General features: G+C 38.4%; 3 protein-coding genes and 1 non-coding gene across 19 annotated transcripts; 3 read left to right on the forward strand and 1 right to left on the reverse strand.

The window, feature by feature from the left end:
* Positions 1-28,990: 28,990 nt before the first annotated feature.
* Positions 28,991-29,117, reverse strand: LOC146322521 (U4atac minor spliceosomal RNA). Its single transcript, XR_014771342.1, has one exon. It is a non-coding gene; the product is annotated as a U4atac minor spliceosomal RNA (small nuclear RNA).
* Positions 29,118-29,515: 398 nt separating this feature from the next.
* Positions 29,516-101,910, forward strand: clasp1a (cytoplasmic linker associated protein 1a). Of its 16 annotated transcripts, none has more exons than XM_084724501.1 (42): positions 29,516-29,590; positions 30,339-30,442; positions 31,395-31,486; positions 31,895-31,970; positions 32,663-32,760; positions 36,187-36,257; positions 57,146-57,286; positions 57,898-57,971; positions 59,249-59,341; positions 59,449-59,594; positions 61,180-61,315; positions 61,536-61,606; positions 61,986-62,045; positions 62,757-62,834; positions 63,342-63,509; positions 64,234-64,280; positions 64,766-64,936; positions 65,773-65,796; positions 69,172-69,279; positions 71,021-71,047; positions 71,777-71,941; positions 74,511-74,669; positions 76,985-77,047; positions 77,851-77,954; positions 79,231-79,254; positions 79,969-80,213; positions 81,197-81,260; positions 81,560-81,723; positions 82,198-82,276; positions 82,378-82,521; positions 84,457-84,552; positions 87,342-87,491; positions 87,735-87,841; positions 88,739-88,867; positions 89,263-89,410; positions 89,653-89,899; positions 91,658-91,714; positions 93,514-93,704; positions 93,926-94,054; positions 95,651-95,857; positions 96,723-96,839; positions 99,135-101,910. In XM_084724501.1, exons 2-42 carry the CDS (start codon positions 30,419-30,421, stop codon positions 99,219-99,221), a joined length of 4,581 nt encoding a protein of 1,526 aa, XP_084580627.1. In that variant the 5' UTR covers positions 29,516-29,590; positions 30,339-30,418; the 3' UTR covers positions 99,222-101,910. The 16 variants fall into 16 exon arrangements, with proteins under 16 accessions (XP_084580627.1, XP_084580633.1, XP_084580634.1 ...); XM_084724507.1 differs by having other exon boundaries at positions 74,565-74,669; XM_084724508.1 differs by lacking the exon at positions 91,658-91,714.
* A 1,973-nt stretch (positions 101,911-103,883) lies between these two features.
* Positions 103,884-120,472, forward strand: tfcp2l1 (transcription factor CP2-like 1). Its single transcript, XM_084724525.1, has 15 exons — positions 103,884-104,095; positions 104,581-104,729; positions 107,413-107,486; positions 110,082-110,187; positions 111,711-111,817; positions 111,912-112,064; positions 112,917-113,027; positions 115,050-115,156; positions 115,565-115,616; positions 115,750-115,843; positions 116,008-116,098; positions 117,456-117,538; positions 117,927-118,069; positions 120,028-120,079; positions 120,195-120,472. The coding sequence occupies exons 1-15, from the start codon at positions 104,037-104,039 to the stop codon at positions 120,230-120,232; spliced, it is 1,419 nt and encodes a 472-aa protein (XP_084580651.1). The 5' UTR covers positions 103,884-104,036; the 3' UTR covers positions 120,233-120,472.
* A 6,813-nt stretch (positions 120,473-127,285) lies between these two features.
* Positions 127,286-133,397, forward strand: LOC146322524 (sterile alpha motif domain-containing protein 9-like). The gene is made up of 3 exons (XM_084724526.1): positions 127,286-127,342; positions 127,454-127,520; positions 128,348-133,397. The coding sequence occupies exons 2-3, from the start codon at positions 127,497-127,499 to the stop codon at positions 132,860-132,862; spliced, it is 4,539 nt and encodes a 1,512-aa protein (XP_084580652.1). The 5' UTR covers positions 127,286-127,342; positions 127,454-127,496; the 3' UTR covers positions 132,863-133,397.
* The last annotated feature ends 8,752 nt before the right edge of the window (positions 133,398-142,149 follow it).

The following is a 142,149-nucleotide window of genomic DNA, read 5'->3' on the forward strand; positions in this document are numbered from 1 at the left end:
ACAAACCAAAACAAAAGTTGTCTGTATATTGTTTAAATGTTTAGCTTAGTTTAACACACATCTTAAATTTTTTCACATTCTTGTAAACTTATTGCTGGCTGAGACAAAGAGCCCCTTCTCTCTACCAGGCGGAGACGTGCAGGCAGTGAATCACATCGGCAGCAGAGGACAGTTACAGGAGGAGGACAGACATACTGACTGATGTCTGTGTTCTTCATTCTTTCTAAACTTCCCTCAGTGTTTTGATATCAGAAATATATGATTTTTTTCTGTGAATAGAGAAACGAGTCATCACCTTTTCTTAATATAATTTGTTTTGTTGACATTTTAGATTTGTTGACTTTGCTGTTGTAAACATTGTTGCTGCTTTAGAAACAACATTTCTAACAGTTCTAAAAATATTTAATTCTAATTCTGTTCTGAAATTATTAAAAATAAAATATTTTTTAAAAAGTAATCATTTAGTAATGAAAAACAACTATTAAGAGTACCATTCAATCACCAGATCGATAAGTGGTATTTGTAATAGTATCAGTAAATTTTTAACAATGCCCATCTCTACTTGTGGGACAGTGGCTCTTTAACTTTATTTAAGTAACGTGTCCCCTTTGGAAAAAATGTGAGGAGTACAATAAAAACGCCTATATGAAAAGGTACAATACAATGCTGCACTATCAGTGTCCTTCTGATTTAATAAATGGCTTATTAAGCAGCTGTGTTTTCACTTTCTTTCTCATTTTTTTCTGTGTTTTTTAGTCTGTTTTTTTTTAATATTTGTTGCAGCTTTCTTCTCTGAGGTTTTATGGCAGTTTACAGTTTATTAGCAATTAATGATTTCAGTGAAAACAGAAATATTAAATATAAAATGTGATTTTCAGTATCACTATTTTAGGTATTATGCATGACTGTTATACTTAAAAAAGAAAATCTCACATACTAGGGTTGGGTGATTCATGAGTAGTATATTCTGTTTCTTCCATATTCTGCCAATAATAAATCTTTGTAAATCTCACAGTCTGGACCTTTAGAGCTTCCTCATACTTTCCCTCTAGTTCATTCTTTCATTCCTTAAACGAAACATGATTTGGGAGTCTAGAGACTTTCAATTAGACAAGGCTCACAGCAAGAAAAGAAAAACAAATCTTTGAAATTTGGTGGGCACTTGTACTCAAAGCACCCTCCTGTGCACCAGCTGAATTGCTTGTTTTGTGTTTTTGGATAGATTTAGTTCCACTTGCAACTCACGATGCTGCAAGACCATGAAACTGCAGTAAACAAACGATAAACAAGGACGTGATTGGTACGTCACTCGCCTTCTCGTCCCTTTTTTTTGTCACACCTTTATTGCCTCCAGGAGACCAGTTAGGCTGTGTTGTCAGCAGCCATCCATCATGTCACCTCTCCCTTCCATCATTTTTCATTTTTCCCTGTGAAGATCTGAGCCCGGGAGCTGAGCTGGTTTACTGACTAAATCAATGAAGGCTGGCAGGACTGGCTTCCGGGTTGACAGGCCTTGAAGTGATCGCTCAGACAATCTGGTGCCACCTGTAATGTTGTTGCCAGCCATGTCTTGGCCGTGTGGCTTGAGCAGACCACAGGCAAGGCATTTACAGAATCTTTCCCGAAGATATTTAGGAGACAGCATTTTAACTGTTATCTTACCTTTAGCTACAGGTACAGTTTAACAGCTAGTAGTGTTTATTATGTGGTGTATTTTAAGTTAGATTAAGCACTCAAAACAAGCTGAAAATTTGACTCTGCTCTTGTAATCTTACCTCTGGTCCTGACCACCAGGTAGTCATTATATTCAGAGTGCTTGATAACTCAAAGCACTAGGCCTGTGTTTAGCTTCTCTCTTAATTTCAGATCCAAAGATGCCTTAGGGACCTAGCATGACCACCCCTACCTCTTCAGCACTGTGCTGGGCTTCTCCTGGGGGTTCAGTCAGCTCAGCTATAAGTGTTTGTGAAATGTGTCCAAGCTCATTTTTCTCAGGTTTGGTTGAGAGGACTGGTGCTGTCTCCGGGGAGCCATTGAGTCATTTTTTAAATGTTTCTCCACTGCTCGTTACAGTTTACTGTTTGGTTTTATATAGGATGATAATGCCGCTTCTTCTCACTTACTTCAACAGAAATAGCTGTTTTCTGGTGTCTGAGACCAAATTGTATTTGAGAAACACAGTGTTTGCCAAGTGTTTGGCAATGATGTGGCACACTGTGTATTATATAAGAAGCATGGTACTAACTTAGTGGACCAAACACAGCACCAAAGCAGGGCTGGGCAGTATGGCTTATAAATACTACCTCAGTATTTTTAGGTTATTCTGCGATATAGAATATATATCTCAAGATTCACATTTTCTCTAAAATAACATGCCTTAAATTCTCAAATAGTGGAAACATAGGATGATCTTATAGAATATGATGGATTGCTGATTGCAACAGAAAGACTTGGGCAAAAAATCAAACATCACAATATTTTTGACCAAATACATTATATCAATATTGCGACAGTATTGTAGGGAGGCTTGTTGGTGCTTTCACAAAATTCACAAAAAGTGAGATTTTTGATAATTAATCATCAGTAATGTTGATATAATTAAGTGGGTAAAGGCAAATAAACTATATGAGTCTACTATAATGCAGCTTTTAAAACCAGGAAAAGATTTAAACCATATCAGGATATAACAACCAAAATGCTCAAAATCTCAGTTATCAAATTGTGGGGATGAGTTTCATCTGATGTATTTACTTAAGGCTACAGAGTGCCAAGTTGCTTTCGGGGAAAACAGCAGCATAAAAATGAGAACGGACAGGATGGTCATAACCTTTTGTTTGTGTCAGTCTGGAGTCTGTGGCTGTAGGGAGGACTGACCAGCTGACATCATCACAGACTGGAGGGATGATTAGTTGTATGGAGCTCAAACACTCAGGCAGCTAAATGCTCCAGGGTGCAGCTGAATGACATCACTTTGAAGCTGTACTCATAAAAACCTGCTTCTGTCGCCCTACAGGGAAAGATGATGTCTCAGCAGGATATTGTACAGCAAATAATGTGGACTATTAAGGCAACAGACCCGTTTCCCTCTGGCGACAATTTAAGTACTTACTTTGGTAGGCGTCTGTCTCAGAACTGCTAGACACGAATTGAATACCTGAAACAGGAAGAAGCCATCTCACTCTTTCTCTTGTCTCCTATGTTGTCTTTCATTTTCAATAAATGTAAGCGTAAATGTCGGGATCAAATTGTATTGCCCCTGATCTGGATGCGAGTCCTTTAATATTGGGCAGCGGCCGATACCAAGTTCAGCCAAACATCTGTGTGGTCTTATTAATCTGACACACCTGTGGAAAGCTGTGGGCTGACTAGTAGAAATTTAGTTTCCCTTGACATTTTCATATGTCGAACTGTTAATTTAGGTCATCCACAAAACAATTTTGACATGTTAGAACATATATATTTTCACTTGTAGAAATTACATTTTGACTAGTCAGACCTGATTTACAGCTATCTTAGATTTAATTATAGATAGCAGTATTTCCTTTTTGCTAGTAAGAATAATGATTACAGATACTGTATCTACAACCGAATGTCCAGATGCAAAGGATTGTTATTATCAACAACTGCATTTATTTTAATTTATATTTTGATATCTAAAATTTAATTCTGACTAGTTATAAATGGAATTTTGGATATCTCAAATATAATTGTTACTAGCTCTAATATAATTTTGGCTAATTACAGCTGCAATTCTAGATATGTGAAAATACATTCTTATTAGTTACAAGTCCAAGCTGACATATTAATAATCTGATTTAGAATTTTAGATATCTATAATTCCATTTATGATATCTGAAGTGTGAACAATTGTAGAGGTTGAGAATTGAGTTGCAGATATCATCAGCCCTCCAGCCAGCTAGACGATAATCAACTCATGTCTGTACAAGAGACCAGAGATTTAAAAGTCTCAGAGATCAGCTCTCAGTACTTTTGTGGTTTCTTACGGAATCTATTTGGTTTGAAATTAATTTTCTCTCTTGCATCTCTCTTTGCTCTTTCAGCTACCTGCTTTATTTTGCTGTGTCATGTTTGCATTCAGCTGTATAATATACAGTTTAGTGCCAGCCCAATATTTCCTAATTTTGCTGCTTTATATCAAAAGCTTTTAAGTAAAAAATACTGGGAGACTTTCATTGTGAAAAATTCGTAGGAAATGAAATTTGCTGCTGCTCGACTGAAGAAAAGCACGCCAGTTAGAAACACACTTGATACACAGTAATGGAGATGCAAATCCCTGCTGTGCTGGGCTGATGCATGGAGTTTAACCGAGTTTAACCCAGTTGAACCAAGGCTGCATGTGTATGGAGAGGGGCAAAAGAGTCATGGAAGTTACCAATGGAAGCCTTCACTGCCTAGCCTGCGAAAATTAGTGTGTCCACCCAAATGCCATATTTCCATCTCTGCCAGCCTTTCCCACTGAAGACAAAAGCGAGATGCTAGTGGGTGTTAGTGTTTTTTTGTCCAGTGTAAAAGGGGCTTAATTTTCACTTTCATATGCAGTGAAATGCAGATCTGTAGATGCTGGCTGTCACAGAGCAGAATGGAGTTGCTACACCAGCCTGCTTAGTTATGTTCATGTTAGTGTTCTTCAAATGGAAACAGACCTGTGGAAAACCTACACATGACATGAAAAAGAAGTAACTAAGTAAATAAGAGACCTGAACTAAAAAGGAGACCTGAAGACAGTCAAAAACAGTCCAAATGAACCCAATAGCTAATATTTAGACTAATCGAAACAGACAAACAAACAAACTTGCTGCTACATGATGCACTGCCGTTTACTGAGCAGCCACGTAAAAAAAAGAGCAACACGTCATTTTTCACACTTCACACTCGCCACCTCACAGTTCACTCTCTGCCATATTTGAGAGGGCCCTCAATTTTACTGATCCAAATAATTCAGTGAATCTGCGGAGACACTGTAGTTTGTTTCTTCAAGGGGCTCACAACTAGGGCTGAATGATTTTGAAAACATATTTAATTGGGATTATTTTGACTGACATTGCAATTGCCGTTTGATTTCTGATATTGATATTGTAATGATCATTTTTACATAATTTTTCTTGTTTTGATTGACAAACGCGCTAAAATAACTATGGTGTGATCTGTTTTTTTTGTTGTTTTTTTTTCTGAAATCTTTACCAAATGCAGATTTTTTTAAGTCCGTAGAATCTGATTTGTAGGATAGGACATTTCTGCCTCACCACATGCATTAATTTAAATGCTTTTTGACACACCTATAACAAATATTGCACCTCCTGCAATGTGAAAATTGCAAAGAATCTATTATGATTTCACTAAAATTTCGATTAATTGTGCAGCCCTACTGATGGTCCCATTTTGTCTGTGTGCTTGTCTGTCCTTACTTCATGGCCTTACTTGATCAATAACATTACTCTTTTATTTACTGCGTCAGCATATTGTGGAGTAGCGTTGGGTGGTATGTCGAAATTTTCCAATCGAGTATTGTCAACTGCCGATGGATAGGCTGACGATAATCGACTGGAAAATTTCAACATATTTCATCTTCATCTTGGACAGCCGAATGTATGTACACATGCTCAAACACACACACACACTAATACATACAAAAATACAACTATCCTGTAGTGTAGTTGATTCTCTCTACTCTTTGGAAGTGTCATATTTCACACATTATCTGTGTGTTTGCAGTGTGAGCTCATGTGCTGTATGCTTCTACTGTACACCAGGAAAACCTCAAGGTCCGTTCTCCGAGAGAACCGGTCTTTGCAGCTCGAAGGGGGACTTTGGAGCCTTGGCGTGGCCCCACGTTAAATGTTAATCCTAAACCATGTTAACTTTGTGAACCCTGGGACCGCAGAGATTTATGCAGAGCTCAGGGGAAAAGCTGCGACACACAGTGCTCTGCTGTACTGATGAAGGGAAGCCTTCAGGATGATACAGAACGTGTGTGTTCTGCTATGACATTTGGCTGATTTACACAACACAAAAGACTTACGTGTGTGTGAGATGGGGTGGTGGAGTTTGTGTGAGAATTTATGGTTAAAGTCTAAAGGAGGTTTCTTTGAGTGTATGCAGTGTGTTATGAATGAAGCAGCCACAGCCACATGTTTTGTGTGTCATAATGGATTTGCTGTGTGATATATAATATTGATGTTTGAAAGATGAAACTAGGTTGTCTGTGATATTTAATGTTAGGGTTGGGTTCAGATGACTGGTTTCATTTTTGCTCTGGTTGTAAAGATTCAAAATATTCATTGTTAAACTTGTTGTTTAACTGATCTGCTATCAAATCAAAAGGCAATGTAGTAAACATTGTCATTTATTTATTTTTGGATTATTTGATAGGGTCAGACAAATCTGCATATCACAAATGCAGTATACATTTAGATAGTGTTTCCTCCTTTTATCTGAAAAGTTTGATGGTTCCATTTGCATATTGGTTTTTGCCAGTTTATGATTAATCCCTGATGTGTACTTCCAATTCATGCACGACTCTTTCTGTTTGAGGCAGAGCTGTCGCTGCAGCTGCACATGTTGCCATCTTCAACGCCTTGTTGTTTTTCTTCCTTTGGCATTCAACAACAGACCACTTGTAGGTGTACATGCATCAGGTCTGGAAGAACTGCATCCCGGTTACCTACATTACTGCAGGAAAATGAGTACTGTCACATTTTCATAAATTCAGCATTGACTTGGGACCAAAGTAATGGTTCTTGTGACATCCATAGTTACTGAATACACGTGTCAAACACATTATATCAGTTGTAAACTTAACAAATAAAAAATACAGCAGACTTATGTCGATTGTATATAGAGACAAAAACACAGACAATTCAGAATTAACAGTTGACCTAACATGCATGTATCTGCACTGTGGGAGGAAACAGGAGCATCAGAGAGAATCTATGCAGAATTGAGGATAACAAGTTAAGGGAAAATCTGACATCGTCTAATCTTGTATTGCGAAATTAGAACTAATTCTTTTTATGGGGTGATAGCTAGTTAGCTGCGGTGTATGTGTGCGTGGTGTGCAAAGTATAGCTGCACATGTTTATGTGTGTATGTCTAACAACAGTGGAGCAGGGCTGCGCCATGATGTAAATGACGCAGCAGTGGATAGAGAGGGAGGAGCAGAGAGGAGGAGGAGTGCAGACAGTGTAGTGATGGACTTCCTGCTGATGCTTGGAGAGCCGGTGTTAAAGCACCCAGTACCCAGATCCATACCAACTGTCCCCTTTTTCTCTTCTGCATCCTTCTCCTTCTTCCTCTTTTTTCTTTTTATTTGATATTATCTGCCTTGGTTGTTTTCTCTACTCATGCATTCTTTCCCACATGCATGCATTTCTCTGCTTTCCCTTTTTGTAACATCCTGCCCTATTTTTAACCCCTGTCAAACCTCCCAGGTCCTTTGTTATCTCTGTCATAGAATACAATCGCTGCTTTTCCGGCCTATTTAGAGATTTCACTGTGTAAAAGATGATCCCTTTGTATGTCACCACCACTGCCACCATCATTGTCACCAGCAGCAGCGGTAACCCCCCCCACACCCCACCCCCATCACTGCCAGTAAAAATCTGTCGAATGGTGAGACCCTTTGCGGCGCCAACCTCAGTCATAATCTGCTCTCTTATTTAATCTGCTCAACTCAAGGATTTTTTTCCTTTTTTCTGAGTTAAGCTTGCAGTTCCATGTGTGTTGCAATCCCCCATTTCGTCAGGTCCCTGCATGCCATTTGATGCATGTGAGATGATGTAGTCTGATTTCCTTTTCCAGCAATTCTTTTAAACAGTCATGCATTTTTAAAAATTTGTTATATAGATTTTTGTTAAAGTGGGACATGTTTACCCTGTTGGTCTCCCTAAACACTGTGACTGTAAATTGAATCTGAAATTCCACTCAGCTACTGTACAGTCGGTTGGCAATTAATGAGCACAACTGTCTGGCAGATGGAGAGAGCAGATAGACCACAGAGTCTGTTTAGGCTGGGTTTGTCTGCCTCTGCCAGGGGACATTCTCATTACAGCACACTGAGAGATGAATGAGGGGCCAATAAGCCTTATCAGTGCTACAGGGGGGCCACAGCAGGCAACACGGTACTATATCCTGAGGTGACTGATGAATCTGTTTGTTGAGAGATGGGTGCCTAAACTGATGCAGCGGTTACAGTGAATGTATGAAAAGACATGCATGTAAAGATATATGTTCTTGCTATAGCCCTGGATAAGTTGTGAACAAACACTGAAGGTGGACATGACATATTGAGGATGATACATCATTGTTGTGACCAAAAGGAGAAATGCCCACTGTCTTACACTAGATACTTAATATTAGAAGAGTAAATTAGACATCTGAATTATGTATATTAATGAGTGACTGGAAATGAGGGTGATACAGCAGGATGAGGAAGGTTTTGCTTTGTCATTAGTGTTCTGTAGGTTGATCTCATGCAGGTCAAAGTGATACCAAGCCAGGGTGACTAAATTAAACTCGCCTCAGCTGTGTTGTTACATCTATGGGAGTAAAAGCAATAAAATCTCCATGAAGGGAAGGGGGACAGAGAATGAAATTAATAAACAAAAAGGGGACAGAGGTTTGTTTGTTTGTGCAGGCTTGTCCAAGTCAAAAAAAGCAAGGCATTGTAGGTAAGGATGGATGTGGACATCTGATAACCGGGAGTTACTATGTTTTCCATCCTAGCGAAATATAATGAACTGAGGGAAAACTGTGGTCTAGACTGATGCTCATATTCATGTGTAATGGTACTTATTGGCAAAGATGGTCGAGTCTTTCTCTCCAGCTAATGAAATTTCTAATATGATACTCCACTACAACTGTCAGTCCAGGAGCCAGTTGTGTGTGAATGACATGTTTAGATGCCCAGGTTTGCTATTTCCTCATGCCACCCACTTGCCAGGAGGAAACCGAGTGCACAAGAACAAGGATGAAATGCAGAAATGAAACAACCTCACCTTTCTCACTGTGGCCTATACTGAAAAATATTAGGTGAGGTTACAGCGAGGGCGTGATCACACCTGAAGCCATGCATACTGATGTAATTGACTCACTTAGACTTATTATCCAACTTGTTCTGCCTTGGTTGGACCAACTCCAGTCCCTTCGGGGGGAAGTCGCAGCACGTTACATCTGTGAGAACAGAGGCCTTTTTACACTTGTCACAGCTGTTTCTTTTGTGTGTTTGTGTGTGCGAGCTTGAAAAAATAATCTGCAAGCATTGATCAGCTGAGCATCTGTGTTCTCGTTGTGTGTGTTTGTCTCAGCTGAACGCCATATCCCGATCATCAAAGCGTTGAATGTACAGCTTTCTCTGTGACGGCATTGTTCAAACACTTCTGTATGTTCTCCCATGATCAATGTACATATCCAGGCAGACCCAGAGGGAAACCCTGCTTCTCTGAACAACAAAAACACACATGCTTACTCTCTCCATTTCTTGTTTTCTGTCTGTCTTGGTGTTGAACTTTCTTACCCCTCAGCTCTTTTACTGTCTGAGCAGTGCTGCGTCATTCTGTCTACATTGTAAATGCCTCTCCTGTGTGATTGTGAGTTATTCAACCACAGTTAGATAACACACAGGTCACATATTAGCCAGTCAGTCTTTGATTATCTACACAGTAGTGCTTTAACAGTGCTTTTCGTGGTATACAACATGCACTAAATTAAAATCTAATGCTAATCTGTGGTTTAACATGGATTCAAATTGGATTAAAAATCAAATCAAGTTTTGCTGATACAAATCAAATCATACACAGTACAACATATAGTGAAATTCTTAGGTGCCTAGCTTCAGAAGAGTCTGACAAATAGATAAGTGACATAAAGGTAAATCTAGCAAAAAAATGAAATAGAAATATATAAATTAGAGTAAAAATGAACAACGGAACAATGAGTAATATGGTCAGTGTTATTAAATAATGCAGCCTCCTTTCTTCTGGTGTTATGCAGTGTAAAATCTCCTTGTGTTGCAACAAGGCACGTGGCATTGTGTTTTATGGCCACTAACATTGCAGCCTCTCCTTAAGCAACTGAATTACATCATGAGTAGCGCTTTGAGTGACGCTGGCTTGTCCCCTCCCTGAGCAGTGAAATATAACTACACTTAACACAACAATGACTGTTAACATGCACGCTAATTTTCAACTATTATTCAGAATATGATAATATTCTGAATTTGATAAGGCTCATATTGTGTTTGGTATTCTGAATTACTCCTTATTCTGTATATAGCATTTTCTGATAAGGACGTGGGATATGCTGATATTATTCCGATTTTAGGAGCATTCTTTGTTTACAGTGCATTTGGAATACGAGTTTCAATTGGGGTTGTTTACTCCATTTGTGACACATGGCCTCTTAACTTAATGCTCAGCTCTGTGCATTGTAAACAAACCAACTAGCCTACAGTTTTCAAAACTAGGCCAGAGATGCATGCACAAAAGAAATATCTGGCTGGAAGGACAAACGCAAACATTATGAAAGACTTACATGTCAACATGTTTTAGTTATGCATAAATATCGCAATGTCAAGCTTTTCAAGAAGATGGTTAAAAAAATGAAAGAGATAGCCTGATAGATCTGTTTGGACACAAGGAATCAAAATGGCTGAAGGGGCTCCAGCTGATCTACTTTTGCATAATCAGAGTATGAACGGGTGCGTGTGAACGGAAATAATACTGCAATATTCATTTTCCTTAGTCATGTAAACAGCCTGGTGGAAATATTGTCTTTCTTGAGCCCCGTAGACGTAGTCAGTGACCAGTCCATATCCATGATCTGCTTTTTACCTGATACACTGAACTGAAACACTTGATTGTGGGCCAGCAAAAGCTTACCTTCTTATAGGGACTGAAACTTGTACCATGATTTGTTGGTGAACCAAAAGTATTAGTATGTCAATTGTATACCAGTAATAAACAGATATTGACACGTTTTGTTTAACCTAAACACTCCTAGTAAACTCCTAATGACTGCTAATGGATGTTTTAGTAAAGCCAAAAACTGTTCAAGTCTTTCTCAACGAGGACAGTTCATACTATCAACTGGTCCTGAGTAAATAATGGCAGTACAGTATCTGTTTACCTTAATATACCCACAATACCTTAATGTAGGCAAGTTTAAACTGAAACAAAGCCCTGTATTTGTTGCCATCTGGTGTTAGCAAATCTTCTACTGCTTTATGTTACACACTTCTAACCACATGGAATCAACATCTGATTTGAGAAATCTAATAGGAAGAACCGTGTTGCACCGTGGAGCAATTAAAGGAACAAAGTGTCCTGGCTCACTTAGTTTTAGGGGATAAGCTGACTTAAATTGATGCATGTTTTGGGTGTTGGTGAGGGCTTGTTGCTTCAGGTAGCAGTGAAACAATAGGACAGAAACGAAACTGAGTTTAAATCCCTGACAGAATTTCACAGCGGCACTTATTTTATGTTCTGTTTTGACGATCACAAGATAAACAGTAAAATGACACTTGAAGTTACAATGTAATCTTCCAGAAGTGTATGCTTGCATATATTTGATTGACCAAGTAGTGTTTTGCTGGATAATGCTTTGCATTGTAGTGAAAATTTAGCCAGGTGGAACTGTATTTTGGGATGTTGAATCTGCCATTTAATGACATTTAAATAAGACAATTCAGTATCAGTGATATCACATGGTTGTACAGAGAGGAGGAGAAACAGTACGTTGGATTTTGCATGTTTATGTGGTATGTATCGGTGTAATATGATACATAATTGTTTGTGTATGTGGTAGTTATAAAGATGTGGTTGTGTATTACAGTAGTTTATCTAAAACGAGGATTGTGATGTGGGAAAGGGTGGTTGTACTCTTGATAAATTTGGATAATAGAATAAAAGAAATTTAATTAAACAAAAATAAAAAGCAGTAGACAGTGGGCACATTGAAATCAATTGCGGTGCATTTTTAATGCAGTACGATTGACGATCTGAACATAGCATGTTGCCACTCCCCTGGCTCCTGAGTGACTCACGCCCTTGGGACAATCCAGTTGTGTACAGAATTTATATTAAGATCGTCTTTTGTCCTAGGGAAAGTTGCGCGTTTGTGCATCAGCCAGTTAAGTTTTCTTCTTCACCCTCAGAGGAATGTGTGATGAGACAATAACTCTGTAACACTTTGTATAATCCTGGGATTATACTCTTGAAGTATTTTCCTCCAGTTCAGTTTTCCTTTGATCTGCTCGTGTCCATGTCATTCTCCGTGTCAGCCCACTGGAGCTCTAACACCCATATCATGTTATCAGTTTGGCCATTTGTTCTGCTAAGTCAGCAGAGCCCAGGAAGGAAGCCACTGAGTGCATTGTACAGCTAATGTGCTCTGTCATGGTCTAAAGTGAGCATTGTGGAGAGCGTCATGTTATGGACAAAAGAGTGTGTTGTACAATACAGAAACGTCCTGGTTGCCTTCATGTTATAGGAAACTGTGCTGTGAGGCAGATGAAACCTTTTTTATACTGAGGACCGTGTCAAGGAGGCCACTGAGAGCGATATAGCATAGAAATGCTGTGTCTCTCACACACACACAAACAAGCAACAGTTAGCTGGCAAGGCAGGTAGTATTCCAAAGAGATTGCTTTAGTAAAAATTGTAGTGTTGTCTGTATTGTAATCATGAGTTTAAAAAAAAACAAAAGGCCATACATGGGGAAATTGGCATTAAAGAGGTGGTTTGGATTTTTCTGAAGCAGGATTGCATGAGGTACTTTTTAATTTACTTTATTACTGAATTTTATTTACATTTTTATTATTTATATATTGACTGATACTGATTTGCAATATTAGAGGTAATGCTATTTTTTTTACACCATTATTCATATTTTGGTTGAGAAACATGTTAAAATGACTGTGGTGTGTATTTATTTATTTATTTATTTATTTATTTTTATTTTGCAGGAATCTGTACCAAATGAAAATGTTTTGTTAAGTCTGTAGAATCTTGGAGACAACATCTCAACCTCACGACATTCATTAATATAAAAGTTTTTGACACACATTTTGCCTTAAATAAATATTGCACCTGCAATATAAAGATTGCAGAAAGCCACATTGCAGTTTCGATAAAATGTGGATTAACTATGCAGCCTTAGTACTCATCCACAGCCAGTGTGTTACCTGCAGTAGATTTCAGTCCGCCCCCAGTTTGGAGAAGCAGCAGGAGAAGCAGTGTTGGAAGCTAAGGAATATACTGCTGTGGACAGGGTCAGCAGCAAAACATATTTTAGCCAACTAAAAAAAATCAATATCCATTTAAGTGTAACCTATATTAAGAATATTTTATTTCCTATTTGAGGAGATGAAGAGACAGTTGTGGCCTCCTCCTGTTTGACAAGCTCATGTTCAAAACCTCTAGTGTGATGATGGAGTTAGAAACACAGCAGGAGTGTAATAACACCAGAGGAGCTTAATCCTGCTGAAGTCTTTATTCTGTAGCTTTTGCTGACTAACTGCTGATGTTATAAGTACTTTGTCTGAAAACTTGAATCGTAGTGACCTATTGGGTGTCAGTCATACTGTAGTGCAGCACAAATAGTTTGTCATTCACTTTCTTAACCCTTATTGTGCCTGAAGCCAGTAAACATCTCATCACACGCACTATTCTGAAACATCTGTGCATATCAAAAATTAAACAGAATTAAAATACAGAATTAAAGCAGCCTTGTGAACAGTGAATTGGTTCATCTAATGTGATATGACCTCTCAACTCATTTTCAGTACAATACAGTGGTTGCTATGATTTCTGAAATGCGAGCAGTCAACACAGAATGTCCTTTTTATAGGTGCTAGTGTTTCCTTCCAGCACTGCATGTGGTTTCCCCATGGAAACCGTCCACATGACTCCCTGCAAGCTGCCACACTTTTGTCAAAACACGTCCTCACAATAAGGACTGTCTTTGTTCATGATTAGTTTGGATTTGTTTCTTAAACTTAAGACAGTCACTAGTTCCCTGTGAGCTCTGCAATGCAGGGTTACCCACATATAGAGATGAACTGAAGAGGAGAAGCGTTAGCAGAAAAGATCATCATGTGATGCTCCGTAAGGAGAGCTGGATTTTAGGCAGCTGGTGGAGAAATGCAGAGCTCTGAAGTAATGCTTAGCTGGATTAAAGTATTCAGTATTTTGGGCTTGGAGATAATGTTAATTGTTTATTACCACAATAATCATATGGATATTTTCCCGTATCTTCATGTAACACAAAATGGTAGAGCTTTAAAATAACACATAAAATAATAAAAGTGATGCTCTAGGGAGTAAAGAAAATTCCAATATCAATATTTTGGCTGATATTGCAGTAATCTTTCAAATATGTTTAACACTTTTTACATAGATATTTAAGGGAGGCAGGATATTTTACAGTTTAACAATAAACTTTATTGTCTGAGCTAACATCAGGTCACTGAGACACTAAACTTTCACTGGTATTTTTAATAATTCTGAATGGCTATTGAACAAAACGTACAAATAGAGAAAATATAATAAAAATATATGTAGACATATATACATATTAAAATTGGAAAATTATGTAATATGCATAAAATAAACATTTTTCCTATGGGCACTGTTCATGAGGTGGGGTATATTCATTTTTTGCTTTCATGGTGGTTTGCATTCAATGCGTTTAAGTGAAACTGTTGAATCGATCAAATCTATTTGTAGATGTTTTGGGGTATTCTGACGGGAATACTGGAGTGTTTTTATGATTTGAAACTGTTGATGACTCATGCTTGAACATTTAAGGCCCATAGTATCCTGATGTATTGGCAGACAAATTTGAGAACAGGCTAATAATACACTGTATGTGTCCACATTGACATAAGTGTTGATGTGATTAGTCAGACACCACTGAACAATCACATTAATGTGATGTGTTTGCAGATGCTGGTTGCCACCATCCTCTCTTTGTCCCAGTAAATATCTCTCCTATATGTAAGTGTCTTCAGTCTGTGACCCTGTCAGTCCAGAATAAACTACCGGCCTCCATTTCTCGGTGTGTCGTGCGTGAGCCACGACATCCTGAGTCAGCTGTCTCTCTGCCTCCATGTCCAGTTGTTTTTGGTTGCCACGTTCGTTTGCTGCCACTTTCATTAAAACTGTTGTCTGCTTACAGAGTGATGTCCTCCTGTATCCTGTCTGGCAGGTGTCATGACAGCGTATGCATGGCACCCTCAGACACTAACTTTGTGTTAGAAGCTTTAATATTGCAATTCAGTTGAAAAACGCTACAAACAGCAGCCAGGAATTCAGTTCACTTCAGTTCAGGCAGCTGAAACCTGCTGCAGTGTTTATTTTAGTACGCTTGAATAGTGAATGTCGTTTTAGTGCTGCGGTTATATTTGAATATTATGTAAATATGAAGTAAGTGGATTCAGATAAAGCTTTTAGTGTGTGTGTGTGTGTGTGTGTGTGTGTGTGTGTGTGTGTGTGTGTGTGTGTGTGTGTGTGTGTGTGTGTGTGTGTGTGTTGGAGAAAGTGCATGTGGTGCACAGCGGACACAGTGTCCTCATGGCCCAGGCTCTCTGTGTGTGTGCTCTTTTAAACACATGAGAGGTTATAGCAGCATGATCAAAACATCTTCATAAACGCACTTATAAGTGCTGACTTTTCAAATTGGGATGGAATGTGGTTGTTCCACCTATAATAGCTGATACAGTGTCTCGTCTTTGTCAGTGTGTTCTGGCCAGTCGCTGCCTGATTTGCTGCTACTGTTTTTAGTCATCTACTCAAGGCAAATGGGACCCATGAGCACCTCAGCTCACGTCACTGCCCGTCCCGTGGTTGCCGTCTGACAGGCCACAACTCTACCTCTAGGACACAGTTGGAGTGCGCTGCACTGAGACTGTTTAAAAACAAACGTAGCCCCTTAAATCAGACTTGCTAGTTGCATCAGGGTTAGAGCAGGAAAACTGTTTTTGGTTAGTCAAAAGTGGCTGTTCGTCTAAGTTCTGCTTTCTTGTGTACATATTTTCAACCAGTTTTGCATTTCTGAAAGCCTGAAAAAAAGCAATAGAACCACTCAGTATTTGGTAGGTTAAAGGGACAGTTCAACCACACAGCTGCTCTCTCTGTTTTTTTCATTAGCGGGATGTTCTATAAAGTCTCACAAAAAACACAACTCAATTTTTCCCCTGTGATTCTGTTTTCACAGCAGCAGGAAAGTTGCTTGTTGTTAATGATGGCACCTATTAATCAAAATTAATCAAAATCCACATGGTACCAAATGGTATTGACACCAATCAGGTGCACTTTTTTTTTTTACAGAACAGCTGCTTAAGTAGATATATATACATTAAACAGGGCAATCTGTGTTAGTAATCATTAGACTCTTCTCACACAGCAGAGTGAACTAGTGCAGGAGGTTGTTCACTAATCAATTGCAGATGCTGTCATCCTCTCAGATGGATAAAAAAAAATTAAAATGCCAAAATTTGTCACAAATTATTCTTGGATGTCCGCCCAAATAAACTCTGTGCGGGAAACACTGCAGAGTGTAACATCATGCTGTTCACAGACAGGTCGGCTGTCATATGTCTGTGAGACAGAGACAGAGAGAGACAGAGACTGTTGTGTCTAGAAGAGAACCCTGGACCTGCAAAAGATTGCTGGAGTGATCATTGTAACAAGAACAACTCTTGCCAGAGTTTTGCGAGTCAGGGGTTCCCTTCTGCAGCTTGTGGTGCTCAAAGCTCCAAAATACATTTGAAAACGTCAGCAGCAATACCACTTTCCACAAATCATGGCTCAAAATAATCCACAGACCTTGTTGTTAGCAGTTTTATGTAGGACCTACTTTCTTTCATCACTGTGACATCACTGCACAGCATCTACTCATGGTTGAGAGGCTCCTGGTCATGACAGTGCAGGATGTAAACATCAATAGCCTCCTCCTCAGCTGTGTGGTAGCCTCTCGCCCATAAGTAGATGCATGCTTCAGTATGTACAGTGATTTGATATGGTTGGTGGGTGTAGTTTGGTAGAATGGAAGTAGATTCCACGTGAAACTGCTCACAACATCTTGAGTAACCAGGTTATAATTTCTGGCAAGACACATTGCTGCTGAGTTTTTCAGATGTATTTTTTGGCACTTTGAGCACCTCAAGCCCAGTGCCATCTTGGAGAGAAAGCAGATGTCTCTACTGCTGGTATCACCAAAACTCTGCAACCCACACCAGAACTATCATAGCGGATAAATAGCACTACAGGTAAGAGGAAAAATATGCATTTTTTCTTTTGGGGTGAACTGTTCCTGTACGTGTCTCACAGGCTAAATATACTGTCTGGGCAGAGTCTGATGCAATTTGTGCAAGTTATTACTGTAACTAGAGGATGTCTCCAGAGATTTATGGTAATGATTGGATTCTGTCATGTTTACAGTCACACAAGCTCTGAAGCATTCTAGATGTTGTTGATGAAATTTCACCATACAAATAGATGAGGATGGGTACTGGGAAGTTTTCAGGGTTATTAGGTGGCCGTTCAGCTGTCATCATTAAGGCCTGCACCTAGTCAGAGAAAATGCAGTCACAGTCTATTAACAATCTAAAAATGAATAAACATGACAAATTTGGATGTGTGCACATTGTTGGAAGTTTAGGAGCATTTATGACAAGATCTAATTGACCGACAGTTTTAAGAAAATCAGCAATTGACTGATACTGAATACTGCTCATGTATATTTAGCTATTTATTTTATTTTTATTTATTTATTATTTTCTCAGTATTCATTTCTACAATTGGTTGACCATATGTTAAATTATTTTATCATGTTAAATTCTTAGTACCATATCAGTACACAGTCCACATAAAAAAAGATCTGTTCCATTCCAACTCAAAAATTCACTATTTTGACCACCTGGTTTAGCAGGAAAAGTGTTACCACACAAAGGTTGTCAGTATAACACTAACGTCAGCCAAATGTCAAACATTTTTGGCAGTTCCAAGAAGTCTGTCTTGTTGTCTTGTCACCCCTTTGGGATAAAACTGAGTTTTTCAAGGAGCAATGTGGAATTTATTGTTATTCTTTCCATATACAATACGCAGTGTACAGAACATATGTGCACATACACACACACACAAATATTATTTCAAAATCTTGCTGGCTTGTAGTTGTGGTCAGTCAAACTGCAGTAAGAATCATTGTTCCAGTGTGAGTTGAAACGATCGCTCTGAATTAGCTTGAAGAGCTTTACGCTGATGGTATGCTAGCTCACTCGCCACTTGCCTTTTTCCTGCCATCATCTAAGATTACTGTAGTTCCTCTAGTCTAAACTGCTTCCCTCATGTACGCTCTGCTCCTGCTTTTTAAGTCACCTAGCTTCTCTTTGGTATTCTCACCTCCTCCCCTCGTCTTTTCTGTGAGTCTCGTGCTTTAGCTGACACATTTGTTTACAACTGTTATCAGATAGAGGTAATGATAGGGCTGTGATTGTGCTCTGATTGTCAAATGCACGTGTGTATGTGTTCCTCTCTTCAAACCATTATGCAGTCTGAGTGACATTCACCACAGCTGTGTTGTGTTCAGGCATTAGGGGAGACTGTATTTGGTCTGTAGTTGTGTAAAAAGTGAATTTACCAAATAAGTACAAGTGATTGTCCTCACCCCATTGGCAGATGCTATGCTACTGCATACAACAAGTAATGTTTTTATGGTTGATATTTTTGCATGACAAATTAAAGGAGTAACCTAAGTACATGGATGCAAATAAATGTGTGGGATGGGAGGGATCACTGGATGCTTGATGAACTCAAAGATGATGAGAATCATATTGTACCCACTTAGGTTGCTGTTATCACACATTTTGAGCTTACTGGCTTAACACTGCATGTACGTATTCAACATGTGAATCGTGGCAGATTTACCACTCCAAGTGTGTCGTTATATCTTGAAACCCTAGATCCTTTACTTCAGACATAAAGAGATAAAAGCAGCTTGCAGCTGCAGTTGGTTAGTTGATTGACTTGAACTCTGGGAGCCCTGATGGCATAGAGGTGCTGACCATGAAATGCAACTTCCCAGTTTTGTGTGAGTTGCATGTCATTTCCATCTCTCTCTCTCTTCCCTGATTTCTAGTCATTTCTCTACTGTCTGCTCCCCAAAATTAAAGAAATACAAACAACATTGTGAATTATTTAAAAACTGTGGTGGATCATCATCACCTAATGACCTAAAGCCTGAATATTCATGTGATTGCTACATACGTGACACTTTTCGCCGCTGAAGACAAAAGCCAGGTGTTAATGGGTGTTGGTTGTTTTTTTTTCTAGTGTTTAGGGGCTTAAAGAGGTTTTTATTGGCTTTAATTTTTTTGCCACATTCAGGCTAAGAAAACCTAAAAAACTATGAATAAAATATATCTGGACTTTAACGAGAGAGGGGAGGCAGGCAGATGTATTAGTATCAGTAGCAGTGTGTCTGGAGGAAGATGCTCTCGTTTCAATGTTTTCACTGCGGCAAGTCGAGCATGAAGTGTCGTCTCTGGAGGAAGTGAACTGGAAAGGACTGATGTGTTTGTGTGCCTATTTGTGTGCGTTGTGTTCATTTCTGTGTATCTGTCTGTGTCTTTGTGTGCTTTGTGTGGTCTGTGCTGTTGGCTTTTTCCATAACAACTGTTTACTGTACATTCCATTGTCTAGTTGCCACCATCCTGCCTGAGGTTCTGAGTTCTCCTGAGCGGCGCTGAGTCACTGTGTGGTCACTGCTGGCTAATCACACCTCAGGAATATGAGAACACCATTGCTGCTGTCTCCAACTGCTGGCGTTGACATCAGAAATACCCTGCACAGTTCCATAGGAAATGATTAAGTCACCAGACATCTACAGTATGTTGGCTTGTGTTGAAGGATGCCAAGACTCTTCCCTCCTGCCAACAATTTGTATATTTTCAGGCGATGCTTGAGCAAAGTATCAACTCCAAATAATCATGCAGCTGCTCAATGACCAACTGCAGTTAACTGACACAGCATCAAAAAGTGCTCATGATAACTTTTTATACCCTCAAATATTATATACATAACAATGGATATCCTTTAGGTTGTCAGTTACGATTCAGAAGGCTCAATGCATCTTGATGAATCAAAATCTTAAACTTTTAAGCGAGGGGGTGCTGCTTGGATTGTATTTATCTGCAGCTGCTCATGCTCAGCCTGTCCTCACCAAAACTCAAGAAGAAGACAATTTTCAGGCTCCTGCTCCAGTTTCCCTGAAATAAAATATGAAATATAACTGGCAATTAAATGGTCTGCAGCCTTTTTATTAAAAAAAAAAATTAACTGCATTAATTTATGAATTAATCAGTTTGAAAGAATCCTACAGTCCCCTGCCTGTGTGACAATAAAAAAATGAGGGGGAGGCAGAGTGTTTCGCTGTGTGCTGTGTTAATCACATTATATGTACAGCAGTGGAGAGCAGCCTCTCTGCTGTGCTGTGAGTTTTGAGGAAGGACCTTGTTGTCCAACATGCAGAGCGGGTAAAGAGTTTTTGTGGTTAAACAGACTGAGCAAAGAGTTATGTTCTTCATCACAGAGTTGGGCGAAGTTGTTAAATGTGTGTGTTATTTAGCCGCTCTCATTTGTTACAGCTGATTGTTGCTCTGCTCCGTGAACTACTTAATTTCTCTGGGTGATCATAAAAAGTTTTTTGAAAATTTCACATTGCGATTATTGTGACCAAATTTATAATTGTTATTAATGTTATCATGGTTTTGTTAAAATGTGCTGAAATGTTAAACAAAAAAGTACTAACGTACTAATATACACACTGGAATCACTTGCCCAATTTTATATTGAAAATCTCCTGGATTTGAAATGGAAACATGCCCTTTGTGATGTCAGTGTTTTCACTAACACAAAACAAAGCCACTTAGCTGCTACGCCTGGAGACTGTCCATTAGTTTGGTTGATGCTGGGTGGTATTGGACATTAGTATGAAGCCTTGTATTAATGTCAGGCATTCATCAAATATTGCACCCAAAAGTTACATGTCATATCTATGTTTTCTATTTGTAAATACAAGCCTAAGCAATCCTAATTGATAGCTGGATAGCATTTGTGACCTCCATGGTGCTTCTACAGTTGAATTAAAGTAGGTATAGACTACCACTATGTTATGATACAGCTGGAGTGATGAAATGTACACGTCACCTCACTCATGATGTAACAATATAACAGCACGAAAATGACAATGACCAACATAAGAAACCATAATCCACCATGTTATGAAAAAAAATTACAACAAAATTGCAAACTCTTTGCAAACACCAAGAGTAACAATTGCATTATGGAACAGAAAATAGCAAATTGAAGCTCTCAGCAATGTGATATGGGAGATTGAGGGCCATCTCTCAGCCTATCAGCTGTAAAAGTGAGTGTCACAAGCCAGAATCATACAGTGCTTAACAATGATTGAAGGGTACCATTATGCAATTTGTATTGCATAAACTACACAAAGTTTCTAGGCTGAAGTACAATTTCAGCCTCATGTAATCTTGAAACATCAAGAAAAAAGAGCACTGGTATCTGTATAGTAGCTATAGGCAGATATTCAAATTCAGATATTGGAACCAGATCCGAAAAGTGTATCAATACATCTCGAATTCTTATATGAACAAAAACGCTTGTGAACATAACAAGAAACATTGTACGATATATGGACATGACCTTGATCATTTTTGTTAACTTTATAATGTACAATTGTAACAGGCCTAAATAGACAGAGAAACTATTTGAATACAGGCAATCAAAACATATAATTTTGTATTTGCATAAAGCCACAATGGTCACTTTCCTGCCATTGACACTGACAGTAACAAGGTCTGACAGCAGCCTGTGATACAAACACAAAAGAGACTGTGTGATCTGCAGCACATATTAACTTTCCTGTTCATTTCTCTTCATCTACAAACGTAGGCACATGTGTCGTCTTGTGTGGTGGTTTAGTGAACAAGCTCCCAACAAATCAGGAAAAGCTGCATGTCTTTCATTAGTTTGCAGGTTGGATAGCTGGTGACTAACAGAAGCACTTTAAACAGTGTCAAAACAGATGCTGAAGGATTTAGTCCTATTTCTGCAATACTACTGCATACGGACAGCAGCGTTATGAGTTATAGTTAAAGCTACAGTGTAATTTCAGTTGGATTTTAAACTAGACCTGGTCCAGACGAAGCCCTGGCTTTATGGAAACGCCCAAGACATCAGAATCTAGTTAGTATTATGTAGCAGAGGCAGGCTGGGAGGAAGGCCCAGGTACGCTGCATAATCATAAAGCACTCTGCAATAAACTGCAGCCTTTTGTGTTTGTGTGTCATGAAATAATTTTGGAAGACCTGGATTTGTCTTACACCAATTGAATTGTTCTGTGTGCTGTTAGATTTTCTTCTTTTATATATCTGAAGACTTTTGGTTGTCTTTTTGCAAGCTTAATTTGCCAGTCTTGAGGCTTCTGTACCTCAGATTGAAACTGTGTGTTTGTATAGATCAACTACCTGTGGAAATGCTGTTAGCTTGATTTAGAGGAAATCACTGCAAAGATGGCAACATGTTTCTGTTCTGTATGTGTCTGCACTTGTGTCTGCCTTTGCTTTTGTACGTCTTTGTGTGTGTGTGTGTGTGTGTGTGTGTGTGTGTGTGTGTGTGTGTGTGTGTGTGTGTGTGTGTGTGTGTGTGTGTGTGTGTGTCTGTGGCGTTTCCACTGGAAATGAGATGACAGGCTTGGTAGTGAGGGTAGAGACGAGAGAGAAATCCTTGATTTAATTTAAAGGCTCCTCCACATCAGAGACAGATGGAGGAACAGGCCGTGGTCTGCTGGTTTTTCCAGCAGTTTTCAGGATGAACAGGCACATGTGTTTTAGTGGACTGGGATTTATGTCAGTGGGTTAGTTTGATCAGAGGTTGGTCCCTCAGATCCAACAGTCTCTCTGCAACTTTCTTAAATCTTACATCTGGTCATATTTGTTCATCAAAAAATGGGTTGCTTTTGTCTACCATGTGATTTCTGTAGTTGTTTTCAATGTTGGAAATTGGGCTCATTTTGTTCCTGGACATTGTTACAAAATTATTGCTGAAAATCGCCTGCAGATCTTGGTGCCAAAACATAAAATGAACCTCCACCTGTAGTAGAACTGACTTTATACTGTATAATGACTGGTTGACAACCACATTAGTCTTACTTACTTTCCAGGGCTCAACAATTAAGATTAAGTAAGTAAAATTTCATGTCAGGCAATTAAATTTGGCAGCTCAATTGCCTGATAGGGCAAGAGATTTAAAAAGAATAAAAATAATTAATCGGTTAAACTTTTATGTTACGAATTAATTGTCAAAGTAATTTCTCATGCAAAATATGGAGATTTCCTTATATTAAACTGGATATCTTTAGGTCTGAGACTAACAAAAAAAAACATTTAAAGACATCACCATGGATTTTTGAAAAACTAGGATGGACATTTGTTGCTATTTTCTGACATTTTATAGGCTTTGCATCCCTACATTAAACATGACTATTAATTTTAGTCTTTCTTGTTATTGAAAGCTGAGGTAGGCAACAATTTATTTGGCGTCCTTGAGCAATAAACCCGTAATAGGCTTTCAGAATATTGTAAATCAAGTGGTCTAAGAGAAAACTAGATTTCTGCACCTCCCCTTGCCTCTGCTTTCAGGTTTTAGGAAATCTGGCCTGTGATGGGAAACTTTGACCAAACAGAGGTTATCTCAGAGACCACAAGTTCCTATTGGTTGTTCTAATAGTGCTGCTGCATGTATGTGTTCCTTCAGTAAAAAGCTTGAATCAGTTAAGGAAACTCCTGCAGGAAAATTCACTATAAAATAGAATTATCAAAAAGACAGCAGCGTGATTGAAACCTAACTCATGTCCTGGAAATGAGACTCAAGAATCAAATGCTTTCTAGGCTTTTTACCTACTGCAGCTTTAATAACAGCTAATAAAATTATTTGTATGGGGGCAAGCAAAAATTGACTTCAGGAAAGTAGATTTCTGAACCAACTGCCCAGCCCAAGCCAAAGTTGGAAAAAAAACAATGTTTTCACCTTCTTATTTTTATGGTTGACAGTGTTTTCAGACATGCAGCTACAAATACGCAAGCAGCAGCAGGATCACAGTCATTTTCTTTTTTCCTTTTATTGTTTTTTTGGGGCAGACAGTAAATGGGAAGACAGAGTGGTATGACATGCAAAGAAGGTCGGCAGCTGGAATCGAACTGGTGATAGTTGAGACCACTCAGCCACCATGGTGCTCCGTCAGTCATTTTCAATACCTGCTGGCATAGTCAGAGGTGTAACAATATGGCAACGGGCAACACGTTGTTCTATATCCAACTAAGACGAAACAAAACTACTTGTGCTGATTCTTACACACCTATGATACAGAAAAAACTGCCCGATTGTCCAGTCAGAGCTGAATATGTAAATGAAATGCTCAGCCTGTGTATACATACCCACCAGCTACAGATTGAGTCAAAGGCAAGAGACAGCCTGCCTCATTGTATGAATTTGTCTGGACACATGATGATGTTTCAGGACTGAATCATTTGTGTTTTTTGTGTGGTTAGTCTGTGATTGGATAAGTCTCTGGGATGTGGTTGTTTTGTGCCTGGCAAAGACCTTTACTTAGTGGTTGACCAGTATGCATTTTCATTGACCAATACCGATATTTAGATAGCAAAGTTATCAATGGCCAATATATAGTACTGACATTGCAATCACATGTTATCTCAGTCAGTAATGTGTTATTTTAGATGGAACATCGTTCCACAGCTGCCATACTGTCCAAGCTGTCTGCAGATGTGTCTGCACACTATTTTGTTAATCTGTCTCGTGAGCACAGGTCAATTGTCAATTATCTCAAAATGCCAGATTCATCTGTTTATTGCACCTTGTCACTTAAACAAGGTTATACCTCATGAAGTTAACTTTGGCAAGCCAGATAAATGTGTAAAAAATAACTTGCATATAAGTAAGTTTGATAATTACAGACTTAAACTAGTGCTCTACAAAGCAAAGAGCACCTCCGAACCTGGTTTAGAATAGATTTTAGATTTTATTGATAATTTTTGATCGTCAGAGTCTGGATGCTACACAAATATATGCATTTTAAACAACTTGTAATAAGCCAGTATGCTACCTGAGATCCTGAGTTTAAAGTGATAGTTCATCCAAAAATGAAAATTCACTTAATATCTCCTCACCCCTGTGCTGATGTGAGGATGGATGAAGATCTCCAGTTTACAAAACAATCCCGGAGTTTCAGCAGAAAACGCATTGCAGCCAAATCCAGTACAGTTGAAGTAAATGGTGACCAGTTTTAAAATGTATGGTGCGACATGAGATATACGAGATCTCGCGATACCTTCACACCTGAGTTTACGTGCTACCTGGAAACGACTCGCACAACAGAGAGATCTGTTCAGAATTAGTGACTGGTTATGCGTACAGCTGACTTGGCAATCTTTCAGCAAAGAGGAAAATGTTAGAGAACTTCGACATAGAAGGGGAACATCATTTCTTTGCTCAGCCATGTTTGTTTGAGCCGGAATATAGTGGCAGACAGATGGACAGCTGCAGCTCAAACAGACCCACATGCAGCCGTGGACTACAGAGCGAGAGCAACAGAAACCTGTTGGTGTAGTGTACAAGATCCTTTCCAGATTGAGAAAGGCCCAATTTGTGTACCCGCTGCAGGTGTGTGCATGCGGTTCTGGTCTGAGAGGCTACAGTTGACATTTAGGCTAAAAACATGGCGTAAATGGTATCTTTTGGGGGCAAATTTTAATGTTGCAACTTATGGACACATGGATTACACCACACGAGCAATATGGAGAGATTTTTGGGGTTTTTTGGTGTTCTTTTAAAACTGGTCACCATTCACTTCAATTGTACTGGATTTGGCTGCAATGCTGTTTTCCGCTGACGCTCTGGGAGTGTTTTGTAAACTGGAGATCTTCATCCATCCTCACATCAGCACAGGGGTGAGTAGATATTAAGTGAATTTTCATTTTTGGGTGAACTATCACTTTAAGCGTTTTTAGTTGTTCTGAAAGGCCACACTGGACAGTGTGGTGAAAATCTGGCTGTTATAGAGAGGAGGGAGACATGATAATCATTGTTGTTTGTACTCATGAAAAGTGAGAAGTAGTTGTGTGAAGAGTGGGGAAAAAAGGAGAGGTTCAAACTGCTTTCTCACCTCCACACAATGGAGTGTGAATGTTATTTTGTAGGTTTATGGAAAGTTACAGAATTCTGGCGACCAGCTTTAAGGTGATGTTCCCTTTACCTGCCATCAGGACCTTGAAGACAGTTTACCACACAGAGCTATTCACAAACTGTAATGTTGCCTTCATAGCCTTAGATTACCACTAATTATGAAATAAATGGTGACTGTAACACAGTAATATCACAGTCAGTGTTCAGAGTGTGCTGAACTAAATTCCTTTAATGGACAAAGTTTGCATCATTATGTACCATTTATTGAAGGTATTGGAAATTCAAGTTTTTCCATCTTCTGTCCTCGCTCTGGCAGCATGTAAACTAGGATCACATTTTCAGCTAAACATGAAAGATGGTCAGTCTCATTGTCAGCGCCAGTTTTTCCACATTTTGTCTTCTTACAGCTTATCGAACTTGGATACTGAACAACACATAAAAATGATGATGTTTGTCCTGCTGTTGCCTTTTTAATCATGTTTTTCCAAAATATCCTGGTTAGTAGAAAATACTGATGAACCAGTGCCAAAGTCTCAAGTGTTTTTGAAAGATCAGGTTATGGAAAGCCTTAGGCTGTGTATTTATAGGTTTCTTTATTAAACAAAAGAAGCATTTGAGACATTGCTCGCGGTGAAAGAACCTGGATAATCCCAAAAAAAGACGCATTTATCTTCAGCCACACATTCTTGTGTTTATTGTCTGATATTTTTAATTTACCATGTGTTGATGGCAAGATCTTCTACAAACTAGGCCACAGATGTTGGATGATGGTCATTTGATGTGATTGTTTATTCGAAAGGTTAAAGGTAAAAGTGGGGATATCCAGGTCAGGATTGTGGTTATTTTCTAGGATGTCTGCTGCAGTGAACAAAAACACTGTAGATAAGAGAAGCTGTAGAAATGAGAACATAGCATGTCGGGTTAGGGGGATTTGGGAAGGGATGATGTCTGTGAGATTTGGGTCTAGAGCCTTGAGGGGGAGGGTCATGTGAGTGTATTTGTATTTTGGGGGATCCGGATGTGGATGACGGCAAAGAGGAGTTAGCCATCTGTCTGCAAAGAGGAGGAGGAGCCTGTCTGTTCTCATCTGCTCTGGACTGGAGCGTGCTGTTACTCTGTGTTTCTCTTCTGATGAACTTGCACTAAAACACATTATGCAGTTGTTGCTTTGGGCCCTTTGTGACTCAGCTTTACTGAGCGCAGAAACAGAACAAGGAAAATAGAGTGGGTTCTCCCAGTTGTCACACTAAGAAAGGTAGAAAGACCTCCTGCATTGACCCTGAAACTAGATTTGAGATGACCTTTTCAAAACAGAGTTTCTGTGGAGGTTTATACCATTGTTAAAGTCTGCTGATCCCTCTCAGAGCTCTCATTGAGTCTTTGTGTGGGCCCTGTCATCAGTCTAATTACTGTAATTCCCTCCAGTTGGAGAACAAAGGAATGTGATCTGAGGATTAGGCCTGTAGACACCAGGCCTTCTGCCTGTTTGGATGCTCACTACCCGTTTCTCCAGTTAGAGAAAGAGATCTGGAAAAGCAAGAAAATACAGTATGTGATTACATAAAATGAGTAGATAAGGGTAGACTCGAGAGCAGAAATGTCTAGTACAGAGTAGAATATAATTGCATGAAAGCGAAGGAAAAGAATGATACCTGACAGGCTAGAAATGTACATTCTGTTTCACATGAGGTAGAAAATTAAAGGGATTCTTGGAATTATTTAATGTGGTGTTGTATGAGGTACTTACTGATTTTAAGTGTATTACAAACAGTAGATGGTGGTTGGCATGTCCCCACTTTGAAGAGGCAGTGAGAGGAGTACCAGCATGGGAAGTAAGCAATGTACTGCTGTGGACAGGATCAGCATCAAAACATATTTTATCCACCTAAAAAAAATCAGCCATGTGTATACTATATTTAGATTTTTTTTTTTCAGTGCTTTACCTTGCCATCAGACAGCCTTTTCTGGTTCCCACTTCTGTTACAAGCCAATATTGCTTTCACCAAAGCAACCAAACTCTATGGTTGAAATCAGTTATTTTATTTTGCATAACATGGGAGTTGCTGGAATGTTGCTTCCTCCATGGGTTAGTATATTTGTGTTGTTGTTTGACTTTGCTGTTTTAAAGGATAGTTCAGATTCACCAAAGTTCCATAATAACACAAACAAATTAACAGATCAAGGCAATGGTAGGCCAGAAACTTCCAGCTTCTGCAAAGTATAATTACTGACTTATCCCATGGAGTTTGGTTGGTTTGAAGAGAGTGATATTTGGCTCATATAACAACAGCTTCACATCAGAAAAGGCTGTCTGACAGCAAGGAAGAGCGGTGAAAGTATTATAAATATATGGTACACTTAAGCTGATATTGATTTATTTTTTAGGTGGCTATAATACCTTTTGCTGCTGCATCTGTCCACAGCAGTATATTGCTCAGATTTGGTTCTGCTCATTTGTCTTTCTCCAACCTACTATCTACTGTGGGACTCTTGATAAGCACCTCACACAACCCACTTCCAGTTATCTGAATCAGCCTCTTAATTTACCAAATAACATAAAAGTGCTCAAGTTCATGCATGCAAGTATTGTATCCTTCCTCTGCTGTTCTGCAACTATACCACCAGATGGCAGCAAACTTATACATACTGGTAATTTGGGAGTGTATTTCAGTTATATTTGTTGTAACATGTTTAGAGTTTCCAAAAATTGCACCATACACTAGACAGGTGTCCAGGTGATGCGTGAGTGTTGTTATGGTGTCAGCAGGGCTGCTCTCACTATGCGTTCATTGAGCAGCTCTTTCACCCCATGACAAGGAAAGGTGCAGTGGGTGGGGCCTGTGCATTTATATCAATGCTTGGCCACAGAGGCTTCTGTCGTGGTGCAGGAGTGAAAATGCTTTTATGTCTTACTTGAGTCCCAGATGTGTTATAATTTGTTTTTGTGAAGGTTATAGGAGGTCAGTGTCATTCATAAGCACAGCAGAAACTTACAAACATGAAAATAATCTGTCTACCCATAATGCTTTGCAACAGACCATTTTGAATACAAGCTCCAACTTGAGCTTACCAGGGTCGTGGCAATGATTATTTCATTCATGGGTGATAAAAGTCATATCAATGAAATGAGAGAATATTTATATGATTTATTTTTTATGAAATATTATTTACAAATTGTATTTAGATTAATTTCTATGTTTTATTTTGTCTCCACCAGGTGGCTCTGCTGGGCTTGGACCTCCTATCTGCTGTAGTGACAAGGTTACAGGAGAGATTTAGGGCCCATGTAGGAACAGGTAAGATACAGATTTTTATTTATTTTTTTCTCACTTTTTTGTCAAGTGCCTATATTATGATGGTTTAAATCTTTGTACCTTGTCATCATTTTCTTAATGTAGCTAAAACAACTTGCTTTAGATTTCTGTAGTGGGACTTACAGAGCTGTTCACCCCTAATTACCAGTTTCTCTTGAGCTATTTGTCTTTTATAGCCTCTTTTATTTTTTTATTCAGCAATTGAAACAAAGAAATAGAAATATGTTTTGATTTGACTACTTTTTGTCTAGTTAAATTTTACAGCATTAGTCACACCACTTCTTGTTAGGTTAGATACAAGATTATCATTCAGTCCAACACCCAACACCTGGCCTCGTTCTTCTTATGAATACGAATAGCTGAACAATGAGATTCTCTTGTCCTGGCTTTGTTTCTTGCCCTTCTCACTTTAATCTCGATTGCCCTCCACGCCCTGTTCTGCCACCTTTCTGCACTCAAGTTAAATAAGAATCAAGTCATTTACAATTCAGATTCTTCCTCCCATTCCAAGTTTGGCCAAATCCTGAAACAGATCCTTCAATTTTAAGTTTGAATGTCGGATGTTTGTTTTTGTAACATATTAAAGAAATGGAAGTAAAGTAATTTGTTTGCAAGAAACATGTTGAGACAGTCTTAATCACATCTTCATTAATTCAATCAGTTCTGTTCTGTTTTGTTTGATTTTTGTCTTCTTCAGTTCAAGTGTGTCCCTCTGTTCTCTTTCCCTCAGTTCTTCCCAGCCTTATTGATCGATTAGGAGACGCAAAAGACCAAGTGCGAGAACAAGACCAAACACTGCTGCTAAAGATCATGGAGCAAGCTGCCAGCCCACAGGTACCAACACATACATACATACACACACACATACACATACACATACACATACACATACACATACACATACATACATACATACACATACACATACACATACACATACACATACACACATACACACACACACACACACACACACACACACACACACACACACACACACACACACAGTTCTCATTCATCATGGTGCATCAGTGTGAACTGAATTTTTGAGTTCCCTTTTAGAGTCTGCTGTCTGCTATAGTCTAAAACTATAATAACTATAAATCTAAGTAACCCTGGCTATTCAGATTAATACACAAACATGAATATAATTGACATCATTCTATAGGCTCCAGCATCCCTTGTTAGAAGTGTCATTTCAAAGAAATGAGTGTGAACTTGTACACTAACATGTTTTTCTAATAGAGATCATTTTTCACTGAGTTTAGGATTTCAGCACACAGCCTGAACTAATTCTAATGAGTGTGAATGTCAATTTGCTGCCGATATTCTTTTCCTTTTTGTGTTGCTGTTCCCCTGAATAACAGTGCCTTATTTAGATAATTAATTATTTAGGTAATAAAAATTGCCTTAGTTAGATTGTAGCTTGTTCAATATGATGAAACTCGGTGCTGAGCTGTTGGAAGTTTATCTGATTCTCAAACCTGTGATGTTGATCCAACACAGCCCACTTCTGTTAGCTGATACCCCACTTAAAATTTGTATGTGGGATCAAAACAATTGAGTTTAACTATAGTTATAGACCTAGAATCAATAATATCAGCAAATGCATTGATTTACTCATTGGTATTTAAACATTTGAATAACCAGTTCTTTTTTACTTTAGGCAGTATAATATAGTTAGTGGTGGGCTGTGTCAACAAACTATTGTCCATTTCCTGTCCTGTAGTGTATGTTATTGCACTAATCCATATCATGCACACTATTTTGCTGTGTGTTGTTGTAGTATGTGTGGGACAGAATGCTGGGAGGCTTCAAACACAAGAACAACAGGACCAGAGAAGGAGTGTGCCTTTGTCTCATCGCCACACTGAACACGTGAGTCAAATGCCTCCCGTCCATTTTGCTTTTAGAGTGCGTCATTTGCGAACTCCTTCCGTAGTATTTTTCTCCACAATTTTCCCTGTCAATTCATGTATAATTTAATGGATCCATTCTGTATATGAGTCACAATTTCATTAGTTAAACACGTAGTTACCTACTCTACCTGCTGTGAAGTTACAAAAAATGGTGTTTTATTTTTGTTAGCAGTCGTTTGATAAGCTTCTGTTTTCAAAAGGCAAACATGTCTCTTACAGCAGTTTTCTTGGTGTTGTTACTATGCTTTGCAGCTTGACTGTATTTAACTTCCCTGTCCACACAGGAGGTGTGTCTGCTCTTGTCTCCTTGTATCTCCTCCAGCAGATCTGCTCTCTGGACTGATTTACTTCAATTCTTTTCTTCCAGATACGGAGCTCAAGGCCTGACCCTCAGTAAAATTGTTCCTCACATATGTAACCTGTTGGGGGACCCCACAAGTCAGGTATGCCCAGTCATGCTTCGTCACCACTGTTGTTAAATATATTTCTTTCTGCGATTTACCTCAAAGAAGTTTGTGGAACTCTGTCAGAATTATAATATATGTGGGAAATAATATTACACAAACTGATGACAGATTACACAGACTTCTTATACTTCATACTGTGAACTTTTGCACAATCCCTGGACAATATTTTGAACATTCAGTACAGCTCCTTCATACAAATAATGTTTATGCTGGACATATTGTTTTATAATATATGTTCATGCCTTATTGTCCGTTTCCTGCTTTTGCTTCTTTATTTGCATTACTGGCTTTAAAAATGTTAATTGTTATGCACCAGTAAACTGCTGCAAATCCCTTGTGTATGAAAACTTACTTGACAATAAACCTGAAGCTGATACTGGAAAGTAAGAAGAATTTTGAAATGAAGAGCTCTTAGATATTCTCATTGTTATTTGTCACAAGGAATTTTGTTTAAAAGAAGGAACATGCTGCATCACTCCATACACTGTCCTTCCCCTGGTGGCAGCATTAAGTAGTGCATTAAAACCTGCCATGGTAGATTGATGCATCAGAACAAGGCCAGACCCACTGAATGAAGTGCACATGAAAAAAGTCCCTAAATGGTCGGAGTAAAGATTTCAGCGTTTATTGAAGTTGTTGATAAATTCTTCTGGTGTTGTGCTCATCAGGTACGTGACGGAGCTATGAGCAGCTTGGTGGAGATCTACAGACATGTGGGTGAGAGGGTTAGGATGGACCTCAGCAAAAAAGGCCTTCCACAGTCACGGTAAGCCAACAGGACGCTCTCAGCCTGTCGCTTTCTGTCTTCATATTTGTGCCCCCTTCCATCCTCTTCATTTATTTGCTCTTTTCTGTTTTTGTATCATTTGTCAATCTCATACACTTATTCTCTCTCTCTCTCTGTCTCTCTCTTGCACGCACACACACACATACACACACACACACACAACACACACACACACACACACACACACACACACACACACACACACACACACACACACACACACACACACACACACACACACTTACAGTGAGCATAGGTCAGATGCTGTTATAATGGTGAGAGGAAGATTTTCTCCAGTGCCCAGACACAAAGAGGAAGCAGGCTACAACACTATGGTTCTTCTCCCCCTGGTGGCAGAATTAACACACTGCATCTTTAGGATCCTAATTGACCAGAAGATGATTTACACTCAGTTGCCAGTTTATTAGGTACACATATCATAAACTAATACAGTCTAATACAACGGTCTTGCAATGCCTCATCCCTTCATCAAGGTTAAAATGTTCTTTTTTGTTTGGACCTGTTTTTGAAGGGTGTTGAATCACCTGTATTATCATTTTGGAGGATTTAGTTTGTGGTGCTCTTAAACTGTTGCATCATAAGAGGAGGTGTTTCTAATATTATGTACAGTCCAACCAATTTCTACCAGTGAGGATAGAGTTAATAATAGAAACACCTTTGAGTATAAAGCAATTAATAATGCAATTCAGCAGCACCACAAACTGTATCCTCCAGAATGATCACACACTTGAATCAATACCTCTCACATCATAACCTTTGTGAAGGAGAATTTATTGCAGGACTCTGGTTTTAGACCAACTAATTTTAGCTAGGTGTACCAAATAAACTGACAAATGAGCATATGTTTATACTGTTCAAGTTGAGAGTTGTTTGTGAGTGAAAATGCCACAATAATGATGTTATATACACACACACACACACACACACACACACACACACACACACACACACACACACACACGTGCACAGTTCCTCATGTAGGATTGCTGGTCTTGCCAAAGCCCCAGCTATGTTGTACTATGTACTATGAAAACCTTCTGTACCTCTTCATCTTCATACTTAACTTGTAGCTCCACAACCCAAAATTAAAGTGCTTAATTATAAAGGTTGTGTAGTTATTAAAACTGTACACTCTAGTTGTGAAAAAGGTTCATTGGGCCGCATGTGTGAATAGTTCGTATATAGATTTGATCTCAAATTGTGTGTGTGAACAGTTTAATTAATAATTTCATTTACAGACACTCATCAATACTTGTGTACGTCTTTTTGTTCTCAGATAAGATCAAATTAACACTCACAAACTCAAGTTTTGTGCTAGAAAATATTAATCATCATGAAGAAAAAGCTATTTACTTTATGAAAACACAATAAAAAAATGTTATACAAATTTTATTCATTTAGTTTTAAATGTTTACACTTGAAGATGATTAGGTCACAGAGAAAGATTCTTCAAATGCTGTGTGCCGCTCCGCAACCTCAATTTAGATTACAGACAAAACTATCTAATCCACCTCATCTGCAAGTACTTAACCACTATCGGTTTCATGGCTGCTGTGACCTTCCCGTCCAAATGTCCAAATTATATGTGATGGACAGAATGGCATCATGAAATTGGTGAGAAAGTTGCATGACCTGTCTCTACCTGCTGCACCCTGACAGAGAAACCTCTCCATCTCATGTCTGTTAAAAAGTTGTTGTTTTTTTCTTTTTCTTGCCTTTAAATGGCATTTCCTTTACTTTTTCTTTTCTTCTTCTTCTTTTTTAAGTTCAACAGTACCTGTCAAATGTCAGTGGTACAACTGCACAATTAATCAAAAGGCATTAAAGCACTGTGGTGCCCTGGCCTAAAAATCATGTTTTCCAGATGTATGAAACCTGTTTTTTGTGGTACAGACCCCAACAAATGTCACAACATCATGAATTTAATATTTTTTTTAGTGAAAATGAAAGTTGTGATCCAAAAATGACGATTTCCACTAATCATGAATCGTATCATTATTTCTCTTGTTTTTACCATATCATGCAGCCCTAGTCAGTGGCTTAGATTTAGATTTGTTTTATTTTTTAAAAATGGGACATACATATTAATGAACATTTCCATGTAAATATGTTTGAGATTGAAGCCAAGGCTAATTTCCATCTCTAGTCCCATTGGCAGGTTGGTGTTCACAGAAAAAAGGTAACAATAAGAGAAATATTAATATAGAAGGAGAAAATAAAAGGAATAAAAATCTCTTCAATTGTGTTTTTGTTGCAAACATTTTTTCGCAGTGTTTCTTAAATATGTTTCAAGTCAGCTTTACTTGTAACTTTAGCTAAACTAAAAGGCATTGTCAGCATCTCCCGGGGTAATTTAACAAAACCACACAGCAGTAAACTGTAACACTGCAAAGTTCTCAGTAGAGGTTGAGCTTTTTCAAAAGTTTGTTAATTATAGAGGGCTGCATTTAGTGTTGCATAACTGTTCTTTCTCAGCCATATAGAAAAGGGACATTATCCTATCATTTTTTTGCCCACATATAAACACATCCATTGGTAATGTCAACAAGATTGCTTACATGTTTTTAGGAAACAAAAACTGGTCAATGGACAATCACCACCACTTCTGAGCAGCTCCACATTCAGGGGTTTAATGCTTTGCTCAAGAGAAGATCAGATGTTGAAGGTGCTTTAAAAATGAATGACGCACTGCTAATAACTGTAGAGTGACATTTTTTCCCTTGTCACCTGATTTTTGTCCACATGGAAAACATCTTGATGATCTGTTATGTGTCATCACGTTTTTATCATTCATCAAGCAGAATTGAGCTGAACTGAATTACACTAGATGAAGTTAGTGTGTAATGGTTTCTATGAGTGTAGATTGCATAAGTTACTGAATTCATTGCATGTGACATAATTTGATATAAAGTGTTGACAGAACACTGCAGATGATTTTTCCAGCCACTAAATCCCCTCAAACAGGGAGCCAGAATGTAATAGCTCAGGTTTGGATTACCTCTATTTCTTTTTTTTTTTTTTTTTTAATATCATGTTCTGTTCATTTTATGTCCTCTTTGACCTTTTTCACACTGGACCTTATGTTTCCCCCCTCTCTCTCTCTGGCCCTAATGCCAGTTTGTCATCTGTGTGGCAGTTTTGGACCCTGCTGTCTATTTTGGTCTTGGCCGTCTCTGCTGCACAGACCAGAGGGGAGAGCTTCTCACCTCAGAAGTGATGGACGGTGCTGTTGGCAGCTTCAGGGTCCTTTTTACTGTCCGTTGTCATTCTTTCTGCTTCTGTTTCCCGACACTTTTTTTCACTCCCCTGTCCCTTTTTTTCTTTTTATCATCACTCGTGTGCAGATTTTTAATTTTTTCTTTCTCTTGCTTTGGTTGCTTACAGGTTGAATGTAATCTTCAGCAAATTTGATGAAGTCCAAAGATCCGGGAACATGATCTCATCCTCTGGCTCAGGTGAGTTCTCTTCCTGCGTGTTGTTGTTTCATCTTGCTGTTCTAGCTTCTGTTTTTCTATCAACTGTTGCTTTTGTTTGCCATGTTTTATTCAGACGGCTCTTTGACTATTTGATATGTATCCATCAACAAAATATACCAAGCATTGCTGTTGATCTCAAGTCTTTCAGAAATAGTTTGTAGGTTCCCACTGTGTGGAATGTTTTTTTTTAAATTCCTCTCATCGTTGCTTTTGTTGTTTTCCTTCACTACATCCAGCACAGTCGGGAATGAGGATGGGCAGATGCACTGTGAATAACAGGGCTGTTGTCTAAGTATAACATGGTATGAACAGAGGAGAGTTTGTGTGTCTGGAGCAGCTCGGTGGTTGTTTGTTATGTTGTGCGGGGAGAAATGTACAAAAATATCTTCATTCAGGCTTTCATATTCATCACCTTGTCAATATCTTTTAGTCGGCTGTTTCTTTCCTGTATCACTGCTCGTCTTTCTCTCACGCTGCATCCGGGTGTGTCAACGTCCTTAAGACTGTATTTTCCATGTCGTGTGTGTGTGTGTGTGTGTGTATTGCTATGTGTGTGGAGGAAGGAGGGGGGTTGCAGGCCAGACGGCCAGCCTGGGGCTAGAGGGGATGAGGTTTCTCCACAGGAGTCAGGCATCCACTGAAGCTTTCAGATGTCCTTCTGTGGAGCCAAAGACCAAAACAGACTTCCTGAGGCGTCCCTCTTAACTGTATGACTATATCAGAACAGACAGGAATATTTAGAAAAAAGATACAATTACAATAAAAAGATAGATCCATGTTCCTGTATTCGTCTACTTATGAGTGTTTGGTGTGTTAAAAGAGTTGTGCTCTCGGAACTCATTTACTATTATCTGACAATCATTCAGCATCTAGAGGCAAAGGCCAGTTTTCTGGGGCTTCTAGTGTAGCCAGCGGATATCTGGATAACAGATAACCAGGCCAAGACTTCATCTTCTGTGTGCCAGTCACTGTTTACCATCTGATTAGAGACACAAGACAGCTTTGCAGGCTAATCTCTATAAACAGATATGCATATTAATTAGGTCTGTACAAATAATGAAAATATTATCAGAATCACAATATGGCCAAGTGCGATATCCACATCGTAGAAAGCTGCATTTTTTTGGCAAAGGAAAAATGTGTGACAAAACAGCATTATAATGAAGTACTGTAGTGCTGCAGAGATACCCTGGCCTGCAAATCTTGTTCTCTATATGGAAGGAAACATGTTTGTTTGGAAATTATAGTAGAAAAATGACCATTCCCTCTAATAGTGAACTATGTAGCATTTGCAATATCTGTTAAAATAATGGCAATATGATTTCTTGTTATATTGTGCAGCTATAATATGAATGCAGATAAGTTTTAAAAAGCTAATAAACATCTAAATTGTTGCCAGACAATAGCCGATGTTTTCTGAGGGGAAGCCCACTCAGATGTGACTGATCAATACTATTCAGACCATAGGTTACATTAGACATAATAAAGGTTCTGTCAAAATCTTTTTAATTTAATTTATTTCATTCCTTTATTTATTTAATTTTAATTTATTTTAATTTCAGTTTTTAATGATAATTAGACAGAGGCCCATTTAATAGCATTTAATTTCCAAAAACAACCCAATCAAAATAACATTTAATATAGAGAACTTACAGATGATGCATTTGTTAGAGCATGGAGGGAAAGAATGATAACAGACAATGACTGTGTGTTACTTTTCATGTTGACAGTGGAGGTTTGCTGACAACAGAAAGCATTGCAGCTGGGTGATAACCACAGTTTTAGCCACTTGTTTGTCTTTCATCATCCATTGTATCAATCCCACTTGTTTTTCCCCTCGTTTATCGCCCACATCATTATTATTGGGCTCAGTGATGACAACATGGTGATTTTCTTGCTAGATTTAGTGACTTTTCAGACCCTCTTAGTGACTTTATTTCTAAAATTGAGTAGCAACAAATTTAGCAATTTTTTCAGGCCATCAAGGAAAAAGCAAGAAATATATTCAAATATGTGATATTGTAATTCATTCCATGCATGCTCCTCAGAATAATGCAGTCCATGGTTCTTCTGCCAGCAGCGCTGGGGTCTCTTCCTCTCCTGTTGTGTCATGTGCTGGCAGTCAGGTGTGATGTGTGAGGTAGACAGGTTTGAGCTTCGCTCTCACTCATTCCCTCAGGGTCTCTGCATTCGGATGTTCCATTTGCTTGTATATATGTAAATAGCGTGTTTCATCCTCTCCCTCCCTTCATGGATTCTTTAAAAACTCTCAAAGCATAGTTTGGCTAAAAGATTCTTCTATCCATTTTACATTCATATGCAGATATTTGTCAGTAGAAATGAGAACAGTTGTGACCTCTGTACAGGTGGAATCACTCTGACACCCTCACTGCTGACTCTGTCCCATTCCAGCTGACTACATCCATAGTGCATTTACAGGGACAACAGCTGAGCCAAGGAGAATACAGTCAGACAGGGCTCAGCATTTCAGCAGCAGTCTGCAACATCTCTGCCGCTACCACTCACCAACATTTCACATGTGGATTCCAGCTGCCACAACAGCTTAATTAATTATGCCAGTCAGGAGCACTTGCTGATCCTCTGGTGTAAGATGATAGCCTTTAAATGAACACCATAGTTTTCTGTTCGTCACCACTGCAGATTTTTTTAGCTGAACTAAACAAACTTAAACTGATGTTAGTTTTAGGTCTATTATTAGACTCTTTTTTTAATCTGTGGCTTATTTTAGCAACATGTTTTGATCTGACAATAAAGTGTACAACACTCTGTTTCTATTCATATCAGCTTTCAAAGGTCACTCCACACGAAGATCACTTTACTTGGCATGAAAAACACGACTCAGTCAGTGAGAACAGTCGTGTAATGTCCTCTGCGGCTGTGTTCGAGCTTTCTTAAAAGAAGGAAACAGCCCTTGGATTAGATTCTTCTTCTTTTCATTTTAACAGTGAAAATGACAGCGAGTAGTACTTAAGACACTTAAAAAGAAGGAGGAGATTTCTTTATATATAATTTTATTTTTGATGTTTTGATGTTCAATTTTTCTCATAATGTTATTTTCTAATTTTAATCCCTCCTGCACGCCGATACTAATCCCAGGTTTGTGTGAAGTAATAATGTTATTTAAACTGTTATTACTATGCAGTACACATCAATACCATAGCTTGCGCCTGTTCCAAAATACAAGAGAGAGTTGCTGAACATGTGGAAAGTTTGGAGGAATATGCAAACATGAGTCATTTTAGCAGTTATTAGATAGTCAGGCATCATATTCATCATGATCAGCTGCTTGGTTCCTCACAGGCTTGACTTCGCGCTTTCACAGCTGCACTGAAATTGACTTTGCAACTGTAGACAATGATTCATTTAAATTTGAATCAATTTGCCTCAGAGCTGAGAAGAATGTCTGGTGTTTATATGGACGGAGGATAATCGGTGCTGTTAAACAAGCCTGCAGTTTAGTTTGACAGTTGTGACAACAGCTCCAAAATAAACTTGGTGTACAGAAGTACAGGAGTGCTCACCAAGAAGGCTGAAAGGTAACTTTATGACTAAATGTATGTGGACAGAGGCGAGCAAGTAGAGCATTTGCCCCTCCACTATTAGACCTGGGGGAGCAAATGTGTGCCTTTGCTTTCCTACTTTTTGATCATACAACTTTACAATTTTACAGTTTAGATTAATAATATTTCATCCACTAAAATAGTGCAGGTAAACAAGTTACTGGTAGTGAGTTGAGGTGGCAAAAACCAAAATAAAAAGTTTGCACGGGAACATACTTTATTTTTTTATGGATTATATTGATGCGAAATTGGCAAGAAGATGATCAACATATGACACCCATCATCTTGTGTTTCTAGAGTTGTGTAGGGAGCATTAATTTAATTCAAACCACTAATATTTATATTTTTTTAAATTTTGGTCACCACTACAGGAAAAAATCGTGCCATATCTTTCCTTGCCTGTCATTAATCTTGCAACTAACTATGACCAGGCATGGACATCTACTGTAGTACTTACATAATATCAGAAAAAAAGAGCATTTAACTTTGTATTTTGCAAGGGACTTTAATCAAGTACGAACTGACGCCAGGCAAGTAGAGTTCTGACCCATGAAAACATTTACGTTGAACCCGATTGTGATGTGTGAGACAGATGGAGGCAGAGGGGGTGGCTTTGCTGTGGTGCTGCTGCCACAGTGGGAGGGAGAGAAGGGGAAGGGAGGGGGAGGAGAGGGAGAGAGCAGAGAGATTGTAGAGGGATAGATAGAAGAGAGGGAGGAAGGGATAGAGCAAAACAAAGCAGCCATTTCTGTAGCACCACTGAGAGGTAAACAGTGGGTGAGACATATAGGGTGAAGCCTATAGAGAGACAGAGTTGAGCTATCAGCTGTGTAGCAGCATTCCTCTCTGGCATCAGTGCTGAGGGCGTCTTTGCACCATGACAGCTGGAGAAGGTAAGACTGAAAATAGAATGGGTTTTCTCTTTGCTGAGGTCACATCTCACACATGTGTAACACAGATTTGATTATCCATCTCTCTAGAGGCTGTGTGTGTGTTTGTGCATGTGGAGGTGAAAGAGGATAGAGGAAAAAATAACTGTTTGAACTTGCTTATGTAATCTTGGTTTCTTTTTTGCTGCTGCAAACCGTACTCTCATTGATATCTCCAGTCAGTCTTTCTCCCGCAAGTGAATTCTGTCATCATGGTGTTTTTTTTTTGTTTTTTTTTCTGTATTGCAGCAGCAGTCTTTTCCAGCACAGAGCTGTAATGTTAGATTTCATGCCTCTTGTTTATCTGTACTGTGGAAACAGTCTCGCCTCCAGTGTCCTCTCAGCGCATTGAGCGACAGCTTGCTTAAAGCATCCCAACACTTAGTTAATCTTGCTTCTGCACTGGCCAAGATGATGAGAGCTCAGAGAGTTACTGTCAGTATGTAAACTGTCACAAATGACTGTCTGTAACTTGCACCATTTGTTATGCAATCCATTCAGCCGCCCTTCATTCATGTAATCTGGTAAATGTTGGATTACTTGTAGTTCGGTTACGTTGGGATAATTCTGCTGTCTCCAAAACTGCAGTCGAAAGTGTAAAAAAGTATTATACACTAACTGAAATATTATCACAGTGTGGTCAATAGCAATATCTAAATCACAGAAGCTGCATTTTTTTGAAGGAAAAATGTAACAAAACAGCGTTACAGTGAAGTTCTGCAGAGATACCCCTGATTAATCAGTCAGGCGTAGATGTTTGGTTCATAAAATGTCAGAAAATTGTGAAAAAATGTTGATCATTGTTTCCCAAAGCACAAGATGACAACCTCAAATGTCTTGTTTTGTCCACAACCCAAAAACATTCAGTTTAAAGGACTAAAGAAAACAAAAAAAAAAAAAAATCAATTTCAAAAGCTCAAATGAAAGAATTTACCCATTTTTTCTTCAAAAAAATCTCAAAATGATTAATCATTCATCAGAATATTTGGTTATAACTAATTGATTAATCGAGTAATTGTTGCACCTCTCCTGCCAAGCACACACTTCTTTTCCTCAAAGAGCTTATGGGTAAGTCAAAAAGCTCTTCTGTCCTCTCTGGACTAATTTAAACTGAACATCATGAACACTTTATGAGATATCTCTGTGTTATTGGGAATCTGTGAGACTGGACTTTGCAGACTTTATGCTGAATTCGTTGCAATCAGCAGCACTTTAAGATTATTCTTGCAATGAATTACTGTCATTATAAGCCTCTTGTGGAATAATGCAGTACAGCTAAAACCCCTACATTAATAGTGCACAGATCTCAATCTCTAGATCTCGATCACAAGCACATCATCAGATTGATTGGCTGACTGGATCATTTGTTAGATTACTTATTCATGTTTGTGTAGAGGGGGATTAAATTCTTAATGTATGAATGTGAATTTGAGAGAACATGAATACTGCGGTGTTATAATTTCAATCAACTGTAAAGAACTGACCACCACACATATTTTTTGCACAATCTGAAATAGACAAATTAACATCTGAGTATAAGCTGTAGCAGGGCTTTAGGGCTTCAACTAATGAGAATTTTTATTATCACAAAGTCATGGTGATGTTTTCAAGTATCTCGTTTTATCTGACCAACACTCCAAAACCTGAAGATATCCATTTCACTGAATGTGATTTCACACATGGAAGAGAAAATACATGAAACAAGAAAACATTCACATTTTGCAAGCTTAGAAGAAAAAATCCCTCATAATCATCATCCACAGAGACCTCACCCTCGGTCCAGATCTTCTTATTTTCTCATTATTTCGCTGTGCTCAGGATGGTTTACCAACCCAGAACATCATTATTTCACACCCTGAGAATGAGACTCAACAATCAGCAACCTTTCTGCTGGTATACAAACAAGAACTGTCAAACCCTACTTATTCTACCTTAAATCAGTAACCAAAATTGCTGCCATTTGTTAATTCATTGACTTTTTGTTGCAGCTGTAGGATCTGATTGTGATACTCTAATGTATTTTAGATTTAAATCATAGTTCTGTATAAATTTCTTGTGTCGAGCAAGGACAAACGAACTCATCTCTATCATTGAATTTTGTTCATTAAATCACATTCCTGAGGTCTCACTTTGCATCTGTAGCTACTTACAGCTTGACCACCAACAGCAGAGAGATTCCACTCTGAAACATTTAGCTGTTTTTCTTAAATACCAGACATCTCATGACTGAAATTGACTTCTTCTTTAAGTGAGACTGTTAGTGTTGTCAGGTTTTCTGTGGGTTTGTCTGGTTCTGTATGGGACCATTTATAGCAGATCAATGCATAATGCAAAATGAAGCTTCAAATAGAGGAAGTATTTATAACCACAGAGAAGACAGCCGACCAGCAGGCCCGTCTTGAAACAGGGAACACTGTGAATATGGCTGGACTATTGTAGCTACGGTGCATCAGCCAATGGGTTCTCAGTTTCTTTAACACAATCACATAACGCCTTTGTAGTTGGCTTAATCCCTGAGGCATTTGTGTATGTTTATGTGAGTGCATGAGCTGCCTTCAGCATCTTCAATTCTATTCTTTACTGTAACACTGCGGACGCTGCAAGCCTGTCTTTTCCCCAGAGCTCTGCTGGGATGAGCAGCAAATGAAGAGCAGAGCACATCTGTACTGGTCACCTCCAGTCCCATCATGTCATTGCTTAAGTTATAGCAGACAAACTGTACTGAATTGACTGAACTGTAATTTGGATTTTAAACTGGACTCTCCCATATTGGGATCTTGAGCTCTTCAGACACCATTTTTTCCCCCGATACTGACTCTGATACCTGAACTTTTCATGTATCGTGACGGTCCACTGGCAAGTGCTGACGTAAAATATGACACTCTGTGAACTGCACACATTCACTTGGTAAAATAAGACAACTACTGGGTCAAATTAAATTCATAATAGGGATGCGCCATAGATTTCATGTTTCTCATGGCCAATATCAATAAAATAATTGATACTTTCACATTTTTGTATTTTTAAAAAGATCATATAACTTGTAGTTTATGCACACCTCAGGGTAAGAAAGGCTCAGATGTAGTGAGCAATGATGGATGATTTAATATTCCATAACTGAGTTGAACTAAATCAAACTGACATCACAGTGACAACACAAACACAGAACAGTTCTAACTCTTCAGATGTTCATTTAGGTTTTTAAGTGAAGTTCATCAAAAAACTTCACAAATATACTTTGGCTTTTAGGGCATTTTGCTCAAGAATTCATATTAAATGTGTCAACACTGTCAAGTCATTTTCAAATATAACTGATATTTATCTTTAAATATATGCCAATGCTGATGTAGACCAGTATAGCTGGATAGGCTATATCAGCCCTGATATTTAGGTTAAAGGAATGTGATTTGGCTTCTCCTCCTCCTCTGACAGATGCTGAGCAACCATTGCAAACAGCAACTTTGCTATCAGTTTCAGACACTTCAAAATAACCTCCACACTGCAAAGATACTTGTATCGTGCACATATAAGCATCATCATATTGGCAGAAATATCTGCATTTTGAGAAGATACTGACATTTCATTTTAAAGCCTTTATCTGCTGGTGCTGATAATATTGTGTGTTGTGTAGATAATCCAGCATCTCTTGAACACACACTGTGCTCTTAATCATTTATGTTTCTTCACATTCTCACTTTGTCTGCTTCAAGGAAACTAATAAAGAAGTAAATGACAGTACATCACTGCTCTTTCTATTGAAGCTTAGGGGAGATGCAGTGTCAGTAATTCTATATGGAGACCAAAAGCACATAAACAAATGAGCACATTTGGGAAAATCAGTCAGTATGTTATTCTTTGAGTTGTGCTCTTTAATTTATTTAATGTTTTAGAGGTATCTCTTTATTATCTTTATAGTGTAAATTGGTTGGGTTTTAGTGTGTTTCTCCCAGAGACTTCAATAGAACTGGCAGAACCCACAAAAAACAAAACAAAAACATAACATTCAAAATTTCTACAGAAATTTTTATCATGAATTATTTCCACCACGATAGTGACTACTTTTAGACATTATTGGAGTATTTTTTCAGTTGTATCAAAACAATCTTATGGGTCAATGTATGAAATAAGGAATAACATGATTCTTAGAGGTGTGAAGGTATAAATGAGTTCCCAGGATTATCATACTTTCAAAACCCAACTTATGTGTCATCTAGACCTGCTAGACTCATGGATTTGGAATGACACAGTGCTACTGTGTTTGCAGGCATGTGTGTGCACTATGTGTGCATGCACATGTGTGTTTGTGTAGCATCATGTAGGAAGAAGTTAATGCCAGTGGGTGAGCAGGAGAAAGGAGGGCTGAATGCTTATTCTAATGAAGCCCTTTGATCATCACACACACACACACACACACACACACACACACACACATACATACACATAAAGAGTGAATGCACCACTTTGCAAAGAGATTAACATGTTTTCTTATGTGTGTGTGGGTGTGTGCGTGCCTGTGTTTGAGCCTGTGTATCTGAAGCTATTGGCTGCTGTGCAGTGTGGAGGAGGCTCCTGCTTTAAAGCACTGAAGAAAGACCTTTTCTGTATGTGGTCTATTTTAAGCATGTGTTTTGTTTGTGATGCATTCAGATTTTATTTTCAAGAGTGAACATTCAGGAAATACAAGGTTCAAATAGTTATTTTTCACAGTTTCCTTACTATTTCTCATCAATATATGCACAAATATTACAGAGCATTATTTAGTGGTGAGGTTTTTATAGACAGGAACTTCAACCAATGTCAACTTTTGACCTTTAAACACAGGTTAGTCAGTAGTGTTTGTTCGTGTCATAGTTTGAATATGTTTGAAATTGCAACTACATAGACAAGCACAGGTTCTCATTTAATCTGATTAAATTTTATGGAGAGAGGTACTGCTCAAAGTTGCATAGTAATGATGAAAAGGCTATTTCAATTTTAGCACATGGTTGACACGGAGGAAGAACATATATCAGGCTTTGGATACATAGAATACAACAATACTTATTAGTCAACACTCAGTGTTGTTTTTGGAATTTTCATGGCTTTTGGTGATGACGATAACTTGTTTAAAGTATCACTGAAACTCTGTTGGAACGTATCTCTTGCTATGATTTTAATAGTTGATAAACAGCTGAGAGAGAGAGGGTAAAAATGAGAGTGAGAGAGACTGTGTGAGGTGGGGGCACTAACATACTACAGAGAGAGAGAGAGAGATGGAGAGAGAGACAAGTATAAACTGTGGCCAGCCTACTGAATGATGTGATTGTCCTCCTTATGATCTCTGCCAAGTGAATCTGAGGATTGAAGGGAGTCTTTGAGGGGCACAATAGAGAGCGCTGTAGCAGTGACCCCCTCTGCCAGGATGCAGACTATCACCATCTATACCAACTGCACAGAACAAAACATCCTCCGTATCTGAGAGTTGGTTTCAGCTCACTTAAAAATGTACACAAACTCTGTTTTTCTTTACTCTGTTTCTTTACCATGTGTTTAATTTGAGCTCTCAAGTAGCAAGTTGGAGCCAAAGACAGTGTATAAAATAGGTTGAAATCCTATTTAATATACTGTCTATGGTTCAAAGTGTCAGAGAAGCAGGTATTTCAATTTAACATGTTTCCTTAATCTCAGATGACACATGTTAAATACTTTAGAAATGAGATTTAAATGCATTTGGTCTGAAATAACAGGCAATCTGTTTTTATTTGTTCTCATTCTCAGTGACACAAAATTAGTGGCAGAATTTACACGCTCTCATTTTCTCCTTTCATCAGTAAAACAATATACACATTTTAGTTCTTTATAAAATGTGTACTACAGATATAAATCCTAATTTCGCAGAGTTTCTTCCATCGTCTTTATTTGGTGACCCAAATAAAATTCCCTGTGACCCACCTGTGGGTCACGACTCGGTCTCTGGGAATTACTGATTTATGGGATGTTGGCATTGAGGGATATTTTTAAGATGTGGAACAATGAGATGAAAGCGTTGTATATCAGCTAATCTGGGTTGGAACTCCAGCTCCTGTCTCTCTGCCAGTTGTTAGTTCTGTTTTCAAGTGTTTCTACTTTTTTTCATGTCTTCTGACTCTACATTTGAGTGTTTCTCCTCTTTTTTATTGAAGAGGTCAAAACTCAATACTTGCAGGATGAAGAACTGCTTTATTGTAAAATTGATGCATTTTCAGGTAATCATAAAATGCATTACAAAGAATATTTAAATAGAGCAGGTATGAAGCAGAAAAATTGTTTAAAAAAAACCCAACCAATCATATGGCTACATCCTGGAAACATTCTTACCCTCTGCTCTTTTTCCTTCTCTTTTTCGAGCTTGTTGACACTGAAGTGCAAATACAGTACAGCCTGGTGATGATGCATAAAGATGCACTGAGATACGAGTGCAGCTGACTGGAATGTTTAGTACAAATACAGCCTTCTTAGTTAAATCAGAACATCCTGTAACACCTTCAGGCCATCTTGCTTGTCAGCAGGTATTTGTAATAAAATGAAATAAAAAACATTTTTATCAGATAGCACTCACATGCTAATCATCCCCATTTGTGATAATACAGTGGAAAATAAACATCCAGGGCTCGAAATTCACTTTTTTCTTCAGTGTCCTGCAGCTGTCCAAAATTCCACTCTCAACTGCCCAGGACTGGATATCGTTTGAAAAATTATAGTACCAGTACCAATACCAGTATCCTTAAAGTGATACCTATACTAGTATAGTACTTTATTTGATACCTCATTTGATACCCATCATGTGAATGGAAGCTTTCCTGAAATAACACTTCCACATTTTATGCATTTATATACTGGTGTGTAGTATAGCCGTCCTTTCGAACATTTTGGTGGAATCTTCACACTCTGAACTGCCAACACCGTCAAATACACCACGCTCAACTGTACCACTCCACAGACTGTACGGGTTGTAGCTGCTGTGGTGTCGGGCTAGTCACACACTACATCAGATCGAAGATTGCTTGAAGTGATTGGCTGCCAGCAAACCCATACAAATGGTAATAGTAAAAACTGTACTGGAGAAGTTTCAATGCTAGTTACACAGCCCTACAACTGTCCCAGACTTAACAACTGTTGTCTGAAAATGAAGCTCTTTTTCCTTTCTACATAACAATTACAGTTTAATAACTTTGTTTCAGTAAGTGACATCACTTCACTGACTCACTCTGGTCTTCCTTGGAAGTTCTGCTCGTTGTTTCCTGCACTCACATATGAATAAAGATCTGAAACCAACATACATGTAGGAGTTTGGCCACAATCAGTTTTCATCAATCTTTTCGGCATTGCTTGAGTCACTGTTTCTTCTTTTCATCTCTAAAGTATTTCATCAATAAATTGCAGCGCTAATGCAAACCTGTTTCTGATTGGTATACAGCGAGAGAAGGTTACATACACACATATTGAACCTATCTCATAGTAAAAACTTCATTGTGCAGAACTTGATGGCATCTAGCAGTGGTCTTGCCTCACCCTCCCCTTCCAAACGTAGAGAATCCAAGGTGGTCCGTATCATTAAACATAATAATTTTACTTGTAATGGTAGGTTTCTCTATTGTCCCAGAATTGTCCTGGACCATATCTTTTGGTTACCAGGTGCTATTTTTATTATACCTGGGACAACTTGACATCCTTAATTTCAGGTGCTGTAAACACCATGAGAAGTGTTTCACTAGAACATATTAGTGAGGCAGATAAAACTGTGTTCCCTCGGCGATTTTTCTCATTTATGAAAAAACACTCAAAATAAAGAACACAGTAATATTTAAGCATTTAAGACAAGCTGAGAAGAAAATCCTGAATGTTGGCAGTGACAGCAGATGCTCTAAGCTGGTTCAAGGCTGACTGCATCCAGGTTTTAGACTGAGGAATCATTTGCTATAAAATCAGTCTGTAATCACTAAAAAGCAGCAGTCCAAATCCAACCTGGTTTCATTTATGTTAATTCACATGCAGTGTAGGAAACTTAGTCGGCTGGCAGTCTGAATAAGCCTGATGGTCTTACATGGACACTGAGAAATCAACAAGTCACTTCTCTGTTTCACTTCTTCAGTTGATTATAAAGTGTGAGTAGCACAGCCACCTCATTGTCCTCCCAACAACCAGGCTACAATAATGTGTTTCTGTTGTGTCTGTGTGTTGCGAAAACATCACTCTCACTCTGAATAGCCCCTTTTCCCACTTGTATATCTGAAATATTGCATTCTGGAGATCATTCTTCCATTTTTCATATGCTGGCTGACATTGCATGATAAGAGCGTGGGAAGCTGATGTAGGTATTTTCACACTGTTGTCTGCTGCCGAAAACAATGGAATAGAGTTTTTTTTTATTTGTGCCAAAACGATCTGTTGATTAACATAATTCTAAAGACTGATTGATAGTTAAAGTCATTCCTGCATGCCAGATACCATCAGACACCTTCAGAGGTCTTCTGGTGTCCAGGCCTTGACAGGTCAGAGGCATTTTGTCAGCAAGAGGGGAACCTTCAAAATAGTGACGATGGTTGATTAATTTGCCGTTAAGAATTTGATCAATAAAGTAAAATTTGATTCATCTAGTATCAAATAAAGATCTGAAATCTAAAAGATTTTTCATGAAGGCACTCATTCAAGTTTGTGTTTTAAAATATGGCCTTTATGTCTTTCTGTGTTTCATAGGCTATGTAAGAAGTAGTTGCAGTTTTTTAATAACAATTAATCAATTGATTGATTGTTAATGTTACCATTGGTTGATGAAGAAACATTAGGAATATTCAGATATTAGTCAGGTGGCATCAATGTTGTGATTGATCAATGGATATCATCATATCGCATAGCCTGAAACAAAGGTGCTGAAAATGACCCATCTCAGTCGTAGAGCTACTCTGCTGAGACATTTAGCACTTCCTTGTAATATTAGCTCTTGCTTGTCTCTTTTTTTGGGTAGAGCAGGTAGTTGTAATGATTGGGGCTTTTGAGATGATGCTTGTCAGAACAGGTCGAACCTGGGGATCAGTTGGCATTTTGCTGACATAGACGAACAAATCAAAGGCTACCTTCTGATACCTTTCCTTTTTTGGGAGTTTCTGGGCGTTCGGGATTGTAAATTAAAGAGGAACATTTAAGGGGTTTTCAAGGCAGTTAAAATTCCCCCTGTTGCTCTTACTCTCATGTGGAGTGAGGGCAATCAAAAGATTTTTTTCTCCTGCCAGAGATCTGAGAAGTGTCACATTACAGCATTATTACCTCTCTCATAAAGCCAAAGACCAGAGAGTAAAGGTTGTATCAGTCAATCTGTCGTCAGCTGAGTCATGCAAGCAAAATGTTCTCTACTGTGTCTAGGTGAGGAATAAATAACATACTGACAATACAAAACCCTCATCAGCAGCCACAGTATACAGTCACAGCTCGTTTTGGCAATAGGGCAAGCTCCTCCCCCGCCTGGTTGTCAAGGTGATGTTCCAAGAGAGCAAGAGCTCGGTAGATATCTGACAGACTTAAATCCCGCCTGGATTAAACAGGTAGAGGCAAGATTTCTGATGGAACAGAACTCATGTGGTTTAGTTTTTGTGGGAGAAAATAAAATGAGAGACAGCATGAGGCAAAGTACTCAGAGGCTGGTGAATACTTGATTTTATAAAACCAGAGCTTGTAGCTTGAAGGTTAATTTTCTGCCCGACCAGCAGCCTCACTGGTGTGTCAGCAAAACAAGACATCTTTGTTATGATATAACACCGATCACCAGTCATCTGTCTCTTATGTAACCCCACAGGCTGCGGGCTAAACCACGGCCTGTGTGAGGGACAAGGCCGTGGAGAACCAGGAGGGGGACAGAGGGATAGTGACTGAGATGGAGCAGAAGACAAGTAAATAAGACAGTAAATATTGAGACGTAGGATCAGAAAGATCGAGGGATAAGGATTAGAAAGCTTCAGGGATAGAAGAGAGATACCACCTTCCTCTGTGTCACCCTCCCTATCAGGCAGTAGAGAACATCATTAAGCATCTGCCCCATTTTAAGAACTTAACTTTCCAGAACTTTCTCTCAATCCCTTGTGCCTTTGGGCCTTTATTCTTTTTCTAAAGAGTACAGTGAGGGGAGAGAAAATCCTCCCTATTATATAAATCTGTGGTTTAGAGACAGATTACTGGTGACTCTGCTGATGCCAGTGCAGCTTCAGCAACTTTGAGTACTTCAATGTGTGTTGTGGTGCATTATAGTTCACAGTGTATCCTGACACCTAGTGAGCATAGGAGGTAGTGCATCCTTAATCCATGAAACAGACCAGACCATATAATGGTGTGTGTGTGTGTGTGTGTGTGTGTGTGTGTGTGTTTTTTAATGGTCAAATAGCAATGATTTACCCCTAGCTGCCCCATCCCCTGTTTAGGATCTTTTTCCAAAATAATGAATTGTTATTTGAGATTATATTTAATTTAAAATGATTATTATTAAAATTATGTATATTTAAGTATCTACATGTCATCATATTATATAATTGCCTCTGCATTGAATTGTCATTGCTTTTAATAATAATTTAAAAAGAATGGTAAGCAGACATTCAAGTGTACAACTATTATAGCTAACAATTTATAAAGAAAAATATTGCAAAGTAGTAAGTAGTAGTAAAGACCATTTACAATAATATTACAATAATTCAGTAATGACACTTTGAGGTCAAACAAAAAAAAAAATCATACAAATTTTGTAAATTAGATATTTCTGGGAATAAGTCTCTCTTGTTTATGGATACATTCATTTAGGATAACTCACCAGATGGTCAGAGCACAGTGGTAACCCTACTAATGGGAGTGACGGAGGATTATCCATAGTGTCTGCTCTTACTTCTTCTGGAGTGAGAAAAATAATCATCAAATGACAATATAGGCCAAGAAAAGCGAGATAGATCTAGAAAGGCAGTTGTTCAGTGATGAGGTGATTTGTGTTTAATTTGTCCTTTCATATTGTGGCCAGATCTCTCTTGTAAAAGAGTTTATGTATCTCAAGAGACCTCCTTTTTAAATAAAGGTTGAATACACAGGCTTAATAAAATATTTGCAGCTGCCCAAAGGCCAACAGTTTATTTGTTCCTACTGTGCCTCTCACAAGCGTGTGACTGTATGTGAAATGTTTGCTAAAAAAGAACTTTGTAAACTTTCACTGACAAATTTCAGACTGTAAATTATTGTTACAGTATCATAAAATATTGATGCTGTTCATGGGATCTTTTCCCCCTGAGAGGATGTTGGCAACTGTAATATCTTCTGTCCTTTCTCTGTTCCTGCTTCATCTGTTGTCAGAGTAGGAGTCTGACTATTTCAAGTCATGGCCTCAATACTCCTTATATTTTCATGAAGAACTTGCCAAGCAACAGTCTTGTATGAGTGAACTGACTCAAGGCAACATTAAGCTGAATGCACACAAGCCTTCTATGTTAGCAGTTATCAGCGATCAGACCTTTTCAGGAAGGCAGTGGTGATGTCAGGAGGGCTCTGGGATCACTGCTACTGTCACTTTCACACAACTCTAATGACCTGCTTCACACTGCAGCACCCAATCCTCTGTGTGTATGCGCGTGCCTGCTCGTCTGTGTACTGTTTCCTGTGTGTCTGTATGTGTACATCTGCGTTTGAATAGCTGGTTGCATGTTGCATGCAGCTCTAATTGCTCCCCTGACACACAGATAAATCACCTTGACACTTGTGTCAGCAGCAGTGAGAACATCTCCTCTGGTAGCTCTAATCAATAGTGTGGCAGGGCGCTGTGTCTTCTGTTGCAGGTGCCCAAGCTATTAGCCCTTATGTAGTAGTGGGGATTTGGCAGTGTGAGCTCATATATTGTTTTTAAGGGATTCACAATTGTGAAATTCTGGTCAAATATGATGTTTACAATTACAATTTTGTCAATGGCCTACGCCAATACGATTGTTTTTTTGTGGTTGTTTATTTGGTTTTTGTTCATCCCTTTTTGCCAGGGAAACAATGACTACTTCTCTAGAAAAAACATGGCACCCATTGCCCTCAAACGTCTCAAGCAGCTACGTATACTAGCTACTATTGTCCCAGTCAAACCACAAGTAACCAACACAACATTTAGTGAGCTAAACTGATGCACCACAACAGACAAACATCGGCCACTGCCATGAGTAAATGTCATCTTTTTAGTGATAACAGTCAACAAGGTAAATATCAGCAGATAAGTCAGTGCATCCCTAATCTTTTTGTGGTATTTAAGTCTGGATCATTTTAATATCTTCTATAAATATCAATTTTCCACTCAGGTTCAGTGTATACCAAAATGTTTAATTTCAGGGGTGGGCGATATGACCAAAGTCTTCTATCACAGTATGTGTCATTTTATAGCATGGTGACAACAATGTAATAATTGTTCTGCAAATTGAATTATGATTATGATTTTAACTCACCATACAATACTCCATTGCATTTAATTATTTTCTTTCATTTGGAACTTCCATATGAGCAAAATCAACTACCTCACAACACTTGAGTTAAAAACAAAACACTCAAAACACTTAAACTAACATTCTTTCAAAATGAAATTGTCAAGGTTCCAAATGAGAACAATCATTTCAAGTGTTAACAAGTCTTAAGGTTACCTGGTCCAAATAAATACAGGCCTAATTGGAATGTCTCCTGTGGTGTATTTATAATTTCACTCTCCTCTTCTATGTTTTCTTGTCACTTTCTTCTTCTGAGACAGCTGGTAAACCAACCTAGACATGCATTACCACCACCAACTGCCATTCTCGCGTCATGTGTGAGTGTGGTAAGCAGACCTGCTGCCCAAATCACATAGCCTTATAAGGGAGCTAGATTTTGGAGATCGCATGATAATTGAACAAGATCTTGTCAGAGTAGCTCCTGCTTTCAAAAAGGCATCTCTACTGGTAGACACATTTATACCTTTGTATGGTATACGTCATATCACCTAATTCAAATGATATACTTCCTTCCTTTCTTGTTGGCAAAACCTGCAATTGTGTCTGGTATGGTCTGCTAAAAGAGGCAGCACCAGCTTCTTGTGTTTTTTTTTTTATATATAAATATAACTGGTAACTGGAGGCCAGCTGGATTTTGCATTGACTTGTGTGCTGCACAGAACCACTGGGACCAGTTAAGCAGTTTGAGGTACAATGGATTGCCCCAGCCAGGCGGTCTCATTGGTTGAAACTGTGTGGCAAGCTCTGCTTTGCTGTGCCAACATTTTGGGTACGCAGCTAGTTTACATTCTTTGCTATAATCATAGCATTCTTGTTTTTATGATGTTCTGTTTACTTTCTAGCAAGAGCTTTCTCACCAAGATTGCACCAACAGACTGCATCAGCACTGTAGCCATAATCAAAGTTAATAGTTTTAATAACTGTTTGGAGTTTTTCAAGGAACACATTTTAAACTGTAGCCTGAAGGATGCAAGAATTTCTGCCCAGCAAGTATGTAGATTTTGCAGATCTACAAATGTTTTTGATATGAATCCACCAAGCTTGTTTGAAGAATATGTCTTTTAATGGTCAAAGTAGAAATAGGTGACGGCTAAATATTAAAATGAATAATGGCTGTATTCCATGTAGCTGCTTTTGTTTCAAGGTCCCTGTATTGTGGTATTGAGGTGGCAGGTATGACAGTCAGTCTCTGTCAGCTGCAGATCGTGGGGGTGACTGCATTTCAAACTAACTGATTTGTTGTTTGGTCTATAAAATGTCACAAAATTATGAAAAATTCCCTTCAGTGTTTTCCAAAGCCCAGGATCGTGTCCTTAAATGTCTTAATTTGTCCACGGCTCAATTCAGTTTACAGTCATAAATGAGTAAACAAACCAAAAAATATTCACATTTAAGAAACTGAAGTCAGAGAATTTGAGACCAAAGACCTTTTTTTCTCAAAAAATGCTCATACTGATTAATCAATTATCAAAATACGTGGCAATTAGTTTGATAGTGGCAACTAATCAATGAATCAATTAATCATTGCAGCTTCATGAGTCATTTTTTGTGCTGAATTGAATTGGAGCAAAAAAACCACACCCACCCATCACTGTGTCTGCTGGGTTTTGGAAAGCACACCGCATTATTAGTGCATAGAGTTTGGTGACATCATTTTATTGCCAGCATAGCTCCCCTTAACACCAACCTGACTCGAGGTTTAATCACCCTGAGGAACTGAAAACACCTGTGCAGGTGTTACGTTTTTTTTATGAGCTGTAGTTCTTAACTATTTTCTTCTTTCTGCCCTGCTAGCACAGGTGCAGAGCTGTAAAAACGGAAGTGTCACTCATTTGGTCATTGTTCAGTCATTCAAGCACTTGTCCTGTTGAACGTAAAGAGCATTCCTCTAGGGCAGAGGTTCTCAATTTATTCGCAATGGAGGACCCCTTCTAAGATAGAAATATACCAGGGGTCCCCAGTATATTGTGTGTAGTGTATGTCCTTTGGAATATTTTGACGTGCCCTCTTTTTTATGCTTTTATATTCTTAGTTATATGAAAAATCAACACAGGAGAAATGTATTAGAATGTTATTAGCCATGTATCAAAAATATTTGAACCATAAGATATAACAGTTAGCCTCCTATCCATTTTAGTGAAGTCATATTGGAGATACTCTTCGTTATATTCCCTTTTTTATTTGTTTTTTTTTTTTCTCTTATCAGCTCCATTTGTTGCCATAGCAGCCAGACCTCTGGCAGAGTGCCACAGATCCCCAGAGGTCCGTGGACCTGTATCTGAGAACCAGTGCTCTAGGGGCTGTTTACAGGCATTAAGAAAAGACATAATATTCAAGAAATATAGATGTAATTGTACACCTTTGTATGGAAAACTTTAACAGAATCTGGGACACGCATATAACACTGGCTGGATATTGAACAATGAGATTAATTGATTGTACCAGCTTGATATGGTATATCCTTAAAGCCCGTGGTTCATGCTGTGTTGCTTTTTACCTTGTCATGTCTGCAGTGATGACCTCATTCTGAGATAGACTATTAATATGTTTTTAAAACACAGTAATTATCTGTTCTGATACTGGTGGTGGTGTAAAAAAAAAAAAGGTGATCTCACAACAATAGACCCCTCCCTCTTTTCACCATGAGAGTCTGTAAGCATCATCAGTGATGGCAGTGTGACACACACAAACACACTCGTACATCAACACACACACACCACTGAACTCAGAGAGGAAGGCTTAAGGGGTGGTTAGTCTGGCACTTTGTCAGATCCCAGCGTGCAACAGAGGCACATGCAGAGCACACACACATACACACACCCCGTGGACAGAGATGCCTGATGAAAAAGAGCGAGCGTGTTAGAGGGTGCAGCAGAGACATGCTGAGGAAGCTGGTGTGCAAGAAAATCTGCGCTCGTAAGAACGATGCCTTTTATCTCTCCTTTTCTCTGCTCTCTTGCCGCTTGGCTTTACTCTCACGTTATTTAATGTCAGTTCTCATCTTTCTGTCGTCGCTCTGCTTTCCCTGGCTGTTCGTCTCTTTCTGCCGTCAACCTGTTGCCTTTTGTCTTCCACTTTGTTTTTGTGTGTTTTGTCTGTCTGTCTGTGATAGACGCCGTGTCATGGTTATGATACTCCTCACTGTACAGACATTTAGGGAGCTGGTCTTTGTGTATGAGCCTCATCTGTGATTTTCCCCCACATTATCAATTGTGACTCCACCAATGAAAGCAGTGTTTATGTGCAGCTAAAGGGATGGGCTTCATTCCTAAACAGCTTATTTTAAGCTCATCTACAGAAACACATTTTTTTCTGATAAACAGATTGAGAAATTGTTTGAAATCAGTTCCATTTCACTATGTGTGCTCACAGATAGACCTAAACATTCCCGTTGCTGCTGTGCCTCAGCTGACAGCACCCACCCAGCACCGTCATATCTGCCCCGGGCTAATCCCTCGTGTGAATGGTCACGTTGGGCAGGTGACAGGGGGCCATGTATCCATGCACGGCTGCCAAACCAGATTAAAGTCAGATGGATGGATAGATAAAGGTTGAATGGATACATACACACGACCTGACAGATTGACTGCGTTGCACTCTGCATTGATGCAGGCAGAGGTCATACAATGCAGAGATGACTCAGGGCCTACTGTAGGCACATTGATGAGAAGAGAATGATGATGCATTTCACCAAGAAATCTGTAAAAACACTGACTGATTGATGAGCCCATAATCATTTATTGATCCTTATGGAAAAAATCTCACAGTCATAGAGCCTTCAAGTGAACGTGTTATTTTTGATGCTTTAAATCAACTAATACTTGATGTATTTTCCTTTTGTCTTATCTCTGTTGTTGTAGATAAGAACTTTGAGGATGAAGACTCTGTGGATGGAGGCCGGTCCTCCTCCTCTTCTTCATCCAAAGCTCCCCCCAGTGGCAGGAGGACTGTAGTGAGCTCTGTCAGAAGACCCAGCTCAGCCACCACAGCTAAGGCCACAGGTAAGGGAGGGGTCAGGCCACACAAATGCAAACCTCTGTAACATATATATATATACTGTACTGTACTTTAATATTAGTAATAGTAAATACTGCAACACTACAACTGTGACTTTCACTACACAAACTAATATGTCTTCATATATCTCAAAATGCTTTGACACTGCAGGTATAGAACTATGCCTTTGCTAGGGCTGCTTCTCATGGCAGATACCAACAAGATCATTTCTGTATTTAAGAAGTAGTTCATATAACCTGTGGTCAATGCACAGCTGAGGTTAAGAATGTTAAAGATTTAATGAACAAAGATCGACGATTCAGTATTCACAGCACTGACTGAATCGACTTGAACTGACATCACAATTATAAGAAAAACAAATAACAGTTCTAACTCTTTAAATGTTCATTTGTTTTTCTTGTAAAATTGATTAAAAAAACTTGACAAATAGTCTTTTTATAGAGCATTTTGTCATCTACAAATCAAATTAAATGCTCTGATGTAATCTGTCAAATCAGATATTATTTCCTGCCTTTCCTGCCGCTTAGATCATTCTTTAGAAATGCTGGCATGTTGTTGAATCTCAGTTAATACCTTATACATTTGTTTTTTAAAGGTAAAGAAGCAGGTGCCGGTGCTGTTGATGAAGAGGACTTCATCAAAGCATTTGAAGACGTGCCCACAGTCCAGGTAAGCTGAGCTAAGATTCCTTTGGGTTTATTAGACAGTGCAAAATGCAGCACAAGTGGGAACATGACAGCGAGACAGAGGAAGGTATTCAGCAAAGGTCAGAATTAGGCATGAAAAAATAGTTTCATGATTACAGTTAAATTCCTGACGATTAGTGTTGATTTGTAATTATTAAAAGCGTGCTTGATTACTGTGCATTGAAAAAGTCGCAGTAAACATTGAACAGCATCAATCAAAACTGACAACAGTCTCCCAGGGGAAGCAGCAATGTGAGTCTGTTTTGTGTCACAGCTATTCTGTTTATTGACATAGTTCATTAACAACATAAAAACCACATAGAAAATCCATGCCCAAAACCCAACTTAAAGAAATGGGCACACGTGCGGAGGGAGGGATCCCAGCTGTTAAGTTAATCATATTCACAATCACAGAACTGATGTCTTCCAGTCTTTGAGAATATGTTTTTTGGCTAGTATCATACCCATTAATAAAGCTGAATGAATGTGTGATGGAACAGTTAAAGAGTCCTCTGAACATCTAAACAGAGCCAAGTCCCCCAAGTTGGGAGAGAGTCCAGAAGAAAAAAAGAACAGCTCCAAAATAAATACAACAGTGTACCATCATTTGACTTAAATTTGTCAACAGTGAATCCCTTTAAACTGAATTCACATGTCTGCTGTTAATTGAACACCAGTGAAAAGTGCAGTCTTCCATATTTTATCTGGCAACACGTCATTAATTTCCCTTTCTCAGGCCTTTTCAATACAGTTGATAGGATCATTCTCCTTAAAGAAATTAACAAATTTGGGAGGCTTACGGCCATATTACCCTGAGCACGCCTGATCCTGTCCAATCTCATAATGCCATTTTAAGAAAAAAAAAATACTGATTATAGTGATAATTTTGGTCACTGTAATCATGATATGAAAGTTTCACACCATTTAATCTCTAGTCATTATATGACTCTATCTCCTAGTGTTGTTTCATTTACTGATTTCCAACAATTCCCTCAATGTGACAGCTAGACATTTTAGCATCAGTTTGTGCTACTTATTGAATTTTACAAATGTGAACTTGCTCACAAACAAGTGGCATATATCAAGTTAATGTGAGCAACTGATGCCAAATTTGTGCAGTTAGGAGACTGTGTGGACTTGAAACACACTTGCATGGTGTGGCCTACTGCCAGCCGGTCAAATCTCCCTTTACAGCATGTGCAATATTACGAAATACGTGTAAAATAATGATCCTGATAACATAATTTCCTCTCTGTCCAGATCTACTCTAACAGAGAGTTGGAGGACCAGCTGACCAAGATCAGAGAAGTGCTGTCTGATGACAAACATGACTGGGAGCATCGAGTGGTGGCGGTAAGACTCTCTCACGCACACACATACACACAGGATATAAGTGCATAAATCCAAGGATGAAATACTCATTTACGTCACCGTCTTTTGTCTTTCTTGTTCCTCTGCAGTTGAAGAAGGTCCGTTCTCTCATGCTGGCCGGGGCAGCTGAGTACGAGGGTTTCTCTCAGCAGTTGCGTCTCCTGGAGGCCCCCTTCAAACTGTCGGCTAAAGACCTGCGCTCACAGGTGGTCCGTGAGGCCTGCATCACACTGGGGTAAGATCCTGTATTGAGGAGGATAGACTGTCCCCAAAAACAGATTTCTGGATTTTTTTGGGACACAGCCAAAGTTGCTCTATTGAAGGTGAGGGAGTCCATACCACAACTATAAAACTACAGTCTACGATCCACTAGAGATTGTTTGTAGTTACTGTTAGACTTATTTTTCTTGGTATGGACGGCCCTTAACAGCGCAATCATACCATTGTGTAATTTTACCTCATGCACACTGTTTCAGACACCAGCTTTAATCACAACTTTTGTGATTCGTACTCACCTTGTTCCAAAATTGCATTCTGGGTATGATAAATTATCAAATCTCAAATGGTTAAAAATGGTTAAATTGTGCACCAAATCTGTCATAAATATTATTAACCCAAAAACTGCTCTTATATATGTCACAGTAAAAAATACCTTTACCCTTTAGCCTGACAATGGCAATCATATACTTCATGTTCTAGGCCCTCTAGAGACACACTATATATATATACTCTTTCAAAATGTGAACAGACACATATAGAAAAGGCAATGTTTAGTACAGATTTCTGACAAAAAACAGAAACACATGGTGCTTAGCTGCATCTCAAATTAATCAAATGAATGTCAAAATTAATGATGTACCTAGAGGCATAGCCATTAGTTATTTTCACTTCCAAGTGAGTTCATAGAGCAAAAAGAAGGCACAACCATAATACACAGGTTAATACAGTGAAAAAAACGAAAGCCTGATAAAATGGCTGTCATTTGTGTTTTAATTGAAAAGTCATTCAGTTTTCATTAATGGGTGGTGACATTAATTCAAATCTCTGACTGATTAGGTTATGTCAGAAAAAGAGGCAGCCGAAATATTTTCTTTCCACATACTTAAGCTAATGAACATGAGCCCTTCTCGGGTATGAAACATGCAGTGTGCTCTTCATCCAAAAACATCCGTCACCCAAACTTTAATACAACCCTGATGAGGTGGAACAGAGCAGAGAGGCACTGAAAGAGCAGAATGTTGATGAATAAATGGGAGCTGCGTAGCTCCTGTCATACCTATATATATATATATATATATATATATATATATATATATATATATATATATATATATATATATATATATATATATATACATATAGATAGATAGATAGATAGATAGATAGATAGATAGATAGATAGATAGATAGATAGATAGAGCTTAATATTTGGAAGTTTTATATTATTTAGTTTTTTCTCTGTAGTGGAAGACTCTCACCAAAGAGAACCTCTGACAATGGAGAAGGAAGTGCGTTTGTATTGCCAAGTGCTTGTCACTGAGCTTATATGTGGTGAGGATCAGTTTTTCTTTCCTGTCTCTGACAGAGTGGAAATATTCAGCTCTGTTTAGGGTTTAGAAGTATTCCTCTTTGTGTCTAACTCTTTAATTAAAATGTGAATTAAACTTCATACATTACAGGATAATGGCAGAGCTGTGCTTTGTAGACACGTGCCACAGTTCTCTTTGTATTGTCAGAAAAAGCAGTAACACGTCACCATGAATGGATCGTCTGATGCGATTTACACTTGTTCTTTAATACCGTGTTCTTCTGTCTGTCAGACATTTGTCATCAATCCTGGGTAACAAGTTTGACCATGGAGCGGAGAGCGTCATGCCCACGCTGCTGAACCTTGTGCCCAACAGTGCCAAAGTCATGGCCACGTCTGGAATGGCCGCCATCCGCCTCATCCTCAGGGTAAGACTTCTAGAAGGAGGAGTTTGAACCTGTGGTTTCACAGGCCATCTGTAAATATTTTAATTCATCAGTAATAGCCTAAGTCCTCTTGGAGACGTGCTGTCACATACCACTCGACCACAAAGGCGTCATCATGTGAGAAGGAAAAAATAACTGTAAGAAGACATAACGAAAACTTACTTTTGGACTTAGGCTTGTTGTTTTTGTCTTTCTCCTCCAGCACACACACTACCCACGTCTCATCCCCATCATCACCAGTAACTGCACCTCTAAATCAGTGGCAGTCAGACGGTAAGATGACCTTAATACTGCTATCAGATGTTCACATAGTTAATGCAGGTTTATTTATTTAATTTTTGTTTTTCCTGCACGATTTTTAAGAATGAGTAGATTCATTATATCAAGCACTGCGTTATTTTCTAATAAACCGTTTCTATAGTTAAGTTTTTAAGTTTTCTTTTAAATTCTCTCCCTCAAATCACAGGCAGGTTTTGGTTTTCTTTTATATTGTCTGTGTCGCATTGGCTTTAATTGACATCATGTTCGCACACACATTTTTATAGTGGCAGTTTATAGAGCTCTTTGTAAATCCCTCCAGGTAAAATTTTGTTTTTATGTTAAGTATTGTGTCATAGTACTTGACAAGTATTTATCTGTGTCTCCTTCCCAGACGCTGTTATGAGTTCCTGGACCTCATGTTACAGGAGTGGCACACTAATACACTGGAAAGGTAAGCTGAATCTCCTCAGTAGAAAAATATCTGTGGTTTCCTCCAAAACCACCAAAGCACTTGGAAAAGTGTGCAAGTAGTGTGTGTCAAATAGATAAATGCTATAATGTGTGTGAGTGTCTGGGCAGAACAAAGTTAGAGTGAGTGCAGTGCAGTTCTACCTACTTATTCTTTTTCATAGTTTTTATTTCTTTTACTTTTTCTTCTTCTTTTTCTTACTTTTTATTTCTTCTTCGTCCTCTTCTACTTGTTGTTCTTCCTCCTCCTCCTCCTCCTCCTCCTCCTCCTCTTACATGATGGCATTTGAGTTGGCTAACATTTGAGTTAGCTAAGTGTTGGCTGGATGCACCACTGATGAGGCCCATTAAATTGATGAGTCCTGAGAGAGCCGTCATCACCAAGACCCCAAGCGATAAGGCGACTTTCCCTCTCTGTATCCATGACAACCACAGCATAGACTTTAAAAAGCGTGTGGAAAACCTTGTGGGTGGCCACATTCCCAGTGGACCACCAGAGGAATAAAACTGGAGGAGACAGAAGAAGAGAACGCAAAGATAAACTGAAGGAGTTTTTTTTTTTTTAGTTTAACATTTGAGGTTTAAGTTCACAGGAGTCGTCCTCTTAGACTTCCTCGTTTTACTAGAGAGACTTGATCCTGGGTCGTGGGTTAACTGCCTGTGTGCGCCTCACCATGTTCCCTTACTATCCCAGACACGTGGCTGTTCTGACAGAGACCATCAAGAAAGGCATACATGATGCTGACTCTGAGGCCAGATCCATTGCTAGAAAGTAAGTGAGATTTGCAGCCCAACAGACTTGTTTTTATTGATATGATGAGCTTAATTTTGTCTTTGTTTCATGAGAAAAACAAGTGTTTGCCATTTTTTATCACATGGTTAAGTAAATAAATATTTTGATTTGATTTTATGAAAGCACTGCTGCTGTCTGCTACATTTTTGTTGATTTGTTATCTTTCATACATTATTCAAACATTCATTGTGAAAGAAAATTCATGCCAGTTTTTTGCACATGCTTAGGTCATGGCTGGCTATTTTTATTTTATTGAAGATGGAAAGCAGAAGCACTTTAAGTCGAAAGTAAAAAAATATTTTATATGTACAAAAACTTCTGTACACATTAGATTTATTATAGTAAAGGATTTTTTTTTTCAATTTTCTTATTTTTCTTAATTTTTTAATGTTTTGAAATTTCACGGTCTGGTTGGCCTATTGTTACATCCCTAGTTTAAAATCCGTCTTCATCTCATGTTCTGCTTTCCCTCATTCTCACCTATAGGTGCTACTGGGGTTTCCATGGTCACTACAGCCGGGAGGCAGAACATCTGTTCCAGGCACTGGAATCCACCTATCAGAAGGCCCTCCAATCTCACCTTAAGAGCTCTGACAGCATCGTGTCTCTACCCCAGTCTGACCGTTCCTCGTCGTCTTCCCAGGAGAGTCTGAAGTAAGAACCACAAGGCAGTTCTCTCTTCCTGTTCTTACCCATTTTCCTTTGTTCTGTCTTTACGCACCGCTCTCTTTCCTCCACCTTTTTCCGTAGTCTTTTCACATCTATTTGCTGTAATTGATTGGAGGAAACCACTAATGCATCTGTCTTGTTGAATATGATTGTACACTAAAAACACTGGTAATTATTATCAGATGGGCAGCAGACGGTGGAGCACTCGCGCGCACACACACACACTCTTGGATGGATTGCCATCATTTAGCCAGTTTATAGATTCCCTATGGAGTGTGCTGGCTAATGACCTCATACTCAATCCATCAGGACTGCAGCTGTTGTGGTCATCATTGTGTGTGTGTGTGTGTGTGTCTGTGTGTGTCTGTCTGTATATGTCTGTGTGTGTCTGTGTTTGAGGGGGGTGAGCTCATTTTTCTTTTAAGATTTTCTTTCTGTCTCACAGGATGTGATCTGATGTTAATAATTTCCTAACCAGCTCCTAAATGAACATAACTCTGGGGAACATACTGTACATTATTCTTTTTTTTCTAATGTTTATTATGATGATTTTTTATAATGATCAGTCCATATATACATTTCACATATATTATATCATATAAATTGTTCTAATTCTTAGATACAATAGCTGTCAGATATTTCAGATGCTCATTTTGGTTAGAATGTGATGTGCATAAAGTCTAAAAAGTTTCTTGCTCTTTTGTTTCAGCCGACCATTGTCTGTGAAAAGTGTCATTGGAGGGAGCATAACAAGGAGTAAGTTACTTCCTAATTCACTTTCTATCCGTGTGTGGTGTTTTTATATATAAAGATAGACAGTAATGTCAGTAGAAAGCAGTTAAGAGTAACCAGACTGAAGTTCCCTTTTCAGTCACCCTGCTAATGCTCTCTTGATCAAGACTTATTATCCATACCAGAAGTGTGGACCTGAGTCACATAACTTGGACTGAGCCTTTTGACTTGAACATGCTTTAAAAGATTAAAAAGTCTGTTATTTAAAAAATGTGAATCCACAAATTCATTTTTTCCCCTTCTATTCCTGAAAACATTAATGCTGTTCCCCCCCTGCAAATCAACACTGAATTCCCCACAACCACATTGTTTGAAACAGTGCATCCAATCAAATTGCAGGATAGTACTTTAGTACATATGAAAAGTAAAAAGTTAAGAAGTAGATGTCAGTAATCTAATTTCAAATAAACTGCCTCAAGTGACTCTTTCTTATTTCTGTGCTGTTGAAGGTAAACTTGTGAGCACCAGGGTGCACACCACACCGGGCTCTCTGCAGCGCTCCCGTAGTGACATCGATGTAAACGCTGCCTCCAACGCCAAGTCACGTCTGTCCACCGTTCCTGCCTCCTCACCATTCAGCTCTGCGGCTGCTCTTCCCCCCGGGTCCTATGCTTCATTAGGTAATCCATCAGTCGTCTCCCTCGAACCTCCTAAAATCAGAAAAACAAACCTCTGTCTGACACTTTCACTCTATTGTGAAAAAAGAACTCTCTCTGTCATTCAGCAATAAGGACACATGCTGACTTGTAAATATAAACAAATCTACACAGTGTTCAGAGAATCAACACAAGATGAAAGGCTAGGCTAAAAACAATGTGAATTAATTTATCAGACTAACCTTGACTTGGTTAATGAAAGACAGAAACTTCAGAATAAATACTGCAACTTTGCATCTGAAGAGATTTGAGTCACTGTTGACAGTATTTGAGCAAAGCGTAGTTAACAAAGCTCCTTTTTCAGAGGATCAGTCAAGCAGCTCATCATGAAGTATTAAACATTTTCTCCTGTAGTCACTGGCTTTCATGGGCCTGACTGGGCTAATTAATGGTAGCTGAGGTTGTCATTAGACTGTTCTGCCAGCAGGAACTGTTTAAACCCTGTGTTGACACTTTTGACAAATGGATGTGATGAAGCTGAGTGCCCCCCTAGTGTGATAAAAGCCCCTGACACTTTTTAAGGATGTTTTCACTAACATCTTAAGCTAATGGGGAATGTTTAAGCCATGCCCACCAATAGATCTGAAATTTACTGTAATCTTTTTGCCATGCAGAGACTTTTTTCCCCTCCCCTGTTCTTCTCCAGTGAGTCGCCCTAGCTCGATAATGGCCGTTACTAATGATGATGAGGCCCCTTGCATATCCACTCACTCCTGTTCCTGCTTCAATTGCTACTAATGTCTTCCTCTATACCTCTCCTCCCACTCGCTGCTGCACCGCCTTTCTTAAATGCCCAAAAGATGGCACTCCTGGTAAAAGCGATGGTAAGAATTGTGTCAGTATGCCTGTGTGTGCGTGTGTATTTGTGCAAATTGCACAGAACGCGAGAAAGTGAAGATGTATGAGTGAGTCTTTTTGTCAGCTGTCACGGGCTAAACGTTCACATCCTTTCTCTTTTCATCTGTGCCCTCTTTTCCTCTCTTTATTCCCCCCAAGTGGTCGTCACTTATGTGGAACTCTGCATGGACTGTCTGCATGGATTTCCTCCTCTGACTGTAACCCTAACAACCGTATCCATCAACTCTGTTAACTACACAGCAATTAAGTCTGACATTACTCTTTCATACTGTAGGGTTGTGTTTAAGTTGATAGACAAGGTTGTTTTCTTCTGTCTTTCTTGCTTCACAGAACTTAATCACTCTGCAGTGCACCGCTCAAACAGTCGGTTCACTGCAACATCTGCAACCTCAAAGTCTTGGACTGCTCTGTCACGTATATAATGTAGCATGAACTTGAATGAAAATCATACTGTTCATCTGTTTTGTATGGAGGCCCCATTACACCAGTTTGATGGGAAAAAAAAGTGACCCTGTGAGTCGTCATAAAGAGGAACTTTCATGAAATGAGTTAGTATCTCAAAATAATGAAAAACGGCAAAATAATGACTTAGTATCTCAAACAAAAGACTTACCTTAACTCAAAATAATGAGAAACTATCAAAATAATGGCTTAATATGTCAACTAAATGACTTTGTATTTCAAAATAATGAGAAACTTCCTCAAAACATTTTTGCATTAAAGGAACAATATGTAGCATTTTCACATCCAAAAATTAGTACTGCTGTTGAAATAGCTGGTTTATATACTATTCATGGTTGAAGTGAGTTGTTTTTCTCCCACCCCCTCCTCTCCAGACTCAGGCAGGCTGAAGGAACGCAGCAGGAGTTCAAAATGAGCTCAGCAATGTAATTTGACAAGTAATGATGAGTGCTACGCTGTAAGTTGATCAGCTTTTGTAAAACTCAGTCATTTGTCTGTCAGCGTAAATCTAAGCCTGTTATCCTGAAAACAAAAATCCACTGTTGTGAAAATACACACTGGAGTCCGAGGTTAGCGAACGCCTGCCTTATTGCCCGCCAGATTCCATTAAGATATCGCTCAATTTAACCATTATAAACATCTACTCCTTCTAAAAGATTATTAATAATTCGGCACAACTCAGAAAAGACTAAAACAGTTATTTCAGCCAGGAATAGAAATTTCAAAGGAGGAGACTTAAGCTGTAGTGTTGTTGTCAGAGAAGTGAGTATTTCAATTATTTTTATTATTATTTTGAGGTATTCAGTCATTATTTCAAGAAGGTGCCTCATTATGATGTTTTACAGAATTTTCATTTTCATCAAATTGGTCAAAATGAGCTTCCATAGGTTCCATAGGTTTTGTGATATCATATTTTGTACTACAGACCCTTTTTTTCCTTGTCAGTCACACACAAGTTAAATCAGATAGTTTTCAATTTCTCTGATTCCACCAAAAGAAGCTTGTCAACTACTTCAGTAGCTGTGGACTCAATTCAGATCAGGTGTTCTTTGTACAGTATGGTAAATCCTGATAAACTGGAGGACATTATTATTGCTCATAGTTTAATCCCAGAGCCTCTACTTCAACCAGACTTTTATTTTTAGTTAGCAGTGTAATTCTTGTCATTGAACTGACCATTTTCCAGACACTGTTTAAGATAGTAGATATTCTCGGTGAGATGGCTTTTCCCTAGACTGATCATAAAATGCTTCAAAAGACTTGCAAACTCGCCAGTCACAGTGGGACTCGTTTTTATCACACCTCACATTTTGTAATGAAGCAAAAGTAAGAAAGAAAGTTGAAAGAAAGTTTTTTCATTTGCCAGCCTGTGTATGAACCATGTTAAATCAAAATTAAATGTTTTTATTTATGTGAAAAGAGCAGTTTCTTCAGAAGACAAATACTAGAATTCAGTTATATTTTAGTTTTTCTTACACAAGTGTTGTTTGGATTCTATTATCACATGTATTTCAGGTGACGTTATGTTGGGTAACAATGCTGAAGTTGCCAGTTAAGTGTGACCAACAGCTTCAGATCCACTGCATCATCCTTAAAGGGACAGTTTACCCCCAAATAAAAAAAAAAAACATACATATTTTCCTCTTACCTGTAGCTCTGTTTATCCATCTAGATAGTTTTGGTGTGATTTGCAGAGTTTTGGAGATATCGGCCGTAGGGATGTCTGCCTTCTCTTCACTTTGATGGAACTAGATGGCACTCAGCTTGTGGTGCTCAAAGCACCAAAAATATATTTGAAAAACTTACCAGCAATGTCTCTGTCCATAAATCATGACCCAGTGAGTCAAGATAATCCACAGACCTTGTTGTGAGCAGCTTCATGGAAGAACTATTTTCTTTCAACAAAGCAACGCCTGCCAACTATACCACTGTGCATCTACTCATGGATGAGAGGCTCAAGCTCATAACTGCATGTGATGTGATTCATTAATGGTGAAGGCAGACATCTTCATGGCCAATATTATCAAAACTTGGCAACTCGCAACAAAACTATCTAGATATATGAATGGCACTATAGGCCAGAAGATTTTTTTGTCTTTTTTAAATTTTGGGATGAACTGTCCCTTTAATGTAGCAGTACCTTGACATGTAAATATTATGCACTTATACCTGAAAGAAGTCTCTCACTTTGGGGTGGGAAGGTTTCTGTCAATTTATTGTTGCTACTTTAAAAATAACTAGTTAGCATTTCACACTTAAGCCTTAAAACCTGTTACCTTGCAGCTAACATTACCCATTGGTTTAAATAAGGAAAGCTAATGAAGTTGACTCATTTTATTAGTAGATAAACTTCCAAATCAGAATGTTTTTGTACTCATTGTAAGAAGTGATAAAAATGTCAGAGTGTTCCTCATGTTTGCAGGTTCTTTTTCAAATATAGCATGTAGGCATCTGCGAAGGATATTCAGTGTTTGTCTGACTTTCTCCAGACCTGGGTCAAACAGTTTGCCAATATTTCTTGGTTTGTTCTAGCACATTAAGGCACACAAGAACTTAAAAGTCACCTAACTCGTGCTTTTCTGTGGTTCATGTCTTAGCCAGCGCTATTTCAACTGTATTTCCAGGGAAAAAACCCAGAACAAACATTGAGAATTATTTGCAAATGCTAGTGGACCCAGCTGCGTCTCTTTCCCCCCTGTGTGTTTTCAGGGGGTCTCTATCCCCTCATCCAGGTCCTCATTCTGTCTCCCTAGACTTTTTCTTCTCCAGCATCTCTGTCCAGGGTTTGGGTGAACACATATTAAGTAATTCATTTGGATTAAACTTCCTCTGCCTTTCTCCCCTCCCCCCTTCCTCCCGATCCTTCCCTCATCATCTAGGTCGTGTCCGTACCAGGAGACAAAGCTCGGGCAGCGTGGGTGGGGCCAGTACCTCAATGGTGGACAGTAGGGGGCGCAGTCGAGCCAAAGTTGTCTCCCAGTCACAGCGTATGTATACACACCCCACACGTGAAGTTGAAATCAGAGTTAGAATCTTTTCAGTCACATCCTACACATTGGGCATTACACAGCTCTGAGTGTGCATACTGCCTACCAATCTGTCCCTCTCATGTGTCAGTATGATCTTTGTCTGCACTGGCTTCAAGATCATACTTGATATTTTGCTGTTTCTTGTATGTGTGTGTGATGTTTCTCATGCGCTACAGCACCCTAAAAAAAAAAACAAGCTCCAGTCTCTCACAAATCTTGTGTATTCGTGCAAGTGTGCCTTCATGCATGCATAGTGTGTGCTTGTGCTTTAAAGGGATAGTTCAGATTATCTGAAGTGGGGTTGTATGGGGTACACATCGATAATTTACCTACAGTAGATTGTGGTTGACATGCCCCCAGTTATTAGACTCAGAGGATAACACTTCGTAATTGCAGGCATTAATAAATGGTAAATTGATTTGAGTTAATTCAATTTTTGTTAATAGTTATTTTACTGTTAACAAACATTCATGTAATGGTTGTATATGCTTTATAAACCATTTATTAAGCAATTGTAATGTTTTATTAACATCAATTGTAACTTTATAATGGTCAGCCAGATAGTATTTATAGATACATTGCACAGTATTTGTTAACTATTCACAAAGAATGATGAACATCCGCTGCAACTTTACAATAACCATCCAGATAATGTGTATGGACAACATGGTGTCATGTTTTTCCCCACACAGGTCAGCTAAACAAGAAAAATATCTGGGTAGGCTTAGGCAACAAAAACTACTTCAAAGGTTTAGGAATAGACCGTGTGAGATTACATACATAATGTAAGGTAACATACAAGTACATATGGTGTATAAAATGTTATTATCATTAGTTGCAGCTTGATTAAAGCTATCCAAATGATGTTTAAAGAGATAAGGGTTACAATCTAATTATTAAACATTAGCAAAATGTTACAGATATCTGGGCTATCTCTGGGCTACGTAATGATATCTTAAAGGGTTACAAATCATTTGGTGATCATGAACAAGTTCTTAATATAGTATATAAAGTGTTATAATTTGTGAAATAATAAACTGTTAGTTTACTAATAAATCAGAATGTAATTGTAATTAATCATCTCTTAGCAGCTGTGATAAAGTATGAATTGTATAAATTAATAATTTTATATTACACCAACTAATGATAAATGAACATAAATTGTAGCATTGCTAATAATTAGTAATTAATTATCATTTCATTGTTTAACAGTGAAATAACTCCAAAGCAACCAGACCCCTTTAAAACACTGAAGTCGCACAATAAGAAACAAAATAACCAATCAAGGAAGTGAAAGGGAGAGAGCGATATTTTGCTTTAGATGTCTAAAATATGTTTTACTGCTGACTCTGTCCAGTACATTCCTTAGCTTCCTACTCTGGTACTCCTGCTGCTTCTCCAAATCATAGGGCGTGCCGACTGCCATCTACTGTAGGTAATACACTGACTATGGATAGTCAGTACCTCATAAAACCCCACTTCAAATAGTCCGAACTATCCTTTTAAGTATACAAGTGTGTGTGTTGGTATATATATATATATATATTTTCTTGAGATCTGTCAGTGATCAGTACACAGCTAACATGTTCACAGCCATCCAGAGTGCATGCTGGGTAAGATCAATAAACATAACCCCTTCTGTCTCATTTTGACCGTTCTCGATCTCCACCCTGTCCTGCCTATTGCTTCCATCACCCAGGATCCAGATCAGCTAATCCCATCAGTGGTAAGGCCTCAGCCTCATCCAATCACAAGCCGGACATCTCATCCCAAAGCCCCGTCCCCCTAGCTCACAGCTTTGCATGCTGGTCTTTTAGCCTTTTATGTTTGTTTCTTCACGTACAGTAGCAGCATGCTCCACTCATCACATTCATATTTGATTATATCCTTTCTCCCACAGTTTGAGAAGCTGCTTGGAGTTGATAATGTTGCTGTCAACCATTTTGTTGTCTTTGTTTTCACTGTTGAAGAGTTGTGTGTTCCCATCGGTGATTGGTGCCACAGTAAATGTCTCCCCCTGTACAGTTAGTTAGAATGTGGATTCAAGTTTTTCACCCTGTGTGTATCTCGGTTGTAACATTTGTATTTGTTCATTCACTCTTAATTTAATTTGAAGTTTGCCTCCATCTTCTGTTTTATTCACTGAAATACTATTCATTCACCTCCACATATAACTAAATCCATGAAGTACACCACATAGGTTTATCCTCCACACTGAGGTTAATAAAATTAAAAGAGGACATTGTAAAATGTTTTGTTACCTTTTTTGTTGCTGCTCTGTCCCCACAGCATTGGGTCTATTAACACAGGGCTTGTGTTTTGTGATTTGACTCAGTCCAAGCATGTTATGAAAGGTCGTACCATTCCCTTCTCCCAACCAATGTCTCAGCCACTTAGAGTATTGTCTAACCATCATATGTGTTTTTGTCTCTGTCTGTCTTCTCTCTCTCTACAGCTGGCAGTCGCTCCAGCTCCCCAGGCAAGCTGCTCGGCCACAGCAGCTACGGCCGCATCCCTCGAGCCACAGCGTCGGCCTCCACCACGCCAGCGGACAAGCGCAGCAGGATCCCTCGCAGCCAGGGCTGCAGCCGTGAGACCAGCCCCAGCCGAATGGGCCTCGGTAAGGCCGGGGCTCCGGTACACACTGCTAACACAAGACAATCGCTTTCTTTAGTAACAAGCTACTCTAGTTGAGTGAAATACTGTGACTCTCTTTTGTAAGCTACTCCTTCGTTACTCCACTCCTTCTTAAACAAACTTAAGTTTTAAATTATTTGGTGCCACGAATGAAGAATGCTAATTGTCTAAGCAATGCATTGTTCTTTTAATAAGTTGGTTCCACTGGCTACCTGAGCATGAGCTTGTCTGCAAGTGTGTGGTGAAGGAGAAACAAGGAACTGAGATGCATCATCTCACAGTGTTCTTTTACTTCACCTGTTTCTTGTCAAATCCACGTCATTAAGATGTGAGGCATTGTGACAAGGGTCAGTCAAACAATGATCAGTCACATGCTCCACATCACATCACACAGGCATACTGTATATGTACAGCACATGAACATATGCACTAGGTGCCAGAGGTTGATGCAGACTTGTGTCAGAAATAAGAGAAACTGGAATTTTCTATCTGAGTTCCCTGATAAAGAGATAACCTTTGAAACACTGCAGACAGGACAGATGACAAAGACAGCAATGTTTGTGTTTGTGATGGGGCTGGCCCAGTGGAAGGGTTCTTCAAGGAACTAATACTGTAGACATCAAACTAATACTGTAGATTTATTAAACCAATTGTTGTCTATGTTTCCACTGAAATCTACAGACACAGGAAGATCAGGCAAATTAGTCTGCTGACATATGAAAACGTGATGACTGATTTTACATGCAGATATATGACAATGATGCCAGTGATGGACCTGGACTTCATCATCGGTCCATCTGTTATATACTCACTTCTGTAACTCCATGTCAGTGTGTTGAAGCACAGTGAACAATAACCAAACTGGTTTGTGGCTGCAGATTTTTTAAAAATGGCTGACATGAAATGCTGCGAGCACTCTGCAGCTTTTGATCATTAATGTGACACTACTCTATAGAGTGCATAGGCTACAAAATATTATATAATTGAGTATTTTCACTGGATAGTTTAGAAAATTTTATAGATCCAAGACAAAACTGACAGAAAGTTGAGATAGAGGAAAAAAAAGTTATTATTAACTTAGCAATTATTAATCCCTCTAATCGCTTCTGACTGTCACTTCTGGCAGTTCTAATTATGATGTAACTGCACACACTTGTTTTCAGATAAACATTTGTCTTTTCTGTGGATATTGTAGGGGTTAGTATGAAAACATCCCTAAAAATATTTTTTCTTACTTGAAAGTGAGCTTGAAGCTACATTGCAGTGTTTCCTTTTGGTAGCCATCACAGTTGGGGTTAAACAACATCGCTGGCTAACATTGGACCCAGAAACCCAGTACCATATGATTATCTTAAGATCCTGGCACTTACTGTAAATCCAGGCAGAGCCCTACTTCACTTGAAAACCTGATTCAACATCTCCTTATTTGTCAGTATTGGATTGATGGTTTGGGCTCCTTTTTGTGTCTTTTTATATGTCACTGAATACTTTCAGTAAGAGGAAATGTTGAATGTTTCTGATTAATTAGATTCTTCATTTTTGTTCAGTTTACAGGTTTGCTTTTTTAAATGGAGGATACAATTCATGTTACCCTGTTAACTGTTTTTAACACAGTTTGATGTGTTACTTTCTTAACATCAGAATTATGGACCCTATGATCCTTTTCTTATTGTTGTCACACATTAACAGAGGCTTGAGTTTCTCTTTTGAATGTCCAGACTATCTAACCTGTACTAGCAGAATGATGTTTGATCAACTCACTCACCCAGCATTCTGCCAATGCTTCTTTCACTGTGTTACTGTGAAACTCTTTCCGTTTTTCTTCTTCTCTTCACTTTCATTTCTTCTTTAGCTTCTTTCTCTCTCTCCAGTCCATCTTTATCTACCTTTATATTTTGGCCCCAGTAGTGGCAGGGCTCCTAGATGATGATGACAGTCGATTGTTTGTACATCCCGTCACATTTTTGTCCAGGCTAAGATCTCAACAATTACAGACAGGGTTGTTGGGAAATTTGGCGTAGTAACCACAGAATTTCTGTCTAGCATCCTCTCAGGACACAATGTGTAATTGTTTACAAAAATTATCAAAATGTAATAGTCAATAATTCACTGAGCACATTCTTGTTCTGCAAAGAATGAAACCTTCCATGATCTTGCCTGTTTAGTCCTTCCTCAAAATGTCAAACTGATACATACAATGTGGCATCACTGATTGAACAAACTATCATTAACAAGTTTGATGAGCACTTTAATGTGTTGAAGGCAGTAAAACTTTTGATTTACATACCTAATACTGTAAGTGTTTCCTCTAAATGCCAACCTCATTTTAGAACCATGATAAGCAAGGCTCTAAAGTCGCCAGTTTGTCTGTTTTACCCAAAACTTTGTTGAGTGAAATACATATTGCGTCCTCAGTGACAGCAGTCTGCAGGGCTTTTCTACTTTCAGTCTTTTTCTCTCCTAACCTCTGCCCCTCAACGTTTCCTCATTTCTGACCCTCATGCCCCCATGAATGCACACTGACATTCCCACCTAACTTGTTGTCCTGACAGCCAGCCTGTGTGGTAAAGCTCTTCTTCCTGCTGCTCTTCCCTACCGCACGCTAGCCCGGAGCCGCATTCCCCGCCCCAGCATGAGTCAGGGCTGTAGTCGCGACACCAGTCGCGAGAGCAGCCGCGACACCAGCCCCGCTCGGGGCTTTGCTCCTCTGGGTGAGTACCGCTGAGCTAACCACCGTCCCGACGACCTCTCCCAGTGAGTGTCCTAACCGGGCAGTCTTTACCAGATGCTTACACGAGCCTTCCTCCTGTTGTTGATGTTGTTTGTAGTGTCTTACGGCCATGCTGCCTCTGCCTGTCTTTCTCTATGCATGCACTGACTTAGGGTTCAGGAAAAAAACAGTTTTACAACTTTTTCTTTTTCTTTTCTGGCTCTTTCTTCTGTTTGTTTTTTTCTTTTTTTAAGATGGTATAAATGACAACGTACCACCTTCAAATTTAGCGTATTTATTTTGCACCGTTTTAAGTGGAATTCATGTGTTTGAATTTTGTTCTGAATGAATCTGTGTACAAACCTTTAATTTGAAGTGTAAGCGTCTCAATTAAAGATTGGGGAAGACATAGAGGAAGAAGTACCAGCAACAGAAACAGCATGCAGTCACTGCAGTCAGCGTTCATAGCTGACGGTGCCCCTGCATCCAGTGCTCAGTACAGTCGTTGCTGCTTTAATTCTTGTGCTGTGACATCCTGGCAAGTGATGTCATAACTCTGCAGCCATTGCTTTGTCATCAAGGAACCTATAAAGAAGGAGTGGAGAAGTACAACACTGCATTAGGGCCTACCTGTCAGTGTTGTTAGCATAGCATAGGCTAACCTTTTCTTGTTGTAGTTGTTTTTGTTGTTTCTATCTACCAATCTAAGAGATTTGAATTGCTGAACACAGACAAGAACGAGGGTGGGCGCTGGCAGGGAATTCAGCACTGAGGTGGTCAGTTAGCAGCTAGCAGTCTGTCCATCATTCAACTCTATAATCGCCTTGGTACATTTAATGATGTTAATGATAATAACATTAATTGAGGTAAATTAAAGATTGGAATTATTCATGACTCTGTTATAAAATCATCTCACAGAGTAATAAATCTTGATCACATATTTATAACAAATTTAAAATTACACACACAATTACAATTGTCTTATGACAGCTAATGTTAAAACCAAACATATGACAGCAGAATGTAATGTTAGAACATAAAGTCAAACAGTTTCTTTAAGTTTGATCAGTAGCACTGTTTTTATGATAGGTTATGTTGTCTTCATAAATGTCAGGTTGTCAGAAGGAGTCATCTCAAACTGTGTCAACTTTACATTATAAATGATATAACTGATAAAATGACACTGAGTCACAACAGTCACAAGGATTCATAGATTCCTTCGTGTTTGTGATAGGCGTCATGTCATGGTTATGATGGTGTCATATCTTATGCACAACCCCTCTAATAAAGTGTAATACTCATTGTTGACTTGCACATTTTTCGGCATTGCTTTGGACTGTCCTTATTTGTCATGAGGGACAAAGTGGTGGAGTTTTGTTTTAGGTCATGAATAATGGATCACTACCTACTTCAGTGTACTGTTCTCTGTGTATCCAAATGTAAATCATCTATACGTGACCCTTTTCACACTGAAGAGCCAGCTATCATCTGCCAGCTAGCGATTATGAAATGAACAGTTTATCATTAATCTCCTTTCAATGTGGTATTTTTAAACCTGGGCTCTACTTATACATATTTTGCAGTCTAAATGAGTAATGGGTACAAAATTTTTGTAATTGGCCCAGTAGAATGTCTCAGCCAGCAGCCATGACACGGACTACAATGATTGCAATGTGATCCCTGAGTGCATATGCACTCATTTAAGTGCTAAAACTGCTTGTTTTTATCACTGACTGGCTCATATTGTTATTCTAAGAGACTGACAATGTTGTCAAAAGGAGCCTACAGAAATAGACCTTTTCAGACAGCCCTTGCAAACAGGGAAATGAAGCCCTAATTCAATCCTGTCAAAGCCACTAGACTCCTTTAACAAAACAATAATTTACCTTGCAGAACACGGGAGATGCCAGTCTACCGCTGCCTCAATTGGTTAATTTGTTTGTGTTATTATGTATCAGGGTGGTTACAGGTCCTTAAAATGTCTTAAATCAAAATTTACTAGTAAAAGGCCTTAAAAAGTATAAAAGAGTCAGAAATTCTTTTTGTTAAGGTCTTAAATGAAGAAAATAAGTGACCCCAAAGTATGTGAAGAGCCAGGTTTAAAAATACAGGAATTAAATTTTGCAAGTAAAGAGTTTATATAAATGTCAAGCCCATTTATTAATATATTTTTAAAACAAAAAGATTACAAAATGAGGCAGGTGTAATCAGTGTGAAAATGGCTCCTTAGTCGTACGTTGAGGTTGGTGTTAAACCTGTAGTGTCTGTCACTAACCCCCTGGTCCGGATGTTGCCCACCTCTACTGTCCCCCGCAGCCTCCCGACGTCACTCCCGTTCAACCAGCGCTCTCTCCACAGCTGACCCCCACAGCCAGTCAGGTGACCTGCATGCCCAGACCTCCCAGTCCCTCTTGGTTCATCACTCTCGAATTCCTTCTCGTAGAGGCAGTTGTGCCTACTTAGCCAGCATGTGTCCGTGGTTGTGTTAAGTGATTTGACTGCAGGCAGCATCCGTCCATCCCATTACTTTATGTTCCCGCCAGAGCATTTTTGGGCATTTTATTCAGTATTTTAGCAAACAGAAGAGGTAAGAACAGACAGGTTGTATCTGTTTAGCATGTAAAATGAAATTTCACGTCATCTGCTTGTCACCACTTTGCCTTTTCAGAGCCTTGTACTTTTTTCATTTGAGCTGTGATTTTTGTGGAATTGTGATCTACAACCATAATATGCTGACTCGCCCAGTTTTAGTTGTTATTTTCCACTTGTCATCCTTCAGATTTTGTGGATTTTGCCTTTTTTGTTGTTATTGTTTTTTTAATATGTAAGCTCATATATAAGCTTCATATCTTTTTCTCTGTGGTGCATTGTTGATACTTCATATTCGTCTTCTCACAAGGAAACAGCAGAGCTGTACCAAATGCCTGTGCTTGGTGTTCCTCTATTTGGATGTTTCTTTTGTAACGTATCTTTTCATTTTGCTTTTGGTGGTTGGAGACCTAAGAATTATACAGTATAGTAATTTGTTTTCAAATATTTGTATGTTCTAACAAAAGTTAAAAAAAAAAAGAAGCAGAATTTGCTTTTGCCCATTCAGGTAAGTTATAGTGGCCACGTTTACTTGATCACAAAGCTTCATCACCGTCTTCCTTTACCTTTTTCTTTTCCCACTACCTGTCCAGACCGATATGGTTTGATCCACCAAGCGAGAATCTCTGCATCAGTCAACGCCATGAGGGTCCTAAACACTGGCACAGAGGTGGAGGCAGCAGTTGCTGATGCTCTGGTAAGTTTCTGTGTAATTTATGCCTTCGGGACAAAATATGTTAATGAGTTTATCATTATTGAAAGGGGATTGTTGTTATAACAACCACTAGGCAGAAAGGTTTCTCTTAGTCTGAGATGGGGGATCTGTTAGGGCTGTATTGAATAGTTCTAAGCTTCCTTCATAACATTTAGGTTAAAAACAACATTCAAAGGATGCAAAGCTTTTTTGTTTGTTTGTTTTTTTAATTTTTGTAAATTGTAAATAAAGATTAGACTTCAGTAAGATTATTAGTATTATATTACATATTACATATATATTATATTACATATTACACCTGTAACTAAAAGTAAGATTGCTTTGATAGTGAACTGAGCTGCAAGAGGCTGTTCAATCCTTTTTGTAGACTTTCATCAAGCACTGTCAGGCCTAAGGACCGTAACTACTATCATCTGCTTTAGCATTATTATAATGTTAATTTAATTGATTAATCCATTCATCCCTTTTCTACCAATTCTCTGGGTAAAGGTGTGACTTTAATTGAACAGACACAATTTATTACTATTAATTATTGTCATATATGGCAGGAAGTACCAACAAAAGTACCAACAAAATTTAAATATATGTATATATATATACATATATACATATATATATGACTTCTCTCTTGAATTTAATGGGACTTAATGGCACTCGGCTTGTGGTTTTAAAGTGCCAAAAAGTACATTTGACTCAACAACAATGTCTGTTTCCAGGAATCATGACCCAGTTACTCAAGATAATCCACAGACCTTGTTGTGAGCAGTTTAATGTAGGAACTACTTTATTTCTGCAGTAGATTCTACTGCAGCTGCCTTCTTTTCTCCAGAAAGAAAGTGAACAGTATACTGTACTTATACTTAGGGGTAGCTTGGATTATTTGATGCGGGGCTGTATGAGGTACTTGTACGCCATATTTAGAATATTTTCACCACTTTCCCTTGCCATTAGACAACTTTTTCTGACAGGAATCTTCCGTGTTGAAAGCCAAATATCACTCTCCAAAGCCACCATTATCTTGCTGCTGCCTTGATTTGTTAATTTTCTTGTGTTGCGTTATTGTATGACTTTGTTGTACCTGGACTGTCCGTAATACTAACGGATCAAGATTCAGTATCTGAAAGATTCACATACATCCGTTCAAATGTGAAATGTTTAGTTCTGTACTCTTTTGCAGAACGACTGGTCTTGTTCTTTGTTCCCCTCTTTAAACCTTCCCTCTCTCCTTTTCCCTCTTGGTTGTTTGTTACCATTTCAGCTATTAGGAGACTCCAGGAATAAGGTAGTTGGTCATTTTACATACTGTTCATGTATCCACGCCATCATGCACTAATCAAGTTCAGAAAACAGTATTGCAGCTTGCCTCATTATATTGGCTCATAACAACCTTCCACCCCAAACCCCTTGTATTTTATTTCTTTATGTTTTTTTATTTAATCTTTCCATGAATGTTTATTTCCATTGCATTCCAGTTTTATGCATCTACTGTATGGTACCCCAGCAAAGTTTTTTTGTTTACATTGTGATATTAATGTGTTGAACCTCATTGTTTTGATACATTATGTACATGCGTTTATTTTTTTCAAAAGTCCATGAGATTAAACTTGCCCTGCTGTTTGAAGTGTCCCCCACTGCATTGCATTTGTAGTCAAGACATTTGCTTACTTGTGGCACTACTGGACTGGCTTTTGACATTTATTTAAACCAAAAAAGTATTTGTTTATTTTGTAACTGAGGAATTGCATATCCAGCTGTGTACATATGTATGTCTGAAATATCCTTGAACTTCAAAGTAACATCCACAGACCAAAACATGAACACACAACAGTACAGAAATCTGCATGGCTACCTGATGCAACCGCCAACCTTGTGTCACAGATTCTTACCTCATGGCTGAGTTTATTTGCTGAAGCCCTTTCCCCTGCAGAGCTTGGTTAACACTGAGGTCTCACACTGTGTGTTTTACATTTCCTTCACGTTCCTCTGTCTCCCACAGAGGAAGCCGCTGAGGCGGAGGTATGAATCGCCGGGGATGTACTCTGATGACGACGCCAACAGTGATGCGTCCAGTGCCTGCTCAGAGCGCTCCTACGGCTCAAGAAACGGAGGCATCCCCCATTACCTGCGGCAGACGGAGGATGTGGCGGAGATCCTGAATCACTGTGCCAGCTCCAACTGGTCAGAGAGGAAGGAGGGCCTGCTGGGTCTGCAGAATCTCCTCAAGAGCCAAAGAATTCTGAGGTGGGATTGGGTTCATGTGTCAAACTGTGCAGAGTGGAAATGTGCGCGTTGGTACCCTATGTCCACATTGCTCAAGTGTGACCAAAGGCTATGTGTCATCTGCTTAACAGTAAAAGATGTTGTGTAATAGCTCTGAACGGTAGGACATGAGAAAGCAAAAACACACATGCAGGGTTCAAAAGTAACACCTGCCACATGCTAAATGCAGGTGAATTTTGTGTTTGGCAGAAAAATTGCAATTGTGATAAACATCCGTGTTACATGTTATTAGAAAAGTCACAAGGCCATTGCATTTGCAATAGGTGGTGTCTGAACAATGTAGAAGCCCCAAGATTCTGGCAAAAACACGAAGCTCCAAACCACAGTCTGCACTGCGGTGGTGGCTGCCAACCCACAAGAGACAAATAAAGAAACAAGTCTGTTTTCTCACTCAAATAATACGTGATGGAGTTTTATGGCCAGTGAAAAAAAATTCTTGGATGGTAAATTTTCTTGCTTCACCTGCAGATAAGACAAAAAGTTAATAGATATTTGGATTTTTTTCAGTGTGGCTAAAATGTAAAGTTAGTAGCAACAGAAAAGACTCTTGCAAGCTGCAACCAAGGGAGTGTTTAGCATGATGTCCTTCCATCCCACATGACATTAGTATGACATGAAAACACTGTGCACTGGAACAACTGTGAGATATACTTACCTCTGAATACCCGAATAATAATATAAAAAAATAAAAGCAAAGTGACTGAATCTTATTAATTAATTAATTTTATTACTTTAGTAAATGGCTGAGGGAGGGAACTGTAGCACTGTGTAGCACCTCTCTATGACACATGAAATGATGTAAATATCAATTTCTGCTGTGGAACTCTTAGATTTCAGCAAAATGACGTCTGTGTTTTTAACCTTTTAACATAAAAAGTAATGAAGTATTGTGGCAGACCCTGCTGTGCCTTACTTAGTTCCTGTGTGTCTCTCCTTCACTGCAGCCGGGTTGAGCTGAAGAGACTTTGTGAGATCTTTACGAGGATGTTTGCAGATCCACATAGCAAGGTAAAGAGGATGACCCGTACTTACTGAAGCACTGCAACTAATGATGACTTTAGTGTAAAGGCATGATATCCAAAACACTGCAATAAATGACTGAGCTGTGACTTACTTGAAACTAATGGAGTGTCTTTTGTTGCATGGTCTGCCTTGCTGTGGATTTAACCACAGAGAGTAAGTGTGTTTTTATCCATGTTACTAAAAGCATAAACCTAAATCTGACTGAATGTGAGCAATTTAATTTCATTCAAGTCATATGAAGCAGTGTTGTGTAATAAACATTTGCACTGTTCACATGCTCTCAGGTGTTCAGCATGTTCCTGGAGACTCTGGTGGACTTCATCACAGTACACAGGGAAGACCTGCAGGACTGGCTTTTTGTCCTGCTCACTCAGCTGCTGAAGAAGATGGGGGCAGATCTGCTGGGCTCTGTCCAGGCCAAAGTTCAGAAGGCCCTGGATATCACAAGGTCGGCATGGCCGTGCAAGTCACAGGGAGTGGATAGCAAAGATTAGTGTTTGTTCCAGTGGTTAAGGGGATATTTCACACTATTGGAAATAAATCTTTCATTTACCTGTTTAGTTGGTATAGAATTTAAAGTCCTTAGTAACTTCTTGTGCTTCTCTGTCATCCGGTTTGTGATAAACTATGAAATTTACTAATCAGTAGCAACACTTCACAATCCTTAAGCAATTATTTCTATACAAATTAAAACTACAGCTCATGATTAGCAGAAACCTTGACTGAGATCTGTTTGAAAGACACATTACTTCCTAAGACTTTCGATTAGTGGTCAACTTTATCACTGTATGGCAAGTCCTCTTAACATTTAATCAGTAGAGCTGACTGGCAGTGATATAGTTTTCACCAGAGGAATGGACATTTTTTTAACATGTAAAAATTGTCATCTTAAATTTACTTCTCATGTCTTTATGTTCATCAGGGAGTCGTTCCCGTTTGACCAACAGTTCAACATTCTGATGAGGTTTATTGTCGATCAGACTCAGACGCCTAATCTTAAGGTAAAGTTAAAATAACGGACTGATTTAAATGATTTTGATTGGTTAGTGTGATTGATACATCTTATGTAAGATATGTGATTGAATGTTTGTAATCTCTGTAGGTTAAGGTGGCCATTTTGAAGTACATCGAGTCTCTGGCTCGGCAAATGGACCCGGCGGACTTTGTAAACTCCAGCGAGACACGGCTGGCAGTTTCTCGCATCATCACCTGGACCACTGAACCCAAAAGTTCTGACGTCAGGAAGGTAGGTACCGACTGGTTCTGGTTTGTCCTGTTATTCAGTACTGGCAATGGAAGTCTCTTTTTTCTGCTCAGACAAAACCATAAATGGGAACTTTCTCCAGGCTAATGTTTGTTTCTTTCCACAATCCCTATTTTTGAATTCATATTTGTATTTATTTTAAGTAGGATTTATACATTTAGTACATGTTTTAATCTTTGCTGTTTTAATCTTCATTATTGGAGAGGCTAGAGAATACGGTGTCGTTTTACTTTTAGATCAAACAAGGTGTGATACCGGACTTAATGGTTTCTTTAAAGAGATTATTGGGTTACTGGGAGATTGGGTTATTTGAAGTGAGGTTGTAAGATGTACTTATCCATAGATAGTGTATTATTAACAGTAGATGGTGGTCTGTAAACCCTCAGGTGTAGGAAGTTAAGCAGTGTACTGCTGTGAACTTGGTCACCAACAAAATGTATTGCAGCCACCTAAAAAATCTATATCAGTTTAAGCGAACACTATATTTAAAACATTTTCAATCCTTTACCTTGCTGTCAGCCTTTTCTGACTGAAAACCACTGTTTTATATACCAAATATCACTCCCTCCAAATCAACCAAACTAGCTGTCTTTAAATAGCTTAAAGAAAAACAGTAGTTTTACCTCACAGAACACAGGAGTTGCTTGTCTACAGCTGCCTCGATCGGTTAGTTTGTTTGTGTTGTTGTGTGGCTCTGGTGTTTTAAAATATTATTTCAGATGCACCAAAGTCGCACATAACAGACAAACAATCTGATCAAGGCAGCGGTAGACCAGCAACTCTGTTTTCTGTGAGGTTGCTTTGGAGAGAGCCTGATATTGGGCCTATATAACAGGGGCTTCCTCTCAGAAAAGTCTGCCTCACAGCAAGGTACAGTGCTGAAAATATTCTAAATATAGCATACGCTTAGACTGATATTGATTTTTTTCAGGTGACTAAAATATGGTTTGCTGCTGACCCTGTCCACAGCAATACACTGCTTAGCCTCTGAGCTGTTACTCCTCCCTACTTCTCCAAATTAGGGATGTGCTGACCTCCATCTACTCAGTAACTATTAATAAGTACCTCGTACAACCCCACATCTAATAATCCAAATTGTCCTCTTAATCCCCATGTTGCGATGTCACAGTCACACAGCTCACGACTGAATTCTGAAGCTTCCAGCTTAATGAAGCTGACACATTAGATCTCGCATTAACACCATTTTTATGATTTTTTTACTTTGGACATATAATCTACATACAAGTTATACCATACTAAACAATTATTTTAATGTAACAAGTGGGTGAGCAAGCTTATTGCAAAGCTAACTGCTTAGAGACTTGTTGAGTATGATGTTACATAAAGTGGTGTGAAAGGAGATATAAATTGTTTATTGATTTTTAAATATTTATTTGGAGAAAACATCCATCACCCCTAAAAGATAAGGTTTTTTTGGACAGTTAATCAGAGGACACACCATATACCACATACCAGTGGTATTTTGAATAACTTGGATACCTCCACACTTTTTTCTTTTTTGTTTGAATTCCACCTATAGTGTTTGTTTGGCAGCTGTTGTAAACTTTGATAATAGGCACTCTCCATGTGGATGGCCTTGGGTCAATGGCCCATTATCTTCATTCGTCTGATTCACGTCATATGTTCTCCCTCTGTGTCCCCTTCTGTTTGTTTTTCCATTGCTGTTCCTCAGAATGAAATCCTCACGTAGTTTCAAATGAGGGCCTGTGCTCCAGGCAAGCTGATCATAAACCTAAGAGGATAGAATATTTGTGTCACTGTAGTTTGTTTCCATTATCTGTGGAGATGGATGGTGCCAGGTTATTATGAAGTACTGGTTTAGTATTGCATCCATATGTGATGTGGAGGACCTGTGTCATGATGTAATGCCCACTCTGCCTTGCCACTGTGCCCCAGACCCTTCATAACTGGGTGAGCGAGGAGCTAGCTGGCAGGTCCAGCACTGCAGCCTTACTGTCCGCTGAGGGCAACCAGGAAGAAAGGTGTAAGCAGGTAGAGCCCACTCCAACAGCCAATCACAACACGACACGATAAGCACGCAATGCCCCGCCTGCCCGGTGCCTAACCAACACCTTCAAGACAGTGAAAACTCGAGTGTGGCATCTCTCACATCATTTATGCTTTAGCTGTTTTGCTTTAACAACCTAAAAATTAGTATGTGCCTTGCAAATTGATCACTCACCAGATAGATTAAAGCTTGTTGTGCAATCAGAAAAGACTTCGGTTTAACTTTGGTATTTTTTCCAGACTACAGGAATTGCTTGTTGCTTTGTATGAATGGACTTTTATTGCTCAACATTGATAGGAATGCTGGTTTGTTACTACTGTGTGCCTAACACATTTTGTTTGTCTGACTCACCTTAACAACTTCTCATCCACCTGCATACCTGCATGCTGTTAACATTTTATTATTGTACAAGAAGAGAAATTCACAAGACTTCCAAAATATATATTAAAACAGTTTGGCTCAGGGATATAATGACAATGTTATATCTGTATGTATAGTGCCAAGTAACAGTATTCAGAAGTTACAGATATTTAGAGTACTTTGTAACACTTTACTTGCGCTTGTCCAAAGCAAAATACGATAATTAGTATATTCATACTTCACATGAACAAGAGCTAGATGTAATGAAAACTTAGAGGTGCACCTAATTGTACTGAAAGATCTTCTGTGCTGCAGCCGGGTTAAAGTTGTGTTTAAAGCATCTGTCTTTTACAGTTTATGGCTTCTTTGCAGCAACATCCATATTTGAAGCATTGTAGTCTTCAAGTGATTGTTGCACTGTGTAACAAAGCTCTCTATCAGTCCTCTGTACTCCTCTGTACAAATAGTCTCAAAGTGAAGACAGCATGTTTCTCACTGTTGAATATTCACTGGAATGATACATGTTGATAGAGTGATAACTTTCCACTTTTCAAAAAATACCTTCCGTAAATTCCCTCCAAGGTTTAAGTACATATACAAGTATGAGTCTGGACAGACATGGATGTAAAATGCAACTTGACAGTTTGGCGGAGGTATACAACTGCTATAATTTTAGTTTTGACAATGTCAAACAATCCCATGTGACTTTGATGGCTAATAGCTATATAAAATTCTCAAAACAATCAGATTGTTAGTCATTCGGTCTTTTAACTTATCATTTTCTGAGTGACAGCCATCATATGCTGCTGGAATCAGCTAATTCCAGTGGTATTAGTATCACTGGTATCACTGTAATGTCTATTAAGGTGACAGTTCACCCCCAAATCAAAAATATATATTTTTACTTCCCTCTAGTGCTATTTATCCAGCTAGTGAGTTGCAGAGTTTTGGAGATATCGAGCATAGAGATGTCTGCCTTCTTTCCAGTATAATGGATCTAGATGACACTCAGTTTGTGGTGCTTATAGCACCAAAGATATGTTTGAAAATGTCAACAGCAATGTCTCTTTCTAGAAATCATGAGCCATTTACTCATCCTAATTCCCAGACTTTGTTGTGAACAGGTTCATGTAGGAACTGTTTTCTTACTTCCGAACAAAACACATGAACGGTATCACTGCGCAAAAGAAGACCATGTGAATTCACTCAAGGACAAGAGGCTCATGCTCCTGGAAGCACTGGATGTAAAGATTAATGGCATCTTCCTTGCCTGAGCTGTAGCCTCTTGTCCATGAGTAAATGCACACTTCCCTCTTTATGGTGATGTGGTTGGTGGGTGTAGTTTGGTCTGTCAAACTGTCTGTGGATTATCTTGAATTACTGGGCCATGATTTCTGAAAAGAAATTTATTCTTTGGTGTTTTGAACACCACAAGCTGAATAACATCTTGTTTCATTATATTAGAGAGAAGGTAGACAACTCTACAGCCAGTATCTCCAACAACTCAGACCAAAACTAACTATAGATGGATAAATAGCACTACGGGTAAGAGGAAAAATGTGTATTTTTAATTTTGGGGTGAACTGTCCCTTAAAGAATAAACATCTATAAATCCAATTAGAAAATCACTTCAATCATTGTACTTAATACTTACATTTACATCACATGACACAACCCTGTTCATGGCAACCCTGCTGGCAACAAGTAAAAAGAAGATAACATGAATGACAACCCCCACTTTTGTGCTGTGTAGTGACAATGCAATCAGCCAGTAAAAAAGATTTAAAAAAGCAGGTAACAGCTAAGGGTTAGCAAGTTACTGGATCTTATATCACAAAAATGTGAGTGTTGGATGTTGTCTCAAATTTATCCTAAACATTTTAGATTAGTTTTGGTATTTTCTGCCCCCATCAAGTTTGATCTGTACTCACTTGCATGTTGCAGCACTGATTTAGCAACAATGTCCTTCAATAGTTGTGTACTTCATTATTTTTTCCACTGAATGCAGCTTTGAACACTCACCTTTTAACAGTTTCTTTCTACAGGCTTGAAGCGTACGTTATTCTACCAACAAGTGCACCGTGGAGCTGAAAAGATGGTTTCCATGGTTTCAGAATTGCTTTGACCTGTATTAATATTAGCCTTGAACCAGCTTGGTCTTCTGTGGTTTTACAGATGATGACCATGAGGAAAATTGTCAAATATTACAGCAGTTCATAATCAGTCACAACCTGTGCTATCTGTGCTTTTTTATACTTTAAAAACGTCAGTACAGCTCCTCTGACTTACTGTGGCGAAAAAGCTGTGAGAAACACATGGTTAAGGTACTTCTGGAACCAGGGAAGCCGTCTTCTCTTTCTAAGCTGATTTGTCCTCCATCCTTAACCTGCAACTTGTACTACATTGCCTCCAGGCAGCCCAGGTGGTGCTGATTGCTTTGTTCGAGCTCAACACCCCGGAGTTCACCATGCTGCTGGGGGCTCTGCCCAAAACCTTCCAGGATGGAGCCACCAAACTGCTGCACAACCACCTGAAGAACTCCAGCAACACCAGCAGCAGTGTGGTAAGTCCAGAGATGCTCACAAAGTCCAAGTCAAGTCTCAAGTCTTTGAGCAAGAGTCGAAGTCAAGTGTCAAGTCTCTTATGGTTGTAATGACCAAGCCACAACCTCAAGTCTCCATCTCTGGGTAAGGTCAGACCTGGGTAAGCAACCTGTGTGCCATGCTAGGTGTCTGTAGATCAGTAGAACCATCAGAGAGCAGGGTTGCTACCATTTGGATTTCATCCTTGTGCTCATGCCTTCCAGGGGTCTCCAAGCAACACAATTGGTCGGAATCCACAACGCCACACCCCCAGCAGAACAAGCCCCCTCACCTCTCCAACAAACTGCTCCCACGGAGGACTGTCTCCAAGGTAGCTAATCACCAGTCTGTTATCTACAACACATTTCCTGTCCAAATGCATGGCTGTGATTTAACCATGTGGGTCTGCTGCTGTTATGATTGGTCATTTATAGTCCAACTAACGACAGACTAACAGGTTGGTTGACTGTAGCATGACACTGAATGACTTGCCCAGAGCAGTTAGAACACATTTGTTGAAAAAACTAAGCCAAACTTTGTTTTCCCAAGATCAAATACAACTTCCTATACCTCTTATACACGCGAATGATAAAACATTTACTGTCTCAGATAAAAGTGGTGCAGTAAAACACTGATAACCAGGATCTTTGATGTTACCATATTAGGCTATTTCCATAAAAATAAAAAACGGGAGGAACCTTACACTTCCTGCCTTTTTTCATGCTTCTGTGTCAGTGTGATGATAAAAATGACTGATAATTGCAGTTCCCTAAGATACAGTTAAACTCTGAGCAGCTCATTCACCTGAGGCACTGTACAGTCCTTTTCTCTGCAAGCAGAAACCCATAAACACAGATAATGGAGCTATCGTATTTTCTGGTTATAATGACCGTAGTTCTAGTTCATTCTGGCTTAAACGTGGAAAATGCTCCCTCACTCACAATGTGGAGAATTTTTATTTCACATAAAGCTAACTTTATGGGATTCTGCTACTCTCCAATGTTCTTCTCTTAATTAACACTTTATTTTAACCTTAAAGCTCAGACTGGTTTCTTTTTGTCTTTTTCTCTTTCTGCACACTGGTTGTTTTTCTCTTCTTCCTCCCTTCTCTTCTCTTGTCTTGTCTTGTCTTGTCTCGTCTCCACCTGTTGTTAATTTCCATCCTCCTCGCCCCACTCTCTCACTCTTGTCTGTGCATCCTTCCCTCCCGGCTGCGCTGTGCCAACAGTCGGTTATGGGGTTGGGGTGTCGACGGACTGTCAAAGCACCCCCCTGCCCCTCCTCCTCCTCCTCCTCAGCCCCACTCCACCCCTGCTGCCCCCTCCTTAAGGGTCCTGCGCAGAGCATATTCACCCAGGTAATGAGGCGGGTTGAGATACAAAGGAGATTATTCCCTCAAAGACGCCAGACCCTGATCCTTTTCCTTATCCACATTTCTGTTTTCAAAACCCAGCTGAGCGAACCTTTCACTTTTCTTGTATGTCAGTTTCTCACTGAATGCACATCATCCCTAATCAAATGAAGAAATCATTTTACATTTCTTCAAACTTGGTCTGATCTGTCTCCCATTCAAAATCGCTAAAATTAACACTTACTTACACCTGACCTTTCCCTTTCTAAAAACTAACCTGTCTGTATGTGAAAAGCAATTTTTAAAAACTTGCCAAAACAAATTTATTTTTGTGTCTTCTTCAAAAAGACATTTCATATAAATCTAGTTTGTATCTCTTTCTGCGTTTGTGTATCTGGTAGCATGATGGAGTATGACACAGAGAACATGAACTCAGAAGAGATCTACAGCTCGCTGCGTGGCGTCACTGAGGCCATCCAGAGCTTTAGCTACCGGAGCCAAGAGGACCTGAATGAGCCAATCAGACAGGAGGGCAAGAGGGATGATGCAGTAAGTCAGAACATTTTCATCTAGCAGCATTTTCCTGAACATAACTCTTATCCAAGGTAGAGTGAACGCTGAACTGAGTTTACATATGAACGTTTTTTTTTCAAATTTTCAGAAGTATTAAATGCAGTAGGAGAGAATAGTCATATGTTGCACTCATACTTTTACAGTCACCTACACTTTGAGTAGAACCATAATGACGTTAACCCTGTCTTATCTTCTCCCACCTCCCTTCTGTCTCACAGGCAGGAAGAGAAGGTGTAGCGTCCTCTCCCGGCTCTGACGCCCGCCTGGGCTTAGACATGGTGGAAGGGGGTCGCACAGCCTTAGACAACAAGACCTCACTACTCAACACGCCATCGCCTCGCTCGTTCTCTGGGCCACGGAGCCGTGAGTTTGCGCCTTATGGCTACGGAGAAACCATCTGCACGTATGACAAGAGTGCCCTGAAGGAGGCCGTCTTTGATGATGATGTGGAGCAGTTCCGTGACTGTGAGTCCATGTGACAAAATTGAGTGTTGACAGGTGGCGGTGGTTGTTGTAACACTGGGGGATGTACTTATTGTAGTAGACAGAACTCATAAAACGTTAATGTATACAAATGTTATATAATGCACATACATTTTGTGTTTCAGAAGCTTTCTTGTTCTGGAACAGTCTTCATCTACTGCTTGTTGTCTTTCGCACACTATAGGACATGCAATATGAGATATAGAGGTTTACACAGGTCCACCCTACGTAAAGCCATAGGACCCAAGACCTCATGGAGAATCTATACAGGCTTAGATCCACCTGCACACAGTCAGTTTATACTGTCAGTTGGGTCCAGAGTCTGTTTAATAATATGTCTAATAGCTGAGTGGATCGGTGAAGACCCAGCTGTGACCAGGCAGCACAGATCGTGATGGAAATGTTCTGTGTGTGTTGCAAAGTGCATCTGTGGCCACAGGGTGGTACCAAAAAACCAGAACAAGTGCCTCTGCTCAGGAGATGTGGGGTCAGAGAGCAGACATCAGACTCGTCTCAGAGATGATGAGAAATTAGCAGTGCTAATGTTAGCAACCGTCACAACAAAGGAGTGATCGTAAGATTCGTTCAAAAGGGCAAACAGTTGAAGTTGTATTTATTAAGCTCAATGCAACAAAACTATAAAGCTGATTCAGTATTCTTCTTCTAGTTACATTTGTCGTCCGTCATCATGACTTTAAAGCTGAAATAAAATGTGATTTTTCAGCAGGAGAACTCAGCTTTGTTAGTCAGTATAGCATACACTGAGGATTTTATTGCTTCTATTGATTACATTTACCATTAACACTCACTGGACAGCCAGATGAAAAGTGCCAAATTTCCCCTTTAAATGTAAGGATTTGCTGCTTGTCTTACTCTTTGGAATTTGGACCACTACATTTAGGGATCTTCTTTGGCTGGGGCACAAATTTTTTAACTTGTGAAGACCTCTGATGAGATTTAGCATAATAAAAGATTGAGCATAATTAAAGTATTATTCTCAGCTGTAATGTACACTATTTCTCCTATACAATGTTGAAGCAGCAGTGTTATTATTATACATTCTCTATCGAAAAGATGTACCACTGAGGTGCTTAGATATAGACAACTACATTTTTTTTTTCTCATTAACATTCATTTATTCAACGTTTTACAATGTATGCTTACTTCTAAGAGTCACAGTGTTTCATACTTTTGGGGTTTTAGAGGAATTAAGTAAAGAAAACATGATCATTTTTGTAATTTTGATGAAATTGTCATTCTTAGTTATTGTTTGATACAAGAAATAGGAGGAGTTATATTCATTAGGTGCGTTGTTGAAAAAGAATAACAAGGGAACAAGGCAGCAGTCTTGACTTTTCCGTTATTATTCTGCCAACCTACATGTCGTCCACCATTCCCCCACTGTGTAATGTGACACAAGAAACAAGAAATGAATCTCAAATGTGGTAATAATTATTTGTAGTTGGCTTTGACTTTTCACTTGTTTAGTTGGGTAAACATTGTGTTGATGTAAGCTGACACGTTTACACTCAATATTGAACAAAAAGGTAGAATTTCATCTGCAGTATGTTTACCACAAACATGCTGTGTGAGACTCTGCAGCTCTTTTGTTGCAGGATACAGTCAGTGCGTCAGTTGTTGTTGTCATCACATCCTTTTGCTCTGCACCCTCCCATCTCCCCTCTGTCCCTCACTGCCCCACCTCCACCTCCATCCCTCCTTAACCTCCCTCCTCTCTAGGCCGACGGCAGGAAAGTGGTGAAAACAAGATGACGCTCCCCAAGGTCTTTGCTCCTGGTAAAGATGCCTCCCCTGCCTGACTGTCTGAGAAACTGACTGACTTGATGACTGAACGACTGTTTGACTGATTTACTGACTGCACCTTCTCTCCACTCACCCTTTGTGTGTGTTTGCATTACTCACTCAGCTCTCTCAATTCCCATTACCATTGCCCATGGTCTTCTAACTTCTTTAAACTCCACCTAATACCTGTGTGTTCACTAACTGTAGCCTATCCTGCTTTTAGTGCAGAACTAGCTGGTGGTGATGCTTACACTAATGCTTATGGCATTCCCTGTAATGAACCAAATGTTTTGGTGGTTGGGTTAGTATGTCTAATTCATCTTTCAAGATTTATTTGAACTTATGACATAATTAAAAACATATGCTCAACAATTTAATATCTGTCACATGCTGCTTCAGAACACAATACATAATATTAGTCTAATCACACTAACACCTCTGGAAGAGCAATAAAGGTCACATTTTGTACATTTAAAATGCCATTAAAACAAGTAACATCACATATTAGAATTATGTTGCGCACCTAATTTTTTTATTTTCAGATTCTTTGCCTCTTATTGTCAAAATGTTTTTGAAATGATCCACTATTTGGCTGAAATTCATTTCTGAAGTTTAATATTAAATGGGTAACTGCATTTTTCAACCTGGACCCTAATTTCAATTTTTGTATCTAACTGACTAATGTGGACAGCAAACTGATCCAGTTTCAAGAGGGATCATTGTAGCCATCAGCCAGGAAACAGGCTGCAATCTAAATCCTTATGGGCAATGGTGAACTATCAAAGTACGTGCACTAAAAGTGCTTGTTTTTGCCACTGACTGGCTCAGATTGTTATTGAATTTGACAGCATTATGGAAAGAAGAGGGTGATGGAGGTCTACAGAGATGGACCTTTTTGTTAAAGAATCCTAAGATCCTAAGATAAGATCATTTATTTAACTGGAAACAGCCAATTTATTGCTCTGTTCAAAGTGATAAGACTTCATTTACAGAAACGGTAGGAAACAAAATAAAACTCCTCAAAATCGTCTTGGTTCATCTCCGACAATCACCAACTCTGGTTTGATTCAAATAAACCCTTAAGTCACAGAGCTATATATGTGAAAATATTCTGGCCATTTCTTCCTGTTGCTTCTCAGATGATAATCTGAGCCTGTCAGTGGCAAAATAAGCAACTTCAGTGGAAGTACTTCAACATTGTGCAGTTGCCCATAAAGATTACTTTTCAGACCATTTCACAGCTGATGGCTGCAGTGCTCTCCCACAATACTCGACCAACTTCAAAACTTGTTGTCCCGATAGTCACTTAGAAACAAAAGCACAGGAAAATAGCGTCCAGTTTGAAATATACCTAAGTTACCCTTTAAGTCCTGTAGTGCCATGACTTAAGGCTTTTATTACATACCTAGTTGTTAACTTTGCCATGCATTCAGAGACTACAGTGTCCATCTTGCTGCATCATGTCACTTTATATTCTGTCTTAAAAGCACAGTTTTCTCTAAACAAGTGAGAATTTTTCAACTGAAATTTAAAATCACTTTTGACATGACAGACTTAATATTGATGATTATTTTACTGATAAACATAATAATTTGCTCTGGAAAGAGGGAAAATTTTCCTGCAGCCTTTGTGGAGATTTTTTTCCTACTACTGTTGACTAATGCCAAATAAAATGACTGATGGATGGCACTAAGTTTGGATTGTTTCTGGGCCATAACAAGATGTCAGTAGCAGTATTTTTTATATGTAATTTGATCTGTAACTTTTACCTCTCATCCTTTCTTGGCAAACAGTCGGTCAGGACCACTCAGACCTGGTAGCAGACCTGCTTAAGGAACTGTCCAATCACAACGAGCGTTCTGAGGAGCGTAAGGGCGCCCTAGTAGAGCTGCTGAAGATCACACGAGAAGATAGCATGGCTGTGTGGGATGAACACTTTAAAACTATCCTCCTCCTCCTGCTGGAAACACTGGGTGATAAAGATGTACGTTATCTGACAGCTCTGCATGTGACTCTGTGTGTGTATGTGCCTCCATGGAAGTTTGCTAGTTATCATTCAGTAAAAGTATGTGAATGTGTGTGAGTAGAGGATATTGATTCCCTCTGAGCGTAACATGCATCAGTGGGAATCACACTCTTGATCATCTTAAGAAATTGAAAGTTCAAATTTGTTTAACTGATGGCCCATGCCACTGTTTCCCCCAGCACACCATTCGAGCCTTGGCCCTGCGTGTGCTGAAAGAAATTCTGAGGAACCAGCCGGCCCGCTTCAAAAACTATGCTGAGTTAACCATCATGAAGACCCTGGAGGCTCACAAAGACTCTCACAAGGAGGTACACAGCTCCCATGTAACAGGGCGGCTGCAGGTCCTTAAAAAGTCTTACAGTGTGTTAAACTCTCATTTACTACTAAAAGGCTTTTAAAAGTATTAAAAGTAAGCTGTAAAAAGTGGATCAATATCAATCCAACCTACAGGAAGAAGTCAGTAGTCTACGTGACTGGATGGCATTTATTTAAAATCTATGAATAAACTATAAATCTGTGAATGACAATAACAATACAGACTCCTCATTTTAGACTCTGGCTGTAAGATTATGTAGTGATTAATATCAGGAGTTCAAATGTTCTTTAACTCAGCCAGTCATCATTTTGCGTTTCTTATAGTTTTATTTTCTCAAAAGAGTATGTCTGTATTTTCACATTTGATGTTTAGTTTTATTGCAAAATTGACCTTAAATTTAATTGAACAGAGGCATTACAAAATCTTACATTTAACTTGCTGATATGTGTGTTCACCCTCTATAAAGTGGAAATTATATTCTATTTAGTTATTTTAAAGCTGCATTTATTATGGATATTATCACAACTGCAGATATGGAGCAGCATTAGCATTGATTGATTCATGTTTGTGTTCATCTGATCTCTGTGGGTTCATGACTACAAGTGACCCCTTTCACATTACATTTGAGTCATTGTTAATTGAAAAAAGATTTATGTAACTTAAGGGGAAGGGATCACGGACTCCCCTTATTGGGAAAAAAATTTAATAATAAAGTGTATTACATACATTCTTACATAAAAACTTGAAATGACATTTTCCTCTGCTGATTCATGTTTTCAAGACAAAGGTTGGGCAGACTTTAAAATTGTGTGTCAAACCTTTTATTTTAATTTGTAATTGTTAAAATTGAAAATGTGTAGCACCACAATATATATATAGTAAATAATATGTGTCATGCCTAAGATATATAAAACAGCCTAGAGTTGGCTCCATCGTACCCTCATCATTAAAACAATTTTGTTATCAATATGAGAACAATAATAACACCTGAACACAATAACTCCTACCTTTGACCCTTTAACTCAGGAACACAGGGGTTACTATGAGAGAAATCCCTCTACTGTACCATGACGGTCAGGTGTGCAGTGGGTACACAGAGTGGGTAAACAATCATCCAGTGTTGATAACAAATTTGATGGGACAAACAATCAGTGTTCAAGGTCAAACCACAAATTGAACTAATCCATCAGAAATACAACATCCAGAATACAAAGTAGTTATTCAGAGGGTTTTCAGTTGATGAACTTGACTAAAAAAACAACCCTGTGAATGTTCTGCAGGTGTGCTGAACCAAAATAGACCTTTCAGCTCTTCAACTTACCCAAATAAGGACCTTTGATCTAAAAAGTGATTTCTTTGCACAAAATATTACATATTCAGAATCAGAATCAGAATTGCTTTATTCACCAAATGTACAAAGTACACTTGTACACTTATTTTTCTGCAGAAAATTGCTTTAGATATTAAAGTCCAGAACGAGCTTTGTACAAGGCAACATCTGTGGTCAAAAAATTACACAAATACAAAATTTCCAAGTTTATTTTTTCCACATAAAGTTATTGATCTTAATGTGTTCATGTGCTTTCAGGTGGTGCGTGCAGCTGAGGAGGCGGCATCCACCCTGGCAGGCTCCATCCATCCCGAGCAGTGCATCAAGGTGTTGTGCCCTATTGTGCAGACAGCTGACTACCCCATCAACCTGGCCGCCATCAAGATGCAAACCAAAGTCATTGAACGCATCGCAAAGGACTCCTTACTGCAGCTGCTGCCCGACATCATCCCTGGACTCCTGCAGGTCTGTGTCTGATGCTAAAACGTTACAAGCTGTTATTTCAGGCACTGCAAGAGTTTTCAAAAAACTTTATACTTGGATTGTGAGATTTCCACATTTTAAACAGGGTACCCACCAAGTCTTAAGTACTGAATTTAAAAATCGAAATTAAGGTCCTAACAGTATTGAATTTTGTATACAAAATCTTGAATTTTAACAAAGGTCTTAATTTTTTCTTATCATTTCGTAGGATTATATGAATACCATAACATCATAAATATCTATAAAATGCATGTTTTTAAGGCAAACTTTTTACATGTTGCAGCCTCACCCCTGCTTTGCATCAAGTCAGCTCCTCCACACACACACAGAATGAAGGTGGCATTAAATTTCACTCTAAGTGGTATCAAAAAGGTCTTAAAATTAAAATAATTTGGAGGTACCCTGTTTAAAGGATTAGATTATAGTGAGTCTGGTCCTGTTAGTTACTCAAAAAAACCCTTTCTTTAGTTCTGATTGGACATTAAAAGCCCCAGAATTTGATAAAACTTGAAAGAATGATAAAAAGAAAACACACTTAGACACGCTTAGAGATTTGATTGCTATGCAACAGTTTTAAATGCTGGTCCTAAGTCACATGGATTAAATAGCGCCAGAGCAGGCAGACAGACAGAACAGAAACATCCCTGTCTGCTCCAGCAAGGCATATTTGGACAATGTTCATATTTGGACAGTGGGAAATTATTTGCCTTATTTGTCCCTGGAAATGTTTGCGTGTACTCTGCACTCTCTGCGACTCCTCCCACGTTCCTGCTGACCCCTCATTTGTGTGTATGTGTGTGCATGTTTGTGTGCGTGCGGTGCCTGATGCTGCCTTGTCTCTCCGCAGGGCTATGACAACACAGAGAGCAGCGTTCGCAAGGCCAGCGTGTTCTGTCTGGTGGCTATCTACTCTGTGATTGGCGAGGATCTCAAACCCCACCTGGCACAGCTCACGGGCAGCAAGGTACTGACTGCTGCGCCAAGTCTTTGCATTCACCCCCCCCGCATACACACACACACACACACACACACACACACACACACACACACACACACACACACACACACACATTCTTCTTCAACAGACGCAGAACCTTATCATGTTCCCATGTTGTTATTTCTGAGCTGGTTTCAACCGGTTGTTAAATTATAAAGCACAGGGTCATAGTTGCCCTACTTCCAATACATGTGTCCTTGGGTTATGTAAGGGTTGGGGTCTGAGGGTCATGTCCACCTGAGTGGAGGGACTCTCCCCTGACCACCTCTACCCCCCCCACTTATGATCACATCTGATAAAATGTGTTTGAGAGCATATGATGAAGAGATCACCTGTTTGATCTTCATCTTTTTGGAAGAATTGTAGGACATCACAGGAACAACATCTGTTGATTCATTACATAGTCCTGTGTTTTCTAGTCTACTGACATAAGGAAGAATATCTCCTCAGGATTTAGATAAATTAACCACCTTTGTAATGGCTGCCATTCTGGATTAATTTGCTATCTTTATTTTTAAAGACTGCCATGATGAGCCTCTGTTTAGAAAGTGCTACAGAAGGTGTGTTGGGTCATGGCTAAAATCTCTGATGCTGCAACAGTTCCAGCAACTTTTTAGCATGCAGTGTTTGAGGCATTATTAGTCATTCTTTCCCAAAATTAAATAGTTTAATCTTGTTTATCCATTTTCATTCTTTTCGTAGTAGTTTACTATTTCTGTAACACATTTTTGTTGGTGAATAAAAGCTCAAGACTTATTCCAATATTGCTGTGATTGAAACTCTGACAACCTGAAGAGATGGTCTAAATCAGGCAAGGTGAGATAAAATAGATCTTTTCATTAAGAAACTTTGTAGATGTTTAATAACACATAGGGGTTTCTGGAAAGTTTTTAAAGAGAATATGGTTACAATTCTGTAGAAATAACCAGTATTTCTGATATAACAGCATACTATTTTGTCTTGTGACTCCTTAGGGCAATGAAATATCTACTGTATGTGTTTTCTGCTTTCCTCTCCTGTTAAAGATGAAGTAGGTTGTTTATTTGTGGCATCATTGGGAAAAAATCCATAATAACCTTTTGGCATTCTGTAATTCAAGTTGCCTGACAGAGAACTGGACTTCTGCACCTTCTCTTGTCTTCATTTTCGGGCTTTAGAAAGTCTAGCCCAAGACAGGAGACTTTCACAGGTCGGTAAAATAGCTGATTGTTGTGTCTCTTTCATAGGTAGTCAAATAGCGAAGCTTTGGGTCCAAACCGCCCAAATCTTTCTAAACAGGAGTGCACATTTAATCATCTCATGATGCCCCAGGTGTATCCTGCGAACCCTTGTGTGTTTCTTGACCATAGACTTTATAATAAATAGTGAACAGAGCTTCCAGGGCTGAAAAACGAAGACGATGCAGACGTGTTTCAAATTGACATTCTTTCTTATGGCCAGCAGGGGGCAACTCCAATTTTAATCACAGCATACTGTCTTTTTTCTTTCCTTTTTTTGACTTTGTTTTTAAGAACACAAATAGCTGCAAATACATATGTACTGCATATGCCTTTAGAGAGAATAAAATACAAAATAAATTGAAATTTAACAGTGAAAATAAAAAGCAAATGCTAAAAATTATATAATTAATATAAATCCATATAGATCCATCTCTTAGATAAGAACAAAATCTACATATGTACACTGATAAAAGTATATTGCTGCCATACATAGTCAGGCCTTATAATTGAAACATGGTTAAGCCATGTTGGCCGGTTTTCATCAGAGATTAATTAATTTGAGGTTTTAATTTAAATGTGATTCTCTCCACTGTGTTAATTTTGTAAACTATGTTGATCCACTTATTTATGTTTGGTGTGTGTTTCTGAAACCATTTACTAGAAAAGCCTGATTTCATGCCACTCAATTGTTGGTTTCAAGTCTTCTGTACTGTATGATCATAATTTAGTAAATTATGGTCCCATTTGGAGTAAATGACAATAAAGTAGGGTTTGCTTGAGGGCGAGGCTACCATGTGATTTACAAGTGATTCTCAGTGAGTTCATCGAGCACAACACCTCAGGCTCCTGGAACTCACATCAAACAACGTGTTCCTGAAGAAGTGAATGTTTTGTTTCTTGATCAAGAAGCCTTATTCTCTTCAGATTGAAGGTTTCCTACAGAATGTAACTATATGAAGAATTAATGAAGTTGCTACTCAACATACATGGTAGCTTTGTGTCAAGGAAAAGATTAATAACTCTTGTGTTTGCTTGTTTGCAGATGAAGTTACTGAACCTGTACATCAAACGAGCCCAGACAACCAACAGCAATAGCAGCAGTTCCTCGGACGTCTCCTCTCACAGTTAATGGAGGGAGGTTAAATTGGAAGCCCTGTAGATCGACGGCACTGGAGGATTTTCCAAGGCCGCGCTTCTTTCAGACTTCTCCGTCTCTGAGCTTCCCTTCCTTGTCATCAAAACTCCACTGCGCTTTTCCTCCCGTTTTGAGGAGATCCTCTCAGCAACCTATTTGTCGTTTCGTTCCACCTCCCCACCTTTGCTCTAGAAACTTTTGAATGTAACTGTGGATTTGGTTTTAGACCGGTGGGGAGGGAATCAACACAGTTGGAGTTTGTGGATGTAGGAAATGCACTTTCTCCTCCTCCTCGGTTCCCGCAACCTCCACGCCGCCTTTTGTCAACAGAAGTCTGTGTCTCCCTCAGCCCTCAGATTTGATAGAATGAGGAGTTCATACATGATGCCGTGAAATATTCATCATCAGAGTGGAGGAAATGTTATCGTGTGAGAGAAATTTCTGTCAAATCGACTGCAGTTTTGGGATGAAATGTCATTTGGCTGGCCCAGTGATGGTAATGAGCCTATAGGTTTTGGGATGAATTCTGGTTTGGGGAGCATAAAAACCAAATATTGTAAGAAAAAAAAAGAGTATGGGAACAATGTGACAGAAAAAAAGAAAGTACTGTATGAGCATTTTTAGTTGATAATTTAAGTTTATTGATCTTGATCACGGCTCACAGAAGCCTGTGCATCGATTGTAGTCTTTTTTTGTGCTAACTTCTAATTAAGAGTGGCTTAATGAATTGAGTTCCCCTTAAAACGTAATGTTGTTACACTCAAGAAGTCAACAAGTTGCCAAAAGATAACTTTTCAGCTACAGAATTGACAATCTGAATTAAATTTTGTGCAGATCTTTATTTATTAATGAACAGAAGATGAAATCGCTGTTAAACTGCACAACGAAAGTCTGAATTTGTCTTAAAATTCGCAATCAGCAGAGAGACGCTGAGCCTACAAAAAGTTTTATTGCCTGTATTTCCACACGTTTGGAAACTGTTTTTGTTCAACATGCTTTCACAAGCGGTTGCCTGTCGGTTGCCAGTTTGTGGCATCTTAATCTGCAAATGTCTGCGGCTGCTGCTCAGTCAAGTGACTCTGTTCGAAGAGGAAGTCCTTTGTAAATACTGCAGATGTTTTTCCCGCTTGCAGCTGGGAGAGAGACATGACCAGGCCTTATACACTTTACACACACAAACACACGTTTATTGACCGGGACTGCGGAGAGTGAATGGGATGTACAGCACTGTAACTCTCTGCTCTCAAAAAAATGTGAATCTGCAGGAAAGTGGACCTTGGCAGCGTTCTCGACCTGTGATGATGCAAATACAGTATTAATGGTTCCCTCTGATCTCCTTCGGTTCCCTCTTACGTACAGTAACCACAGCTTCTGCAATAACCGCACAGTACATCCACAAATAACGGTATTTTGTACATACACTTTTTGACCACTGCTTCGCAAAATTTTACATAATATCAATGGGAATAAAAAAAAAAGAAAAGTGAACAGGTTTACTATCTCACTTTTTTGCACGTTAGCAAATTAGCTTGCATGTAACCTGCAGCACATGTCAACTCTGTGCTGTTTTTGAAGGGCCCGGGTTTTTTGGCTGTTAAAGTGCACTTGTAACATCACCAGATGACTCATCTCTGATTTAATGTTTCAGTAGACGAGGTAGTCACATTAGCCGTGCTCGTATGGAAAAGGTACAAAATGGAGCGACTGTGACCAAAACCATATGTTTGGTGTATTTAAGCTGGTAGAAGTATCCAGACAGGGTACTGAGAGATCATACCTCTCTGCACGGCTGTGTTTTTTGTTTTTATTATTATTTCAGTGTTAAGTTTGAGGTATCAAGAAGCTTTAAAATGTTGGATCCTCTTTAAGTTGACGGGTTCCTGTGGTGAGACCCCGAAGAGTCTATGATTGGACATGATTTGGTTCATTATGGTACAGTTACTCTACTGTAGGAAGGGATCAGACTCATTTTGCCTTTTAAATTCCGTTATCTCATTTGCTAATTTCTAGCAAATTAAACATAATAATAATAAGTATTCCTAAATGTCACCTAAGGACAACCAAAGTCCTTGGAAGGACAGTTTGGGATTGTTTTGAGTGGTGTATTCATTTTGAGAATCCACTGAGAATGGGCCAATTGTGGTTATTTAAGTAAATGAATGTACAGACTTTACATGTGTTATAATTAGCTTTTTAAGTATTGGTACTGAAGATGATTTCAGCAACATGCAGCCCTGTACACTCTGTAATATGCCTGTCTGCACTCTACCTTGCTTTTCTCCTGGATTCCTTCAACACTTCCACACCATTAATCAGCCTAGTTTGGGTTTTATCCGGCCTCCTCCCAGTTAAAGCAAATCTGCACACGGCATCTGGGAGAAGTTCACCAATCAGCTTCTGGTCACTAGCATCTGTTATCACATTATTGGTCCTAGAAACAAACAAGATGGTATTCCTCGCAAACTGTTCACTATGCATGTTCTACAATACACTGTCTTTCTTTTTTCTCAATCGGTCATGTAATATTCATACCTGTATTTATATATTTTATTTTATCTTATTTTATTTTGTTCTCTCATGATAAACTGTACAGAAGGTTTTTTTTTTGTTAACTTCACCTGTGATAGATTTGCAACAATGTAAAGAAATTGTTTGCTCTAGAAATAAACAGAATAAGAACTGATCAGGATGGTTTCCTTTGTTATTCATCCATGATTTCACAATTGTTACCAAGTTTCTTATGAGAATAGCTTGGATTTTTTTTATTGGTCTTGAATGAGGTAGTTTCCCATAGTCAGTGTGTTACCTACAGGAGATGGCAGTCTGCACGGCCCCAGCCAGGTCTGCAGCAACATAAACACATTAAAAATTCAATATCAGTTTAAGTGTACACTATATTTGAAATATATTTACAGCTTTTCCTTGCTGTCAGACAGCCTCTCCTGATGGGAAACCTTTTCCAAGCCAAACATTGCTTTCTCTTTCTCTCTAAACCAGATTCTATTGGTGAAATCAGTCATTTTACCTCACATGACACCAGAGTTGCTGGTCTACCGCTGCCTTGATCTCTTAGTTTGTGTTGTTGTTTGACTTTGATGTTTCAAAAGTTAAGTTTGGATTCACTAAAGTCGAACAATAACACAAACTAATCAGTTGAAGCCACGGTAGACCAGCAAAGCTCACAAGCTAAAATTACTATTTTTCCAAAGAAGTGTGGCTGCTGTGGAGAGAATGATATTTGGCGTGAAAAACTTAAGTTTTTCATTAGAATATTCTGTAAAGTCAAGGTAAAGTGATGAAACTATTCTAAGTATAGCATACTCTGAAACCAGGGGTCTGCAGGCTGCAGCTGCAGAGCTGCATGTGGCTTCTCTTAATCTTCTTTCATTTATCATTGTTGGCCTAAGGTGATATTATGTAACTGTAAAAATGTGTAGTCTATACACCGAATAAAAGAAAAGTTGTACAAAAATATTTAATATTTTGTGAAGTACATCTAAGGTCCAGTGCCTTTTCTTCTAAATTTTGCATGTGGCTAGTCTTAAGTCTCCTTATTCAAGCAATGGAAGCCATGTTCAAGAATTTAGCAGTAAAGTTTTCTAGCCCTGGCTTAAAATTATGTCGAGTTTTTTTTTTTTTTTTTTTTTTTTTAAGTTTTGCAGTTGACCCTGTCCACAGCAGTACATCTCTTAGCTTCCTTCACCAGTACTCCTGATGCTTCTCCAAACTGGGGGTGTGTTGACCGCCACCTACAGCAGGTAATACACTGACTATGGATAAGTATCTCATACAAGCCCTCTTCAAATGATCCAAACTATCCCTTTAACCTTGTATTAGACTTAAAGAATCAATCACAGCTTGTGTGTCTACCCCATTTTCTTCCCCGTGCAGGTTGAACCTTGTCCGGTGACTTCCACACGGGTACTGGCAGCAATATCGCCCAGTTGTTCATCCATTTACGAGAACATGCATCCGAGCGCTGAGGTGTGCTTAGCTGCTCTGTATAAACATTAACCTGAGCAGACTGTCAGATCAGATGACCTGCTGCTAATCTCTGGTCCTTTTGAGGATACTCTGAAGAGACTGGACAACAGCTGCTAAAGGGGTTTGAACTCAACACATCCTCGATTAGCTTTTGAGCACATGTTGAAATTAAATATGCATGTTGGGATTACACTACCTGATGTTAAGCAAGATATTACTGGCATTGTGTTTCATTTAGCATCCAGACATCCCTCCATCACTGTTATTTTGTTAGCATGATATTAGCTGCCATAAAAGTTAAAACTACTGTCATTTGACTGTTTTGATTTGTAGAATTTGAAATATCACAGATATGCTGATGCTTTTCACAGACTTGTACCACACAAAGATAATTATGTTTATTACCATTCATTTGAATGCTATTTGCTCCTCTTTTTTGTTCCTCCAAACCTGTGGCAGTTCTCATGTTTGTTTTCCAAAATTTTCTCCCCAAGCATCATTAACTAAGTTTAAAGTCTACGGCCATACTGTTATCAGTGTCAACAACTGGTCAAGTGAAGCTGCTACTAATGCATCAACCCAGCTAGACATTGGTGGTGGGAGGTGTGCCTGCACAGTCCGCCTCTCAAAGGTCATCCAAGGTATGCTAATGGGAGTCCTGATGACATCACCAGGACAATATAAGAGGCAGGCCATGAGGTCTGGCTGCAAACCTCTCTGATCTGAAACCTGAGGAAACCAACAGGCGCTAAACTAGCTCCCGTCTGTCTCCACGTCTTCCCCTGCAGTGGTCCTGGGACACAAGAAGACACCGCACTGGAAAATATGCTGTTCTGCCATTCCCAGCCTGAGTCCTACCACCAGCACTCTGCTAGTTACATTAGGTAAAGCACAAGCCTTGCTGAGAAGCTTCAGAAACTTGTGGATTGCGGGCTATCAGTTGCAGTTATGCAGGTTAAATCAAAGACTCAGTGCAAAGCAGTGCTATTATGAGAGAAGTAGAGGTGTTTGTATGACTTAAAATTTATTTTGAAAATGTGCAGATTTGCAGTAATTCTGCCTCCAGGAGCACATTTAAGTATTTTTTTTATTATTATTCACATTAAACTACAATGTGAAATTAAAATTTTAAATAAGCATTGCATTCAAACTCCACATTTAGACTAAAAATATTGATAATTTCAACTACTTCTTTTCTCTTTTTCAAACTAATACACTTAAAATGAACTGAGCTAGATGAGTACACTGTATTTTGTAAGATCAACCTCTTGCACCTTTGTTCTTATGATTAAATGATTAGATAAAAGAGAAGACAGAACTTTATCATCCCCATACTCAGCGCCTCTTCTTTCCCTCTGGTCTCTTTCAGAGAGGCCTTGGCACCTTTCTTGAAAAACGAAGAAGCGAGGCTTATGGCTGAAAATGGTGCCAGGAGGAGCCCATTCCAGTATATTCTGTGTGCATCCACCTCGCCGGCTGTGAAACAGCAGGAGGAGAGTCTCACTTATCTCAACCAAGGTAGCTATCTGTCCTGCCCGTTGAATGTCCACACTGACTACATGGACTGGAGCTCATTTTGTCACATGTAATTCCAGCAGCGGCAGGGTTAGATTAACACTGATGCAGAATTTCAAAGCCATTATAAATCAGGGTTCTCAGGATTTGGCTTAATCTTGTTCACTTGAATTAATTTAAATTACACACTCCCTGCATCTAATACAGTCTACACTCCTGTCTCTCAAAACCAAAAGCCAGGAAGGATATACTTGTGAGCACAATCATCTGGATCTGTTCAAATAACAGTTTAATTGCCAGATGAGTTCTATTTTACAACAGAATAATGAACAAACCTGGATAGATTCCTCTATTCTCTAGCTGCAGCTCTGGATTTCATGTTTGATGTCAAATGAAATTGTCTGGTTGCATGGAAGCAAAAAAGCTACTATAATAATTATAATTTTAATAAGAAACATGCTCCAAAATGTTCATGTCACAGAAAATCTCTGGAAAATAGGTCCAGACATACTGGAGCACACATACTAAGGCAAGAAACTTTTATTAAATGACTGAAAACTTTGTCGCCTGGACATATTTTTCAAGTCAAGCCATTGCTCTTAACTTGTTGTTAAAGGTGAAATAAAAAATAAAATAAAAGTCTTTCCTGTCACGAGATTATCTCACCCTTGAGAGCTCCCGATAGGTCAGTTGAAGCGTGTTTAATGTCTTTCTTCACTCCAAAATTATCAATCAATCTGCTAATTATTTTCTGGATTAATCATTTAGTTGGAATGTTAAAAGAAAAAATGTCATTCATAATTTCTCATAGGCTACAGTAATATCTTCAGTTTGCTGCTTTTATCTAACAAAAAGCCTAAATGTTAAAATTTTAAATTTACTTTCATATGATGAAGAAAAATGAGGTTGACATGACTTAAGTACATGACTTAAGTCACATGACGTTAAACATGGTTACCGTTGAGAAATGGCAACAGTTTGGTTGGATTTAGGTACCAAAACTACTTGTTTTTTTTTGAGGAAAGCTCATGGTTGGGGATAAAATAAGTGTTTTATGTCCATAACAAATGTTAATTAACTTTAAACTTTACTTAGGTCAACTTAAGGACATGAACTGCAGCCTTCTGAGTGAAAGTGTATGTTTGACTCATCCATCCATCCTAACCTCCTCATACTTTTCCTGTCATAATTACTACGACCACTAGAGGGCGCCACCTAACAGTAAATGCACATTTGAGTCATAATAAAGTGTTGTACAGACGACCTACATGCCTGCTCTTCTGGAGAGGACGAGCTGCAATGAAAAGCTGTTTGGCATTTTTTCTTAAAAAATTACAAAGGTTTAATCAATTAAGAAAATACAAGATTTACTTTCTGTTCATTGATTGTTGCAGATCTAAATTCAAACCATACTTATATTGAAACATAGATGCGTTTGACAGTTTAAATTTTAATATTAACTATCTGGATTTGTGTGTTTTGAATTCCAAATCAACAAATAAATAAAAAACTAATAAAAAAAACATCTAGTTACCAAGATTTACGCTCATTTATCTAAACCTTTTTTTTGTTCGGATCGTGTGAATGACAGGACGTGAGAGGACAGAGGTCTGATTGATCGCATTCAGGCTCGATCAGTTAGTGCAATGGTGTGAATTTAACTATTTAATCCAATTTACTTTTTTAACCTGACTTGATCATCATTTGACTCAGTTTGTGACCCACTGAACGTGATGGAAAGTGAAACATTTCAAAGCAGTGAATTTAGTTGTGTTTAAATTTAAACATAATTTCAACATAACAAACATAACTATTCAGTAATTTACATATTTAGGTAATCAGCTTGCTCATAAAATTAAAATTATTATGGCCTTTTTGTGCTTCCACAGCTCTGTCTTTAGTAGACCCTTGTTAATATTCACACATACAGTACAAACTAGACTTTCAGCCTTTTAATCTTTTTCAGTTTCTAACTTACTGAAGTAACAGGGTAAGATTTGAAAGGCATTACGATGATACAATAATAAACTATAGATTACTGAGCTGTCTGTGCAACATGAGCTCCTACATGTGTGTAAATTTATCTGACTTCCATCTTCTAATCTAATTCATCCTCCTTTCTTTGTTTCTTTGCCTTTTCTCCTTTGAAATACTTACTTTACCTTCTACTTCACATCATCCTCTTCCACTGGAACCTTCTGATCGTTTCTGTCCCTCTTGTTGAACAGTGACATTTTTTATTTGTGCTTTGTTTATCTACAAGTTTGCCTTGCTTATCTGCTGTACAGTAATTTGGTTGGAGTAAAAACACAATATAATTAAGCTTGCTGTCATATGCAACTTCTGGCCAACAATTACATTGCTATGTAAAGATGGCATGTATTGATTAGAAGTTAATTGCGATCAGAGTCCTTAGCGTAGTTGTGTTACTATGATGAAAAACATGATAGAGTCATAGTGTCCCTTACTGGCTACTTAAATTACATTTTCTTGTGATATCAAAGTTAATGTATCATATTTAATCAGGATGGAGATACATTAAAGTTTTGTAGTGGCTGGCCTTGATATCTGGCTTAAAAAGTTTCTAATTTAATTCAATTTCTATCTCCACTGCCCCTCTTTTCTGATTGACTGATTTCCCATTTTTCAATTTTAATCAGGTTTTTTTTAATGTTTTAAAATGTAGGTCAGTCCTACGAAATCCGTATGCTTAACAGAAAACTAGTGGAGTATACAGATATAAGCAGCAAATATGTAAAGGTAGGTGTAAGGTATTGTGTTTACTGTTGTTTTTGTTGTCTGTTTTTTGACTTTTATTTGACCTCTTCCTCTTTCTTCTCTTATCTGTTTTTATGTATGCATTTCCTGGTTTGTCACAGGTCCCTCAACCCGCCCTTCCACTTCAGTGGTGGGGTGTTGACCTTGGAGAGCTTGGTACTATCACCCAAACTTATCTTTCCTCTTTCCTAAATTTCACAAAAAACCCTCACAAACACACAACTCATCTTACCTGCACATGTTTATTATACACCAGCCCGTTCTCATTCCCAGGTCAACAAATGCCAACCTTTTGTCATGCTTTTCAGTGACACACAGGGTGAGACACACTGGGCTTCCAGTAATTTCAATTTAAACTCATCTGCATCAGGTGACATTGTATAAGAAACAAGAAAGTCCCTGTATGGAAGAGATGAGGTGGATTGATGGCTCCAACAAACACAGGACTTTGACTCAGGAGACTCTGTCACATAACATTAAGTTGCCCAAACCATGATCTTTTCCTAAACATAATCAAGTAGTTTTGGTACTTAAACCTAAACAAGTAGTTTCAATGTCCAAACCTAACCAAACTGATTTTTTCCTAAACCTCACCAAAAGGCAGCAAAACTACTCGGTTAGATTTAGGTAAGGTTTTCTAAACCTCACTAAATAGTTTTGGTGATTTTTTGTGCCTTTGGTGCCTAAACCTAACCAAGTGGTTTTGGTGCCTAAACATAACAAAGTAGTTGTGGTACCTTTTGGTTCCTAAACCTACCCGAACTGATCTTTTTCTAAAACCTAACCTGTCTCATACAGGGTACTTTGTGGATTTGTATGAAATGTAGAGGACATGACAAATACTTTGGACGACCTGGGATGACGACGGGTTACATTTGAACACGCCAATCTACTTTTGTCTGCATTATGTGGATTTTTTCTTAAAGAATTGCCTATCTTAATGTTATTACACTATGCTTCTTTGAAATTTTGAAAAATAAATTGGTATAAAGTAACGTAAAATCCATTAATAGTCCGTCACCCTGTCATGCCACTTTCATTTTCAGCACACAGTCTGACCAGCTAAATTTCAGATGTGAGTCAAAACTGACTCCATTTGTTGCAAAGACCTGTGTCAACACACCCACTTAAGAATAAGGAGAGGCAATTTTATTTCATTTCGGTGTGAGTGCATCCACTTGACATGCCTCTGTTGTCAGGCTGCCATTGCTTGAGACTGTGATGTTAGCAGTCGCATCCCAGCGACACAAGAATGGGACAGGTGGCATCTATGCAAACACATGACATTCTGGTGTCCAGAGGGCTCTTTGAGTTCTGGTGCTCAGTCATGCATGAGCTTCCTTCCATAAATATCCCAATGCTTCATGTTTTTACAGGTTGTTAATTTAATTTGTTAAAATGCATTTCCCATAATTTGATAGTGCCCTTTATTAGACCCTCACTGCTTCTTAAATGCCCACTACCCCACATCCCTAGTTTGTAAAGGCCTCCTGTTAAAAACTGAAGTTTTAAACTAAATCCAAGATAGCCCTTGTGACATTATCAGGGTTATTTTCATTACATCATCAGGGTAGGCGTACTTCTTGTAAAATCTGTGGAGTGCCCCTTTAATGAAATCCTAATCTATGAGCAATGACAGTTATTTTTTGTGTTATATAAAAACAAAATGTATAATTTGTCACTACAAAGTGGTTCAATGAGTGTGTAACACCAACCATTTGCTCTGCAATAGATGTGGTTGAAAGAATTTAGATGTTCAGGGTTTCCACATGAGCCCAAAATTATCCAAAGTTTGGCAACTTTTTTTAATAATTCCATTGAGCTTCGGAATATTAATGGATGGAACCAAAAGACTGACCTTTTTTCTTCAACCTTACATGATCACAAGATCTCAGTTGTATCTGATTCTGACTATGTCAAACTGCCAAATTTTGTATCCTTGAATATCATCAAAGAATGTCCTTAAAGGTCCCTTAAAATGGTATCAATACTTCCTTAGTGCCTTCCTGATAAAACTGGTCAGCCAATGGGCTTACTACAGAGATAAGGAAAGTTTGATTTGAGAAATGTAGAAAGCTGGGATTGTTGAAAAATTTGATTTGATTTTATCATCTGGAGTTGTCATGTCCACTGTGGCACAAGGTCACTACTGAAGAGGCACTGTTTTCAAGGAACAGTAATTTTGCAGGAAGCTCTATTGTCCATTTCATGGGATCTTTAAATTTGTTATCCAGGTGAATGTGGGATGTCTGATTTTTAGGCAAAAAGCCACTGTTGGTGCTGCATCTCAAATCATATGTAGTTCATTGGCAGTGGGTCAGTTTCCTCAGGGATGTATGCAGATGCTTTTTTAAGTATGACTGATGTATGATGGGTAGGAATGGAGATGAAATTCACTGTGAATTTCCACCTCCTTATCCTTGCCTTATGAAATTGCCTCGGTGTGTCTTAATGAATAAATCAGGGGAGCCTTTTTCGCACTTAGCCTAACAGTCCAGCTGTTGTGCCATGTGCGAGCTGCCCTGCTCAAGTTGTAGCTGTACTCCAGCCTAAATGCCTGATCCTGCCTGTTCACAGAGCATTGTGCGCGTGGTGTTTCATGATCGTCGACTGCAGTATATGGAGCACCAGCAGCTGGAGGGATGGAGGTGGAACAGACCTGGAGACCGAATCCTGGATATAGGTGAGTTGTCTGTACTTACATATGACCTGACCAATCAAAGCTCACTGATATGACACGGATGAAAGATCACTGACGTTATCAGTTTTGATTAGCTTCCAACTACATTCACACATCTCAAGTTGCTATTTAGAAAGTAAGCAATAACCACCACACAGAAGAGGAAGTTCTGGTCTCAATATATGTTAACTGAAATCCACTGGCCACACCAGAAACCCCAAAACCCATATTTTTTTTCAATTTAAGGTCCAGTGTGTAACATTTAGGGGATCTTGGCAGAATATGGCAGAAATGAAATATACAATAATCTTCATAAGTATGTTTTCGTTAGCATATAATCACCTGAAAATAAGAATCTTTGTGTTTTTGTTACCTTGGAATGAGACGTTTATATCCACTGAGGCCGTAAGTCCTCTTCCACAGAGACCACCATGGTGACCCGCCATTCCCACGGTAGCCCAGAATGTACAAACCAAACACTGGCTCTGGAGAGGGCCTTTCACGGCTGCTATAGCTTCTCCTACATGTTTGGAAGGGGAGGGTGAGGGGGAGGTTATTCAGTTGGTTACAATCTGCAACCTCACTGCCACATGCCACTAAATCTTACACACTGGTCCTATAACACTCCTGGTATTTCTTTACAACATTAAGTGTTCATAACTAAAAACGTAACCAAGTTAAAGATTTTAATAAACATCCTTGGATATTATTTTTGAGTTTGTCCTCAACAAAATTAGGAGTCTGTTGCCATGCTAGGAGCTCTATGAGGCTGTACTGTTATGGTTACCACCACTGGTAACCATGAAAGTCCCAAAATACCAAATTTCCTGGCAATTCATCCAAAAGTTATTGAGTTATTTCAGTCTGGGACCAAAGTGGTGGACAAACCAACAGACAAAGAAAGCATCCCATAGAACTATGTCACTAGCAAGGTTAATGTTTTTTTTTTTTACGACAGTGAAATAGTAACATATTCCTGTGGGATGGCAATTTACTGCGACTGACCGAATAATTGCATTTTATTGGATTTTATTGAGCCATACTGTCATAAACGTAGCTTAGCTTAGCTTATGTGTGTGCTGTATGCAAGTGAGGGAGAGCGAGGGAGCAGACTGAGAGTGATGGTGCTGTAAGTGTAAGAGAAGAAAAGCATCGCTGTTGTCAATCTGGCAGTAAATGTACAGTTTGCAGTGTGTGAGTTAATAAACACTGCAGCTTCTCAAAACAAAGAAAAGTCTCATCTATTATTTCCCAACTGATGCAAAAGTGAAGAGGGTTAGCCCCGAAGTAAGCTCTGCAGGAAAGGTTAACAATAACGTTGCCTTTGTGTCGGCTCTGGTGTAATTGTATCTCTTTCAGAAGTTTTGTAATCCAGCCTTGAACTGCAGCATCTTTCTAGAGACATTGTAAAATAAATCCATAATGATAAATCCAACACTGAATTATTGTTGTTGCTGTTAGCATGTTGTTACATGTCAACTTAGCCATCCCATGATGTCTTAAACGTACTGGCTCATTATTTGCAGATATCCCATTGTCTGTTGGGATACTGGAGCCCCGTTCACACCCTCTGCACCTCAATACCATTGAGTTCCTCTGGGATCCTGTCAAGAACGCCTCTGTTTTCATCCAGGTACAGACAGATTCTGGTCAAATGTCTGGAGCAGCTGTTGATACATATATGGCGAACCAACAGTTGTTAACAATCTTTCGTCACGTCCGTTCAGGTCAACTGCATCAGCACTGAGTTCACCCCCAGGAAGCATGGTGGGGAGAAAGGAGTGCCCTTTCGTATCCAGGTGGACACTTTCACCTCCAATGAACACGGGGAATACATAGAGCATGTCCATTCCTCCAGCTGCCAGGTCAAAGTCTTCAAGGTAGAAACTGTCTTGTCTATATGTTTTCTGTTTGTCTGCTCACTGCCACTTATTTATGTCATAGAAAGACATACTAAGACTTACTTCACACAAACTTTAACACAAATTCAGTCGGTTGAAACTAAGTTGCAGTTGAGTTGCATGGTTTAAACCCCTCTGCAGTGCACTTGAAATGTGTCTGAAACTCAGCAGCAACAGTTGCAAAACTCCCAGCTTTGTGAAACTAGTGTCACACAACAGCCAATCAAAACACTGATAATGTGTCAGATGATGACATCAAACATTCCACATTCCAAACATTTCTTATTTTAAAATATTTTCGGGGGTTTTATGCCTTCAATGTATAGAACTGCTGAAGATATGACAGGAAAAGGAGGAGCCTCAGTACATGGTCTGAATGCTCTATCAACAGAGTTACCAGGACACATTCCAAATATTTCACCTTGACAATAGCAAATTATCAGCAAAATGGAATTAATAAAACAGAAAATGGTCTTTTGGACAGTCATTAGGACATTATCCTCATTGACTTCATGTCAGGTTGGTAATGCTGTCAACAAACAAATATAAACAAAACAAGCTTTTTTACATTGCAGTTATTGGGTAAGTAATGTTATTGGTAGCCTAGATACAGCTCTGTTTTAATGCATTTTGAACAGATGATTTAAAAAATGAGAATCTGAGCTGTTAAATAAAATACAAACATATATCAAGTTACAACTTCTAATGTCAGCAGGTGGCAACAATTTAATTTAATCTGATGGGTATCTTCTAATAATTTTAAGTCTTCAATATTGTTCAATTTTCTTAAACATGCCATGTTGAATGTTTACTTATTTTATTTTTTTGAAGCCTAAAGGAGCTGATCGCAAACTGAAGACAGACAGGGAAAAGATTGATAAGAAGGCCCTTCAAGACAGAGAAAAGTATCAACTGTCCCATGACACCACACTGCTAAAAGAGGTGAGGCGTGCCGTTCTCTCTCTGCAGCCACATTACATAACGGAGTGGATCTGACAGGATCCTTTGTTTGCTTTCTTTTGGTCAGTTAGTTAGTGGTGTTGTAATGCTGTTTATTGATCCCACAGTAGTAAATTCTTGTGTCACCTGGATGTTTATCTAATCTCATCGGCACTAAAGCCACACTATCTCTGTGTTTTATAATGTGCCTCATCTTCTAGTGAAGATATTACGTTTCAAAGCTGTGCTACATCACTATATGTTAATGTGTTGTTTTGCTCCTTTGGCGTCACTCTGTTTTTTAAAGTGTTCTTGCGTCTGTGCTGAGCTCTGTCAATGATTGGGATTCCACACTATCATGTATTTGAAGTGACTCAGCAGGTTTTGCTGTGGTGTTAATCTGGTTTGTCATTCATGTGGATAAAAAGCAAACATGCTGCATGTGATCATTGAAAAGCAGTGCTGACAGAAGTTCTTAGATTCTTTACAGTAAAGGCAGAAATACTACATTAAAATTAGAGTCTTGTATTTAGAGTTTGGTTTCAGTAAAAGTGAAGAGGCAAAATGTGCTTAAAGTACTTACCAAGCAGACTGGCCTCATTCAGAGTGTTATATTATTTAGGCCTAAATATTATTCAAAAATACATATCATCATCTGGCCTGTAGTGCTGTTTCTCTATCAATTGTTTTTGTGTGAGTTGCAGAGTTTTGGAGATATTTGCTGTAGAGATTGTCAGCTTTCTCTCCAATATAATGGGAGTAAATGGCACTCAGAACTTCTTTTCTTTTTTTTTTTACTAGTTGAAAGTAGTTCCAATATATTCTACTACGGAAAGAAAGTAGTTCCTACATGAATCTGCTCACAACAAGGTGTGTCATTCATCTTGTGTAACTGGGTAATGATTTCATGATTTTTGGAAAGAGACGCTGTTTTTTATTTATTTATTTACCTTTTTAAATTAAATATCTCCAAATCTCTGCATCTCACACACAGACAGAAAAATGGAGATGGATAAATAGTACTACAGGCCAGGGAAAAATGTAGTGTATTTTTGATTTTTGGGTGAACTATTCCTTTAACATAGAGGCAACAATTTAATATTTTAACCAGTGGAGGAGGAGCAAGCTACTTTATGCTGTTGGTTGGTTTAATCCATAACGGTGGATCATGTTTTATAAACTGATCATATGTTTTTGCATGTGAAATATTTATTTGTAACTATCAATCAGTAACTGCAGTTGTCTGATAACTATAGCTGGGTAAAGTGCTTGACAGTAATTTTACAATACATGAGTAAACCTAGGACTACCTAGTTACTTTGCATCATTGCTGAAAATATTGAAATAACATAAAAAAAAAGCTATACTGTTTTAACACAAAAATTACACTAAAATACACAACTGACCCTTTTCCCATTGCCAGTAGACAAGTTAGGCTTTCTGTGCTTTCTGATGTGAGAGAGAGATTTTAAAAGTCTCTGTGTTCCACTCACAGCACCTTTGTGGCTTTTAACTGTATATCTTTATTCTTATCTGGTTTGAAATTTGGTTTCCATGCTCCGTCGCTGTTTGTACTTTCAGATATCTGCCTTATTCCTATTTCATGTTCCCTTTCAGCTGGATAGGACTTGACAGTGAATTCACTGCCAATAAAAATGCAGCATTCCCTGATTCTGCTGCTTCATGATAAAAACTTTATAGGAAATAAGATAAAGTTAGAAGGACCTGGATTCAAATCCTGTTTCAGACAGGAGTTTGTATGTTCTCTTCATGCCTGCGTGGGTTTCCTCTGGGTGTTTATCAAAAACATGTATGCTGGGTTCCCCCTGACCAAGACACTGGCTCAGAACTGGATTTGTTCCCTGGGCACGGCACAGCATTTGCCCACTGCTCATGTAATACTCATGCGCGTGTAATACTCGGTATAATTGTACATGTGACAATGAAGCTTACCTTTATATTAGCTTTGCCAAACTGAATAATCAGAAAACAAACAAACGTCTTCTTTTGTTTCTCTCTTTCAAGTGTTCTCCTTGGCCTGATGCCCTGAATCTCACCATCCACAGCAGCAACAGCAGCACTCCGTCACCAGTTTACCACAGCTCACCAACATCCTGCAGTTTCACAGATGGGTGAGTCAGCATCCACGCTGAATGTCACTATTTTTCTCGGTGCCAAGCTAAATAATTTGATTTGGAGGAGGTCTGCAGGAAAAATAAAGATAAATATCAGGGTGGACTGAAAGAAGAAAGCTGATTTTTGATGTGAAGACTACAATGTGAAAGTGTGTTGTTTGGTTTTCAGTTGCTTTGGTGGCAATGGAAGACAATGAAATCTGTGATAATAGCTCCCTCTATGGGTGTTTATCAGGATTACTCAGCACCATGAAGACTTTTGTAACCTGTGCACTATAAACAGAGTTAAAAACACTCTTTTTGATCAGGAAATGGACAGACAGTTGTGCTTCAGAGCAGTACAAACAAAACACTCAACCAATCACCTCAATCTGTTCTTTCTCCCTCATGTGCACGTTTCTGTAGCAACTGTTCTCCAAACCAGCAAGGGGATCTGCTCATGCCCGGCTGCTCTGATGTAAGTAACAGAGAACAGTGCAGTGTGAAAGTGTTAATGTTGCTCTCTCATTCTTTTTAGGCCATTATTTGGAGACAGTGGATGCTGTGCTGCTATACTCATTTCAAGGGCTCTTCTTCTTTTTGACATGTAGCACCTTCTGCCATCGTCCTCGCCTCAGGACACTCAGCAGTGGCTGCACCGTCACAGGTTCTCACCTTTCTCAAGGCTGTTCTCCAGCTTCTCAGGTAACGGCGGTAAAAATCACAACATATTTTGACCCATGGAACAGTTACACAGTAGAACAGAGCAGGCATATGTCTGAGTGACTCAATCACTGGGAAAAAAGGGGAATTCCTTGAATAGTTTTGAGCAGGAAGGATGTGGAGTAGATTTTCTGCTGTTGTTGCAGGTGGTGATCTGTTGAGGATGAGCAGGGAGGATCTGATCCAGATCTGCGGCCCAGCAGATGGTATTCGTCTCTTTAACACCATGAAAGGAAGGTGAGACATTAAAATACATCTCTAAGCACTTGGTCACATCACAACCGGACACAACAATTATACTGATGGTAATTGGGTGATGTTGAGGCTACTTGTGTTTCATACAGTGGCTACTTTTGGTTTAAGGGAGGCTTTATGAGATAGGTGCCTTTCGAGTCATACATTTTTTTAAAAAAAGAATTAGCTCAAATAATTGCTTTTCTGATCACTGCATCGGATTGTGAACTAGTTAAACCTTTGAGAAAATATATTTTGCCACCTCAGGCATGAAATCCAGATCATTATTAGGCTTTTCTTTCTCACTGAAAGTCATTTTGAGCTCAGCCTTGTCACAGACATCTTACACCCTGTGTGAATATGATTTTAAAAGATATTCAAATAAATTCTTGCAGAAGCTGATCTCCCTTGTTTATCACTAATTCTGAGTATTTTTTTATTTTGAACAAGTTGTAAGAACTTTATTCAACAACAGTCTGCATATTTTTTGTTCAGAAATATGCATAAACATTAGAATTTGATTAGGTTCTCATATATTGTCTGATTAAAAAAAATAAGCTCCTAATTCTTCTTAGTATCAAAATATAAATAAGAATCACAGGGTTGAAGGAACAATCAGTATTTCAATATGGTGTGGATTTATTTGTCTGACAAGAATATGATTATATTAGCAGAGAAATGGCAATAATTGCAATTTTTATTTTTTTGTTTTTCAGTGAAAAGTTAATGATGGTCATCGAGGACAGGCGAGCATGCTGGTTGTCTACAACTTAGAAAACCCATTTATTGAAAATAAAAACAAAAATGTTTTATTTTGTTTTGCATTATAATGCAGAACACCTGCTTCTATTAATTGTTATCTTAAAATGCATTTTGTGGCCTCCTTAAATTCAAAATCTTTATAGTAAGAGAATAATGCGCAGAGAATAATAAAATAATTAACTCAAACTTTCTTCTGCGTTTCAGGGGAAATATTTACTTTCTCTGACTGCTTTAGTTACTTTTCAGAGAAAGATACATCTACATAAAAAAAAAACATATGATAAGCTTTAAATATACTGTACAGTGCATTAGATATTAAACCAATGATACCCAACTTTTTCTGACTTGTGACCCCTTTACAAAAAATACTGGTACTTACTACTTCTACTGGTTATGCTTCACATGTCTATGAGTTATTAGCAGTTCCATCAAAAACACATTTCCCTCATAAAACTGTCAGATGTTTTCATTTGAATGATGAACACAGAGAACTTTGATAAAATATTTGCATTTTTTTTAAATCTTAAAATTCAGAAGGCAAATAGAACCATCCCTGCATGTTTGACCTGCTGCTACAGCGTCTGCTCACGTCTTTCAGGTGTATTCAGCCTCGTCTTACCATCTATGTGTGTCAGCAGCAGGCCAGACATGAACCTCCCATCAAGCCAGGGGTTGGAGAGAGTAAGTACATGATATGATGCCTATTATATGTGTATATACACTCAGGGGCCACTTTATTAGGTACACCTGTAAAATCTAATGTAATCTGATACAACAGAACTGCCATAACATCTTTCATCATCATCATTACAAAGGTCATAATGTTGAAAATTTGTAATATTAATTATACATTTATTATTGATCTCGTAAGTATTTGTGTTAAAACGTGACTAACTTAGAACCTCTATGACAGTGTCAGCTAAAACTAAAACTAAAAATGAAGTACAATTATACACACTGGTCACCATACAGATAAATCTAATTAAAAATCTAAATAAAATTCACAGTGGGAAAAATGAATAATGTGATGTAATGTAGTCACAGACTGTCTCCTTTGTCCTCCCTGCAGTCTATCACGCCCTGTACCTGGAGGAGCTGACACTGTTGGACCTGTCTGAAAAGATCGCTCTGCTGTACAGCATCACTCCACAGCAGATTACACACATCTACAGACAAAAAGCCAACGGCATCCATGTCTTAGTCTCTGATGAGGTATCCTTACATCTCCTTTATCAGTCACTGACTCTTCATACCTTTGAAACACATGAGCACTATTTGACTGCCTGTTCTCCCGTTTACTCGAAATGTATTACACCTGATGCAGTTGTATCAGCACTGCGATTTAGAGCAATGTTAACTACATGTTTGTGTATAACTGGAGTATGAGACTGCTGCCATGCAATGGTACTGAAAAGCAGATGATTACTGAGAATTTTTTCTTCAGCTTGCTTCATGTTGTCTTCATGGGCACCTATTGATAGTTAAAAGTGGGGCTGCAAAATTTTAATTTAATTATCAGATGAAAGTGCCATTTCCTGCTATATTGAATTCAGTTCAGTCATGATTATGAAAAGCAGCTCTTTCACTATTTAGCTCAGTTTATATTGCACTATATTATATCTAAAAATAAAGTTTTTCATTGTGTTCTTTACTTTCAGCAGAGAGTGATATTTAAACTAACACAAAGCTGCTGTTAGATACAGAATGGAAATAGCTGATAATTAGCCTGATCAGCCACTGTCAGTAATCAATACACACATTATTAAAACATTAATCAAACCAATGACTAACAGAAGTCAATATCAAACTTATCATACTTCAGCACCTTGGCTATCTGGTGTTTCTATAGTTGTGACAAAATGTTAAAAAACATACATATTAGCTGTTTGAATTAAACTAAAACTCCCTTCACTCCCCTCACAAATATCACACCAAACTCAAAACATGACATATTAACAGTTCCCAAACCTACATGCATCAGATAAAGAGCATCACATGTCATCAGTCATCTTGTCAATTCATCATCAGTATAATCCATAAAGATAAACTGTGTTTATTTTGGTTGTCTCAACTCTTCTTCTCTTGATTAGCTGTGCTACTTTAGTGGAATGTGTGTGGAAATGAGATACACAACATTTTCAAAGATTTCTGTTTGGTGGATCAGTGATACATGCCAAATTAAACAAAGACTCACTGTTACACACTGTGTCTGTAACAGTGACACACTGTGCGTGTAACAGTGACACACTGTCTTAATTTGGCATGTATCACTGATCCACCAAGCAGCTCTTATTTTAGTGAGAAATCTTTGAAACAGTATTTAAGGGATTTTTTTGTCCGTTACCCAAGTAATTACCCAGTTTGTTGCTTCCTGTTTGGTGCTGAAGAGAGTGCGCCTACCTTCTGATAATATCAAAGGACAGGACCATTATTGTTTTTGTTTGTTGTGGCTTTTATGTCATTCTATAGCTACCCAGCCTTGTCTTCTTTGCACTTAAATCCATACATTCAAATTTTGGTCAAAGTATGTATGTTTTAGCTTCAAAATGTTTCTTCCCAAGAGCTTCCAAAAACATTTTCTCATGAGATCTGACGTAGGTTTCTACAAGATGATGTTACAAATAAACTGCATAGGATGAGGGATGGGAGGTCATCAGCATTTGAACATATGTCACCACTTTATGATAACAGCTGAGCGGGAGATTTCTTTTGAAAAACTCAGAAAAGATGAGAGATGGAGTTGTCCTTTTAAACATGTATGAGTTTGAGGACCAAACAAGACAGTGGGAGTTTTATGACCATCTTACATAGATCTTTTTATTTAATAGTGGGGTTACATCTACTCAGTTTGCTCTGTTGCACAGGTAGTTATGGTTTTCTTCACTCTCAGCAATCTCCACCAGCACTGGAAAATCTGACGAAACACAATTCTTGTTGACACCCTGGGAAGAAATAAGGGCCAGATTGGCCACATCTGTCCAACCACATATATTAGTGGTCCACCAGAAAGGAAGAAACAATGAATGACGGGGCTTTACAGGAACAAAATAAAGTGTAATCTATGTAGAGAAAGCTCTCCTGTAGAGCTGACTATTTACCACCATCATTTCTAGGCTAGCAAAAGCTCATATTAACACTTATGTTTATAGTGATGAAATAATTTGTTTCAGATGGTGCAGAACTTCAGGGAGGAAACAAGCTTCATCCTCAGCACGATAAGGGGTAATTACCTTCAACCTTTTAATTTCACAACTTACTGTTTATCATTCAGCATCCATCATATTGTGTCCTTGATTTTGTTGAATGATTTTTCACCGGATTGTTTTCCGTTACCTAGATGAAAACACTGATGGCTACCACGTTGTGTTGAAATGACCTACAGGTGCTGAGGAGGTTTCATCAGTGGATTTGTACAGATTGTATATAAATGCTTCTAGACCACGGTATGTGAAATGTAGTGAGATTTACAGTAGAGCTTTCAGTTGTCTGTAGATTTTGTACAACCTCAATTCCAAAAACAGTTGAGACATCGTGGAAAACAAAAATTAAATTTAATGATAAGAAAAAACTTTTAGACCTATATTCAGTTAAATACAGTGTGAAGAAAAGATATTTACTGTTCAAACTGATTTAACTTAATCGTAATGAACTTGATAGCTGTAACATGTTCCAAAAATGTTGGGACGGGGCATGTTTACCACTGTGTAACATCACTTTTTTTTAGCAGCACTCAGTAAGTGTTATCTTTCAGCTTTTTCTCACAAAGTGGTGAACCTCACCCCCTTTGTGTTTGTGAACGACTGAGCCTTTCGAGGATGACCCTTTCATAGCCAATCACGATCTATCACCTGTTACCAATTAACCTGTTTACTTGTGGAATGTTCCAAACAGGTATTTAGTTTAATATTACACAACTTTCTCAGTCTTTTGCTGCACTTGTCACAACTTTTTTGCAACGAGTTGCAGGCATCAAATTCAGAATGAGTGTATATTTACAAAAAACAATAAAGTTTATCAGTTTAAACATTAAATATCTCGTCTTGTAAGCATTTGAAAATCATTGTATTCAGTTTTAATTCCCATTTTACACAATGTCACAACTTTTTTTTTTTTAATTTTTGTTTAGTTTTCTTCAGTTCTCCTGGATTATATGTATTATTGTTAAAGGTGTGTCAGTGTGTCAGATTTACAGGGATGTATTGGCAAAATATTACAGAAATAGAATATAACATTAAAGAATGTTTTCATTAGTGTATAATCATTTGAAAATAAGAATTGTTGTCTTTGTCACCTTAGAATGGACCCTTTATGCTTACAGAGTGAGTGGGTCTTCTTTCATGGAGTCCACCAACATGTTTCTACAGTACCCCAGAATGGACAAACCAAACACTGGCTCTGGTGACGGCCTTATAAAAGTATGGCCTTGCAAAGTGCTTGCAATCTGCAAGCTCACCACTAGATGCCAATAAATCCTACACACCGGCCTTTTAAGTTACTGATTCATGTTTAATATTCCCTGTAATAAGTGGTAAACTGTTCTGTATTCTTCTCAACATGTGCACACATTTTTTGCCTAAACACCTATAAATGTGAGTTAATGACTTTCATGATAATAAAGAAAAGTAACTGCCATACATCATAATGCAGACAAATAGAAAAGACAAATGAACAAAATGGTTTTAATGTAATGCAATGTCCATTTCATATCTGTTCTCCTACTCTATTGACAGTTTCTATAGTATTATATGTTATGTGGCCTATTTTCTTGATAAGGTGTAACATAAAATTAGGTATTTATGCTTTTAGGCCTACTGTGTGTTTAAACAGACACCATGTTGCTTGTTTGAGGACAATTCTGACTGTCTATGATCAGGGTGTTTCACTGAAAATAAAAAAAAGTATTTTGCACTGTTTTCTGTTTGTCTACAGCTTTTATTTGGGTATATTAAAATGCCTGTTGAGACAACGAGTAAAACATAAATAAAACAATATGGCCTAATCAACAGTTACAAAAACCTGTTCTTTAAGTGTGGCTATCTCAGACACTTCAACTCAGTTTCATAAAATAATAACTGAAATTCAAGATATCTAAAATGCAAAAAAGGGTGTTGTGTTATTTAAATCATATATAATGATTGCATTTTCTTCCTGTTGTTGGTGCCATCAATGTTGGAGTCCAAATTGGGAATTTGTAACTAACTGTTGTTAACTAAAGTCTTTGCTTTCTATATAATATGTTTATCTTTCATTTAGCATTAGCATTACTGATAATACTTGATAATACTACTGTAGGAATAAAATAGATACCCAGTAGTGGGTAGTTTAATCTGTAACAGAGCATCATATTTTATAACTTTATAATGTGTTTTGTATGAAAAATCTTAATCTGCAATACAACTATATCTGACAAAATGAATGCAGTCGAGTTAAGAGTATTAAGTCCTATAAAAATGGGATTTACATGAATGACTCAAATTTGTACTGAGTACATGGACGGAGAGGAAGAAGAAGACAACACCAAAGACGACAGGAAGAAGAACAGAGTCCTCTGATGCAGTTATTTCAACCCAAATGGCTGTTGCTCCACACCCAGTCCAGTCTCCAAGACTGGTTTCTTAAACTTTACAACAGCTTCCTGTGAAGCCACCATCCTTCAGGTGCCACCTTCCTTTATTTTACCCCAACACACTAAAATTAGGTCTGATAATATCCTCAAACCTGTTAATGCTATTCAAATGACATTCAGGCTGTGTATCTCTCCACAAATACTAAAAATAAATGAAAATAATTAATTTTGATCACTCTCAAGTAAAAAATGCCAGATATCTAAAAAAGAAAAAAAGAATACAGACCACGTTGTTATGTTATTTCTAACATAAAAGTCATATGACTCAATTTGCAAACTCTGTTTTGCAGTAACTACACCAACAGTTGTGATAAGACAAATTTTTGGGGCACTAAGTATCACGAGCAGCCAAACAGGTTCAACTTTGAAAATGGGACAGTCAAAAAGAAAGAAGATGTCTGAAGGGGATAATAATGGAAAATGATGGAAAAAAATAATGAAAATTATTCTCAAGGTCTGTTTTGTGAAGTTTGGCAACCCTTGTGTCAGACCATCTTCTGAAGAAAGCAGAGAGACTTTAAACATTAGTGCCTGAAACGATGTCAGTGTTTACTGCATTTATTCACACTGTGCATTACGATGTGTGTCTTTTTGGGACAAAGAAAACTTATAAAACTTTACAATTTATCGCAGCAGTGTTTAAAGTGATGTTCAGAGAGATATTCACATGTTATTACATGGCTTTGTTAAATACTTGATTCCGATTGGTCAATTACAACACTAAGGTCTGTTATTTGTTTATTACAGACAATTGCAATGAAGAACCGACAGTTGCTATTGTTTCAGTTCTGATCATAGACTTTGGAGGAGCAATAAAAAAAAAATTAAATCTATTTTTTGTGTCAAATCTTTTTTATTTTTGTTTTTTCACTTCTAGGAGGCATCACAAATGTGAAAACTTTATTTCATAATTGGCTGCATGAATTTGTACAAAAACTGTTTTGCATGATCTTGGTAATGGTTCAGTCGATGCATCAACTTTTCTAATGATTGATTAAAATGGGTGAGATTTATTACAATAAATCTAAATTTTTAGACATTTCACAATTCAGACTTTGCTGAATTATGACAAGTTTGACCCACTGCAACTTTTGATCACTTCAAAAATCCATCACTCTTTAATTTTCAGAATATGAAAACTCAATTAACATCTGTATCACAAGCTTTCTTTTAAGTGCTGGTAGATACTTCTATTATTGTGTAATTGAGAGTATTTTTATTGGCTCCTTTACAGTTTTGTTTGGTAATCTCACTGTGCAGGAGCAAAAATCCTTGAATAGAACTGTACGTCGGACATGTTAAGATAACTGGTGTCGGCCTGCCAGCTCTGCAGGATTAGAGGATCTCCTCGGCTCCAGGCTCTTGTCCCGTGCCACTTTCATTATCAGTGACCCTTCATGTCATCCTGCTGCCAGTCTTTTTGTTCCTTTTCCTTTGGGCAGACAGTATCATTCTCTTAATGTTGGAGTCTCACTTGTCTACACAAGTTGTTCTAAGGAGACACTTTTCATATATGCACTTCAAAACTTACTTACAATATCATGCACTTTTAGCTCTGCTTCTACCTGTTTTTACTTGAATAAACTGTCCTTTGTGTGCATTATAAACTTTACAACTAGATACTAAAAAGGTATCCATGCATATGCACTTCATGATCAAACACTTAAAAAGTAATTTATGCACAGGCACTTTGATTAGTGCACAATTATGTGCACTTTTCCTTTTGAGTTAGCTTGTTTGGTGGACCTATACATGTGTGGCACATACATTAGCTTCTGTTTTTCCTCTTATCCTGTGTTTTATCATGTACTGTTTTTTTTTTTTTTGTCTTGTATGCTGTCTGTGTGATTTATGTGTTTTTTTTTTTCTGTTTTATGGGCTCCTGCACCCCAATGTAGTATCTACTGCAAATGGCAAATAAATTGACTCTATCAAGTGTTTTGAATTGTGTTTTATCATTGATGACAGTGATACTGCAGTGATATTTAATATCTTGCTGTTTTGTAGTTTAAGCACAACATTTACAAAACACTAACGAAATCTATTATCACATACTATTAATATATTATTATGTTAGATATAACTCACCATTTGACAAAATTATTATGATGCACTTATCACCAGCAGAATAATTAATCATGCTTAAATGTTAGAGATCATTCAGTTATTCACTCTCACTGATTTCAACGCAGTAGTTTATTAATTGTATGCAGAACTAACTTAATATTTAAGGCCAGCTGATGGTTGGTCTAGTGGTCCACAGACAGGTCGGCGCGTGGAGGATGCGCGTGCAGGATGCGTTTGGATCCTGAGGGAACTTCGGTGAGCGTCGCGAGCCTGGTCAGCAGACGTCAGCAGCAGCAGGAAGTGTTCGCTCTCAGTGCATCTGAAGCTGAGGTTTCAACACTGAACTGAGTGAAAAAAAGCTTCCTTGCAGTTTATGGAAGGATGTGATGACGCATTTAATAAAAGACAGAAGGTCACCGCCGTGTCTCAAGTCTGCTAATACCAAGTCAGCATTTTTTTTTTATAGGTACCGTTTCTTCGAGCTGAACACAGAAGCGCTTAAGTAATTGCTTGAGTTTCGTTTCTTCTGAACTATTAGAGGTCTGTCTCTTCCGCGTTACCATCACTCTCCTCTCTCCTCTCCGAGAACGAGCACGTAAAGTCAGCTGCTTTGTTTTCTCGTACAGTCCATCACATCAACCCTGTTTGAAGACCAAACTGATGAAGGACGAGGACAGCACACTGCACTGAGTCTACGTTCATCAGATAGCCTGATGGGTAAGTGTGTATTGTCTGTATTTATTGATTTGATGTGAGACGTGTGATGAGGATACTCTCATCAGAAAGGTATAACCTAAATCACTTAAAATGAAAGACAGTATATCCTCAGTTTTATATCCTCTACACTGGTTAATACCTGTCCTGCACTTGACTTGTAGGTTTGTATTATTTCAGATCTTTTGAGAATAAGAATTTTTTGTTTTCATTTTGACATTAGATTCATTCTTATCACACCTACAGCAATTAAATTAATCACAGAATTATATACTGATGGTTCTGATTGTTTAAATACTTTGTGACTGTGTATTGAACAAACAGTTTTGAAGTGACAGCTTCTTCCTGGTTTTACTGACCACAGTTTGCACAATGGTGAAATCTTGATTTCTCATGTGTTTCACTTCACCATAAATCATTAGACAGATATAACAGAGAGAATAGATTAGGATATTTAATTGCAGTGTGGGGATTAGTGTTTATGTGAAACAATCACTTATTCATAAACAGGTTTAGGGAGTAATGGTTTACTTGTAATGGGAGTATGTAATCTGGATACAAAAAAGGTAACTAATCCATTACAGTTACTGATAAAAAAGACATAATCAGATTACAGATACTTAAGTAAAAATGAGGATTAGGATAACAAAATAAATTTAAAATAAACAACAATAAACTACCAGGCACAGTGCACACACAGTTGCCCTCCAGTATCATGGCCTCTAGTGACAAAATGCTTCACTGGGTGGAAATTTTGCCATTTATTGTCTTTAAATCAATCAGTCAATCAAGAAACTCCATTTAATAAAGCTAACAACAATCGGAAAACACTTAGATAAATCCATTAATCAACTATTGAATTAATTTGCAACTATTTTGATAATCATTTTGTGTCATTTTATTTTAAGAAAAAATGTCCAAATTCTGTGATTTCAGCTTCTTAAAAGTAAATATTTCCTGGGTTTGTTAGTCCTCTCTGATAGTAAACTGAATATTTTTGAGTTGCAGACGAATCAGGACATTTGAATTGTGAAAAAAGTCACGTACTCGCTATCTTTTTTGTTTTTTTTCTGTAAGCACAGGACTTAAAATAAACAAACAAACAAAAACATTAGACCAAACTGGTCCTTCAACATCTAGTAAGATAAGATAAACTTTATTGAACACACACCAGGGAAATACTCTTCTATCAGCTCAAGGATCCAAACCGTAAAGTGAGTGATAAATGAAAAATACAAATAAATGAATATAATATTAAAAACTATATGCACAAACAATATACACCTTTCACTTATATCGAGGTCTCGATAACTGTATAGAATAATACTAGTAATTAGTATTACAAGTGATAACAAGCAGAAGTGAATTGAATTGTTTTGTTGATTTTTTTTTTTTTTTTTTTTTTTTTTTATGGTCTAGGAATGTCAACTTATGCCAACAAATACACTGAATGTGTTTCTTGTGAGGACAGTCAGGCCTAACCTGAAACACAGCTGAGTGCCACTCCTTCGCTGCCATGACACCCGCTCCAACATTGTGGTTGGGCAAACTTAGTCATGACCGCTTCAGGTCTCTTCTTGTGTCAGCAGCCATGCAGAGGTGCATAGTTAGTTAACAAATACACACAAACAGGAAGTAAACCACATCCACAAAAAGGGTTTAATTTGCAGTAGCATGCCACTCCTTCTCATTACACTGGTATTGGTTCTTAGGCCAGCTCATATCATGAGATCACCAAGACTCACTCTGTTGTTGTTGTCGAGACAACCATTAACAAAGAAAAATGACAAACTGTGACTTAAACAGCGTGTTCAGTCTGGTCTGAAATTAGCAGTCAGTCAACAGAATAGAACCTAAAAGTTTGCTATGACAAAGGTCTATAGCTATTTGCTGAGTTTTTCATGCTCACAGCATCAGTTTGGTTGGTCAAAGTGTTGAGATTTAATATCTAGTCCTAAATATACACAGACATTTGTTTATACATCAATAAATTCATGTTTACACTTTCTCTTTCAGCATCGGTGATCAAGATGTGAGAAAACTGACCCAGCTGTCATGGATGATCAGGAAGAATGAAGGTAAAGCTGAAATCTATGACATTATGTCTTTTATGTGTTAGAAGTACAGTGTCTGCTTCTCTGTTTTGAAAAGCCTTTTTTTAACTTTTTTTTTTTCAATAATTTTTGTAGAATTAGTGATCCCTGTGTTTGCCAAGAGGAAACGAATGCTGTTATGGCAAATCAAGGCGAAGTGAAGGTAAATAACAATTGAAAAGTTTTATGTTATATTCTAATGCACCGAAAGATAAGATAAAGAAAGTTATCAAACAAACCTTTCTAAAATTTGTTATTAAACCAAATTAAGCTGTTGTGCATTACTTAATCTATACAGTACTGTAAATACAGTTTTTACAAAAGTACAGTGCAGGATACGGGTAATACTCTGAGAAAAAAACTGTCTTTTTTATGAGATCAAAGTCTTAAATTACGAGACAAAGCTTATATTTTCTGATATTAAAGTGATAAATTTACAAGAAAATAATTATGAGGAAAAAAAACTATTAAAAAGATTGTCATACATTTTGTTGTTTTTTTGTCAAGGTCAGGATACTTTATAGTTATAAACAGCAATCTGCAACGATTTGAGAAGTTTTTTACACTACAGCAGACAGAATATTTGAACACCAACACAGTAGCATGTAGTTCATGCACTTGACTCTTAAACCACAGTAGAGTAAAATCGGGCTTCATGATCAAAAAAAGTTTATACATATTCTTCCTCTTTCTCTCTTCCTCTTCCTCTTTCTCTCTCTCTCTCTCTCTCTCTCTCTCTCTCTCTCTCTCTCTCAGCTGACATTTTTATAACCCCTGGTTTTCAGTGTGTTGCTTTGTGTGCTTATAATATAAATAATTTGCATGAGGAGATAGCTTTTCTGCATCAGGAAGTACAATGCAATGAACACATGCAAGGATATATCTGGTTAATATTATCCCTACCTCTGCCTCCATGTTATTATCATTTTTGTTTACTGTCAATGCTCCTCATAAATGTACATCTAATATTTCATCATTTTTTACTTTAAGGGTCAGGAGGAGGATCTGTCACCTGACATCAAAGATTGGAGTAAACATCAAGTGAGAGAATGGGTTCTCAAGCTGGATAATGTGGATGACAAGGTTGCAGAAATACTGTTTCAGCAGGACATTAATGGGCCTAGTCTTTTGCTTTTAGATAAATCAGACTTACAAACAATGGGCGTGACTTTTGGACCAGCAAAACTTATCATTCATGCCAGAGATGAGGTAGTGAAATTAAAGAAAGAGGAACCGGCAAGTTCCACAAACCAGCCTGGAGGACCATGCAAGCCTTATCCATTTTGTAGATATCATGATACGTATAGATACATGGAGAGCAGCATTCTTGATGTTACAGAATCTGGTGCCTCAGATTTTGTTGAACCCTGCCATGAGTACAAAGCTTTCATTAACACAACAGATGAAACCAAAATGAGCAAGTTCACTGCTGAGGTGATTCGGTTTGCAGCTGCCTGCATGAATAGCCGCACCAATGGCACGATACATTTTGGAATAGGAGACAAGCCAGACTTCACCCATGGTCAAGTGTTGGGCGTGGTTGTTGAGGACAAAGAGGCTTATGCAAATGAACTAAAATCTGCCATTGATGGTTATTTTGAGCATAAACACAAACAGGCTGCTCAAATTTGCATTAAACCTCCTCGATTTGTTGGGGTTCTCAATAAGAATATGACATCATCTGACAAATGTGTGATAGAAGTGGACATAGTTCCTGACTCTACCATCTGTGAAGAAAACATCTACCACATTTTCAACATGGACACAAAAAAAGCCAAGAAAAAAGCAAAAGGTAAAGAAACAGTCACTGAAACAAAGCCGATGAAACAATTCTTTGTCCGAGATGGTGGTAGCAGCAGGAATCTCTGTGTACCAACCACATCTGCCAAACCAATGGAAGAGTACAACAAGTTTGTTGACCGTGTGGCACAATTATCCCAACTCCGAAAAGAAGCTGAAGAGAAGCACCTCAGAGTGATCAAAAGCAGTACTCAAGGCTCTAGATTAAGTCAGATGATAACTGGTGGTTCATTCTCATTAGATAAGTCGCACTTTGAGCGGTATGTGATAGTAACTAACAAGTCACATTCAAACCAGTTTGAATCACTAGGATTTCTTGTGGAACTCAACCCAACAGCTGTCTTGGACTTTGATCCAGAATCAGCTAAACATGGATTACAGCGTCACTTTGAACAGCAGAGTACAGTTAGCGTTCATTTACCAGCACAGTATAAAATCACAGAGGGAGTTGAGGACATTGCGAACAAGTTGAAATTAACTCGAAACACCAGCTGGGTATTCTGCAATGGAGGTGTTGAAGATGAGTCACCCTCAGACATTGACCAGTGGTTGATGGACAAAGGAGCCTCCATTCGAGATGTGATTTCTTTCTTATGCCGGAAAGATGTGCTTCCAAACAAGAGATACCTTGTCATTTTCTTACTCTTGTCAACAGTGAGCGAGAAGATGGACCCTCTTGTTGAGACTTTCAGTACATTCTGGCAGGAGCTCAGAGGCACAGAGCAAATCCTTTGTATATGCGACAACGAAAAAGCATTTACCTCCTGGAGGGACCTGATCAATGCTTGGTATGGAATCAACATCTCTGGTAGATGCATATATGAGCTCAGTTTTGCTGAAGTCAATGGCACTATTCTAAGCCTTTTGTCAAAAAACCGTAGATCCAGCCGTTTCCTACCCTGTGGTGGCGGAAGCAAAGTCCTTCTTGAAAAGAAAGTGGAGCGTAGCATTAACACCATAGAGGTCTTGTGTGTGAACGAATGTGAAGGAGGAAACGAGGACAAACTTGTCATAGAGGAGAACTTCTACAAAGGAGGACAAGTGTCATGGTGGAATTTTTATTTCTCAGAACAGCCTGGATCCACACCATTTATCAAACGAGACAAGTTTGACTTCATCAAGGACACAGTCATACCAGAGTTGGGCTCCCTGAGAAAAGCCTGTGTGTTGTTCAACCTCATGCATGTCCCTGGATGTGGTGGGACAACTTTGGCCATGCACACTTTGTGGGCTCACCGGGACAAATACCGTTGTGCCGTCCTCAGTGACAACAATGCTGACTTCACTGAAGTAGCTGAACAAGTGGTCAAACTTTTAATGTATGACCATGGGGAGCAATTACCACGGGTCCCTGTTTTGCTGATGATAGATGACTTTGATGATAAGGAAAAAGTATTTGACTTGCAGCAGCTCATTGAAAATGAATGTACAAAGAAAGACATCCAATCCAAGTCTCCACAAGTATTTATTCTGAACTGTATGAGGTCAGAGTCCCCTGAAGAGACTGAAGCAACTGAAGACACAGTATTCATTGGAAATGATCTCTCTGAGAAGGAACAGAAGCTGTTTGAGGAAAAACTTGTTGAAATAGAGAAAACACACAAAAATGCTCAAACGTTCTATGGATTCATGATCATGAAGAAGAACTTTAAACCAGAGTATATTCAGGGTGTGGCACGCAACACCCTGAAGAGCTTCAACATAAATCAGAAACATTCACAGCTCCTGGCTGTCTTAGTTCTGTTGGATGTATACTGCAAGGGTGCCTCTCTCTCCGTCTCTCTGTGTGAGGACTTTCTTGGTCTCCAACCAAAACCATTTTGTGGAAACATCAAAGTTGAAGAAGGATTTGGGAAATTTTCCACTTTGATTGCCAGCTGCCCAGTTGTGAGTAAGGTGCTATTCAAAGCGGTGAAAATAATCCATTCAAGTATTGCACGGCACTGTTTGGAGGAACTTACAACAACACACAATGTGAGCAAAGCTGACATTGCTGACCTGCTGCTGACCACGGACAAGCTTTATGAGAGCACACAGGGCAAAGACAAACTCCTGGAAGATGTCCACCGCATTTTGGTGAAGAGATATCATTCAGCAGAAGAGGAATCTCATTTCTCTCCACTAATTCAAGACATTGCAAAGGAAACCCCGGGACTGGAAGAGATGGTGCTACAGAATGCATCCAAAAGATTTGAGAAGAATGCCGTTGTCTCACAGCTACTAGCCAGGTACTATTACCTGAAAAAGAAGGATTTCCCAGAGGCAAAAATTTGGGCACAGGGAGCAAGAGATCTTTCCAAAGACAGCTCCTATATGGCAGACACATCAGCACAGGTGATCAAGCATGAGCTGAAGAATGCCATTTCAAACTACAAGGAAGAGCGTATTAGTCCAGAAAAATTGGACACGTTTCTCAAAATGGCTCAGTCAGCAATGGATGCATTCAGGGAAACACAGAACCTTGCAAAGAAGGAGTCAATTCAGCGACTACAAATCAAGACAGACAACTGCCCTTTTAACACATCAGGGTGCCTGGGAGAAATTCAAGTGGGAGTACTTGTCATTGAAGTGCTGGAAAAGACCCCCGTATTTTCTTCCAACGTTGTCCGCCATGACTTAATGAGTCAGGTTCTCTCCGGAGCTGTTAAAGTTGAGGATGTAGAGAAGTGTGATCAATGGAAAAGCAAACACAGACCCTACTACATCATTCTCAGACGGTTTGAGGATGTACTTTACAACCTCAGATATAGGATGAAGGTGAACATTGACTACCTTGACAATTTTTTTGTGAACTTGGGCTCCAGATTTGGAATGAAAGACAGCCGTGAGCAAGTGGCCATAAATGAGCTGTTCAGATGTTTCCAAAAGTATGCAAAGCTTTTCTGCAAGACAGAAAGTCCTTTGAAGAATAAAACCATGCAAAGAATGATGAAACAACACGAGATGAGACAGTACCTGGAGATGAAGAAAGCTGATACCTACTCTGGGATTCTGGATAGGATGTCAAATGACAACTCGCCTGAAACAATGGAGAAGATTGCCAGACTGTATCGTTCTGTTTGTGAATCTGGTCTAAACGTGACTGTGAAGGACAGAATCAACTTCATCTATGTCAATGTTGTGTTGAGTCGTATCAAACTGGAATCACAACACATTCTGCGATACCAGGAGCTAATCGATCTCCTTTGCAAAGTTCTGCGTGAGCCAATCCCATTAAGTGAGAATTTGTCACTGCACTTCATTGCAGTTGTGCTGTTGTGGCCACAGCAGAACCCGTCCCGTTCAGAATGTAGAAGTCTGGGGAAGTACATCTCACAGATCAGGACCTCTTATCACACAGTGATGAAAGAGGTGTACAATGGCAAGAGGCCCATCATCCATTTCTTTCTGGGAAAGAAGTGGGGCTATGAACGACTGGTACAGTTCAGAGAAATCAAAAAGTGCATCATGGCTGGGCAAGACCAGTTTTCCTCCATGTGGGAAAATGGCAAAATATGGAAAGAGAAGAAGGTGGAGGAGCTCCTTTGCAGGGTCACTGGTGAGGTGAAGAATGACATGATACTGGCAGATACTTGTATCCACGATCTGAAGGTCGAAATCACTCCAGTGTTTCGAAGTCAGCTTAGTGGGCATTCCCATGGGTCAAAAGTGTCATTCTTTGTCGGTTTCTCAATGAAAGGCCCTGTTGCACTTGACATTATCTAAACTATGAAAATAGCCTGTTCCAACACAGAACATCCTTGTATACTGTGAAAAGGAACTGAGTTGCTTGGAATTAATTGTGATGCTATGTTACATTTTTGTGTGTATCATTAATTCTCCAATATTGATAACATTTTTTGTAAAGAAATACATTTGTCAAGTACAACCTTAAAACCAAGTTGTTTTTTTTTGTTTTGTTTTTTAAATATCTTTAAAATGTTATATTCAAATGTGTACAGCAGCTCACAGGTCATCGTAATAATGAAAATTGAAATGTTCTTTTAAATTATGAAATGATCTGACATTTGAAAAGAGAATTAACTGATATTTTTTGTCATGTTTTGCATTAATTGAATGAATTTAATAATGTTCTATGAAATGGAATACTCAGCAGCATACACTTTGTGAGTCATTTACCCTTGAAAAAATGGTGTGCAAACAACAATGTAAGATATTGCAGTTTTTACGTATGGTATCTTTGATCCTGGATGCTCCATTATTGATGCAACTAATTTGTTTGAATAACCTTTGAATGTTTTACTTGAGTCATTTATTTTTACATAGAGAATATTGAATTGTTGATTTTTGTGTTTTGATTTTTTTTTTTTGTTCATTCAGATCCTGATTCTGTGTTAATGTTGATCTCATGTTTGAATGTTTTTCTTTTGACATTATGTGCCACATTACTTAGTGATTGTATCAAACAGCACTTTGTGCATTCCATGAAATACAATGATGACCACTGAGTTTTGCGATACCTTTCTAATAAAGATGTACTGCAGCATTATCATGACAGAATTTATTTCATTTTACTGCACCATGTGCACAAGCTGCTACTGTCCAGTCCACTTAAGAAGCTTAAGAAATATGTAACTCAAACCACCTAACATGTATTGTACTAAGCTGATTCATTTTGTTTATTTGCCAGTTACTCATGTGCTTACAAAAGAATATAAATATATACACATTAAATATACATTAAATATATATGTATTTGCAATAAGCAAAGCACAGTACTTCATAACTTACCCAGTCCACCTGCAGATGTGCTTACCTGTATCACCCACTGGAGGGCGCCACAAGCTGACAAATGATAAAAGCCTTGAGTTATGTGTTCCACAAGGTCTGTGATTGGTTATAATGTAACTTTGGAAATAAAACATTGTTAAATCATGTTAAAGCCAACCTAAATTCACTTTGAATCCCATGACACTACCCACTAATCTCATGAAATTAATCACTGCATTAAAAGTGAACAAAATAGGAAAACAGAATATTTAAGCAGCATATTTAAATATACGACACATGAGCGTAATATGAGTGTTACAGTTTGAAGTCTTGCAAACCAGAAGATATGTAACAGGCCCCAGGCTGAGATGCAAAAAGCAGTTCAGGGAATAATAATAAATTTTAGAATCTACTCATTTAGGGTGAATAATGATAATAAAGGCAGCCGATTGTAAGTGAACGTGAGGGTGGAGGAAGATGGTGCGTCCCAGCGGCAGGTGATAGAGAGGTTTGAATTTCTCACTTATATCTATTAGACACAGACTTGCACGCACAAGCCTCTGTAGGGGTGCTGCAGATGCTGTGTTACCATGTGGGTCATGATGGTCAGGGAGGTGTGGATCCTGTTACTGAATATGTATGTTGCTCTCTGGCCTATCTGAGCGCAGGTTGTCAGCCTCAAGAGACAGACGGAGTCCCACTGATGTCGAAGCAGCAGATGGCTCAACAAGTGACTCACATCTGTAAGAGTTTGAATGTGTAGTTTAAGGAGAGGCGGCCCTTAGACATAAAAAAAAAAAAAAAACCCCGTAAACATCTGTTCAGTTTTAGTGTCTTTGTGCCACATTAAATGCCATGATGTACAGCACAGGAATGAGGCAATCCAGATATTTTTCATGAAGTCACTCCACGCTGTTTCACCTGTGAAGGCCTTAGTCAGTCTTAGTGTGGTAAGTTTACAAAATGGCAGTGGTGGAAAAAGTACTCAGATCTTTTACTAAAATAAAACTAGCAATACAGTACCATAATACTTAGTTAAAGTAGGTAAAAGTTCTGCATTGAATTCTTTTACTTAAAGGGATAGTTCACCTCAAAATCAAAAATAAATGTTTCCCCTGACCTGTAGTACTATTTATCCATCTAGATTTTTTTTTTTTTTTTCGGTGTGAGTTGCAGAGTTTTGGAGATCCCTGCCATAGAGATGTCTGGATGTCTGCCTTCTCTCCAAAATAATGTGACTAAATGGCTCTTGGTTTGTGGCACTCAAAGCCAAAAACTCAAAACCAGCATGTCCTTCCAAAAGTGATGACCCGGTTACTCAAGACAATCCACAGACCGTGTTGTGAGCAGTTTAGGAACTACTTTATTTTTGCAGTAGAATTTACTGTAACAATTTTATAATCTAAAGGAAAGACTTTCTTTCTACTGGAGAGAAAGTTGCTCCTACATTAAACTGAGTACAACAAGGTCTTGATTAACCGGGTCATGATTTTTGGCAAGAGACACTGGTTGTGAATTTTTCTAATGTATATGAAGACAGAGAGGGACTGACATCACATTAGTATTAGCATCAAAATACATAAAAGTACTCATAATGCAGAATTGCCTATTTCAGAAGAATGTATATTTTATTATTGAATTAAAATTATTGTGTATTAATATGTGTATTACTTTAATGGTGCACCTTGTAATGGTAGAGCATATTTTTTACGACATACATACCCAGGTAGCTTGTGCCTTTCACTGAAGGATCAATAAAGTCTTATCCTTGTCCATAATAATACATCATCATTCTTTTGTTTATTATATTTTGCATTATTAAGCTGAGTCCACAAAATAACTTAAGTTTTCATATAACTATAATGGAGTAAAAAGTGTAATTCTGCTTTCTGAATTGTAGTGGAGTCAAAACATAAAGCATAAAATGGAAGTACTCAAGTAAAATACCCCTAAATACTTAAAGTTAGGATTTGTGGAAATGCACCACACCCCTCTAGTGTGTCATGAGTGATAATGGAAAGAAATTAAGTTTATATGGAAAATGCTGCATATTATACTTTCAAGTACAGTGTACAAGTAAATGTGTTTAGTTATTTTCCACTACTGCAAACTAGTAAATCTAATTTTGTTAGTCGTTAGTATTTGGTGTTTCTGTGTGTCAGTCCAGATGGATTAAGTCAGATGTTACACCTAAGTATAAGTGGCACATGGCTGACAGCAGCCTTCAAGGGTCAAAGGTCATTCTGGTGATAAGTGTGTCCTACCTATAGCATGTTGTAGCAAAATGGAGCTGTGGATTACAGACATAGGTGTAGATTTAGGAGAAGACAGGGATATGTGTCCCCTTACTCAAAGAGCAACAATGAGTGGAAATGCATACTAGAACACTGAATTGTTACACTTTACTGTTACAAAAATGAAACACAGGCACATTTAGATGACTAATGCCATGCCAGTAGTAGTGTGTCACTGTGATTTGCTGCAGCCACACAAAAGTGAAACCTACACCTTTGGCAGAGAGGGTCAACAAGGTCCAAGTAAAGGAGCGAAACATTATGCGCCTGCTTATCCCTGTCAGAGAACCGGGCTGCTACATCTTCATTATGTACGAGTTGGAAAGGAAAAGCAAGCCTGTTATTGTGTCATCCTGCTGTGTCTCTTTGGAAAATACATTTTCATGTATAATTATACTACTACTACTACTACTAATAATAATAATATTAATGACAACCATATGCCAATAATATTTTTATTTAATTTTTTTTTCGAACTATTCATTATAAAGAATAAGGTAGGTGTATATTTTAATGTCAACAAAAGACCAATACCAACAAAGCATTGATCCGACTAATGAGTTACCAGAACCTGATATATTTGATTCCTTCTCCTCATTATTTTTGTTCAAACTGTATTTAATATATAAGATTACTATGTATTATTTATCTTACTAATATTAATATTATTGAATACATCAATGAGTCACAGTGTTGCACTGGCTGACATGTTCCTTCATTACTATGAACACTCACACTGTAGTTTGTTTGGAGTTAAGTCCACATTCATAGTCCTGGTTCCAAAAATACTCACTAGCACGCCAAGTGTGTATAATTTCTCCTGTCTGAGTTGGTAGTTTGCACAAAACTTTGAAAACTTTGTCTACTTCAGGAACTAAGAGTATGTTTATGTGGGACAATGTGGGACACATTACCAGTACTGAGAGGTAGTCTAAAATTTTGAGATAAAAATTTTTGCCCATTAGCTTGTAAAATATCATTTTCAGTGGTAGTTTCCATCATATTCTGCCAAAATCTGCATAGCCTGTGACTTTGTGGTGACTTCAACTTTATATTGGTATAGGGTGGCACAGTTAACCTGCACTTCACTCAGTTTTATTTACATCAAACACAGCCCTGTGATGACAGCCTTCCATTTTTTCTAAACAGCTTTGTATATAAATCAGATTTTAGAAGAGTGTCTGTCCTGCCGTGGTTTGACTTTTGAAAACTAGAGCCAATGAAAATGTTGGATATTGTCTCAAAATATGCACTGTAAATACTAACATCAATTTTAATTACAAATACTGAGTACATCTAACTCAGTTTTTATCAACTTGTTATAACACTAATTTTAAATAAGTTAATTGTACTTTGAGGTTGAAAAAGCTGCCAAACTCAGTGTACTTGAGTTGGGTTCATTTAAACAAACCAGGTACTTAGATGTTGTGCTTTTTTCAGTGGTGAAATGTAACTAAGTACATTACTCTTGTACTTAAGTATCCCACAAATTAGAGGCACTTTACATAAGTGAGAATGAAAAATGCCTCTAAAACAAATTGTAAGTATTGAATGTAAAAAACAGACTCATCTGGCCTCTGTAGAGCCTGTTAGTCTTTATTTAGATCAGGGCTGCCCAAACTGGGGTGCCCGGACCAAAGTTGGCTAACCATAATGTTTGATTTGGCCCACCAGATGTTTCTAGCTTTAATTAAGAATGAATGCATACATTGTTGCTGTTTTATTTTTGTCTGTTGTCTCCTTTGTCTCTCTCATTCTTTCCAGTCTACCTTCACCTGTTCAATGTCCAGCGTTCCATATTCTTGTTCAATAGAGGCAAAAAACCCTAAATAATATAAAAAACTCTTTAAAGAGGATCCTTTATTATTAATTATTTTTCATAATCTGAGCAGACAGTTAGAGCGACTGTTTGCACAGGAAGTTAATGGAACTTGGGATTGTTATCATTTTGTATCTGTTCAGCACATCGGGTGTTTTGGCTTTTGGCCCATGGCCCAACAGTAAGTTTCAGTTTTGGCTCTTGAAGGGAACAAGTTTGTCCACCCCTGATTTAGATATTACAAACAGTCCATGTTCCCTCACAAACAGCAGTGAGCACAAGTTAAACCTGCCTGTTGGACGTCCTGGAGCAGCTCTAATCCTCCATCCTGCAATCCAGAACAGAGTAAATATGAATACTGTAAAATAAAACTGTGCAAGTCATTTTGAATTAAAACAGTTTATAACAGTGTTTTAGTTTAGAACTAGTTATGGGTCTTTTCATGTTTACTTATTTTTTCTGGTGAATAAAGTTATCATTAATGCTTGTTTATTAACTGGCCCCTAAAATATGAAAATAAAAGATTTACAAGTGAAAAAGAATAATAAAGAATAAAAGAATACAACAGAATGATAAAGAAACATAATAAAGACATAAAAGAGAACAAAATATAACTAAAATTAAAAAATAAAGAAACTCTGGTATGTGATATCTGATGTTTGCTCTATTTAAATTCTTTATGAAGAAATGTACTGACGTTTTATTCATTTTCACTTAATGAGTTCATGAAATTTCTATGAATTATAAACATTTTCTTATCCAGTTGTCTTTTCTTTTCATGTCTTCAAAATGCCTCTGTAAAGTTGCTGATTTTGAGTTTGACATGTGACGCAAAGGCCTTTTTAAACAGTGTCCACATTTCAAAGTGACCTGTCTCAGATTATCAGGCAGATTTCTTTCATTCATTTACTTCTTTCTTAATTTTCATATTGATTTTAGGTCGTCAACTTTACATCTAGTCATTTAAAACTAGTCTTTTGGCTAATTATGGTATGTTCATAGTAATGTTTAATAATATGTACTGTTCGCGGAAAATTAATTAATTTTAACTAATGAAGCCACACCCCTGTCACCTGTCCGTCCTGACAACCAATCACTGACCGTTTTTCGAGAAGTCTGCTCACGTCTCTTCCTTCATAACGGAGGTAAAAGGGAAGTGATGGTCTCTGAAAGACAGCGTGGGAAAAAAAGAAAAGTCCTCCGAAAAGACCAAATATCCCCGGAAACAGCCGTTCAATAATCTTCCTTCATAGCAGGTGAGCTGGTGAAAGTCAGGTCTTCATTCCCCCTTTTTCCGTTTATTTTCTTCTTTCACAAACTTTTTGTGTTTGATTTTCTGTTTGAGCATTGACCAAACAACTGACACCTGTCCACAGATCTCTAATTAACTTTGTTGGCGAGTTGATTTACTCATTTTACTCTTTACTAAACTTAACCACTAAAACTTTCTCACAGATCCTAATTTAATTTGTTTCAGTGAAGAGGGTTTACTCGGGCCAAATTTTGAGATACTAAACTGAACAAACTGAGTTCTTTTTGCTGTTTATTGCTTAAGACCTGGAAAGTTGTGTTTTTATGTTGAACTCTGAAGAGTTTCAGGGAATATTTATTTTGGACTTGATTGAAAATGACTTTCTCTCTTTTCTCTTCTGTCTCTCTGGTTCAATGTGTTTTTTTCATTGTCCTCTGAACTGACTTGTGCTGCTTTGTCACCCTGATATTTGTGTGCTGTTGTTCTGGTGGTTCATTTTTATGAAAAGTGGGTTTATGACAGAGTGTATTCATGCATCCATGTGGAGGAATGACCTTTTAAAATTTCAAACAGGAAACTGTGCCATGAACTCTGGCTGGCACCTTAAAAACAATGATGAAATATTTTGCTGACAATCGGTGCATCATAGTGAATTTTGCAAAGTGTTGAGCAAGGAGAAGTAATGGATGAAAACTACTCAAACTATGATGATCTAAAACTCTTTTCAGAGATTAGGCTTCATTTAACAGAGTTTTTCCCACAGTTTTAATTGTAGTTACCCACATCCATCTTTTTAGACAAGTTTTCTTATCATTCCAGTCTACTGACCTACATCTTCTGTGCTTTCAGATGATTTGTGCTGCAGACTGTTGTCACTAACATGGAATTGAACGTCTCACTCCAGAATCTTTCAGGCCTCTTGACTCTTTCAGCAGCTGTCACAGGTCGGCTATTTTTAATACAGTAAAACACAAGGTTATGAGACATTTCTGAAAATAATTAATATTATTGTGGTTGGAATTATTTTCAAACCCTTATGTGCAATCTGTGTATAGTTGATCCTTATTTCTTAATTCAGTTTTATTATATACATGTTTAGCTCTAATTTAATTTAATGCATAGTTATTAAAAACACTGCTTAAAGTTTGTGGTTTCATCACCTTTTCATTTGAGACAAAAAAGTAAACTATAATACTTCCATTATTTGTCACAAAGGCTTATTGCAAAAGTGTGTGTGTACACATGCAAAAGATTTCGGCAGGTGTGAAGAAATGCTGTAAAATAAGAATGCTTTCAAAAACATAAAATGTAATGTTTTATTTATTTTTTTTTATGAATTTACAAAATGCCAAGTGAGCCGACAGAAGAAAAATCTAAATCAAATCAATATTTGGTGTGACCACCCTTTTCCTTCAAAACAGCATCAATTCTTCTAGGTACATTTGCAGACAGTTTTTGAAGGAACCTGGCAGGTTGTTCCAAACAACTTGGAGAACTAACCACAGATCTTCTGTGGATGCAGATCTGCCTCAGATCCTTCTGTCTCTTCATGTAATCCCAGACAGACTCCATGATGTTGAGATCAGGGCTCTGTGGGGGTCATGCCATCACTTCCAGGACTCCTGGTTGTTCCTTATGCTGAAGATAGTTCCTAATGACATTGGCTGTGTGTTTGGGGTCGTTGTCCTGCTGCAGAATAAATTTGGGGCCAATCAGATGCCTCCCTGATGGTGCTGCATGATGGATAAGTGTCTGCCTGTATTTCTCAGCACTGAAGACACCATTAATCCTGACCAAATCCACAACTCCATTTACAGAAATGCAACCCCAAACTTGCAAGGAACCTCCACCATGCTTCACTGTTGCCTGCAGACACTCATTATTGTACCACTCTCCAGCCCTTTGGTGAACAAACTGCCTTCTGCTACACTCAGATATTTCAAATTTTGACTTATCAGTCCAGAGCACCTGCTGCCATTTTCCTATACCCCAGTTCTTCTTCCATGAAGATCACTTCTGGCCAGACTTCTCTGGACAGTAGGTGGGTGTACCTGGGTCCCACTGGTTTCTGCTAGCTCTGAGCTGATGGCACTGCACTAAGTTTCCTTGGCCGACCTCTGTGTCTACAGTCCTCAGCGTTGCCCATTTCTTTGTGCTTCTTCAAAAGAGCTTGAACAGCACATCTTGAAACCCCAGTCTGCCTTGAAATCTTTGCCTGGGAGAGACCTTGCTGATGCAGTATAACTACCTTGTGTGTTGTTGCTGTCCTCAGTCTTGTCTTGGTGGACCTATGACATGAAACTGTCTTCCATAACCTCACCGTGGTAGCAGAGTTTGGCTGTTCCTCACAGAGTTTTAAGCATCTTACACAGCTGTTTCTGTTTTAATTAATGGTTCAGCCTGCATATGAAATTGATGATCATTAGCATCTGTCTGATATTGGTTAATCAAACACCTGACTATGATCCTACAAAATCCCTGACTTTGTGCAAATGTACCTAGAAGAATTGATCCTGTTTTGAAGGAACAGGGTGGCCAAACAAAATATTGATTTGATTTAGATTTTTCTTGTGTTCACTCAAGAATTTACAGCATTTCTTCACACCTGCCTAAAACTTTTGCACAATACTGTATACATATTTGCTGCAACTTTACTCACTATCATTTAACTTTTAGACTGTACTGCAACAATGGCTTGAATTTATGTATGTTGCTTGACTTTTGAGTTTTACTTGAATAGCTAGAAATTTTAGCTTCCCTTATTTAATTTTATTTTCTAATCTTAACCACCATTGATTTCATGCTTGGTTCTAACTCTGTGCTGTTTGTCTTAATGTTGCTGCATGTTTGCCCTTGAGGCAGTGAGGTTCAGTTAAAAGTTTCCCTTAATATTCATGAACTTAGTTCTCAGTTCTTC

Source organism: Lutjanus erythropterus, chromosome 8, assembly GCF_056507025.1.
Source record: "Lutjanus erythropterus isolate fLutEry1 chromosome 8, fLutEry1.hap2, whole genome shotgun sequence".
NCBI classification, from domain to species: Eukaryota; Metazoa; Chordata; class Actinopteri; order Lutjaniformes; family Lutjanidae; genus Lutjanus; species Lutjanus erythropterus.

Excerpts from the sequence above, each read along its gene's own strand:
- clasp1a (XM_084724501.1), top strand. The coding sequence starts at position 30,419 with ATGGAGCAAGCTGCCAGCCCACAG. Across the intron at positions 59,595-61,179 it reads GAGGCCTGCATCACACTGGG|ACATTTGTCATCAATCCTGG; the intron begins GTAAGATCCTGT and ends TCTGTCTGTCAG. Across the intron at positions 82,522-84,456 it reads AAAGTTCTGACGTCAGGAAG|ACCCTTCATAACTGGGTGAG; the intron begins GTAGGTACCGAC and ends ACTGTGCCCCAG.
- tfcp2l1 (XM_084724525.1), top strand. The coding sequence starts at position 104,037 with ATGCTGTTCTGCCATTCCCAGCCTGAGTCCTACCACCAGCACTCTGCT. Across the intron at positions 111,818-111,911 it reads ACGCCTCTGTTTTCATCCAG|GTCAACTGCATCAGCACTGA; the intron begins GTACAGACAGAT and ends ACGTCCGTTCAG. Across the intron at positions 115,844-116,007 it reads GCTGTTCTCCAGCTTCTCAG|GTGGTGATCTGTTGAGGATG; the intron begins GTAACGGCGGTA and ends CTGTTGTTGCAG.
- LOC146322524 (XM_084724526.1), top strand. The coding sequence starts at position 127,497 with ATGGCAAATCAAGGCGAAGTGAAG. Across the intron at positions 127,521-128,347 it reads CAAATCAAGGCGAAGTGAAG|GGTCAGGAGGAGGATCTGTC; the intron begins GTAAATAACAAT and ends TTTTACTTTAAG.